This window comes from Leucoraja erinacea, chromosome 11 (genome assembly GCF_028641065.1).
Source record: "Leucoraja erinacea ecotype New England chromosome 11, Leri_hhj_1, whole genome shotgun sequence".
Classification (NCBI taxonomy): Eukaryota; Metazoa; Chordata; class Chondrichthyes; order Rajiformes; family Rajidae; genus Leucoraja; species Leucoraja erinaceus.
The window spans coordinates 15,628,675-15,736,966 of NC_073387.1; the positions used below are offsets into that span (position 1 = coordinate 15,628,675).

The window sequence follows — 108,292 nt, forward strand, 5'->3', positions numbered from 1 at the left end:
ATGGATCCCCCACCGGGGGCAACCCAGCATAAAAATACTGGTCAGAGTGTGGGCTGAGGAGAATGGCTGGAGATCTGAGAGGCTCGGTGAAGATCTGCAAAGCAATGGACCCAGGTGGCATCAGAATAACAACTCCCTCCATCTTACCATTGAAAATGTTGCTTTTGAAGCTGCCGGGCTGTTTACCTTCAGACAGATGAAACCTGTGAAGAAAATATTGAAACAGTATGAAATATTTTCCATCAAAGGTAGGGAGACCAGGAATGGTGAACTTGATCTGACTTTGTTGTATGTTGTTTCATTAATTATGTTGGAGAATCCTGCAGAAATTGTGAAATTCATTCAAAATACCCATTTAAATAGGTTTGAATGCACAGAGTCTTTTACTCAGGGTAGAGGAATCAAGAATCAAAAGATATAGGTTTTAGGTGAGAATGGAAAGATTTAATGGTAACCCAATGAGCATTTTTTTTACCTCAGTGGATGATGAGTATATGCAGCGAGCTACTGGAGGTGGTAGTTTAGACAGGTATAATAACAGCATTAAAAAGACACTTGAGCAGGTATAGAATCAGACTCAGATCAGATTTTATTCGCCAAGTATGTTTGGCAACATACGAGGAATTTCACTGGCCAGGTCAGTCGTACAATTAAAAGCAACAGACTCAAAAACATATTTTAGCATGAACATCCACCACAGTGACTCCTACACATTCCTCACTGTGATGGAAAGCGAAATAAAGTTCAAGTCCTTCCTTTTGGTGGCGTTCGGGCCCTCCGCGTCGAAGTGTTCAGCTCCTGTATCAGGGGGTTGTCAGTTCCCTCGCGCCGAACGATCGTACCTTGCGTCAGGTTGGTTGAACCTTCTGAGGCATTGGAGCTCCCGACTAGCCTCTCCCGAGACTGCGATCTCTTGATGGAAAGTCCACAGGCCGCGATGGGAGCGATCCCAGGCGGTGGGGCGTACGACAGACCGAGGAGGCCTCCAGCTCCAGCGATGGTCGGCGCCAGAGCCTGGAGAATGTGATCCGAAAATTGATCACATCTCCGGGAAGGTAGGAACTTGAAAAAAAAATTCCCTTAACCTCCCCCCACATAAAACAAACCGAAGTACATTAAAACAAACTTTTAACAAACGCTAAAACTAACAAAAAAATGAAAAAACAAACAGACTGCCGGCGGGGCTGCCATCTCCCCGGCAACCCTGGTGGTCTTTCAATGTGGTATATAGGTAAGAATCATTCAGAGGGATATAGAACGAATGCTAAATGGGACAAGCCTAAATGGAGCATCTTGGTTGGCATGGACGAATTGGGCTGAAGGACCTGCTTCCGTGCTGTATGACTCTACGACTTTGTGATGACCCTGAAACAAAAGTTGCTTTTCTCTTGCATTTTACCATCACCCAATGTTTGAAAGTTTTCCAATGACGATGGATCAGATTATCAGTAAACTACAAGGGACTTGAAAATCCTAAGGTTTTGAAAATCTGCATTTTCGCTACTTTGCAGTCTTGCTTTTGTCCACTTCCTCCTTAGATTCATACAGAGCAGATAATTTTTTTTAGTTTAGAAAGACAAACTGTTGTGGTTGTCTGCATCTCTGTTGCGTGTTAGAGATCATGTGAAACTTTGTCGTTTGCAACTTTACCCAACGCATGGCCATTGCTTTTTTATTATCCTTTTGCCTTGCGCTGCAATAGCAAATTAGCATAATTGAGTGCATCATTTTCAATTCCTGGCATTCCGTTATCATGATCTATCAGAGATCACCTGATCTTATATTCTGTGCAGACAAAATTGGTGGAGAAATTCAGCGGGTGAGGCAGCATCTATGGAGCGAAGGAATGGGTGACATTTTGGGTAGAGACCCTTCTTCAGACCGATGTCGGATGGGGGGATGGGGCGGGAAGAAGAAAGGAAGAGGCGGAGACAGTGGGCTGTGGGAGTGCTGGGAAGGGGAGGGGAAGTAGGGAGAAAGCAAGACCTCCTGAAATTGGAGAAGTCAATGTTCATACCGCTGGGGTGTAAACTGCCCAAGCGAAATCTGAGGTACTGCTTTTCCAATTTGCGGTGGGACTCACTCTGGCCATGGAGGAGGCCCTGGGCTGAAAGGTCGGATTCGGAATAGGAGGGGGTGTTGAACTGCTGGGCCACTGGGAGATCAGGTTGGTTAATGCGATCCAAGCGGAGGTGTTGGGCGAAGCGATCGCCAAGCCTATGCTTGGTCTCACCGATGTAGAGCAGCTGACATCTAGAGCAGCGGATGCTATAGATGAGGTTGGAGGAGGTGAAGGTGAACGTCTGCCTCACCTGGAAAGACTGCTTGGGTCCTTGGATGGAGTCAAGGGGGAGGTAAAGCAACAAGTGTAGCATTTGCTGCAGTTTCAAAGGAAAGTAACAGGGGAGGGGGTAGTTTGGGTGTGAAGGGATAAATTCACCAGGGATATACGGAGGGAGCAGTCGCTGCGGAAAGCCGATAGGGGAGTGGATGGGAAGATGTGGCCAGTGGTGGGATCCCGTTGGAGGTGGCGAAAATGTTGGAAGATTATCTGTTGTCTGGCGGCTGGTAGGGTGGAAGGTGAGGACAAGGGGGACTCATGTCCATGTTACGAGTGAGGGGATGGGGAGTGAGAGCGGAGCTACGGGATATAGAGGAGAGCCTGGTGAGAGCCTCATCTATAGATGGAGAGAGGAACCCCCTTTCCCTAAAGAATGAGGATACCTCCGATGCCCTGGTTTGGAACACCTCAACCTGGGTGCAGTTGCGGCGTAGATGGAGGAATTGGGATTAGGAGATGGAGTCCTTACAGGAAGCAGGGTTGGAAGAAGTGTAATCCAGATAGCCATGGGAGTCAGTGGGTTTGTAGTGGATGTCGGTCAGTATATTCTGTGCATATCTGCTGCATTCATCATAATCGCCTCTTCTTTTGTACTATCACAGACTGGCTAGCCATCTGAATATTTTTCATGTAACCTGATGGTCTGACATGATCGGTTACATTGAGACATGGTAATTCACAACTAGTTGTTGCAGATACAAGGAACTGCAGATGCTGGTTTACCAACAAAGTGCTGGAGCAACTTACGGGTCAGACAACATCTCTGGAGAACATGGAGAGGTGACTCTCCAGGTCAGGTCCGTTTCTTGGATTGATTGTAATAGGGAAGAGAAAGCTGGTAAAGAGGTGGGGGTGGGATAAACCCTAACAAGTGATAGGTGGCTGGAGGTGTGGGAGGATTTTGATTGGCACGTGGCTGGACAAAGCCCCGAGATGAAAATGCAAAAATGAGATGAGGTTAGAAGAGGCATGAATTGTGATGGCAGAGGAAGGAATGTAGGTGGAAAGCGGTGTCCCATCCCGTCTATAATCCTTCCTCTCGCTTCACATTTTTGAAACGTTGTCTATTCATGTTATCATCGATGCTGCCTGAGCCGTTAAGTGGCCTGTTGGGAGCGGCCTTGTTGAGGCAAAGTGCCTTGGAGAGGTAAAGTGTAAGTCTTTGGTTCAAGAGTCTTTGGCGAGGAGGCTCAGGCGAGGAGGCTACATTTATTCGGTTGCGTGTTTAATTTAATTAAAATATTTAAACTTATAGAGGTGATGGCAGGAATATTACTGCAGTGATGCAGGATGTGGGAAGTCATGGGCACCACTGGTGTCACTGACCACTAAACCTGGGGGAACTGTGTCCAGATGCAGCTCCTCAAGAACCGAGTTAGAGAACTGGAGCAGCAGCTAGATGACCTGTGGTCCATCCGAGAAGACGAAAGCTTCCTGGACAGGACCTACAGTCAGGTCGTCACTCCAAGAGTACAAAAGGTGCGGCGGTTAGAGATGAAAAGGAAGGGGATGAATCAAGTGCAGGAGACCTCGGTGGAAGTACCTGTTGCAAACAGGTACACCCTCTTGGGAGCTGTCGGGGAAGACAACGCTTCCAGTCCAAACGGTGGACAGGTCTGTTACTCGAATCCTGGCTCGGCGACTGAGACCGACGTTAGGCAGAGCCATAGTGGTGGGTGACACCATTATTGGAGGTGCGGACAGGAGATTCTGTGCCGACAGGCGAGACTCGAGGACGGTGTGTTGCCTCCTTGGTGCCAGGGCCCAAGATGTCTCAGACCGACTTAAGAACATCTTCGAGAGGGAAGGTGAACAGCCAGAAGTAGTAATGCATGTGGGCACAAATGACATGGGTGAGAAGAGGAAGGAGGTTCTACAACATGAGTAATCAGAACTAGGTAGTAGGATGAAAAGCAGGATTTCTAGGGTGGTTAACTCTGGGTTGCTTCCAGTACCTCGTGCTAGTGAGGGTAGGAACAGGGAGATAGGACACTGAATGTGTGGCTGAGGAGTTGCTGCAGGGGGCAGGGATTTAGATTTCTAGATCACCGGGATCTCTTCTCGGGCAGCGGTGACCTGTACAAAAGGGAGGGGTTGCACCTTAATTGGAGGGGAACTGACATTTTGGCTGGCAGGTTTGCTAGTGCTACACTGGTGGGTTTAAACTAAACAGTGGGGGGTGGGGGCGTGGGGGTGCAGTCAAAAACTTGGATGCGTATGCGTGCAGTTAACGGGGAAGAGAATGTAGGAAAGGTCTCGTTTAAAGCAACAGGGCAGGGGGATGGGAACCAATGCAAGGAGACAGAGGGCCATAAAAGTAGGACAGGAGCAAAAGGTAGAAGGGAGATAAGAAAACCAAACCTGAAAGCTTTGTGCCTTAATGCGAGGAGCATTCGTAATAAGGTGGATGAATAGAATGTGCAGTTAGTAGTTAAGGGATATGATATAGTTGGAATTAAGGAGACATGGTCCAGAGTTACCAAAGCTGAGAGCTCAACATGCAGGGATATTCAATATTCAGGAAGGATAGACAGAAAGGAAGAGGAGGTGACGTGGCACTGCTGATTAAAGAGGAGATTAATGCAATAGCAAGGAGAGACATTAGCTTGGATGCTGTAGAATCGGTATGGGTAGAACTGCGAAATGCCAAGGGCAGAAAACGCTTGTAAGAATTGTATACAGACCACAAAACAGCAGTCGGGAGGTTGGGGATAGCATAAAGCAGGAAATTAGGGATGCGTGTAACAAAGTTACAGCAATTACCATGGGTGACCTTAATCTACATATAGATTGGGCCAACCAAATTGGTAGCAACGCTGAGGAGGAGGATTTCCTGGAATGTATACGAGGTGTTTTTTTTTAAACCAATATGTAGAAGAACCGACTAGAGGACAGGCCATCCTAGACTGGGTATTGTGTAATGAGGACGGATTAATTAACAATCTTGTTGTGCAAAGCCCCTTGGGCAACAGTGACCATAATATGGTGGAATTCTGCTTTAGAACTGAGAGTGACATGGTTAATTCAGAGACTAGGGTCCTGAACTTAAACAAAGGAAACTTTGAAGGTATGAGACGGGAATTGGTTAAGATAGACGGGCAAATTATACTTAAAGGGTTGACGGTGGAGATGCAATAGCAAAGATTTAAAAACCGCGTGGATGAACTACATAAATCGTTCATCCCTGTCTGTCGAAAAAATAAAACAGGGAAGGAGGCTGAACCGTAGCTAATGAGGAAATTCAAGGATAGTGTCAAATCCAAGGAAAAGGCAGAAAATTGGCCAGAGCAAGCAGCAAACCGGAGGACTGGGAGATCAATTATACCAGTGCCCAAGAAGAGTAAGGTGACGTGCCTCAATGACTATCGACCAGTGGCACTAACGCCGGTGGTGATGAAGTGCTTTGAGAGGTTGGAGCAAATCAACTCCTACCTCGACAAAAACCTGGACCCACTGCAGTTCGCTTACCGCCACAACAGATCAACGGTGGATGCGATCTCGCTGGCCCTCCACTCCGCTCTGGACCACTTGGACAACAAAAACTCATATGTCAGGCTGTTATTCATCGACTACAGCTTGGCATTTAACACAATCATCCCCTCCAAGCTGGTTACCAAACTCGCAGAACTGGGTTTCTGCGCATCCCTCTGCAATTTGATCCTCGACTTCCCCATTCACAGACCACAGTCTGTTCATATTGGTGGAAATGTGTCAGCCTCGATAACAATCAGCACGGGAGCACCTCAAAGCTGCGTGCTCAGCCCCCTGCTGTACTCACTCTATACTCATGACTGCGTAGCCAGTCACAGTGCGAACTCCATCATCAATTTCGCTGACGACACCACTGTTGTGGGGCGTATCACTGATGGGGATGAGTCAAGGTATAGAAGAGAGATCGAGCAACTGTCCATATGGCGCCAGCACAATAACCTGGCCCTCAACACCAGCAAAACCAAGGAACTGATTGTGGATTTTGGAAGGAGTAGGAGGGGGACCCACAGCCCCATTTATATCAACAGGTCGATGGTTGAAAGGGACAAGAGCTTCAAATTCCTGGGCGTGCACATCTCTGAAGATCTCTCCTGGTCCGAGAACACTAATGCAATTATCAAGAAAGCTCATCAGCGCCTCTACTTCCTGAGAAGATTACGGAGAGTCGGTTTGTCAAGGAAGACTCTCTCTAACTTCTACAGGTGCACAGTAGAGAGCATGCTGACAGGTTGCATCGTGGCTTGGTTTGGCAATTTGAGCGCCCTGGAGAGGAAAAGACTACAAAAAGTAGTAAACACTGCCCAGTCCATCATCGGCTCTGACCTTCCTTCCATCGAGGGGATTTATCGCAGTCGCTGCCTCAAAAAGGCTGGCAGTATCATCAAAGACCCACATCATCCTGGCCACACACTCATCTCCCTGCTACCTTCAGGTAGAAGGTACAGGAGCCTGAAGACTGCAACAACCAGGTTCAGGAATAGTTACTTCCCCACAGCCATCAGGCTATTAAACCTGGCTCGGATAAAACTCTGATTATTAATAACCCATTTTCTGTTATTTGCACTTGATCAGTTTATTTATTCATGTGTGTATATATTTATATTATAGTATATGGACACATTTATCTGTTTTGTAGTAAATGCCTACTATGTTCCGTGTGCTGAAGCAAAGCAAGAATTTCATTGTCCTATACAGGGACATATGACAATAAACTCACTTGAATTTGAGCTTGAACTTGAAATTTAGAACTGAACACAGGAGGACACAGGGGTTAATTAAGAAGAGGAAAAAGAGCATGAAAGAAAGCTTGCGGGAATATAAAAACTGACTCTAAAAGCTTCTTAAGATATGTAAAAGGGAAAATATTAGTGAAGACAAATGTAGGACCTTTACAAGTAGAGACAGGTGAATTTATACAGTAATGGAAAACAAAGAAATGGTAGAACAGTTTTTGGTTCTTTTGGCAGTACTTTGGTTCTGTCTTCATTAAGGAAGACACAAACAATTTTCCAGAAATACTAGAGGACTGAGGATCTAGTGGGAAGGAGGAACTGAAGGGAATCCACATTAGTCAGGAAATGGTGTTAGGTAAACTGTTGGGAATGAAGGCAGATAAATCCCCAGGTTTGCATCCCAGAGTACTCAAGGAGGTGGCCCTAGAAATCATGGATGCATTGATGATCATTTTTCAAAATGTTCTCTCTACTCTGGATCAGTTCCTGTGGACTGGAAGGTAACCAATGTAACCCTAGAAAGGAGGGAGAGAAAAAATGGGGAATTATAGACCAGTTAACCTTCCATCTGTAATGGGGAAGATGCTTGAGTTGATTGTTAAAGATGTTATAACAGCGCATTTGGAAAACAGTGACAGGATGGGTCAAAGTCAGCATGGATTTATGAAGGGGAAAATCATGCTTGACTAATCTTCTGGAATTTTTTGAGGATGCAACAAGTAGAATGGATAAGGGAGAGCCAGTGGATGTGGTGTATCTGGGCAAGGTCCCACATAACAGGTTAGTGTGCAAAATTAGAGCACATGGCATTGGGGTGGGTATTGACATGGATAGAGAACTGGATGGCAGACAAGATGCAAAGAGTAGGAATTAACGGGTCCTTTCAAGAACGGCAGACAGTGAGTAGTGGGGTGCCGCAAGGCTCAGGGCTGGGACCCCAGATATTGACAATATACAGTGCCCTCCATAATGTTTGGGACAAAGATCCATCATTTATTTATTTCCCTCTGTACTCCACAATTTGAGATTTGTAATTTAAAAAAAATCATATGTGGTTAAAGTGAACATTGTCAGATTTTATTAAATAGTATTTGTGTACACTTTTGTTTCACCATGTAGCAATTACAGCTGTGTTTATACATTGTCCCCCCATTTCAGGACACCATAATGTTTTGGACGCATGGCTTCACAGGCATTTGTAATTACTCAGGTGTGTTTAATTGCTTCCTTAATGCAGGCATAAGAGAACTCTCAGCACCTAGTCTTTCCTCCAGTCTTTCCATCACCAGTGGAAACTTTTATTCCTGTTTATCAAAATAAGGACTAAAGTTGTGCCAATGAAAGTCAAATAAGCCATTATGAGACTGAGAAACAAGAATAAAACTGTTAGAGACATCAGCCAAACCTTTGGCTTACCAAAATCAACTATTTGGAACACCATTAAGAAGAAAGAGAGCACTGGTGAGCTTACTAATCGCAAAAGGATTGACAGGCCAAGGAAGACCTACACAGCTGACGATAGAAGAATTCTCTCTATAATAAAGAAAAAAAACCCAAACACCTGCCCGACAAATCAGAAACACTCTTCAGAAGTCAGGTGTGGATTTGTCAATGACCACTGTCCACAGAAAATTTCATGAACAAAAATGTGCTGGTTGATGTTTAATTGGCCACTGTAAATTGCTTATAGTTAGGGAGGTGAGTGGTATAATCTGGAGGGTATAGAGTCATATAGCATGGAAACAGGCCCTTCAGCACAATTTGTTCATACCGACCAAGATGCCCCATCTAAACTAGTCCAATTAGCCTGCATTTGGTCCAGATGAAGTGTATTTTAATGGATTATTTGATGGAAACGCAGGGAGAGAGGTGGGATTAGTGTAGGATTGATGGAAGAGTGTTTGATAATTGGTGCAGAATTATACTCTAAAGGTCCTGTTTTATACTATATGCCTGTTTGTGACAATCATTTCCCCATTACTCTTGATCAGCTCTCTATAATTTCCAGAGCCTCCCCCCCTTCTCACCCAGTCAGAATCAATGAATTGTGATTCCCTTTCCTTTTCCTTTACTCCTTTGTTATTGCATAGTGTTGGAAGGAACTGTGTGTCTGACCTGAATCCTTAATCTGGCTTTCATATGGGCCAGTCACCCTATCAATGACGGCTTAGTTCAGGACAGCACACAAAGAAAATCTCATACAGCAGATGTGAGTTTCCCGTTTATTCAGACCTTGAGTGTACATACTAGGAAGCACTCTGATGGTCCAAAATGCTTCACTCACACAACACTTACAGTATTTTTTCCCATTCATGTCATGTGGATTTTACTTTTAAATAATTCACCAATAACATTTCATCGTAGTCTTTGATCCTTGTTTTATTTCTGTTGTAGTTGCCTCTAGTGAAAACCAACAGGAAAGACTTTTCATCCTCTGCTTCAGAAAGCATTCTCCCATTTATCATGTAAATGGGTATAATAAAGTGATTTCTCTTCTCTTAGGATCAGTTTTATTCCCCTCAACCTGCTTTACAAACATCCTATGTTTATCTTTGCTCCAGTTTGGCTTTGTCTTACAATCTAAACACTTCCCAAATATATTTACTGCCTCTCCTATTCACACTTTACGTTAGCTTCACCTTCTTGACCTCATTTCCAATCATGCTTCTCCAGTAGATAAGTCTCCTGGGTTAACAATATAATGTCCCTGTTCCACTTAGGAAACCTGAACTGAAACCTCTGGTGACCTTGCCGCGACCCAAGGTTTCCATGAGGTCGCTGGAGGTTTTGGTCACTCTCCCTAATGGCCGAAAGTGGTTTCCGCGTGGTCGAGGCTTCATCTAGGTTGCTTCGATTGTTTCAACAAAATCAAAACTGGCGTCGACTAAAAACAGGTTGCCGTTTGGTCGAAGCCAGTGGCTTGGCGTCGCTATTTACTTACAGGCAGTCGAAGGCCATCTCCTTCGCTGACCGGCCATTTTGATTGGCTCATTGGAGTTTTCAGGACCTGGAAGACCTGCCGGTAGGTAAAATGCCCGCTAACTTTAATAAACTTCTTAAAACTGTCTCCACTCCTTCTCTCCCCTTCTCCTCCCCTTCTCCGCCACTTCTCCTCCCCCTTCTCCTCCCCCTTCTCTCCCCCCTTCTCTCTCCCGCCAACCTCATGGAAACCTTGGGTTGTGGGCAAGGTCACCAGAGGTTTCCGTTCAGGTTTCCTAAGTGGGACGGGCATTACAAACTTGTGCAAATACTTTCTGCTTTCAGAAATTCCTACATCATATAGTATTTGTCATTTTCATATAGTGATGACATTAAAGTAATAAGGAATACATAGAAATGAATAATCACCTGGGTTAACAATTCCAATTAATTTCATTTTCTTTCATTACTTTATCTTTATTTAACATGTAGTTGAGCGGGATCCTCGGTATCAGTTTTGGGGCAGTGATGTTACCCTGAACTGTACTATCTCCAAGCTCCCTGATACCGTCAGTCTTCACTGGACAGAGAAAAAACCTTCTCAGCAGGCTGGACGGAGAAACACAGACCAGATTCAGCTGAATAACACAGTCTATCTGATAGTCCATGATTTCCAAATACAGGATAAGGAACGATATGCTTGTGAAATACAAGATCAAAGAAGAACAGTTCTCACTGTTGATATCGAATTGTTCTTCAGTATATGTAAGTGCAAAAGCTGCTCGTAGTAAATATCATGCTATTGCAGACAATTACTGTATTCAGGTCAAAAACAGCTCCAACATGATCAAAGAATTGCACCACCCATTCTTTCTTCTCCCTCCTCCCGTTGGGCAAACGGTACACTGTAGCTTGACAGCACGCATCAGTAGAATCAGGAACAGTTCCTGTGGATTGGAGGGTAGCTAATGTTATCCCACTTTTTAAGAAAGGCGGGAGAGAGAAAACAGGGAATTATAGACCAGTTAGCCTGACATCGGTGGTGGGGAAGATGCTGGAGTCAATTATAAAAGATGAGATAGCCGAACATTTGGATAGCAGTAACAGGATCGGTCCAAGTCAGCATCGATTTACGAAGGGGAAATCATGCTTGACAAATCTTCTTGAATTTTTTGAAGATGTAACTAGGAAAATGGACAAGGGAGAGTCAGTGGATGTAGTGTACCTGGAGTTTCAGAAAGCTTGATAAGGTCCCACATATGAGATTAGTGGCCAAAATTAGGGCACATGGTATTGGGGGTAGAGTGCTGACATGGATAGAGAAGTGGTTGACACACAGGAAACAAAGAGTAGGGATTAACGGGTCCCTTTCAGAATGGCAGGCAGTGACTAGTGGGGTACCACAAGGCTCGGTGCTATGACTGCAGCTATTTACAATATACATCAGTGATTTGGATGAAGGGATTCAAAGTAACATTAGCAAATTTGCAGGTGACACAAAGCTGGGTGGCAGTGTGAACTGTGAGGAGGATGCTATGAGAATGCAGGGTGCCTTGGACCGGTTGGGGGAGTGGGCAGATGCATGGCAGATGAGGTTTAATGCGGAAAATGTGAGGTTATCCACTTTGGTAGCAAAAACAGGAAGGCAGATTACTATCTAAATGGCGTCAAGTTAACCATATAACCATATAACAATTACAGCACGGAAACAGGCCATCTCGGCCTTACAAGTCCGTGCCGAACAACCTTTTTCCCTTAGTCCCACCGGCCTGCACTCATACCATAACCCTCCATTCGCTTCTCATCCATATGCCTATCCAATTTATTTTTAAATGATACCAACGAACCTGCCTCCACCACTTCCACTGGAAGCTCATTCCACACCGCTACCACTCTCTGAGTAAAGAAGTTCCCCCTCATGTTACCCCTAAACTTCTGTCCCTTAATTCTGAAGTCATGTCCTCTTGTTTGAATCTTCCCTATTCTCAAAGGGAAAAGCTGATCCACATCAACTCTGTCTATCCCTCTCATCATTTTAAAGACCTCTATCAAGTCCCCCCTTAACCTTCTGCGCTCCAGCGAATAAAGACCTAACTTATTCAACCTTTCTCTGTAACTTAGTTGTTGAAACCCAGGCAACATTCTAATAAATCTCCTCTGTACTCTCTCTATTTTGTTGACATCCTTCCTATAATTGGGTGACCAAAATTGTACACCATACTCCAGATTTGGTCTCACCAATGCCTTGTACAATTTTAACATTACATCCCAGCTTCTATACTCAATGCTCTGATTTATAAAGGCTAGCATACCAAAAGCTTTCTTTACCATCCTATCTAAATGAGATTCCACCTTCAAGGAACTATGCACGGTTATTCCCAGATCCCTCTGTTCAACTGTATTCTTCAATTCCCTACCATTTACCATGTACGTCCTATTTTGATTTGTCCTGTCAAGGTGTAGCACCTCACATTTATCAGCATTAAACTCCATCTGCCATCTTTCAGCCCATTCTTCCAAATGGCCTAAATCACTCTGTAGACTTTGGAAATCCTCTTCATTATCCACAACACCCCCTATCTTGGTATCATCTGCATACTTACTAATCCAATTTACCACACCTTCATCCAGATCATTGATGTACATGACAAACAACAAAGGACCCAACACCGATCCCTGAGGCACCCCACTAGTCACCTGCCTCCAACCCGACAAACAACCATCCACCATTAGCCTCTGGCTTCTCCCATTCAGCCACTGTTGAATCCATCTTGCTACTCCTGCATTTATACCCAACAGTTGAACCTTCTTAACCAACCTTCCATGAGGAACCTTGTCAAAGGCCTTACTAAAGTCCATATAGACAACATCCAATGCTTTACCCTCGTCAATTTCCCTAGTAACCTCTTCAAAAAATTCAAGAAGATTAGTCAAACATGACCTTCCAGGCACAAATCCATGCTGACTGTTCCTAATCAGACCCTGTTTATCCAGATGCTTATATATATTATCTCTAAGTATCTTTTCCATTAATTTGCCCACCACTGAAGTCAAACTAACAGGCCTATAATTGCTAGGTTTACTCTTAGAACCCTTTTTAAACAATGGAACAACATGCGCAGTATGCCAATCCTCGGGGACTATTCCCGTTTCTAATGACATTTGAAATATTTCTGTCATAGCCCCGGCTATTTCTACACTAACTTCCCTCAATGTCCTAGGGAATATCCTGTCAGGACCTGGAGACTTATCCACTTTTATATTTTTCAAAAGTGTCAGTACTTCTTTTACTTTGAAACTCATAGTATCCATAGCTACTCTTCTAGTTTCCCTTACCTCACATAATTCAATATCCTTCTCCTTGGTGAATACCGAAGAAAATACATTGTTCAATATCTCCCCCATCTCTTTTGGCTCTGCAGATAGCTGTCCACTCTGTCTCTCCAATGGACCAATTTTATCCCTCGTTATCCTTTTGCTATTAATATAGCTGTAGAAACCCTTTGGATTTACTTTCACCTTACTTGCCAAAGCAACCTCATGTCTTCTTTTAGCTTTTCTAATTTCTTTCTTAAGATTATTTTTACATTCCTTATACTCCTCAAGCACCTCATTTACTTCATGCTGCCTATAATTATTGTAGATCTCCCTCTTTTTCCGAACAAGATGTCCAATTTCCCTTGAAAACCAGGGCTCTTCCCACTTTTTACTGTTTCCTTTCAACCGAACAGGAACATAAAGATTCTGTACTATTAAAATTTCCCCTTTAAATGTCCTCCATTTCTCTTCTACATCCTTCCCATAAAACAAAATGTCCCAGTTCACTCCTTTTAAATCATTTTGCATCTCATCAAAGTTAGCCTTTCTCCAATCAAAAATCTCAACCCTAGGTCCAGTTCTGACCCTCTCCATAATTATATTGAAACTAATGGTATTGTGATCACTGGACCCGAAGTGCTCCCCAACGCATACCTCCGCCACCTGTCCCGTCTCATTTCCTAACAGGAGGTCCAACACTGCCCCTCCTCTAGTAGGTACCTCTATGTATTGCTGCAAAAAACTATCCTGCACACATTTTACAAACTCCAAACCATCCAGCCCATTTACCGAATGTGTTTCCCAGTCTATGTGTGGAAAGTTGAAATCTCCCACAATCACTACTTTGTGCTTACTACTAATATCTGCTATCTCCTTACATATTTGCTCTTCCAATTCTCGACCCCCATTTGGCGGTCTATAATACACCCCTATAAGTGTTGCTACCCCTTTCCCACTTCTCAGTTCCACCCAAATAGCCTCCCTAGATGAGCCCTCCAATCTATCCTGCCAAAGCACTGCTGTAATATCTTCCCTGACTAGTAATGCAACACCTCCACCTCTTGCCCCTCCAATTCTATCACACCTGAAGCAACAAAATCCTGGAATATTTAGTCTCCAATCACAGCCCTTCTGCAACCATGTTTCACTGATCGCCACAACATCATACTTCCAGGTGTCTATCCAGACTCTAAGCTCATCCACCTTTCTTACAATGCTCCTAGCATTAAAATATGCACATTTAAGAAACCCCCCGCCTCTTATTCTCTGTTTATTTCCTTTTTTTTCTTTCTACTCTTGTGCCCGAGTGCTTCCCTTTTCTGCTTCCTGCCTCCCATTCTGTCTACTAGCTTTCTCTATTTGAGTTCCTCGCCCCAACCGTTCTAGTTTAAAGTCTCCCCAGTAGCCTTTGCAAATTTCCCCGCCAGGATATTGGTCCCCCTCGGGTTCAAGTGCAACCCATCCTTTCTGTACAGGTCCCACCTTCCCCAAAATAAGTCCCAATGATCCAGAAACTTGAATCCCTGCCCTCTGCACCAGTCTTTCAGCCACGCATTTATCCTCCACCTTGCTCCATTCCTACTCTCACTGTCACGTGGCACAGGCAGTAATCCTGAGATTGTTACCTTTTTGGTCCTTTTCCTTAACTCTCCTCCCAACTCCCTAAATCCTCCCTTCAGGACCTCTTCCCTTTTTTTACCCATGTCATTGGTACCTATATGTACCACGACCTCAGGCTCCTCTCCCTCTGATTTCAGGATATCTTGGACGCGTTGAGACATGTCCGAGACCTTGGCACCAGGGAGGCAGACCACCATCCTGGTCTCCCGACTGCGTCCACAGAATCGCCTATCCGACCCCCTAACAATAGAGTACCCAATTACTATTGCCCGCTTCATTTTGTCCCTACCTTCAGGAGTAACAGGGCCGGTCTCTGTGCTGGAGGCCCGTCCGCTCTCGCTACCCCCGGGCAGGCTGTCATCCCCATCCGTACTCAAACAGGAGTACTTATTTGCAAGGTTTACCGACATTGGAGTACTCACTTGTTCCTGCCTCTGCCCCTTGCCCTTCCTTAGCGTGACCCTCATGTCTCTCTCCCGTGGTTTTGGAGTGACCACCTCCCTATAACTCCCCTCTATGACCTCCTCACTCTCCCTGACCAGACAGAGGTCATCGAGCTGCTGCTCCAGGATCCTAATACGGTCCCTTAGGAGCCCCATCTCGCTGCACCTGGTGCAGATGTGGATGTCTGGAGGGCCATCCGACACCATGACCTCCCACATCTGACATCCCGAACAGTACACTGCTCTGGCTGTCATTCTCCCGCCTTACCCTGGATCCGATACAAGTATAATACAATAGAAACTGCTGGGAGAAATCAGCAGGTATCTGACTCACAACAGCTGCTCCCTCTTGACCTTTAAACTGCACCTTTATTATATAAACAAAAAGCACTGTACCCTTAACTCACTGTACCTTTACTAAAGCACTGTACCTTTAGCCCACTGTACCTTTACTAAAGCACTGTACCTTTAGTCCACTGTACCTTTAGCCAGAAAATGCTAACCTGAGGTTGCACCCAATCAGCTGCTCCCTCTAGCCTGCTTCCACCAATCAACGGCTTCCACCAGAACCCTCCCTATCAAAGATCCTATAGCAACTATAAGATCTTTGCTCCCTATGAAGTGTGGAACGTTACAGATTTCTGTAAGCCCTGACCCTCCTCCACTCTCTCCAACTGTTCCCGGGCCTCTGTAAAAGCAAGCCCCGCACTCGATTTATATACTCACCGCCCTGACCCTCCTCCACTCTCTCCAACGGTCCCGGGCCTCTGTAAAAGCAAGCCCCGCGCTCGATTTATATACTCACCGCCCTGACCCTCCTCCACTCTCTCCAATGGTCCCGGGCCTCTGTTGGGAAAAGGGGAAGTACAACGGGATCTGGGGATCCTTGTACATTAGTCTATGAAAGTAAGCATGCAGGTACAGCAGGTAGTGTAGAAAGTGAATGGCATGTTGGCCTTTATAACAAGAGGAATCGAATATAGGAGCAAAGAGGTCCTTCTGCAGTTGTACAGAGCCCTAGTGAGACCACACCTGGAGTATTGTGTGCAGTTTTGGGTCCCCTAATTTGAGGAACGACATTCTTGCTATTGAGGGAGTGCAGCGTAGGTTTACAAGGTTAATTCCAGGGATGGTGGTACTGTCATATGCTGAGAGAATGGAGTTTCGAAGGATGAGAGGACATCTCATTGAAACATATAAGATTGTTAAGGGTTTGGACACGCTAGAGGCAGGTAACATGTTCCCGATGTTGGTGGAGTCCGGAACCAGGGACCACAGTTTAAGAATAGGGAGTAAGCCATTTAGAACGGAGACGAGGAAACACTTTTTCTCACAGAGAGTGGTGAGTCTGTGGAATTCTCTGCCTCGGAGAGCGGTGGAGGCAGGTTCTCTGGATGCTTTCAAGAGAGCTAGATAGGGCTTAAAAATAGCGGAGTCAGGGGATATGGGGAGAAGGCAGGGACGGGGTACTGATTGGGGATGATCAGCCATGATCACATTGAATGACGGTGCTGGCTCGAAGGGCCGAATGGCCTACTCCTGCACCTATTGTCTATTGTCTATTGTCTATTGTCTATTGTCTAATCTGCTAAAGCCGCAGCTGCATTTCCTTCCTTCTGGCCGTGTGCTGTGAAGGTTTCCCAGAGCAGTTTCAACCACTTCAGCTACAGAATTAGAAAAGCTGCTCGGTATTTGTTTCATGTGGTCAATGAATTAACCAAGTTTTGCTCGCACTCTGCATTCTTACTCAGCATGTTCATTTATTGCTGCTGTTGATGTGGATCTTTGACAAAGGGTCTGATGCTGGTGCAAAAGATAGTGATGGTGCTGGTTCTGGAGCTGATGTAAATATTCATGTCAATTAATGGTAAGAACTTTAAGAGCACTGGTGTACTGAGGGATCTCGGGTTCCAAGACTGCAACTGCTTGCAAGTGGCATCACAAGAAGATAGAGAGGTAAAGAAGGCAACTGGTTGCTTTATTGGTTGGGACATTGAGTATGTCAAGAAGTCATGATGGAGCTTTATAGGACTTTGGTTAAGCCACATTTGGAATATTGTGTGGGTTTCTAGTCTCCCCCCCCCCTAAATGCCCACTCCTCTCACCCCCCTCCACTCTACGCAGAAGGATGTTGAGGCTTTGGTGAGGGTGCAGAGGAGGTTCACTTGAAGGTGTTAGGGGCAAGGTTGCAAGAGATGTGTGGGGCAAGTTTTTTGTGCAGAGTGGAGAGTTCCTGGAACGCACTGCTGGGGGGGGTGGCAGTGGAGGCAGATATGAAAATGGAGTTTAAGAATCTGTTCCATTGGTCGCTCGTCTTCTCTCCCTCTCCCTCTCCCTCTCCCTCTCCCTCTCCCTCTCCCTCTCCCTCTCCCTCTCCCTCTCCCTCTCCTCTCCTCTCCCTCTCTCCTCTCCCTCTCCCCTCTCCCTCTCCCTCCTCCACTATCTCCTACTCTCCTCCCCCTCCCCTTTCCCACTATCTCCCATTTGTCTCCCTCCTCCATTCCTCTCGTCCCCTCCTTCTCTTTCCCTCCCTCTCTTTCTCTCTCTTTCCATCTCCCTCCCTCTCTCTCACTCTCTTTCCCTCTCCCTCCCTCTCTCTCACTCTCTTTCTCTCTACCTCCTTCCCTGATCCCCCCTCACTCTCTCCCAGTCTCTCCCTCCGTCTCCCTCCCCCCCCCTCTTCTTCTCCCCCTCTCCTTCTCACTCTCCCTCCTCCCTCCCCCTCTTCTTCTCCCTCTCCCTCTCCCTCCCTCTTTGTGCTCCATTAACTCCTCCCCTGAATGTCTATTTCAGCTACCTATGGTAAGGAGTCTACAATTTACTGGCCAATGTTTGATGATAATTCGCTGTCTCTGAACTGTGATTGTCTGCACGGCTGCAATCAATCCACGTGGTATTTGAAACAGTACAATGATGTGGCGCAGGGAAGGAAGATATCTTCTGCTAACAGGAAAGAAAGGAATCCAATTATCTCATCGTCTTGGAATCGAGTCAGGCTGCCACATTTCAACGGGACGAGTTTCCCTTTGCAGATTTCTCCTGTCAAGTTTGAAGATGCGGGAAATTACACGTGCACCATGGACACAGCCAAAGTGACGACAGTTGAACTGATAACCACCAAAGGTAAGTCCTGGAATTTTAATGCAGTGACAAAGAAAGAGTTCTGTAAGAGTTCCATCAGCCTCTGTTGCAGACCCTGGAAATTTATTGGAAAAACCAATAGGAAATGTACGGCACCTATTGTTTTCTTGGTTGAGATGCCGCAAGAGGTTCATGGGATTCTATGCAATTCCAGCCGCAGACACCTTGCCAAACGCTGGGGTTCTGGAATGTTGGACAAGTTTGCTCATACATTTGAACAAACATGTTCCCATATTCCCTTCTGATTTTAGATCTCCCCTATTCCTTTTACACTTTCCCCTTCAGAGTTATCGAGTCATAAAGGACAGAAGCAGGCCACTCAGGACAACTTATCTTTGCCGACCAAGACACCCATCTTTGCTAGTCCTATTTGCCTGTGTTTGACCCATATCCCTCTAAACCTTTCCCATCCATGCACCTGTCAAGTCAAGAGAGTTTATTGTCATGTGTCCCAGATATAGGACAATGAAATTCTTGCGAATTAATGGAGAAAAGAGTCCAGGAGCACAGAATCAATATCCAATTATAACAGGGAGAAGCAGGAGTGTTAGGCAGCTGCTTCAAACTAATGGATTTAGATTCAGAGTTGAGTGTGAACCAAACCATTTGTACTCAACAAATATACCACTGGAGTATGATTAGGAAGATTACAGGTCAATAGACATTCAGCCATCCACATGTACAGTCAGATGCTGAGAACTGAAAGTAGGTCCAGAAGAAAATGTTGCCTTCTGTAAAGGGGAAACTCTCAGGCCTTAACATGAAATAATTGCAGACTGTGAAAATAAGGAAAGAAAACTGAAAAAGCTGGAAATAGTCAGCAGTGTGGGAGCATGTGGTGGATAGAACAAATAAATATTTCAAATAATTAGCTATCCAGGTACATGAACTAAGATGGTCATATAACATTTCTCATCCCAAGGTATCTTTAGGATCCATTAGGACTGCATAAAGAACAATTATTCCGAGCTGAGCTGAATTGCCCTGTGTAATCAAATGGCCATGGGTTGAATTCGTGCATGGGGATAGTTTGTTGAACACTACAGCCCCTCAATGGGAGAGTTTCCATTTGCTAATGTACTGGCTTTGAACTGGTGGCACAAAGCTGTTCAAGCTTGTTCTGTAGAGAATGGATTCTGTAGAATGGGTTCCAGGTTTGAATAGTTATGCATTCCTTTTATGATATTAGTTAATGGCAAGGAAAAATGTTGTGACCGAGTGAAAAATATTTGGGTTGAACTACCCTAACATCATCCATCGCTGAAACAAAGGCTTTCTTTGATTGTAGTGACAGTATTTCCCTCTCACCCTCTGGCTGAAGGAGACGATGTAATCCTTACCTGCTCAGTTTCTCGGATTAGAGAAACAACAAGGCTCATTTGGATGGAAAATGAAGGGAAAAACATTGCTCTAGAACAGACATTTAACTCCACGAGAGAAGGAAACAACAGTATATCATTGTTCATTCCGAAGATTGGGCATCGCAACAGATGGTGGACATGCCTTGTGTTTAACCGGCAAATGCCGAGAAGTTTTACCACAATCCAGCTTGAAGTTACTGGTAAGTGTTGAAGTTGTTTAATAATGTGTAAAGTGGAGCATAATGCAATGGCATGCAAAACAATGCTTTTCAGTGTACCTCGGTACACGCAGTAGTAATAAACCTAAACCTAATCCTATTATTTCAATTCCATCTTTGCACTAAATATTGTATCCTTTATCTGTGTACTGTGGATGTCTTGATTGTATTGATGTATAGTATTTTCTTTGACTGGATAAATCGCAAACAAAAGCTTTTCACGGTACCTTGGTATACATGACAACAATAAAGTAAATTAAACTAGTTATTTTAATTAGCAAGAACTGATTTGTTTTATTACTATCATGTATTATAGGCATCATTCATCTATACTGCACATGCCTTGCTTATAAGCCCATTGCTATCCTGTTTCATGCTCATCCACACTGCAATATCATGTGTTCAGCTGCAGAAAGATAACTAGTCAAATTTAATTTCGAAACTGGTTGCAAATTTTCCTTAATCTTTTGTATTTTATTGACATCACTAAACTGCCAGAGGCTGAGAGGTCTTTAGGCCACTGACATAGGTCTTATGTTATTGTCCAAAGACAGTTAACATCACTGATACAATGTGCCTGTGCACTTCATCAATAATTAAGTATGCCAGCCATTTCAATTTATAAAACCTTTCTTACAATGTAAAAATATGAGGCTTAATTTTCTTAACTAGATGTTTAATATTAAAGAGAGAAACTAAAAGGGAACATTTGGTGCAAGCAAGAATGTATCAACATTGCACTTGTAGCATTGGGGCCAAGATGTTTCCGAAACCCTTGGCTCCGTTTCTGATTTATAAATAAATGAGGTCAGAGAATTGGCAATAGCTCTACTTCCACACTTGCCAAGTGCAATGTCTTTCAGGGAGACTCAACAACTTAAAATAGCAATGCTCAACTGAAGATGCTGATCTGTATCAACCAATACATGTTTAGGATGTCCAACAAGTTTTCAAATATGGCATGAAGCAACTTGGAATCAGAGTTGTACAGTGTGAGAACAGGCTCTTGCACCCACTTGCATGCTGACAATGTTTTATAATTGAACTAATCCCATTTGCCTTTGCATGAATCTGTCTAAATGTCTTTTAAATGTGGTTATTGTGTTCACCTCTACAGTTTCTTCTGGTAGCTTGGTGCATTTGTGAACCACCCACTGCATGACGAAAGTGCCCATCACATCTCTTAAATCTTTCTCCTCTCACCTTAAACTTATCCCTTCAATCTCCCCCATCCCATGAAATAGACTGTTATAATTTGCCTTATCTATTCCTCTCATGATTTTGTAAACAGCTATTGTATAAGGTCATCCCTCAGCCTCCTACACAAAGCAACAAGTGTAAGATTCCTCACTGTTCACTATACCACCAAATTTGGTGTCAGCTGAAAATGTACTGAGTACTTTAACTACAATATCAACCAAAGTGATGACTAACAACAGTGGACCCAGCACGGATCCCTGTGGCACACAATAGTCCTGAGTCTCCATTCAGAACAACAACCCGCCCCCGCCAACCTCTGACTCCATTCACCGCGCCAATTTTAAATCCATCTGGCTAGCTAACCCTAGGTCTCATGTGTGGTCTAACCTTCAGGGTTTGCCAAGCTTGCAGAAACTTGTCAAATGTCTTGCTTAAGTCCATATAAACAATGTCCACAGCTGTCAATCTTCTTGGTGACCTCTTTAATACATTATATCAAATTTGAGACACACACAGCTGTGCTGACAATCCCTAACCAACCCTTAACTATTCAAATGGTGGAAAATTCTGACCCTGAAAAAACAATCCAGTAACTTACCCATCACTGAAATCAGGTTTGCCTGAACTTAAAGGTAGCAAAAATGCTGGAGTAATTCAGCATCTCTGGAGAGAAGGAATGAGTGATGCTTTGGGTCAAGACCCTTCTTCAGACTCACCTGAACTTACCCTTGCACCCCTTCTTATATAAAAGTACACCATTACCTACCCTCGAGTCTTTCTTTACCTCCCTATGGGTAAAGATGATGCAAATATTCTCCCAATTTCTTCCTTAGCCACCAACAGTGTCTGAAGTCTCTTTCTGTAAGCTGTTCTGGTTAGGATGTGAAAAGACTGTCCACTTATCCTTGTTATGTTAGACCAAGTGAGACCCATTGGGTCCTGTCACACGGGAGGCCTGGTCAATCAATGCAACCCGTTCCCCATTCACCCATAGGCGACAACTGCGCAGGGGCTGCTCATTTCGCCTTATGCACCCTCCCGTATTTTTAAACTTAAAAAAAAAATGCATTTGCACTTGCTAGCTAGCAGAACTCGGTGTACTGTGACTTTAAAAAATGCATTTGCACTTGCTAGAGCTTGCAGAACTCGGTGTATTTGGATAAGCAACAATGTTGTGAGCAGGGCGACAATCCCATTGTGATGTCACAGCTGTAAGCACAGGGAAAAAGCAGTTATTTTTTTCCAAGTTTCTGCACATTTGTGAAGATTTTCATAAATAACAAGAAATAATCAGATAAGGCGATTTTTTGACTTCACAGCATAAATCTCTATTGGAGTATGTAAAAATGTCACCATTAGCACGTCGTGTTTTCGAGGAGATGTGAATCGCACACAAAGATCACACAAATAAATACACATCCAAGATCAGATTTATAGTTATAATAAGGATATCACACAGAAAGAAGTTAATTGTCTGCATCAACGATCAACTACTCATTTACTTTATTCTGTTTTTTTAATCTCCTCATTTCCTTATTTTTCTTTCCAGCATCAGTTAAGATAACTTATTTGAGCCACATAGTCATACCCATGGTCCTTGTGCTTCTTCTTTGCCTTGTTGGAGCAATAATTATCTACCACAGCAGGATCCATAAACCAGGTAGGAGAAACTTGTACCTGCACTGATTTAACTGCCAGACAATTGTGAGCTGTGTCATGAGGACAAGGCAGCATTACAAGTTCCCACTCTGAGAAAAAATGGACAGCACAGTGGTGTGGCTGGTAGAGCTGTTACCTCACAGTGCCAGAGACCCTGGCTCAATCCTGACCTCTGGTGCTGTTCGTGTGGAATTTGCATGTACTCTGTGACCCAATGAGTTTCCTACAGGTGCTCCAATTTCACCCCACATTCCAAAAATGTGTGGATTTTTAGGCTAATTGACCTTAAGCCCTTAATATATAGGGAGTGGATGAGAAAGTGAAATAACGTAGAACGTATGAACATGTGATCAATGATCAGTGTGGACTCAGTGGGCCTGTTTCCATACATATCTCTAAGCTAAACTAAACTAAACTAAATTAAACTAAACTAAAACATATGCACAAAGCTTAGTGCTCATGCGAAGGTTTTAAGCAACTGCACTGGGAAACTCAATGGTCCGAAATGAGAGGTTGAGGTGCAAATAATGTGCAGGGAACAGTGTGCTAAAAGTCAGTGTGCAGATGAAAAGGAGAGCTTCCCACCATCTTCTCATGGACAATTTGAGAGGGGGGCAATAAATGCTGGCAATATATATCCATATCCTGAAAGAAATGCATACATAAAGAAATGCACTGATTTAACACAGTTGAATACTGATCAGAGTTCTGATCACTACATTACAGGATAGATGTAGTTGCACTGGAGATGGTACAGAAGAGATTTACGAACTACTATAAAACTTGCAACTCAGAGGAAAGCTTGAGAAATTCAGCTGGAGTTGTTTTCTTAGTAACAGAGAAGGCTAAGATAGAATTTAATTGAGTTGTAGATGGGGTTTGGGGGATTTACAAGTAAGTAGGATAGCTCTATTTCTCCTAGCTGATGAATCAAAACATCATCGAAAAGGGCTGAGACTTAAAGTAATAGGTGGTTTCGAGAGGAAATGAGGGAATTTATTTTCATGTAGATAGTGGCAGCTTTGAAAGTCATATCTAAGAGGAGGGCTAAGGTAGGAACATTCTTCACAATTATTGAAGAGGCCTGGCCTGAAGAGCTGTGGGCCTATCATTAAAAGTCATTAGTGACATTAGAGGTTGGTCAGTTAATTTTTCACCTGCATGGATATAATGAGTCAACTGTTCTCTGATTCTGTGAGACTATTAGGACTCACATCGGCGTGAATTAAACATGATTTTAATCTGCAGAGATAAAACAGAAAAGGCTGGAATTGCTCATCATGCCAGTCAGCATCAGTGGAAGGACAACTAGTTGACTTTTTAGCCCAAGGATCAATTTTAAGAATAGTTTCCAATGAAAAGTTATCAATCTGAAATTTGATTCCGTTTCTCTTCCCACAGTTATCACTGGTACATAATTATAGTATTGTCTGTTTTGTTTTGTCAGCATCTAGAATATTTTGCATTTGGTTTATCCAGCAGAGCAATAGTTGCCAGGAGTGGAGGGTTAGTACCTGGCTTTATCCATTCACCAAGATCCTATTGGTCTTGTAATGAAGTTGCATCAGCTCAGCATAAAACCTCATGTTAATTTCGCCCTCATCCCTCTTCCAGTGTCCATGTAAGTTAAATATATTTATCCTGTACTTATTACAGGATAAATGCTTAAACTGACAACGTGAAACAGTTGCAGAGAGAAAAAATGCTGAATTTCTCAAACAGTTTTCAACAGTTAAACTAATTCAATTCATTTCACAGTCAATGAAGATCAAAGGAAACCAGCAAGCAGTCGGACAAACCCAAACACTGAACGGTGCAGTGAAGAAATTCATTATGCTGCTGTCAGATTCAAAAAGAGACCAGGTAATTGCAACTTCTGTTGCACAATCAATATTTTGAACAGTTTCCTTCATAAATATTAATCCTAATATTGGAAACACAGAAGTGAAATGGGTGATCAACATTGATAGGGTTCAATAACAGGTCTGTAGGGTTGAATGTCCTACTGCTGCTTCTTTTTCCTATCCTTTTATTCTATCCTTGATGAGAGATCCACCCTGCAGCCTTCAGATTTAGTAAATTACAACCATATACTTAGAGTGAAAAAGAAGCAAAGACAACCTTTGCTATAGAATGAACAATTGCAGAACCTGATGGATATGCAGAGATTTATATGAAGATTTAGCATTACGTTAAAAAGATTTAAGTCCAGTTTAATTTTTTTAATTTAATGTAGAGATACAGCGTGGAAACAGGCCCTTCGGCCCATCGACCGCACCAACCAGCGATCCTCACATATTAATACTATCCTACACACACTAGGAACAATTTACACTTACACCGTCAATTAACCTGCAATCCTGCACGTCTTTGGCGTATGGGAGAAAACCAAAGATCTCGATAAAAACCCTCTTGGTCACAGGGAAAACGTACAAACTCTGTACAGATAACACTCGTAGTCGGGATCGAACCCGGGTCTCTGGCGCTGCAAGCTCTGTAAGGCAGCAACTCTACTGTTGCACCACTGTACCATTCTATCTTGTGGAATATCTAAACGTAGCAAGAGAATACAACTCCCAAATTATGCTTAATCCCAGATAATATGGATCAATGGGTTATAGGAACTACCATCCGTGCCATGAGTCACAAAGGAATAATAAGAACAAAGGAAGTCTATGATACCCCATGTCTGCAACTCCATTCACATAGATAAATGGCTGATCTGAATTTTAACTTGAGCTGCCAATCTTGGTACAGACATGCTTAACATCACAAGATATTTATCTCACATTAGAGATTCTTAATTTGCCCCCCACAGCAGTACTTTGTGAGGATGATTCTCCGCAAGCATTGAAGAATTCAGCTGTAGTATTCAGCAACTTGGCCTGACGTTGTACTCCATCAGGAGAGTGTGTGGAATTTGTATAGGTACTTTACACCCAGATTTTGCTTCACTGTCATACAAATTTACACCCAGTTTTTGCTTATCACCATTTAATTTCATAACCCAATATTACTTCTGGTTTTATCTTTTGTGTTACCAAGTGGTGCTTTATAAGGCATATTTGAAGGGCAATATAGATGTATTGCACTGATTAAATTTATCTGTTATTTTGTCAACGAACAATCAAATGTATTACTCGGGCACATCAGTAATTAGTAACAAATCAGTGTTACCATACCATGAAAATGCAAGTAAATATCATTATACCATTAGTCATTTTCTGTGGAATCATTTGTCATAGATTTCACAACTTGGTGCATTTACAGCTTCCAACTCACAACTTGACTCACAAAACAACATCTCCTTTGTATAACTATGTGGTTTCTATGAATCTAGATACACAAGAAATTGGAACAGGATCTGGCCACTCTGTGGTTTCATAAAATTGTGTCTGGTCTAATTGGAGTCTCCTCCTCTTTCACCAATCGTGGAAGAAGAACTTCCAAATACATAGGACCCTCAAAACAAAACAAAAATCTCCACCTTAGTCTTAAATAGGAGGTGTCTTATTTTTAAAACAATAGACAATAGGTACAGGAGTAGCCCATTCGGCCCTTCGAATCAGCACCGCCATTCATTGAGGCCATGGCTGATCATTCACAATCAGTACAGTTCTAGATTACCTCGCAAGGTGAACCATGTTCTCCACATCCATCAATCAAGGCCTCTCTGGGTCTTACATGTTTCAGTTATGCCCCCTTTTAATCTTTTATTGTCTGACCTTTATTGATAAAACAATTTACCTAATCCAGTTATTAAGTTGGAAAACTTCTCAGAACCGTTTCTCTCATAGTGACATTCTTCTATAACTAATGAGACTAATACTGTACATGTTACTCCAGATGTGGCATAACTTATGCTTGATATGACTGATGCATAGTCTCGATATATTTGTATTGAATTCCCCTCGAGAATTCAGCTCTAAAATTAAGCTTCTGCCCCTATGTTGTAATCCACCAGTAGAGTGACTGCAATTTGTAGAGATGCTTCATTTCTTAATTTACATCCTGTTTTTGCATTTCACCATTCTGTAACTGGGAGAAAAGGAGAAGGAAAAAACTCAAAAGAAAATCTTAATTTCATATACTCAGTATTACTTCCATTTTTATCTCTTGGATTATCAAGTGGCACTTTATCAAGCACATTTGAAAGGCAATATAATTGTATTGGACTGATTACTTTCTCAGTCATTTTATCGATGAACTTCATTAAATTTATCACTCATTCCGTAACTATTATCATATGTTAAGCCTTGAAAAATGGAAGTAAATATTAATAAATTTATATTTTTAGGCATTTTGTGTGGAAATCATTAGCCGTTAGCTTTCACAATTTAGTACATTTACAGTTTCCAACTCTTTAGATTTAGTCTCACAAAAAACAAATTTTCCTCTCTAAATTTTGTGGACTTTTATGACAGAAGTTATAGATATGTAAGAAATTGGAAAAGGAACTGGCCACTCAGCACTTCAAGTCGGTTTCATAAATTTGTGTCTGGTCTGATTGTAGTCTCCTCCTCTACCACTAATCTTTGAAGAAGACCATTTAAAGACTCAGCAGCATCAAAAGAAAAAAAATCTCCATCTTTACTCTGTCTTAAATGGGTGACACTGTGGCGCCATCATGTGGCCGAGTTACTTTGATCTCGAACCTTTGTTCGGCGAGCTCAAAATCTCACGTGAACTGGCGTGATCTGGGCCGACCAATCAATGCCAACCTCCATGGTCAGCTGACGGGGTGCAGCAGACGACAGAGCTAGCCCTCACTTCACAGTTCACATGTTAACACAACTTGCCTTTTTGTACTAATTATTGAGCTGTATTGTTTAAGTATTAAATGGAGTGTTTATACAACACATGGCGGTGCAGGCTCGAAGGGCCGAATGGCCTACACCTGCACCTATTTTCTATGTTTCTATGTGAACCTCTTCAACACCTTAATCTTAATGGGTGAACTGTCAAGATGAATCATGCTTTTCACATCCATCATTCAAGTCCTCACCAAGTCTAACATGTTTCAGTTATGCCCCTATTTATTTTTTATTCTCGTACAGATATAAGCCTAGCCTGCCTGATCTTTATTCATAAGACAACCTGCCTATTCAAGTTATTAATGTGGCAAACTTCTCAGACCTGTTTTGCATGTGATAATATTCTTCTATCACTAATTAAACCAATACCATACATATTACACTAGATGTGTCATGACCTATGTCTGATATAACCAAAGTCTCCCTATATTTGTATTCAATTCCCCTCACAATAAATAATAACACAGTTCCAAGGAATCTTCAGCAAAACACAAAATACTGAAATAACTCAGTTGGTCAGGCAACAGCTGTGGAGTTAATGGATAGGCAATGTTTCAGTTGAGGATCCTGCTTCAGACCCTAATAATAACATTAACTTTCTTAATTGCATGATATACATGCATGTTAATCATTACAAATTATACACAAGGACACTTAAATCCTTCTGCACCTTTGCAATCCCTCACCACGGAGATAACATGCTTCTTTTTGCTATTTTTTTCCTGCCAAAATGAACAACAGGTTGTTACCAAACTACCACTCCCTCTCTGTTTTTCTCCCCACTCTTCCCTGTGCACTCCATTTCTACCACTATCTCACTTTCCCCTTCCCCTTGTCATCTTCCACCTATATCTCTTCCTCTGGCTTCATATTTCACTTTCCTGCACCCTTTAGTCTTCTTTTCATCTATGGCCTTTGCAAACCCATCTACCAACTAACCCCCCCCCCCCCCCCCTCGCCTGTATCAACCTCTCACTTGCCAGACGTCCCACCATCACCAATTTCCCAGCTTTCTCTCCCCTTCTGCAGAAGGGTCCTGACTCAAAACATCACCTATCCATGTCCTCCAGAGATGTGCCTAACCTCCCGAGTCACTTCAGCATTTTTTTTTTGTAAAACAGCATCTCCAGTTACTTTTTTTATTCATGTTTATGTGTACGCGTTGCTTCCAAAGCTGAACAATCACCTTTCTTCTACATACACCCCTGTAAGGTTGCCCATCTTCACCTTTGCCTCAATCTAGCTGTTGTCAAACTGTGTATTCATGCTTTTGTTCCAGTGTTCTTCCAAAATTGTCTCATTCTCTAAAGTAATGCAACAAATCAGCTAATACATTGCATCACAATTTAAATTGCATCATCCTGCTTACCCATCCCTTCTGACGAAAGGCATCAATCTGAAACATGGGCAACCACAGCAGATGATGCCCATCCCAATCAGCAATTCTAGTATTTTCAGTTCTATTTCAGATTTCCAGTGTCAGCAGTATTTTGCTTTTGGTCTAGTCTGTAGAGCATCTTCCAATAAGTATTAGAGACATGGAACTGTACATTCTGGCTTACAAAAAAGCCACATGGTGGCACATATGGCACAAACTCAGTGGGTCAGGCAGCATCTCTGGAGAACATGGATAGATGATGTTTTGGGTCACCCTCCAGAAATGCCACCTATCCATGTTCTGCAGAGGATTCTACCTAACCCGCTGAGTTACTCCAGCATTTTGTGTCTTTTTTTTCCAATAAGTGTTATTCACTGGGAGTGATGGGTTAGCAGCTGTACTTATCCACTCACCAAGATTTTTGTGGCTCATCTGCTAAATTAATAGCACACTCTTGGCTAAACTCCCTGCTCAGCTCTTTCTCCTGTGCCTAAGTGAGATAAATCTCTCACAAGATAACTACTTGGACAAAACATATATCAGAAAGTCTTACTTCTTAACACTCATTAAGTGAAGTAGCAGCTGAGAGAAAAGCATGATGGATTTCTCAAATACATATTCATGTGTCAAACTGATTTAATTCACCTTCACAGTCAATGAAAATCCAAAGGAACCAGGAGATAGTCAGACAGTCCCGAACTCAGAACTGTACAGTGAAGAAGAAATTCATTATGCTGTGGTCAGTTTTCAAAAGAGACCAGGTAATTTGCAAGTTATATTGTACAAGCAACATGCCTACTTTTTAATTAGCTGTACTAACCCTAATCTCTAATTACTTTGAAGGTAATAACCAAAGTGAACAGTCCAACCAGCAACCTTCAGATGCAGTAAGTAAAATGATAAAAGATCTCAATAATGTTTCAGATTAAGGAAAGAGAATTTACTGCAATATCTAACACCTCATTTTCAACTTTGCACAGGGTCAATGGGCTTCAGGTGGAGAGGAAACGTCAGTACTATATGGCACAGTAATTCAGTAGAACATCCTAGTTTGGAAAAGCAAACCTGCAGAGGCTGGGAATGTGACATAAAAAACAGAAAATGATGGAAATACTCAGCAGGCCAGGCAGCATTGGTGGAGAAATTTCCCAGTTTCGATATAATAATAATAATAATAATAACTTTATTTGTTAAGCACCTTAAAAACAACCAAAGCTGACCAAAGTGCTGTACAGAAAAAAGAAAACAAGCAAGACATCATAAAACAGGCAGAACAACAGAACATACAACTAACACGAGGAGCATAAATTACATACAAAAATCCAAACAATAAATTAAAAAAAAATAAAAAATGGATGATATGGAGAAAAAAGTTGGAAGAAACAAGCACAGTTTTTTCTGTAGAATGGATGGTTATAGAACTGGGTTTATACCTATTGATTCTGGATTACATTTGAATAAGTAAGCCTCGTCTCATGGAATATCTAAGCCTAGCAAGAATATATAAATTCAGAATCAAGGTGACTCACTCAGTTATTAAGGATCAATAAATTAATGAACAATTCATCTGTACCATAAATGGCAAAGGAATATAAGAACAGAAGCAGCCTGTTCTTCAAACTTGTTCTTCTATTCAAATAGATAAAAGGCTGATCTGAAATTAATGTCAGTACTTCAGGCATTTGAAATAAAAGTCCAACTCCAGGCACCATACAAAGTTTCCAGTACCTTCACCGAGGGTTCAAATATCTCTCCCAGAACTCCAGCTATTCATTTTCTAGCTTCCCACAATGTCTGATAATTATTCATGCCATTGTCTCTCCTCCCAATCATCCACGCCATTCCCCCTCACATTTGCAGACATCCTCCCCCTCTGTCTCATGATTCATTGGGACAATCCTAGATGGTCCATTCTGTTAGCTGACGGAAGGGAGATGCAGCTACCATATGTTGGTGAGGTCCCGTCATTAACACCAGCAGAACCCCAGCAATCCGGACCTCATCAGGTTTGTCACCCTCTCTCAACTTCACTTGCCCGCTCCCCCTCAAAAAACATTGAGGCAAAGCTACTCATTGGTTCGCAACCATTTTTAGTTTAAAGGTACAGCATGGAAACGGCCCCTTCGGCCTGCCGAATCCTTGCCGACCATTGATCACCAATTCACATTAGTTCTATGTTATCTCACTTTCTCATCGACTCCTTGAGATGTGGGAGAAAACCAGAGAACCCTGAGGAAAGCCATGTGGTAACAGGAAGAACGTGCAAACTCCACACAGACAGCACCCGAGGTGGGGATCAAACCTGGATCTCTGGCACTGTGAGGCAGCAGCTCCACCAGCTGTGCTACTGTGCTGTCATTGTGTCTCCTTCACAACATAGAGGGGGACCTTTGCCATTGGGATCCTTGGTTATTTTTGGTCTTGATCCTTTAGGTACAGGATATTTTTGGTCTTGATCTTTTAGGGACCTTTGCCATTTAGGTATCCTTGATCCCTTAGGTACAGAATACTGAGTTGGATGATCAGCCATGATCATATTGAATGGCGGTGCAGGCTCGAAGGGCTGAATGGCCTACTCCTGCACCTATTTTCTATGTTTCTATGTTATGTCACCCCTGGATCTGTCCTTGTGAACTAAGTTTTCAGGGTTCATGAGAAGTTTACTATTAAGCAAACAGAACGCTAGGAGTTCCACATATTAATCTTCATTTTAAAGAACACAGAGTAACTGTGGTCACTATCAGTGTGCAACTATCTCTATTTTGCTCCTCACGCTCCCCTGCTGGTAAGATGGCACCATTGTAATTTATGTCGGACGAATACAACTAATCGAACAATTCATTCTGCCACATTTCTCTCCCTTCGATGAAACTTCTCTTATCCAGAATATTCAGATTATAACCACTCATCAGCACAGAACACACCAGCTACCAACTCCTGGACTGACGTAGGCTATTCAAACCCAGAAAACTTTCAGACATTATTCAGCCCATTTATAGAACTTACTCCTGACCAACAAAACCCGGTGTGATGTGTTCAATTTAAAGTCCAAGTATCTCTAATGCCTTCCATTGCTGCACAGGGTATCTTTGTTCTGGAATATTGGATGCTGATGAGGCTGAACATATCATTGGACTGTTGAATGGGTTCTGCCATGGTCTCACAACTGGAGCAAGATCTTCCACACCTTGAAGAGGGAGCTAACTAGACCATTTTGAAAGGAATGACATTTAGAAATGATTTCTGAAACATTGCAAAACCAATAGAGTGCACCTTCAAAGTCCTACAGGTGCAAATACTGAACATTTTACATTCAATTAGGGTTCAGCTCTATCAGTTAAATGCTATTTTATGAAGATATATTTGCTTGTCAGTACAGCTTCATGCAATCTGCTATTTTTCAACAAAAAATTGCATAAGAAACTGTGACACAAGACTTAGTGAGTGTGGAGGAATTGAACTGTGCACTGTTTTCTTTCATAATCCAGGACACAAATCGTGCAGGCACTGTTTGGTGACTGGAACCGCCACAATAAAAGTTTGCTTGTGGTTAACTGGATTGAGCTCAGATGCTCACTTAATAGTTTCCACAGAGCTACAGAAGAGAAAGAAAAACATCTCTTTACATTCTATACAAGTGGCAAATAGATATCGACGTATTGTAGGTTGAAGATGACACAAAAGTGGGTAGTATTGTAGGTAGTGGAGATGGTTGTCAAAAATTGCAGCATGATCTTGAACGTTGGGCAGGTAGGCTGAAGAATGGTTGATGGAATTTAATACAGAGAAATGTGAGGTGGTGCATTTTGGAGGACTATCATGGGCACAACATACACAGTGAACAGTAGGGCTCTGGGGAGTGTTGTAGAGCGAAGGAATCTAGGAGTACAGGTACATAGTTCATTGAAAGTGATATCACAGGTAGATAGGGTGGTCAAAAAGGTTTTTGGCACATTGGCGTTCATCAGTCAGAACATTGAGTATAGAGGTTGGGAGGTCATGTTGTAGTTTTATAAGACATTTAGAGTGAGGCCTCATTTGGGGTATTGTGTTCAGATTTGGGCACCATGTTATAGGAAAGATGTTGTCAAGCTGTAAAAGATATAGAGAAGATTTGTGAGGACGTTGCCAGGACTTGAGGGCCTGAGCTATAGGGAGAGGTTGAGCAGGCTAGGACTCTATTCCTTGGGGCGCAGGAGAATGAGGAGTGATCTTATCGTGGTGTACAAAATCATGATAGGAATAGATTGGCAAGATGCACAGAGTCTCTTGCCCAGAGTAGGGGAATCGAGAACCAGGAGACATAGGTGTAAATGGAGCGGGGAAAGATTTAATAGGAACCTGAGGGGTAACTTTTTCACACAAAGGGTCGTAGGTGTATGGAATGAGTTGCCAGAGGAAGTAGTTGAGGCAGGTACTATCGCAAAATTTCAGAAATATTTAGAGATAGGTACATGGATAGGACAGGTTTAGAGTGATATGAGAAAATGCAGGCAGGTGGTACTAATGTAGCTGAGACATGGTGGCCGGTATGGACAAGTTGGGTCAAAGGGCCTGTTTCCAAGCTGTACGACTCTTTGACTCTATATGGTTTAGTGAAGATAAATAAGGCAGTACAAAGCATCTGCAAGAGAAGAACATAAATGAGCCAATGACCAAAGGGCTGTTAGAGTAGAAAAACACAATCACAAAAACTAATGATTTGGGATAAATAAGCTATGTTAAACAAATCAAAGGACATAGTTTCTTTGTAGGAAATAGAAGTGAAAAGTAGAGAAGTTATGCAAAATTTGTATAGTTTGATTGATTGAAAGACTCTGTTGAAATGAGTGTTTCAGGGGGAGATACTGAAGGATAGCAAGATAAGATGGAAGGCCCATTGGTAACCAATGCAAACTGACGCATTTGGTGTAACATCAAGTTACACATTTTGGGGTCATAAAAACAAAATAAATTAAACAATGCATTACCAAAAAGAGTGTTCGAGTAGAATAGTGAATAGTGGGGCTGCCACACAGCTCTCGTGACCTGGGTTCATTCCTGATCTCCAGTCCATGTGGAGTTTGCACATTCCCTCTGGAACTGTGTGAACTTCTTTCAGGTGCTCCAGTTTTTTACATCTCAAGGATGTGTAGGTTGGTATATTAACTGGCCATTGTGATTGCCACAAGGTGTAGGTGGGTGATGGAATCTGGGTGAAGCTGAGTGGTGGTGGTGGGGGGAAGGGGGGGGGGGGGGGGGGTTGATAGCATTGTCAGAAGAATAGGGTAAATTAGTGGTGGGACGGGATTGCTCCGTGTATCATTGTAGACTTGATGGGCCAAATGGTTCCTTCTACAGCATAATAAGGAATTATGGATTTGTAGCAGTATAATCCCTTTTGAAATTTCCCATTGCTCGTTGCATTCAATGAGTCACATAGGAGAATTCCCTATTGTAATTTGGAAAACGCTGCAGTCAATTTCCATTGCGATATATCAATAACTAAATCAATAAATTATACCGATTTATGGAGAAATATTGGCCAGGACACCATGGACAATTCACCTGCCATCTCTTGAAATATTGCCATATGTTTTATATCTGCTTGGGAGAATAGGTTTTGCTTGTTATCTAATGCTAAACACATCACTCCTGACAGTGCCCATCACTCCCTCACTTCACCTGGATTTCAATACCATATTTAAATTGTCACTGTTAGTTATTGCAATTTAGAATTGTCAGCAACATGATCTAACATTCAATTTACTTTGCACATTTTACCTGCTTCCATTTTACATTGCATCAGCAAAATTATCTAAAATGTCCAATTTATTTTGTACCATGTATCTGCATCCACTTTTCATGGCATCTGCAGAAGCTAAGAAGAATTATTGAAATTATATGAAAAAAATGATTCCTACTTCCACACTTCACCTGGATTTCAATGCTTTATTTAAATTATCATTGTTAGTTATTTAAATTCTGAAATGGTAGTTAAATTGGCAGGAAACCTATCTGAAAAGTTCAATTTATTTTTCACAATGTATCTGCGTCTATTTCACATAACATCTGCAAAAGCCAAGAAGAAATGTTCAAACTATATATTTTTTTTAATCTATTCCTTCTTCAAACCCATTATTACTTAAAAAGCCTGATGCTGTGATTTTGTTAATTCAGGGCATGTACAAAGGATGAAAGCTACGCAACAGTTCTAAAGTTAAGACTTCAATTCTGAAAACTCCTTCCTTCCACATATCCAGTCCATTTTCTTTTCTAATCTCTGAAGATTATTCAAATTTTTGTTTGCGCCATCTGTGCATAGATGACAGATGAACCGTCTTCATCTGAAGAAACCAGGTTCTGAAAGAGAAAAAAGTTACAGTGATATGGGAATGATTTGCTATTGCTTCACTTAACATCATCGGTGCCCCGCTCCCTGCCATGGATGCCCTTCACCGAAAACGGTGTCTGAGACGGGCTGGGAAGATCATCAAAGACCCCTCACACCCCAACCATGGACTGTTTGCCCTCCTCCCATCAAGGAGGCGGTACAGGAGCCTCAGGTCACGTACTAGTAGGATGAGGAACAGCTTCTACAACAATACAATCACATTACTGAACTCGGAGTCCCGCCGATAGATTTCTCCGGTCCCTCCGTCCCCATTGTTTAATTATTCTGTATTTTTTGATTATTCTGTATCTTCTCTCTTTCTATTTTTTTTAATTTCTTTATGCACAACTACTACGGACTGACGCAAAACTGCATTTCGTTGTACTCATACTTGTATTTGTGCGATGACATTAAAGTTGAATTGAATTGAATTGAAAACATCTTTATCAATTTCCTATGATCATGAAATCATAAGATACAGCAGCAAAATTAGATCATTCGGCCCATCAAGTCTGCTCCGTCATTTGATAATGACTGATCTGTTTTGTCCTCTCAACCCCATTCTCCTGTCTTCTATCCATAAATTTTGATGTCCTTACTAATAAAGAACCTATCATTCTCCGCTTTAAAAATACCCAATAACTCAGCCTGCGTCTGGGGCAATGAATTCCACAGATTCACCACCCTCTGGCAATTTGTTGCAGAAAACAAAATTGTTAGACATGAGAGATCTCCAAGGGTAATCAATGTACTTACATTATTTGAAGGTTGATTAGGGGGTTGTGTACCATGCCTGCGCCCTGTGATAATTGCAAACATTACAATTAAAGGATGGCACCAGCAGATGCATTGACAAAAGAACTGAGAAATGGAATACAAATGTCCTAAACACATTGTCCTGAATACAAAAACACAAAGATTCTTAAATAAACACAATTGATGCGGGACAAGTAGCATCTCTGGGGAGAAGGAATGGGTGATGTTTCAGATCGAGACTCAACCTATCCCGCTGAGTTACTCCAGCATTTTGTGTCTATCTTCAGTGTAAACCAAAATCTGCAGTTCCTTCCTACACAAAGATCCTTACCTCTTTCTACCAAAGGATCAGATCAGCAAGATATTAATGCCCAGAAAACCCAGTTGCAGTGTGTGTTCTAGGCACTGCATTTACAAAGTAAGCTGCAGGGATGGCCATTTGTGAACTAAACTCCTTTGTGATACTTGGGAGCCAGCACAAAACGTTTCTGGCTCAGCCAGGAGCTGTGGATATGAGTGTTTTCAGATGAATCTGGTAAATACGTGCAGGAAATGAATGTGACGCAATGGTGCAGCAGGTAGAGTTACTGCCTCACTGTACCAGTGATGCAGTTTTAACCCTGGCCTCCAGCTCTGGCTAGGATGAATTTGCATGTCCTCTCTATGACAGCATGATTTCCTTAAGGTCCTCCGTTTTTTTCCCCAGGTGTCATATATGTGCCGGTTGGTAGGATAATTGGGTACGGTATATTTCCCCCAGGTATGTAGAAACATAGAGCCAGCACCGCCATTCAATTTGATCATGGCTGATCATCCAAAATCAGTACCTCGTTCTGGCTTTATCCCCATGTCCCTTGATTCCCTTAGCCCAAAGAGTTAAATCTAATTCTCGCATGAAAACATCCCGTGCATTGGCCTCCACTGCCTTCTGTGGCAGATAATTCCACAGATTCACAACTCTCTGGGTGAAAAGGTTTTTCCTCATCTCAGTCCTAAATGGCCTACCCCTTATTCTTAAACTGTGACCCTTGGTTCTGGACTCCCCCAATGGATGCCAGTTGAATCTGGGAAGAAAGTGATGGGAATGTGTGGAGAATAAAAGGGTATTGGTGGAGAATTAGTGTGTGATTATTGTGTGTACTGGACAGTCAGTATGGACTTCATTGCTGTAGGGCCTGTTCACATGCTGTATGGTTCTCACTATTACTCCCACTGAGATGTGGAGGCAGCATGAAATCAATAGTAGACACATGTCACTGATCATCACTCTATCATCAGCCTATTTTATTATCGAGGATATAAGTGCATGTGAGTCAAAACTATGAAAAATCGAGTGGTTACCAAAAGATAACCCAAAGATTTATTTGCCCAAAGAGGAAAGTGATTCGGATTCGATCCCGACTACGGGTGCTGTCTACACGGAGTTTATACGTTTTCCCCGTGGCCTGCTTGGGTTTTCTCCAAGATCTATGGTTTCCTCCCACACTCCAAAGACGTACAGGTTTGTAGGTTAATTGGCTTGGTAAAATGTAAAAAATATCCCTGGTGTGTGAAAGATAGCGTTGGTGTGCGGGTCGACGTGGACCAGGTGGGTCGAAGGGCCTGTTTCTGCGCTGTATCTCTAAACTAAACTAAACTGATCATTGTTCTTGTGGGAAATGCATCTTACAAAAGCAATCAGGGTTAACCACATTGCATGGATATTGGATTTCACCCTCTTCCAGTTCACTGAATACATGCTGTATTTCACTGATATTTATGTGGAAATTTGTGAAACTGAACAAAAGTCTGTTTAAGACAGCTTTATGCAATTTTGGACAGAGAAACAGTGGTACAGCAGTAGAACAGCAATAGATATACCGCCTCACAGCACCAGAGACCTGGGATTGATCCTGACCTTCCGTGCTGTCTGTGTGTGGTTTGCACTTTCTCCCTGTGACTGCATGGGTTTTCTCCGTGTGGTCCCATTTCCTCCCACATTCCACAAACGTACAGGTTTGTCGGTTAATTGGCTTCTGTAAATTGCCCCTAGTGTGTAGGATCAGAAAATGGGTTGTAGAACTAGTGTAGGGATGATTGCTGGTCGGTGTGGGCTCAGTGGATGTTTCCACACTGTATTTCTAAACACATTTGAGCAAGATCTGTATGGTTGCATCATGATCTTGCAATGTCATTGCCCCACTGATCAATGCGAAGAGCTTCAAACCTTCGAACTCTCCCTTTTTGTAGTGTATTCTTTGTTGATGATCTGGGCATTGCTGGCACATCCAGCGTTTATTGCTCCTCCAAATTTTCCTTGAGATGAGATGATGCTGAAGCCTCTTGGCAGCCTCTTGGAGCTTGTGCTATTGTTGGGTTCCAGGATCCCATCATTATGTAGGACCATCAAAATATTCTAAGTCAGGATGATAAGGAACTAGGAGGGGAACCTGTAAATGGCGGTGTTTCCAGACACCATGCTGCTTTAATCCGACTTGTTTGTTGAGGGTGCAGGTTGTGGAGAAACTGCTGTGAAGCCTGAGGCATCTGCAGTTCATTTTGTGGACAGTACACTCTGCAGTCATTGTGTGCCAATGATGGAAGTAATTAATGTGTTGGACAATGGGGCGGCAATCAAGTGGTCTACTTTGTCCTGCACTATTAATGGGTGAATGTTGAGTGTTCAGCAATGTACAGTATTTCGGGTGCACCCAATATTATCAGTTCATGTTGTTTTAAGATAGACACCACTCATCAAAAAATGAACCCAACAAGATAGTCTGAGGAAGGGTCCCGTTCCGAATCGCTCCTTTCCATTTTCTGCAGAGATGCTGCCTGATTCACTGAGTTGCTCCAGTATTTTATATCTATCTTTGGTATAAACCAGAATCTGCAGTTCATTTTTATTACATTTTAGTTCAACAAGATGCTTTCCCCACTGGGTTGTAGTAAATCTCTTTACCTAGATTTTCCCGATAAGCAGATTTTAACATTTATTAAAATCAATGTCAGAACATGTTATGGGAGGACTGGAACTAGTTGAGCAAATCTGAACACAGTATGTGTGCAGCAGTGGAGGTTGGGTGATTTAAAAACACTAGACGTTTACACTGCTAAGCGACAAGCCTGTTTTCAGTAATACTGAAGTCAATGAGCTGAGTATGGGACAGTGCAAATGACAAGCATTCACTCAGTTAGCAACTCCTATGTGTTCCCAGCTGTGTCTATTTTACCCTCTGCAACATATTAAAAATGAAAACATATGTTCAAACAAAATCTATTTTACCATATGATGCTTTCGGCTTGAAGGAGATGGATCCATAATGAATGTCTTCCTCAGTGTCTGCAGAGATAAGATGGAAACAAAGAATTTGCTTCTTTACTTAGAGGCCCAGACAAAGTAAGTAATGGGTTAATTTTGAGGTGATATCAATATTGTTAAGTAAATAGTATTATTGATGTGAATAAAACACGCAATTAATTGGTTTTGTTGCCAACAGTTTAGGGAACAATTTCCCTAGGAGTTATGGGAAAGGCTGAAAATGGGTGGGTGAGGAGAAGGATGATAGTTCACTGGCGATCCAGATGGAGGCAATGGCTACAATAGGCCATAATGGCCAACTGCAGCTTGGACTTTGATAATGGCAACAACATTTGGTGACTTTGCTTACGGACACAGTGTGCTGTTTCTATGTCTCCTGGACTTAACCAGGGATAATCTTACAGATCTGTATGCAAAAAAATAATTTCACTAAACCTTGTTACACCTTGCTGATAATAAAAGAAGCATTGAACCATTCATCAAGCCAGTTCCCTACTCTCCCTCAAAATATCTTCAACTTCAACTCTCAAGATGATTTAAACTAAATGTACTTTTGCAGCCCCCTTGAAGTACTGATCTGAGTTACACATTCAAGTTCTTGATTGGAACTTGAAACCACAGCTTTCTGTTTGTAAGGCAAAAGTGTTGCCAGATTAACTCTGCTGTGTAACATCCCAAACTGCATGGTTTCTGATTTATTAAATGCTATAAATTATAAAATGTCTGACTCCTGTTTTGTCATCCACTGTTATTCTCTTGGCTCTGACCTCCCCTATCTCTCAAATACCTGTCTTTACACAAAATATGATGCCTCCCGAATAACCTAATGTTTCCTCTTTCTGTCTGAGACTGGACAGTAAATGTTGGGGAGCTGTGTAATCGACAATCTCAAAGCCAAGCATGAATCACTTTTTACAAACTTACTTTACTTGGGTGATTGATATTATTTTTAAGTCAGGCCAGTTTAGGAGCCACAAAAGGCAAGTGGTGTCAGGGTGAAGATGGTTAAGAATTTCCAAGTGAACTGCATTAGTAGAAACGGCAAGTCCCTTTTATCTTAGAGTGATACAGAGCCTGATTTAATTATCCTTGCTGTGAGAAATACCTTAACCACACCCCGCCCAACAAGATAACACACTTACACAGGGGTGGCATGGAGGCACAGCTGGTGGAGCTGCTGCCACACAGTGCTAGAGTTCAGGGTTCAATCCTGACCTCTAGTACTCTCTGTGTGGAGTTTTCACGTACTCCCTGTGACCACATGGGTTTCTTTCAAGTGCTCTGGTTTTCGCCCACATCTTAAAGGTGTGTGTGTTTGTAGGTTAAATCATCTCTTTAAAATTGCACCTCGTGTATAGGGATTGGATTAGAAAATGGGATAACATAGAACTAGAGTGAATGGGTGATCGATGGACGGCATGGGCTCAGTGGGCCGAAGGGGCTGTTTCCATGCTGTTTTCCAAAGTAAGCTTTCAACTTGTGCACTGGTACTAGGCTTAGTGTGGACAACGCTCCCAGGAATGAGCGCATAATGGAAGCGGTGCTTAAATACGACATGTCATGTACTGGGCATCCAATGTGAGTCCTTCCCCAGTCCATTGCTGTGTGAAGCTATGCCAGGAACCTGGTTGCAAGCTCAAATCTCTGCCGGTACACCTGTAGCATTGAAGTGGTTAAAGCAACCTCATCATTGCGTGGCTCCATGTCGAGTGAATCACCGAGGCAATGAGCAACAGCCATCTGTGAGAGCTGACATTGTACAACTGTGCAGCTTCTCCCTACCCTGAAGTGGGCGTCTGGGTGGCACTCTGCTCAGTATGGTGAGGCTGAGCAAATACTGGGCATGGCTACGTGTGCTCAGTAACTGCTCAGATCTTTCTGTTCCTCTCTCTCTCTCTCTCTCTCTCTCTCTCATCGCCTCCTGCTGGACATGATGTAAACTGTTATCTCTCCCTCTCATTGTATGGTTGCACAGCTCTCCACAGCCCAGAGATCTCTCCCCTTTAACAAGCTCAACGGTTACCATTAGAGAAGGGGAAGCAAAACCTTCCACCACATCCAACAGGTGGTGACGAGACATCATGGAATCCGGGTAGTTGTCAACACTGCTGTTATGCCAGAGGGCAGGTTTGAGCTCCTCATATCTCAGTGCATAGGAGACGAACAGCTCATTGCAGCCAGCATAACACCAACATTCACAGGGAGCCTCTACACCTTGAGTGTCAGCAAAGGCCAGAGGTTCAGACCAAGTTCCTGGATCCTAGCACGGGGGTAAGTCACAGTGTGTACGTTCCCACAAAGCGACAACAATGTGCAGTCTGAACAGATAGCTTATGTTAAATTAGAGGGTGGTACATAGCCTTGAGTATTATGAAAGCTCAATAGGACCAAGAGAGCTAATAAATCAAGATTCTGCAGCAGAGGAGCCAGTGCACTGTGACTTTACTTAATTTGTGGTGCTGCACATAATCTCAAAATCACACAAAAGGCAAATTCTTACACATGCCACACAGTGCATATGCGCAGAAGAATATTCCAGAACTCATAGGGATACTCAAGCGAGCCCCGTTTTACATGCAGCAATTTGAGGATTAGTGTCTCCGTTTTTCATTATGTATTTGCAGATATTTCAAACCAAAGCATTTAACTTGAAGTAAACTTTTCACTTGCTGAAATTTGACTTTCTATGACTAATCATCCCTCCACAGAAATATTCTTACCTTGTGTTGGCTTCCTATTGACATTTGAATATTCGGCAAAGTCATCTGTCTCAGGATATGGTGTCTTCATAACTCCTGGAAAATATATATATTTCTAATTGAACCATTAATTGGGTCAGAAGAGTGTGCTCAGTTCTGGCAAAAGCAATACTGTCTAATAGGGGGTGATCATACCAGAAATAATCTTTAGTGTAATCCTTCTCAAGTGGTTTTAGAAGCATTTACATGCTGGTGAAGTATGTTTGAATGGTAGTGGATCATCATTTGAGTGGGTGAATGTTTTGGATTAACTATGCAACTGTCAATTATACTGTCCATTGGGACATACAACAAATCAATGGGATTAAAACATGCATAATCTGTTATTAGTAGGCTATGCTTTCTCAATGTATGGTGCTTGATCATACAATTTCTGTGACAATGAGACTATCATTGAAAATGGTATCTATATTAGATGTAGGATCTGAGGTTACACTAAGCACCAGAGAGTACCGTTGGAGTGATTGGTAATGTAAATATGTCCCCTCTATATTTCATTACTGCAAAACACACATTTTAATTGTAAAATGAAGTACAGAATGATTAAACTCACCTGAAACAGAGGGTTGTATTATGGATCACCATTGCAAATTATATTTTACGAAAGGATGTGAAACACACAAAATTAACCTTTACTGATCTTTAGGACCTCCAGGCCAAATAATTAAAATCAAATTGTCTCTACGAAACCTGACAGCATTTTGTTTGACAATACATATGGAGATAGGGATATAGAATACGATTCATCCATTTACCTTCTTTCTTTGACTTCCTGTTCACAGCCATATATTCAGCTTTATGACTGGTCTCAGGTATGAGTTTCTTGTTACTACCTGGAAAATAAATATTTTTCTGCTTCAGCATTTTAAAGGGCTTTGTTCTATAAAGGCTTCATCAGCCAATTTTACAAAAAAGTGTCCTTTTCCTATTGAGATCAAAGATAATCAGGATAGCCCTACAATTTTTCACCAGCTCACTCACCATTCTCCTGTGCTGCGAGTGCAACAAGTTTTGTTCTGATCGGTAGTATATTGTAAAAGTTAGCAAGATTTAAAAATTGTAAAAACCGCACGTACGCAGATCGATTTCCTCTCCTGCTAGTCAGCACTGCATGGATTGGTCTCTTCTCCTGTCACTCACCGGGACGGTCGCCCTTTCCTGCGCCATCGCATATTTACTGGATCTGAGCGACGCTTTGGGTGGCCGGCGGAAGGACCAGAAGCGGCGAGGAAGAGGTGAGGAGTTATGGAGGAAGGGAGGGAGTGACTGAGGGTAGGGGAAAGGAGAGGTGAGGGAGGGATTGGGGAGGGTAGGAGGAGAGGGAAAAGAAGAGGGTGCGGAGGGAGAGTGGGGAGGAGGGGAATAGAGGAAGAGGAAGGGGCAGTGGTGGAGGTAGAGAGTGGGGAATAGAGGGGGAGGAGGGGGAAGTGGGGGAGGTGTGGTGGGATAGTGGGGGGGATAAGGGGAGGTGAGGAGTGGGGGATAGAGGGATAGAAGGGGGGTATGGAGGGGAGAGAAGTTATGGAAGGAGGGAGGGAGTGACTGAGACTAGGGAAAAGGAGAGGGAGAGAGAGGTGAAGGAGGGATTGGGGAGGGGAGGAGGAGAGGGTAAAGAAGAGGGAGGGTGAAAAGGTGGGGGAGGGTGTACTGGGGGATGAGGGGAAAAGAGCTGCACCTCTGTAGTTGAGGGCTATGGGTGAGTGGTGGAATATTGCGTTCGCGGACCAAGCCTCCTGTGTGACAGGGACCCAACGGGTCTCACTTAATCTAGTTATTGTCTAAATACTATGCAATTAGTGGATTTAGTTGTGATTACAAGTTGTTAATAACGAATTCACAATCAATGAATAAGCTATTTGGCAGTAAATCCACCAATCTGGCTCTAATCATTTTTTTTAAGGCTATCTGTTGGAGATTCAGTGGTGGGATTATAATAGAAACATAGAAAATAGGTGCAGGAGGAGGCCATTCGGCCCTTCGGGCCAGCACCGCCATTCATTGTGATCATGGCTGATCATCCCCTATCAATAACCCGTCCCTACCTTTTCCCCATATCTCTTGACTCCACTAGCCCCTAGAGCTCTATCTAACTCTCTCTTAAATCCATCCAGTGACTTGGCCTCCACTGCCCTCTGTGGCAGGGAATTCCATAAATTCACAACTCTCTGGGTGAAAAGGTTTTTTCTCACCTCAGTCGTAAATGACCTCCCCTTTATTCTAAGACTGTGGCCCCTGATTCTGGACTTGCCCAACATTGGGGACATTTTTCCTGCATCTAGCTTGTCCAGTCCTTTTATAATATTTTAAGTTTCAATCCACGTTTCCAGTTAATTAATGAATAAACCTCAACAAGTTTTGCAATGTGTAATTTCGACTTGACTCAACAGTGCAATGTTTCTTTCTGGCTTTAGTCTATTAAGAGCTGCTGTAGAACCTTTATTATCTGACACTTTACCAAATGCCAGGCACCAGTAACTGGAACTTTTGTAGGAATGCCCAGGCTGATGTACGGGCAACATCAAAAGATGGTCAGAACCGCCTTGTGACAGCAATGAGGAAATGGCTAGCCCAACTCCTGGTTAACTCCGAGATAGATTCTTAGAGCCACTTGTAATGGAGCCGACCAGAGAAAAGGCAATTCTGGATTTAGTGTTGTCCAAGGAACCAGATATGATAAGAGAACTTGAGGTAAAGGAACCGCTTGGAGGTAATGATCATAATATGATTAGTTTTAATCAGCAATTTGAGAAGGAGAACATTAAATCGGAAGTGTCAGTGATGCAGTTGAACAAAGGGGACTATGAAGGCATGAGAGGGGAGCTGGCCAAGGTAGACTGGAAAGGGATCCTAGCAGGAATGATGTTGGAACAGCAATGGCTAACTGGACTGTTTGATTGATTGCCAACTGACAAGTCTGCCACTTGCAAATAACCATACATTTAAATTAAGGATTGATCCATGTATACTCATCATGAGCCTTTATGATCAGTGGGCAGTGACGTGCAGGAGGGGCCAGTGGGTAGATGACCCTTGGCTTAAGATATGGATGGTACATTCCCTCTTGTCTTTGAATAGGTTTCTGAAATTGGGCTTTTTGAATATTGTGTTTTAGGACCATCCTGCATTTTAAACATTGGAAATATTTTCAGTCACATGTCTGTGATGAAGAATGATCATTACAAATGGAAAAAAAAAAGCGTTTAAAGATCAACAAATGTCTTTTGCTGTTTACAGCTGAGTTGTAACAGGATAAATACACAGCAGTTAATCGAAAGGGGAGACGGAATAGCTTGAGAAAATCGAAAACAATGCTTGCAAAATCCATTTAATACATCTTATTACAATATTACCTTGAGTTTGATGGATTTCATTGGTATTTGAATAAAGGTGAAATTCATCTTCTATGTTTCTGTTTGATTGTGGAGGTTTCTGACTTTGATTCGCCAAACCTGCCCAAACAGAATGTACTTAGCTTTCCTTTTAATATAGTTAATTGAACAACACAAACTCTGATTACCAACTATCTGAAATCCTTTCCAATATAACAACAATTATGACTATGCATGTTTTTGCAGTGATAAGATTTTTTTAAATGTGATATGTTTGTCATTCAACTATCTTCAAGTAAATAATATTTTCTTAAATTCAACCTCATTCCACATTATGAGCATATAACCTTTTTGGTTAAGGGATTATGCCATGGTCATGGCTAAATGGACATGAAACAGATTATCTGAGGCATGGTCTCATAATCCAGAAAGTGCAAGTTCCAATCACACATAGCAATTTTGGGTTTAGCTTTGAAAATACACCGGCACCTTGCATTTTACGCATGTTTGATTTATGCAATTTTGAAATAATGCAGTTGTTTAATAAATACCAATTCTTAGTTTGAGTAGTGTATTTTTGAAATAGCACACTCAAATGTATGCCTGTTTAAATGTTTAAGTTTATATGTTTAATTTATGCATTTTGCTTTTCAAAAACATAACGCCCCTATAAAATGTGAGGTACTTGTATTCTGATGTAGAAGTTGGCATCAGTAATGGCCAAACGATCAGTTTGGTGAAAAATTCAACTGGTTTACTGATATCCTTCCAGGAAGGAAGAACAACCTTAGCCAATCTGGCTCCACATTAACCTAATTGTTTGTTGCCTTTCTTCTGGATTGATCTGTTGCGGCACTCATTAGCATTGCTGGGCGTGGGCAATAATTGATGGTCTCGCCAATAGGTTCAGCATTCCAAATTAGTTCAAGGTATGATTTCATTTAATGGTGAACTCAATCGCCTTTTCTTCACACAGGACATGATATGTTACGTTTCTCCCTTGCAAGATTTTAGGAATACGTATCTGTAAGCAATGGGAGACTGAGCTTGTGTGGAATGTTGTGTTAGATTTCCATACCATGAGTAGCATAGTTGAATCTAACTGAGATATTATGAAAGCATTATCATCAATGGATACACAATAATCAGAGGCACTTCTTCTCTAAAATGAAGGAAACTGGTATGAGTGTAATGGTTTGTTTACGAACCACAGGTTCGTAAACCTGTGGACATGTCTATGTTGCGTTGTTGATGGTTATTCTCCTGATGAAATTATTTTCTGTTTATATCATCTGTCCAATCACCTACACGTGAAGCAACAAGGAAATTTTCAGATGCTACCCTGTAGGTTGGAGAAAACATAAGCACATCATTGGCGTGTTGTGAGATTGCTGCAGCATTGGAGGTGTCACCTAATCAGACATCACCATGATCAGTTGTTGAAGCAACTCCCTTCTGTCTCCTGAATTGGTTACAAGAGTTTCTATGGAACCAATTACAAAAGAGCAGTGGAGATACTCCATGTGCCCTGGTAAATATTCATCACTCGGATCACAAGGGCTTGTTGTGGGCAGATTTGTGACCATAATTCTTGCACCACATCATCAAATGGGTATCAACAAGCACCTCAGAATCAGAATCAGAATCAGAATTCTTTATTGTCATTGCATGTGTCACATACAATGAGATTACTGTGTCTCTCCATTTAAAAGAACTTCAAACATTCACATATCACGCTTTTTACACTCCCTCCCTCCCCAAACCCACCCATGGATTCACATTTACATAAATTAACACTCTCTGTTCTTGAGTCTGGCAGTGCGTGACTTTAGCGACCTGACTTTAGTGACCTGTACCTTTTTCCTGAGGGCAGCAATGTGAAAAGGTGGTGACAAGGATGTGTAATGTCTTTCACGATATTACAGGTCCTGCTGCGGCATCTGGAGTGGTAAATGTCCTCCAGAGGGGGCAGGGGGAGTCCAATGATACCCTTGGGCAGTGTTTATCACCCTCTGGAGAGCTGCTCTGTCAGCTGCTGAACATTTCCCAAACCAGGCAGTTATGCAGTAAGTCAGTATGCTTTCTACCGAACAGCGGTAGAAACACTCCAGCAGTTTAGCAGACAGATGGGCCTTTCTCAGTGTTCTGAGGAAGTAAAGTCTCTGTTGCGCCTTTCTTACATCTACAGCAGAGTTCACAGACCATTTAAGATCCTCACTGATGTTGATCCCCAGAAATTTAAAACTAGGCACCCTCTCCACCTCCTCACCCCCCATCTCCAGTCGCCTGAGCTCCGCTCTATGTCGCCTGAAATCAGTGATGATCTCCTTTGTCTTTTTAATGTTCAGAGAGAGATTGTTGTGAGCACACCACTCAGAAAGTCTGTGCACCTCCTCTCTATAGGTGACCTCGTTCCCATTTGAGATGAGCCCCACCACGGTTGTATCGTCCGCAAATTTTATAATCCTATTTGCGGGGTGATGGGGCAAGCAGTCATGTGTGTATAGGGCGTAGAGGAGCGGACTGAGCACACAGCCCTGCGGTGCTCCTGTGCTGAGGGTCAGGGATGTCGAGGTGTAGGGTCCAAGTCTCACCGTCTGTGGGTGTTCACTGAGAAAGTCTAATATCCACCGACACAGTTGACTGCTGAGGCCAAGGTCTAGCATTTCTGTGATCAGCTTGCTGGGTATGATTGTATTAAAAGCTGAGCTGTAATCAACAAAAGGCATCCTGACATATGACCCCTTCTCCTCTAGGTGTTGTAGTGCAGCATGGAGGACAGTGTTTATGACATCCTCTGTAGATCTATTAGCCCTATATGCATACTGGTGTGGGTCGAGTGAGGGGGGGGGAGAGATAATTTAAGGTGACCTAGGACCAGCCTTTCAAAGCATTTGGAGACTACAGATGTAAGAGCAACAGGCCTGCAGTCATTGAGGGAGTTGATGTTTGTCTGCTTGGGCACCGGGTTGATAGTGGTGGTTTTCAGGCACGCTGGCACGGAGGAGTGTGCTAGGGAAAGGTTAAAAATGTCTGTGAATACCCCAACGAACTGATGAGCACAGGCACATTCAATTGGTATTTGTTTACTCAACGGGATGGCTACACAGTTATCCCATGGTAAGACCACAGCAGAAAAGTGGAGATTGATAGGTGCTTGATTAGTAGGGGCATCCAAGGTTACGGGGAAAAGGCAGGAGAATGGGGTTGAGAGGGAAAAATAGATCAGCTATGATCGAATGACAAAGCAGACTCGATGGGCCAAATGGCCTAATTCTGCTGTTATGTCTCGGAAGTCTTTCACCAGTTTCCTCATGACAAAATAAGTAGCCAGAACAATACCCATTGCATGTAACAATGTACTATCTAATCAATGAAAATAAAATTGCTATTGATAGTTTTTCGAATCATGTGCTGCATTAGGTATTTCTTCAAGTAATTTACCTGTAAGCTTACACTTTCTTAGACACAGCACCACTACCAGGACGATGATGAGGAGAAGAGCCACAATCCCAGTAATTACAACAGGGTAGTGATTAAAAGTATATTTCTCTGTCAAAACAAAAAGCACAGGTTTCACATTTGTAGATTAAATTGGCATCATTCCAAAATGCTGACTCACCAATAACACTGACTAGTTTACAATTAGCCTGCAGAGACCAGAGGTCCTGGATTTAATCCTTGATCCAGTTTAACGAACCTCACTCAGGAAGATCAGAGAGTCACAACTTCCTTCTGTGCTCATCCATTAGCATCAAGACATCAATCATACAAAGGTCTAATTCTTGGTGTCAAGTAAGTGCCTCTCCTCAGGCAGATGATGTGTGTGGATGGCTGGTTGGTGAAGGATCCAATTTGGCAGTGATGCTTCCCACTGTACAATGGGCAAATGCCAGTCATAGTCCGGGTTTACACTGAAATAATAGCTGCATTAGAACTGCTGACAACAGAGTGGCTAATAGCCTGGAATTTCAAACCTCTGTAGGCAGGAGCATGAAAACCACAAATGCTGGGAACAGTCATCAGATCAAGCAGCACCCATTGCAAAGAAAAAAATGAGAAAAAGTTTCAGATCAATTAACCTTTTACAAGTTTTAAGGAAGCGTAGGCACAAGCAACTGCAGATGCTGCTTTACAAAAAAGACACAAAGTGCTGGAGTAACTCAGCGGGTTAGGCAGCATCTCTGGAGAACATTGATAGGCAATGTGTTGAGCCGAGACACTTCTAAGGAAGTGTAATTGACCTGAAACTTTAACTTCTCTTTCCACAGATGCTGCCTGACATGCTGTGTGGTTTCACCATCTTCTGTTCGTATTTCAGATTTCTAAAATGTGCAGATTTTTGACTTTTAATTACGAAAACTGTACTGTGCATTTAACTAGCTCCCAATGGTGTTAGTGCACCTGCAATTCACAATTTCATTAATATCCTCGTGAAAATGTCTTTATTGGTTTCACGCACATGACCCTTCTTTACTTTTAGTGGTGTTAATGAGTGCTTCAGTACTGCAAACCTGGTGATCTATTCAAGCACCAATTAGCATTAAGGGCTACAGCGCTTAAAGATCACCATTACATGACAACAGCAGCTGATGGACACAAGTGTTGGAGCAACTCAGTAGATCAAGCAGCATCTCTGAAGAAAAAGATCTGAAGAAGGGTTCCAATCTGAAATGTCACCCATCGTTTTGTCTGCAAAGATGTTACCTGACCCGCTGAGGTACACCAGCACTTTGTGTCCATCTAACAGCAGAAGATGGTAGGGTTTGGGAATGAACAGGGAAGTGACTATGCCAGACCCTTGGAGTATGAGCTCCAAAGCCTTTAATGAAAACTGTGAATGGAGAGTGTACAGGCTCCTGAATGACCTGTTGAGGAGTGTTACATCTTGAGGAGTATCAACCTCTCACATGGCTTTCTGCAGAGCCATGACCACAGGTTTCCAATCCAAGGGCTGGGGACACCACAGTGGGAGAGGGTGTGTGGGGTGGCCTCTCCCTTGGTGCAGCAGCTGCAGGAGCAGCGTTGTACTGGCACTGAGGCACAGGCAGTGGACATCCAAAGTCTTCATTCCTCAGTGGACTATCAGCGGACTGCAGTCAGAGCCCTGTTGCCCTCAGCCTGGGGGAGACTGCTGTTCTCCAGGAGTAAGGAGTAATAACACCAACCTAGAGCAAATATAGGCACAACGTGCTGGAGTAGATCTGAAGAAGTGGGAATAAATAAGAGAACTGGGAGGACACTGATATGGTCACAGGGAGAATGTGTAAATTCCACACAGACAGCACCAGAGGTCAGTATCTATTTCAAGTCTCTGGATTTGTGAGGTAGCAACTCTATCAGCCATGCCGCTCTGCTGCCCAAATGCAAATGTATACTTAATAATTTTCATTTGATATTAAAATGGAAAATAATGTGACTTCATATGCAACACACATTACAAAAAGGATGCAATCCAGTATCTAAGCAATGCTTTCATTATTTCATCATTGTCAGAGATGACATTGACTTACAACAATGACCAAGAGAAGATTTAATGTGTTGACATGTGACTATATTGGCTGAAATGAAAGAATTGCAGTTGAACGTGAAATGATGCAGGACATTAGAATTTTAAAAAATCTGAGGTGGTCACAAAGCTGAGACACTTACTCTTCACCTGCAGATAATACGGAATTAAAGTCTTTGGTGCATTTTGATGAAACACAATACATTTCCACTTCCTTCTGGCTCCATCGGCTTTTGGAATAATCAGCTGTAAAGATTTCCCTTCATGTTGCTCCTTAAATGTTTCCTCTTCCACAATTTTGTCATCATCACTGATCCAAACCAGTCTCATTGATTTGGTGACGTGAGACACAGAGCAGGTCAGGGTAACGGTGTCTCCCTCAGTCACTGCATCAGACGGCTCAGCTGTGACTGTTTAAGCAAGAAAATAATTGTGATTTTAATCAACGGCCATAGTTTCTACCCAAGTGTACTGTTATAGAATCCGGTAGGCGGCGCGACTCTGGTCAGCAGCGGCCTCTGCAGCCTGTCCGCGTTTTTATTATTTTTTGTCTGTGTTTTTATGTAGTTTTTGTTATTTTATGTTGGGGTGTGTGTGTGGGGGAGTGGGGGTGGGGTGGGAGGGAAAACTTTTGAATCTCTCCCTGCACTGGAGACCCGACCTTTTCTCGTCGGGTCTCAGCTGTCGTTGGGGCCGCAACGAGGAGCGGCCTCCAACAGGAAGAAGCCGGGGACTCAGGTGCCGACTCACCTCACCGTCGCGGAGCTGGCCGAGACCGGAGCGGGTGGAGCGGTGGAGGAGCGTTGCCGCCGCTGCTGCTGCTGCTGCTGCTGCTGCTGCTGCTGCTGCTGCTGCCGCCACTGCTGCTGCTGGGTCGGAGGCTGCTGCTGCGGGTCTGCGGACGGCGGCACCGGGAGCCCGCGGATCCCTGGAGGGAGACCGCTTTTCGGGGCTCCTGCAACGGCGACTTCTCCCGCCCGAGTTGCGGGGTCGAAGAGCTCCTGGAGCGGGGCCTGACACCACTGCCCCGCGCGGCTTGGAATGCGGGACTTTGCGAGCGCACGCCGGGGGCTCCAACATCAAGAACCCGGTGTGCGACCTCGCATCACCCGGCGTGGCTTTAATGGCCGCGGGACAATCGCCATCGCCAGCCGGGGGCTTTGACTTTGACTCTGACATCGGGGGGGAGAGAGTGCAGTGGAGAGATAAGTTTATTTGGCCTTCCATCACAGCTATGTGATGGATGTTTATGTAAAATGTAATTATGTTGTGTCTGGGGTCTATTTGTGTGTAATGTATGGCTGTAGAAACGGCATTTCATTTGGACCTCCAGGGGTCCAAATGACAATTAAATATACTCTTGATACTCTTGATACTCTTGATATATTTTTCTCTAAGTACCTGATATGTGCAAGGCCAAGTCAAAAATACCACTGACATTATGTAAAATTATGTTGCACAATTGAGTTTTCTCAATCTTTTACATTTTTCAAAAGCATTGCTCAATCAACTGCCGCTGCCGCTGCCTCCAATGTCCTTGTTCACGGTGCTGGCCACAACACTCTTTCCCCCTCTAGGGACAAATTAACCTTAACTGGGAAATTCCACTGACTACAACCACTCATGTATAGCATGATGACATGGTATGATTTGCCTGGATAGCGCACAAGCAAACGTTTTTCCCTGTATCTTGGTACATGTGACAATAATACACCAATATCAATACCACTCCCAGATAAATGAAGAGATGGGAGATACAATGGAAATTTCAGACACTCACACTATAATCAAGCCTTTGATGAGAAAAGTGGAGAGAGGGCTTAGTGTATCAATACATGGGCACTGGTTGGACCTCTGTGTGATGTCACCGAGGACCAGTGAAGATGGGGCAGAGGAGGGGAAGGTTTATTTGCAAACAGCCAACAGCCATGTCCATCATATATGGCAACAGGAGACAGAAGATGATGATAGAAGGCTGTTTTGCACCTGGATGCCTGTGACTAATGAGTCCTACAATGATGTGCTGTATGTAATCTACATGAATGACCTGCAAATTGATATAGGAGGCAAGATCAGCAAGTTCAAAAATGAAGCTGGAACTTATGTGTTCTATAAAATGTTGGGCGTGTTATAAAAGGATTTGAATGAAATTAATTACCAGTGTCACCTCGAAACTAATGTTTAAAGATTGTTTAGGTTAAAGCCATGTTGACATGTGTTAATAAACCATTGTTAATAAAGTGAAGTTGTGAATATAAATCATGGGTAGACAGCATGGATCATGAGCTGCACAATTTGTGTTCCTGGTTCCTCTCGTGAATCAGCACACGGAGGATCTCAGATATGGGTTTCATCGATTTTCATTGGTGTTGGGGGTCATTGAGGGCACAACTCAGTTCTGCTGGGGCAAGTTTCCAACTGGCTTAGCTTGTGTACATCTTGAAGGGCCCCTATCTGATCATGTGTCAGATCAGTGATGTGAACCAGGTGTAGGTGGGTTTCCATAGTTTACTTAGTGAGGAAACCCCTTTTCCATCCCATCACATCTCTAAACTTGTTCCCACCCAAATCCCTGGCAGCAAACCCTCACCCCAGGAAGACCAGGCATCCACAGTCCAACCCCCACACTCAGCAGGTCAGGCAGCATCTGAGGAGGGAGTGGACAGATGCTGTTTCAGGTGGGAGCCTTTTTCATACTACTTGTAATGTTGTCAGTCCATTCCCCCCACAGATGCTGCCAGACCCACCAAGTGCCTCCAGCACTTTATGCTTTGCTCATGATTCCAGTGCCTGCAGTTCCTCATGTCCTCACACTTCGTACTTGTGCTTCAGATTCAGGGCATTAATGGACTATGGGATTTAAAACATTTACTTTTGTGACAAACACATTACTAACTGTGGGAATCAAAAATGTTGCCATATTATTAATATTATCATTCAACATGCAGCCTTGTGATATCATATTAGGGCAAATTTTGTGCTCAATAAAATGGGTATACCTTTGATTTGATCACCCGTTCACGCTAGTTATACCACTACACACCAGGGACAATTTACAGAGACTAATTAACCTACAATCCAGCACATCTTTGGGGTGTGGGACTAAATTGAAACACTGGGAGGAAACCCACATGATCACAGCGAGAACATGCAAACTCCACACAGACAGCACCTGAGCACAGGATTGAACCCAACTCTCTGAGGCTGCAGCTCTACCACTGCACAACAGTGCCACCCTAAATATTTGGGAAAGTTTTGCACAGAAGTCATATTCTGCATCACAATTACTTTATCATTGAAAGTGGTGGCAACATTCTATGACCAACCTGTAACTGTGATTAGTTCAATGGTCACATATTCATATGAACTCAAAGAACATGTATAAACTCCAGCATCTTCAAACTGTACAGGCACAATCCTCACACTGAAATTCTTGCTGGTTAAATTTCCCTTTATGATTTCCAGTCGATCCTCAAAGTAGCTCCTCTTGATATGGATCGGCTCAGACCTGCGAGTTGAAGCTATTTCCTTCACTTGATTCTGGAAATGTTGTGATCTCCAAGTCCATTTGGTTTCAATTAACTCAGCAGAAGCTTCACAAATCAGGTCGAGTTTATTGTGATCTGTGACTGAACGATAAACTGTGTACATCTTGTTATGTAAATCTGCAAGAGAGGGTGGGGGAACAAAGAATTAGATTGCTACAGATGCTGAGATACAGATGTTCTGGAACTATTTAATAGCTGCTGCAAGGCAGCTTTGGACTCACCCTGATCCACTTCAATATTCGTGTTTGCAGTGAGAACAATGGAGCCATTTTCCTGCGCTTCCCATGTGTACAGGTTGGGATTTCCAGCTCCAACATGTTGGACCATCAGATAGATGGTGTTATTCAGACGGATCTGATCAGTGTTGTTCCTCGTGTTCTGCTGAGATGAGCCTCTTGGTTTCCAGTGAAGACTGACGGTATCTGGGAGTCTGGAGATGGTACAGCTGAGGGTGATGTCACTGCCCATTACAGGACTCGGTGAGTCTGCCTCAACTGTGGACACAGACGCATGTGGTTCAGTTCCCCACCAGCTTTCTGAACTGCCATGGGCAGAATTATATTTTTCTTGCAAACAGACAGTCGGCCGAATGATGAGCAGCCGTGCTCAGTGATGGCATCAACATTTCCAGGTAGTGACCACCTGTCCCCTCGGTCCCATCCCTCATTTTGTCTACCTGCGCCTCCATGGAATTGAGTCAACTTTTCCCTGGATTGTCTGTCGGCCACTCATGCACCTTCACAGTTTAGGCTTGTCCCAGTCTGTGGGCTCGTGGGCTGGAAACCCCACCCTCTCATCAACCCCCTTCATGTAATATAATTCACTAGCTCTCCCTCATGCTTTCCACCACCAGGATCTACCACACCCTCCGGAGTGAACTCCACCACTACCCAGTGACTCTCATCCCATCCCAACCAGCGCACCTTGCCCCAACTCCCTGCAGCCGTGCTCTGCTTCACCTGATTCCCATCAACAAATCTCCCATCAAGTTAGGACCTGAGTCCACCTGTCCCCTCTCGGTCCCACTCCCCCCTTCATGTCCTACCTGCGCCTCCATGGAATTGAGTCAACTTTTCCCTGGATTGTCTGTCGGCCACTCATGCACCTTCACAGTTTAGGCTTGTCCCAGTCTGTGGGCTCGTGGGCTGGAAACCCCACCCTCTCATCAACCCCCTTCATGTAATATAATTCACTAGCTCTCCCTCATGCTTTCCACCACCAGGATCTACCACACCCTCTGGAGTGAACTCCACCACTACCCAGTGACTCTCATCCCATCCCAACCAGCGCACCTTGCCCCAACTTCCTGGATGCCAATCTGCCAGCCAGGACTCTGCTTCACCTGATTACACACCATTCCCACCCACCATTCTCTTTGCCAACAAATCCTGGCCCATCAAGTTACAAGGACATTGCAAGGACCTGAGTTACCTGCAGAGATTGGGCAGGCAAGGACTTTATTCTTTGGAAATCTGGAGGCCGAGAGATAATCTTATAGAGGTGTATAAAATCAGGAGACTTTTTCCTCGGGTAGGGTAATCAAGAGCTTGGCACTGCAAACCAATGTTTCTCATCCCTGTCATTAGCTTGCCTCATGTCATGGGACTTGAAACCTCACATGAGCTCTCAGACCAGCCACACCCCACAGCTATCCTGATTTTCGTTTTGTACTCAAGTGAAGGAAAGACATTAGTCCTTTGCATTGCATGTACTATAACTGTATATGCTTAACAAAAAAGTGTATTGTCCCACTGCAGGCCATCTGTATAACTCAAAATAAGCAGCCACCTTACGATATTTTCATGAAATAACTTTTTGCAGGCTGACCTTGTTAATGAGAGGGTAGACAAAAATGCTGGAGAAACTCAGCGGGTGCAGCAGCACCTACGTCGCGAAGGGAATAGGCAACGTTTCGGGCTGAAACCCTTCTTCAGACTGATGAGGGGTGATAGGGACTGATTGTTAATGAGAGGTGGGGTGGAAGTCAATGGGTCCACCTAGAACCATGAGCTGGTGGTAATGCAATGTCAGCACATTGCAGGTCTCTGCATCTACAACCTAATGGTGTGAAATATGCTTTGTTGATAGCAGGTGGAACTGCCCACTCTCTCTTTGTCTGGGTCCAGGAGGTTTCAGTGAATTGTCACTGAATTTAAGGGCCCAACACGTTTCATACCCGACCTCTCAGTTTCACCTATCCAGCATGGTGCAACCCATCTGTATTGTGGGCCACCATTATTATAGGGCAGGCATGGCTAAGGTTTTATTTTATTTTTCCATATTTCATAGTATGTTGATATTTTATATCACCTTGTCATTTAACGTGTTTTTAAATAAAATCATTATTTGTATCTTGTGAAACTATTTTTAAAAATCTACAATTATTTGATTGAAATGAATGAAAAATGTAGCATGAAAACAGGTCCTTCATCCCACTGAGTCCACTTTGACCTTCGACCACCTGAACACACTAGTTCTGTTATCCCTCTTTCTCATCCCTCGCTGCACTTTAGGGTCAATTTACAGAGGCTAATTAATCTGCAAACCCGTACATCTTTGGGATGTGGGAGGAAACTGGAGCACCCAGTGGAAACCCAAGAGAATGTAGGGAGAATGTGCAAACTCCACGCAGACAGCACCAGAGGTCAGGATTGAACACAGGTCTCTGGCACTGCAAGTGCCTTAAACTGACTTCAAATCTTTTAGAAATCCTTGGATCGTCCGAGGCAGTTGAATGCAGTAAGCAAATGGTTGTAAAAGGGAGTCAGGGTGGTGTTGGAAGTGGGCTCAGGATGCATCATGCAGAAAGTTGGTTACTACTCACAAGCTGCATCTCTGATTGTTAAACCAGGAGCTCAAAGCTGGTCAAGAACTGCAGCGCCACAAATTATTCATGTAACCTTGGGACAAGGAGGTAGGCGAGGTCAGGCAGTCAGTTGGATCAAGCACAATACAACCCATTTATTCTGTGGTGGGTTTTCTAACTTAACAATTGGGACAAGGAGGAAACTACATATTTGAAATATTTGTGTTGTTTCTTCATTCATTTCTGGACTTACCTTTTATTCCAAATAGTTCCCACTGAATCAGGATTTTCCCTCCGGGCTGTGTCTGAGTCCAGGTGAAAATTCCCGCAAGTTCAAAGGTGGGCTTCCTGATCCTCAGATTAAGGGTACCCCAGTCCGCATGCATCCTCTGGGAAATGCCTGGCATTTGATTGTACTCATCACTCAATTTGATGGCCCACCGCTGATCTTCTCTGTGAAAAGTGGCCAATCGCTTTGTGGTTTGTTGCCCTGAGTGTGGCCTCCATTCCCAGTCAATGGGGCCATATCCAGGACTGTCTGGTCCTTTCAATACAAATTTGCCTTCCTGGTGGAAAAAGTAAATGGAATTCCCGCTTCCTGCAAGGAAAAGCGAATAGAAGTTGTAAAATTGGACCTCAATTCAACTCTGTAATTATTAGTACGATAGAGAATTTGTCTGGTAAATTTGCAGGTATGTACAGAAGTGACACAGCACGTTCACACCAGAGTTCACTACTGTCCAGCTGGAAAAGGGACAGTCCATTTCTCACAGAAACTCTGTTTATCATCAATAGGGGGCGCCGCATGATTGCAGCCTCGCCAACAGACTGTCTTTTTGTCTTTTTTTTTGTTATTTTTAGTGTTTTAAAAGTATGTGTTGAGGGCCTGTCCCACTTTCATGACCTAATCCACGACCTCTGCCGAGCTTGCCCTTGACTCATACACAGCATGGTCATCACGAGGTCATAGGAGGCCGAAGGTAGGTCGTAGGTAGGTTGTGATGTTAGTCGTAGGTACTCGTGGCATCAAGTAGGTCGTGATGAAAAATTGTAATTTTTTTCAACATGATAAAAAATGTCCATGAGTAAAAAAGGTTGTGAATTAGGTTGTGAAAGTGGGACAGGCCCTTTAATGTTATCTGGTTTGTTTTATGTGGGGGGTGGGGAGGGGGTCGAGGGAAACTTTTTTTCAATCTCTTCCCTTCCCAGAGATGCGATTGTTTTCTGGATCGTATCTCCGGTCGCTCTGCAGCCTAACATCATGGAGCTGGCGGCCTTGCTCGGGACTGACTTTGAGCCCACCGCGGGGACGTGGAGTTACCATCGGAGCCGATCCCTTGCCTGCGATTGATGCTCCAACTGCGGCCTGCGGATTTCATCATCGACGAGCTTGCAGTCTTGGGTAGAGATTGTAGATTGGGAGCTCCAAGTGACGCAGAAGGTTTTGACCAGCCCCGACCCAGGGCCAGCTGGAGCTGAGATCCCCTCAATGCATGAACTTGATCACCCCGACGCGAGGGCCCAAATACCACTGGCTACAGGAGCCAAGATCATCCCGTAAATGGAAGGCTCAAGGCCCCCGGCCGTGGGAGAACAAAGAAGGGAAGTGATTAAACTTTTTTTCACCTTCCATCACAGTGAGGAATGTGGAGGAGTCACTGCTGTGGATTTTATTTTAAAATGTATTTTTTGTGTTCTGCTGCTTTTTATTGGTATGGATAATGAAATTCCTCATGTGTTGCAAAACATACTTGGCTAATAAAATATGATTATGATTACGATTTATAATGGAATGGAATTTCTCAAATTTAAACTTTTACAAGATACCATCCTATTCATTTAGCTCATTAAATAAAACAATATATATTTTGCCAAGTGTGATATCTCAAAGAGAATGACAGGCTTTTGATTTGTTTTCTGCATTAAAAAGGAAAGGGTGCTGAAAAGATTCACTAGGAGCTTACTGGGAATTGTAGCCTTGACATAGTGAGAGGCTGGGATAGGCTGGAGTGTAGGAGACTAAGGGGTGACTTTATTGAACTATACAAAATCAAGTAATAAGCTTAAGCTGGGAGGGGAGAGATTCAATAGGGGCCTCAGGGCCAACCTTTTCATTCAGATGGTAGTCCATATATGGAATTAGCTGCTGGAGGGAGCTGATACAAGCAGATATAATTACAACTTGCAAAAGAGATTTGGACTGATATATGGGGAATCAGTCTCTGGGTACGCCACACGTTCTAAATTCCCTCCAAGTCATACCCATTCTGATTTGGAAGTGCAGAGTGTACCTTTTGTTACAGGGTTAAAATCCCACAGGAAACCAAGGACTGGAGGAGTTCCATCGTTATATGTATTGGATTGGTTCAAGAAGAGAGTTCACCAATATCTTCATAAGAAAAGTTAATATTGGGCAATAAATTGTGACTTTGTAAGTAAGCCAAGCGCTCTTGAACTAAATAAAATATAATTCACAGGTTTCATCCATGGATGGGGGTTTCTAACATAGGATCCACAGGAGGAAGTAACGGGAATATTCTGATGAGATTCCAAGGGTAATGGAAACTAGCACTTACCGCATTCACAACCACTACGAAAACATTTGAGATATGGAGTGAAAAAATCACACTTATGGAATTTATGTGTGGAAAAAATAATCTTCTAAACACAAAATGTGGAAGAAATAGTTCAAAATGTTCCAACTGTGGAGAACTGAGGCAATGCTCGATAATAATTGGCCTTGTGAAGCTGTTTATGAGTTGCTCTCTTGAACCATTCCAATACAGAAGGAACTCCTCCAATGCTGTCTGGTTGACTTCTGGGACTATTTCCCAGTTGCGTCATTGCTTTTCCATATCACAATGGTTTGCATTGTAATATGTTGCATCTCGAGAAGACCATTATCTTTCAATATGCAAACACTTTAGACTTTGGAGATACAGCGTGGAAGCAGGCCCTTCAGCCCACCATATCCACACTGAATACCAATCACCCTGTACATTACCATTATCCTACACACCAAGGACATTTACAATTTACAGAAGCCATTTAAACCGCAAAGCTTTGGAATGTGAGAAGGAACCAGAGCACCCAGAGAAAACCCATGCAGTCACAGGGAAAAAACACAAACTCCATACAGACAGCATCTGTAGTCAGGATCAAATCAGGTTCTCTGACGCTGAAAGGCAGCAACTCTACCACTGCGCCACAGTGCCACCCTATCATGACATGGATGGTTTTCTAGGAACGCAACCCATGTACAATCACAGAAATATACTGTTAAAAAGCAAATATTTTTGGAATATCGGAAGGTAACCCTGAACTAAACGTGTTTCAGAAGAATTTACTCAATTACGGGCTAATAATAGGAAAAAAGCTCATACTTAAATTCTGGAAAAATTCGCCTACACCAACAATAAAAATGTGGATATCAAATATGTTTGAAACACTACATCTGGAAGAGATGAGATTCCTCTTAGCAGGCAAACCAGACCACTTCCAAAAGACGTGGTCTACGATTTTGGAACTATTACAAGCATAAGGTGCAATAGTAATTTTAAAAATAAATAAATAAATAAATAAATAAAAGGTGCCAGGATCTGGCAACGGGGGGTAAAAAAAACAAAACAACAAAAACAGACTTGGTTGGTAGTCTCCTTTCTGCGGAGTTTAATGTTATAATAGAGCGATTGTTTCTCCTCTCTTTTTCCTTCTTTTCTAGGGCCTACTTTCTTTCTTTACTTCCTTCTCTAACTTCTTTTCTAAGGAGCTTTCCTTTCTCAACACTCTCCTGCACCTTCACGACTCTTGCGCACTTTCTTTACTTTCTTTACTTCTAACTTTTTCTTAAAGCTCAAAAAATGAAGCGGTACAAAAAATGTATTAAGACATATGTGTTGTAGTATTGTAATTTACCGTACTTCTAATAAAAATTAAATTAAATTTAAAAAAAAGCACCTTACCAAGTCACTTACCACTGGGCTCCAGATAAAATGGGATGAATAGCTGAGGCCTGTCTAGATAAAACACACCACACTGCCAGTCCCATTGGTCTTCATCAGTTTTCTGAATTGTCAGCCTCACTGATTTCTCATCCCCAGTCAGAGTCTTTTCTCCAACATATCTGTCATGGCCATTAATCCACACCAGTTTCATTGACTCAGTGACATGAGACACAGAGCAGGTCAAGGTAATGATGTTTCCCTCAGTCCCTTCAGCTGTAACTTTGGAAATAAGAAAATAATTTTTAGATTTTTAATATGAATTTTATCATTTGATACATCAGCACCATTCTGGGCCTATAATCTGAAAAACAGTCCACTACCGATTTTCCAGCACAATTGGTTCCAGAGCCTTTATGGATTTTCCATTTTGCCAGACCAACAGAGGTCACGATCCCCAACAGGAGTCAAACAATACCGGAAGGTTCTGCATAGGCCGCCAGAGGGGCGAGATTCTAGCCCGCCCAATTGGCCTTGGAAGTTGACTATGGGAACAGATCTGCCAGCTATGGCCAGGCCAAAGTTCCAGAGCCCTGGCCGCAGGAGGGGAAATTAGACCCACTGATCAGCCGCAGAAGCCCTGATGATGATGAGATCGGCCGCCTCACCCAGCCTAGGTGCCACATTTTTGAGAGGATTTCCGGGAAGGTTTCCAAGTGTGCTCTAGCGATTTGGACGGAATAAAAGAGGTGCCAGAAAGTCAGTTGTGGACCTGTATAACATGGAATAAATAAAATTGCACAATTCAATGGAAGATAATATCAGCCATTAAAAGGGATCTTTTTGGGGCGAGAAATGTATATGTCCTGATATCTTTCTCCGCTGTCCAAGGTGCATGATCTATACCAAAATCCAAGGAGCTGGAAATGTTGGAAATCTGAAATAAAAACTGAAAATAACTGAAGCACTCTCTAGGTCAAACAACATCTTTGAAAGAGGAGCAGAAATAAAATTTCAGCTCTGTGATCCTTTGTATAGATTAATTCTGTTTCTATTTCTGCTGATACAGCCTAAACTGGCCTAACAGTATTTCCAGCAACTTTTTCAAAATTCGAAGTCACATTGATTATCTTGCAATCTTAAAATCAATTCCAGGCGAAAGATCCTACAAATTTGCTATTAATATGATCGCATGCACTGTTCACTGTTATTAAAACATGGGTCCGTGTGGAGTTTACATGTTCTCCCTGTAACCGTGTGGGTTTCCTCCGGGTGTTCTGGTTTCCTCCCACATCCCAAACATGTATGGGTTTGTAGGACAATTGGCCTCTATTTCTTGCCCCCAGTGTGTTGGGAATGGATGCAAAAATTGGATAACATGGAACTACTGTGATCAATGGTTATGGTGGACTTGTGGACCGACGGGCCTGTTTCCATGTTATATCTCTAAACGCAACTCAGCTCAACTTAATTAAACTCAACTAAAGTCTCAGAAAGTATTGAAGGCTCCACAGCTCTGTCATTTGCATATTCAAACATATATCCCCTGCATTCACAGGCTGACTGCAGCTCATGACACCACAAATAACTGTATGAACAATTAAATCTCTAATTTTAAGTAACGCTTTCCTTTCCCCTCCATTTCCTACGCCTTCCCCCATCCAGGTGCACACCCATGTGTCCACTATCCCATCCTACTTTCTTTTTCCCCCCTATCCCCTTCCACCTATATTCCTCCCTCTGGTTTTCAATGTCACTCCTCTCCTTATCCAACATCCCTTTTTGTGTCCTTTTCACCTCTGGCATTTGTTCACCCTTCTGCCAATCAACACCCTCCCCCACACCTGTATCCACCTATAATTTGCCAGGCTTTCTCATGCCACCACATCTTCCTCCACCTTATCACTTCAATTAGTCTGAAGACGGGTCCTGACCCAAAACATTGGTAGGGTCACCTCTTCATATGCGTGAGATCCTATCTGACTTGCTATGTTACTCCAGCACTTTCTGCCTTACTCAAGAACCCTTGTGGACTATCTTAAATCCCATCACCACTCCAGCAATGATTTCAGTAGTTTCCCTCCATAATTAAGAGGCCAGGAGACGTCTTGAAAAGGGGAAGTGTCCCCAGTTGATCAGATCAAGAATAAGCGACTGCAGGAGCAAAATGGAAAGGGCTTGTGGAGTTGATGTTTGAGTAATGGCCGATTTATTAAAACCAATGCGCACCAGGAGACTAGTCAAGCTGATCTCCAAGTATGTCTTTGGTATGTTTTTTTATATTCTTAGACGACCAGATTACTCAGAAACTTGATTGTAAAATTAGTTCTTAATTGCATGAACTTGACGAACAACAAAATGAGGTCTTGCACTGAGACTTGATTAACAGTAAAGCACAGTCTTAATTACTGAAACCTGACTAATGATAAAATGAGGTGTTGCACAGAAACTTTACAAACAGTAAAATGAGGAATTGTAGAGAATGGAGGTCAGAAAGACAAATTAGTTGACAAACAGAAATAAATGAATATCCACAAGTCTAACTTTTTAATAGTAGATCCAATTTCCTGTTACAATGATGGGTGTACACTATAACGTAATCAATTAAGTTTCTGAGACGCGTATCTGCTACATTCCATCTATCTGCTGCATTCCATGTCTCAAGTGTTAGGCTTTGTCTGCGGTTCCCTGTCATCACATTAGCACAACCATATCCTTATTTACTAATTATTGGACATCACTATTTGTTTCCCTACAACAGTGACAAAACAGGACAGAAAAGTGATGACCTAAACCCAAATCTGCCCTCCTTCATAGCTCTGGCCACAGGAAGCAGACCAGAAAGAACACACAACAAACCGTTGGGTTGTTTGTCAATACTTTGGAAGTCACACATCATAGCCATTGTCACTTCCAGGGAGAATAGTAAGATTAAATGAGAACTTACCAGTTTGAAGTTTGATCATTATTTTATGAGGAGTAACGTTGAGGGAATACGCGAAGAACCCCCGCCAGGACACATGCGTGTCATTCTTCAAAGCAGCGGTGTGAAATCACAGATAACTGTAATGACTAAACATATAAGATTAGAGAAGAGATACCAGTTGAGTATATGATCAAGGGTGGGAGCGGAGGGCACGTTTTCCCTCAACGTTACTCCTCATAAAATAACGATCAAACTTCAAACTGGTAAGTTCTTGTTTAACCTTACTATTTTACTTCGGAGTCACGTGAGTGACTACGTGAAGATTTTAAAGCTCTGTGATTTCATGCCGTGGAAACGAGTCCATGCATCACATCTGCCTTGATAATGGGGAGAATAGTGTTAACATCATTAGATATCAATACGATATTGAAACAACGAAAATTTTATTAACACCAAATCATAGCCCCTATTTATGGGTTAAAATCATATTACGGAACGTAAAAGTGTTTCTGCAAATGTTTCAGGTTCAATGACTGGTTTATTATAAAATCGTTGGAAAGTTCTCTCCGTTGACCATCCTGCTGTCTTGAGGATTTGGTCCATTGGAACATCCAACTGCATTGCTGCTGATGTAGATGCAGCCCTGGTGGAGTGAGATTTAAAAATGTTAGTGTCTACTCCAGCCTTTATTAGGACCTGTTTTAGCCATCTTGAGATGGTCTGGACTGTCACTTTTTGTGTGGCTGTTTGTAGCTGATTAAAAGTGCCATTTCTTTGCCTCTGATGTTCCTTGTATATTCCATATATAATAGTAAGTGAGTTACTATACAGAGACGATCATCCGTCGGGTAGGCCCTGAAATCTATTTTTAGCCCCGCTGACCCCTGTCTGTTCTGTTTGACTAATTCATGGATATGAAAAGTCAAATTCCCAGATGAAATAGTCAAGTTGTCCAGCCTTAGTTTTTGTAGCGACTGGACCCTTTGTGCCGTGACCAAGGCCATCAGCATGACTGTTTTCATTGTTAGTTTCTGTAGGGACAGAGCTGTAGGTGGAGACCAGTTCCTTAACATGGTCAGTACAATGCTCACATTCCAAATTTGGGTGTACCTGGTTCTTGGGGGATTGGTATTGAAAATGCCCCTCATGAGTTTGGTTACCAGGGGGTGTGTCCCTACAGAATGCCACTCTGTTCCTTGCCACAGGTATGTTGACAGAGCACTTCTGGCGCAGTTGATGGCACTATAGCTGAGCCCCTCATCGTAATGGAGGCTAGCCAGAAATTCCAGAACAAACAGGATGTTGATCTGTGGTTGAGGTTATTGTTGTGACAGTACTTTTCCCATTTCTTGATGTACACCAAGTACTGTTTTTTGGTGGACTGTCTGTGGGCCGATGAAATCATATCCACTGTTCGGTCCGTCAGTCCCAGGTGTAGTAGAGGTGCTTTCAAACTCTACAAATTAATAGGTTTGTATAATTATGACATGGGTAACTTTCCTTTGTTACTCGATGGACCAGTAAATTAGGTCTATGATGGATGGTGATGCATGGTTCTAATACCATGTCTAGTATCACAGGGAACCATGGTTGAGTAGGCCAACCGGGTACTATCAAAATACCAGACGCAGAGTCTTGCTGTATTTTCCTTAATACTCGATTGATGAGGCAGAAAGGAGGGAATGCATAAATAAACAATTTCCCCCAATGCAGCGAAAATGCACCTGTTGCCAGGGTCTGGTTCCCATGAAACATAATTTGATAACTGTTGATTGAGCCTGGTTGCAAAAAGATCGATATCTGGTGTTCCATACCATGCTGTAATTTCAGCAAATACATTTTTATCCAACATCCATTCAGTGTTTTCATTGAATTTGCGTGACCTGGTGTCTGCCACTAAATTTAGTTTACCTGGTAAGTAGGTAGCTGATATCCAAATATCTCTCTGGATTCACCATTGCCAAATTGTGTTGGCCAGATTGTCACATGATGTTGATTTGTTTCCACCCATATGGTTGATATATGCTACCATGGTGGTGTTGTCAATTTGTACTCTAACATGCTGGTGATATAGCCCAGAACAATATGACTTAAGGCCATGGAATGCACTTAACATTTCCAGGTAGTTTATGCCCAGTGTTTGTAATAATGATGCCTCCTGTGCATTCCATCTCCCTCCACAGCTGGAGATGGAATTGGTAGCACCCCAACCAAGTGCACTGGCATCAGTTTGTAGTACCATAGACGGGTTGCTGATAATTATTGGATTGGAACAATACCTGATGTTATGTTCCCACCATTTTAGTTCCATTATGGCCTCTGTTGGTAGCTTCATTGGTCTGTCAAAATGGCCACCATTAATTTTGAGTGCTCTTATTTTTGCTCTCTGTAAATTTCGATAGTGTAAAGATCCGAATTGTGTGGCTGGAAATGCAGCCACTATCTTCCCAATTATTCTAGCTACCAGTCTAATGGATGGTTTGGTAATGTCAATGATTTCGCTACAAGCCTCTATTAAGGCTGTAACCTTTTCTTTCGGCAAAGTCACTGACATGAGAACTGAGTTAATGGTGAACCCCAGATAATCCATTTTTGTTGAAGGCGTTAATTTAACTGGGTGGATGATAAACTCCAGTTTTTCAAACAATTGTTTTGTGGCTGTTACCGCTTGTTTAGCCAATACCAAAGTTTTGCCAACAATAAGTATGTCATCTAGATATGCCATTACCATGTGTTTTTGTTTCCGCAGTAACGCTAGGGCTGGTTTCAATTTTTTGTGAACAGCCTGGGGGCTGATGTTAGCCCATTAGGTAGTGCCCTGTATTGTCAATGCTGACCCATCCAGTTGAATTTTAAATAACATCTGTGGTCACCTCTTATGGGTACTGTATAGTAAGCATCTTTTAAATCGATGCTTGCCATGTAGTAGCCTTTGGAAATCAATTGCTTAGCAGTAACAAAGGTTTCCATCTTAAAATGAATATATTGTACAAAGGTATTCAAAGTAGTCAAATCGATGATGATGCGGCAACCACCATCTTTCTTGTTTTTTATAAAGATGTTGGACACGAATTCCTGTGATTCGTGTTGGGTTTTCTCAGTTACTCCTTTTTTATAAAGCCGCTGTAGTTCAGCATGTGCTTTAGATTTTTCTATGCCTGTAAGCACGAACATTCGGTTCGGTACATGCTGAACTGGAGGGTTATGTTTTTCTATAAATTCTATGGTATAACCCTGGATACTGCTTAGAATATAAGTGTCGGTAGTTAACTTATTCCATGCATCCAAATAATATCGTAATCTCCCACCAACTTCCATGCTCCCTTTAATTCTTAAGGAACCAGACCCACCTACCTCCATGGTTACCAGTGATAGGTGTGTTACTTCTTCGGCATCCTCCGTGGATGTTGAGGCGCCGTTGTCTGGGTCTGTAGTTGGGTTGGTGTTGAGGGTTGCGCATTTTCCAGGAAGGTCGGGCCATGGCTTAAAAAAAGACCGATGTTGGGCGTTCCTGGTTTTGCGCTTTCTCCAGTTTGTCTTTGCCGACTGGTGGGGGCGTGGGGGTGATGTTTTTGGCCGTAGTAGCTTTTGGATGCTGCTTTTATGAGCCCCAGGGTTTTCGCCTCTTCGTCAAGTTCTTTGACTTGTTTTGATAAGTCCCCTCCAAATAGTAGTATTGGTGGTTTGGAGGTTCCAGGTTTGCAGCAGCCTGCAAATTTGGTGTCTAAAGCCGGTTGGATGGCACTTTTTATAATATTGTTTAACTCATATTGTGAGTTGCAGAGTAAAGCCAGTGCATCTTGGTGGTCTTGGGTCATGTTTTGCTCATTCAATGTGCGGGCAAAAGCCGTAATTCCTGCTGTTAGGACATTTAGGACTTTCTGTATTTTTAAGTCCCTGGTTCTAATTGATGCCCCAACATGTTTCCAGATGCACTGGGTGACACTGGGAACATTTAGCGACTTGCAGTTCCCTGGTGGTAAGTGTCGTGCCGTGGTGCCCAATAATGCCTGTCCCTGTAGTTAGTTAAAAGACATGTAGTCAATGCTTGCCGCTATTTTCGGCTCCAAGTTTTGGCCAGTTTGGTCGGGTTGGATAAACTGGGACACCATATCCAACATGTTTTCTTTCACGCCAGACATACTAGGGGTATGTTGATCACTCCCCTCTTCAGGGTCAGCCCAGAATTGACCCTCCGTGCTCCCCTCTGATGAGGGAGAAACACTGTGCAGCCCCACAAGAGGTACTGCTGTGGGGCTTACTAACTGCCCACTGTGGCTAGCCTCCATCTCCTGGAGCCTGCCACTTTGGAGTATTTCCTCCAGCAGCCGCTCCAACTGGCTCTTATGCTCTCGGGCATAGGCCACTCACGGCTGCTCCTGGTCCTGCAGCCGCTCCAACCGGCTCCAATGCTCATGGGCAATGTCCGCTCGTGGCTGCTCAAAGTCAGACTCATCGGAGTCTGCCATTCTGTCTGTTTTTTGCTTCGCTTTCCCGCCCGGCCGTGGTGTAGATTTGGCCGGTGCGGGAGCGAAGTCGGGCACAGCTGTTCCCATTTTGGGAGATTGGCGTGCCGTCAGCTGCTGCTGCTGCTGGCTGCCCGCAACTCTGCAGTTCTCCCCCGCCAGCTTTTTTGCAGCCTTCCTTCTCGTGGATCTGTCCATGCTTCCACCTGAAAGGTAAGTGGGAAGAACGCAGAGTCTCCTTACCTGCTGTTCCTGGCTTTTAAATTCCGCCGCTAAGGGGAACACCCTGCTGTGACTCGTTGCAATGCGTGTAGCGATATATGACACGCATGCGTCCTGGCGGGGTTCTTCACGTAGTCACTCACGTGACTCCGAAGTAAAATACAAACTTTGTATTATCAAAAACTAGACCTTGGGTCCCAGTCAACATGGGAATGTGTGGTGGGGGGAGGGGTTCTAGGCGAGAGGGGGGGGGGGGGGGGGGGGGGGGGGGGTGGGCGAGAGGGGGGAGTTGTGAGCATGGGGGATTGTGTGCAGGAGAGGGTTATAAGCAGGGATACCTGAGGGGGAGGGGTTGGCAGTGTGATGGGGACACACAGGGGGTGCTAGTTGCTGGCCGCTGGTCGTGTCACTGGTCATTCTCCTCCGCCAGGATCATAGTCGCCGCTTTCCGTTTGGCGACAGCGGTGCCATCTCTGATTACGTGCCGGGTTGGACTGGGCCGGGCTGGATTGGGCCGGGCCTTGTTAGGTTTGGCTGGGCTGGGCTGGGGTGGGCTGTTTCCAGTCCCTCCCTCCGAAAATTGTGTCCGGTTGGAGACCTCCGCCTGCCATCCAGGGCTTCCCGCAGCTTCAGTAAAGACGTGATAGCGCAGGAAAAGGCGGACCGTCCCGCGTAGTGACAGTAGAAGGGCCCAATCCGCGCGGTGCTGAATGGCAGGAGAGGCAATCGATCTGTGCACGAGCGTTTTTTAAGATTTTTAAACCTTGATAACTCGTACCAGCCTCCACCGATCAGAATGAAAATTGGTGCAATCATAGCACAGAGAAAGGTGAGTAAGCTGGTGAAGAATCAAAAGCGCTATCTTGAACCATTTTTCTGAAAATAGAAAGACCGGCAAACCAGAAGATAATAAGATCAGAGTTTTTGTTATGTATAGAATAGAACAGACAGACAAACAGACAGACAGACAGACAAACAGACTGACAGACAGACAGACAGACAGACAGACAGACAGACAGACAGACAGACAGACAGATAGACAGACAGATAGACAGACAGATAGATAGATACTATGATAAGTCGCCTATGAAAAGTTTAAATACCTTGGAATTTTTTTTAAATTGATTCAATTATTACTAATTTTATTTGGGATTACAAGACCCATAGAATAAACAAAATACATCTATGAAAGTCTAAGGTGAATGGTGGATTAGCTTTACCAAACTTTTTATTTTATTATTGGGCGGTTAATATTAAAAACATAACCACCTGGCTGGATGACACTGATCAGCAGCCAGATTGGTTAAGGATGGAGAAGGAGGATTGTTTACCTTCTGACATAGGCTTGATTCTCTTAGCTCCAATAAATTTGAATAAAAAAACATATGGAGGAAACCCTATTATACATAGTGTTATCTGCATCTGGAAACAATTAAAATTTAGTTTAAAATTGGGTAATTTATCTCTTTTCCTCTCTATTGCAAATAACCCTTCTTTCAAACCGTCTTAAATAGAGGATTTGTTCAATGGAAAATTCATGGAATTAAAAGGCTGGGAGACCTTTATCAAAAGGGGACTTTCCTCTCTTTTCAGGAATTACAGCAGAAGTACGAATTACATGTTAATAATTTTTTTAGATATTTACAATTTAGAGATTATGTAAAATTACATACGCAAGATTATAGATTTAAGGGCCCAGAAATTCTTGATGAATGTTTGAATCGACACACCAATAAAAATAAATTAATATCTTATATTTATAATACCCTTTTAGACACTGACATTCCGTCATCAGAGTCATATAGACGAGCATGGGAGGATGAATTGGCTCAACCCATAATGAATGACAAATGGGATGAAAGCTTACAACATATATATCATATATATCATTGCTCGTTAAACACTAGACATTCCTTAATACAGTTTAAAATATTACATAGATTACACTATTCTTAGACAAAATTAAATAGGATCTTCCCAAATACTTCCCCCATCTGTGATAAAGGTCAATTTCAAGAAGCCAATTTAACTCATACTTTTGTAACATATAAAAACGCAAAATTTTTGGACGGACATTTTTAAAATTATCTCTAAAGTTATCGATAATCAACTGGACCCAGATCAAAATTAATAATACTAGGATTATCAGAAAATACCACAAACCTTATGATAAGCCAGAGATTGATTACAGTTTAATAACTGCGAAAAAATCAATACTTAAATTTTGGAAAAAAACAGCAACGCCCACAATTAAAATGTGGATTACGGAAATGACCGAGGCCTTGCATATGGAAAAAGTAAGATTTGTATTAATTGACAAACCAGAATTATTTTCTGAAATATGGTCTCCATTTATTGAATTTTTTAAAAAGTAAACTGGTTTAACACAAAATTTAAGTTACCACTTGAGTTTAGGATTGGATGAACAACTATACTCAACATCTTCCGGATCTATCTCCACAATCTTTATATTAGTAATCACCTTTCTTTCTTGCTTTCTTTCTTTCTATTAGTTTATAGTTTCTCTTATCTCTTTCTTTCTTTATTTCTATTCTTTAAAAAAAAACCTTTAAAATTGAAGCTATCTAAGGACTCTGTAACCAGTTTGTTGTTTATTACTATTTGTACATATGCTTTTAATAAAAATATATATTTTAGATAGATAGATAGATAGATAGATAGATAGATAGATAGATAGATAGATAGATAGATAGATAGATAGATAGATAGATAGATAGATAGATAGATAGATAGATAGATAGATCTCCTCTATGTGTTCAACCTTTTCAGCCTCCTGGCTGCAAGTGATCATAAGCATATGCAGTTTCTTTGGTTCCCTGGGAGGACTCATCCACCCACTTCCTGTCACAGGAGCATGCACTCATTTTCCGCTTGCTGAAACAGTGGTGGCTCTTTGTTTTGCAACCCTTTCTGCTCTGCTTCCTGAGCTCAGAACTGTTTGGAAACATCCTACTCAAATGAGGAGTCTGCCCAGCAATATCCATTATTACTGAAACAGAGCACAGTTAAATGAGGAAGCCATAGCATTGCCTTTGAAGGGCAGCTCTGATGCTTATTACTTTTTTTTGATGATTGTTAATTTTAAGGTCAGAAATTGATTGCACATGAATTCTCCTACCTTTCATTGTGATTAGTTTAAAAGTCACAATCCTGATGGAATCCATGAAACACTTATAAACTCCTGCATCTTTGAACAATACAGGGACAATCTTTGCAGTGAAATCATATCCATCAAACAAGGTCATTGTAGTCGCCATTCGATTCTTAAAGTAAGTGCTGTTAAGATGGACTAGCTGATGTATTGATGCAGTTGCTATTTCTTTCTCCTGAATTTGATGCAGAGGTGAGCTCCAGGTCCATTTGGCAGAAGTCAAGTATTCATTTCGAAGGTAACAGTTCAGGTGGAGTTCACTGTGATCTGTGGCCCCACGATATAGGGTGATACTGCTGAGGTATATCTCTGCAATACACATGAATAATACTATGTTAGAACAATGGATACACAGATCCACAGATGTTTAGATGCACAGAGTCTCTTACCCAGAGAAGGCGAATCGAGGACAAGATGACCTAGGTTTTAGGTGAAGGGGAAGGGGAAAGATTTAATAGGAATCTAAGGGGTACCTTTTTTCACACAAAGGGTGTTGGGGAACAAGCTGCCAGAGGGGGTCGTTGAAAGGCACTTTCCCAACAATTACGAAACAGTTAAACAGGTACATATTTAGGACAGGTTTGGAAGAATACGGGCCAAATGGGCAGCTGGGACTAGTGTTACTGGGACGTGTTGGCAGGTGTGGGCAAATTGGGCTGAAGGGCCAGTTTCTACGCTGTTTCATTCTATGACTATGACTCTCTAACAACCCTTTATGATATATCTAGTAAATGACCATATATGTTGATGGAACTCCATCAATGCTATCTGTTTGATTTCTGGACAATTTCCCACTTTATCAAGTAAAGAGAAAATAAAAAATATATATAGTATTGATCAGAACTTTATAAAAATATTTATGTTTTGAAGAACCTCATCAAGTGATTTCCAGTTCAGGCTATGAACCATTTATATAATATATACAGAAGTGAAATTAACAAATAAAACTTCCTCGAATAAGTGATAATAAAATATTTTCTGTTTTTGATCATATCTGATTTTTTTTTTGGTGTGATATATGTTGGGTAATCTGGGACTCAGCAAGCAACAGAAAGTTCAATTGGTGGTCATTGCCATTTGGGCTATCATTTCTGGTGATTCAAATAAGGTTTGCTACAAGCAGTTGGAATCTGCATTTATCAGAAATAATTCCTCAATTAAGGTCCCAACCAATATTTTACTTGTATTAGCAAAATATTGCTGTCAGAAGTAACCTGTAACATGTAATATTTCCAGAGAGATTGTAGATGCTGGAAACTTGAGTAAAAAGCTAATTGCTGGATGAACTCATCGGGTTAAGCAGCATCTGTTATTATTTCATATCACCATAGGTACTAAAATACAGTGAAAATAATTGTGTTGTGTCTAGGCCAAACATGCCGTACATTAGTACATCAGGTAATGTTACAGAGAAACAGAATGAAGAAAATAGTGCTACAATAGTCCACACTGACCATCGATCATCCATTCACACTAGTTCCACATTATTCCATTTTCTCATCCATCTCGACACATTTGGAGCAATTTTACGAAGGCCTCTTAGCCTACAAACCCATATGATCTTGGGATGTGGGAGGAAGCCAGAACACCCGGAGGAAACCCACATGATCACAGTGAGAATGTATAAACTCCGCACAAACTGCACCCATAGACAGGATTGAAACTGGGTATCTGGTACTGCAAGGCAACAGCTTCACTGCTGCACCACTGTGCTGCCCTGAAGATGGGTCTGACATGAAGTGATCATTTTCGTGGGTTTCCATCAATCCAGGTCACAGTTGGCTACAAGTTCTGGGTTTTATCATTATGTATATCTCAACTTCTGCAAATCTTTACACTTTGCCTTCTCTCCTTTCTCTCCTTCTATTTACACTTTCTCTATTCCATTGAATAACTGAAACTTGGAGCACTGAAGGAGGCCATTCAGCCCATCATCTTCCTACCGGCAAAGAGAAGGTCCTTCTATTGATCCCACTGCCCAGAGATACAAGAGACTCCAGACGCCGGAATCTTGAGCAATGAGACAAATTGCTTCTTCTTCTTCTTGCGTATGGAGTGCACAGGCAAAAGTTGTAGGACAACTTGTTCTATTTGATCATATTTGATTGTGCATACCAGGCTGATTGCATTCGTCGAAACAGGGCGGACCACGTGAAGGTTGCAATCTCCCACCCCGACAAATTGCTCAAGGAACTCAACAGGTTAGGCAGCACCCCGTGGAGAGAAATTGATAGATGACGTTTTGGATTGTGACCCTTCTTCAGACTCTTTAACATTTCATGTAAGTTATGAGTACTTACCACGCTTCACAAAAAAATCTGCTTTCCTTGTATAGACGATTTTTCCTTTTTCCTGCACTTCACACACATACAACTTCCCATCCTCCACTGTAACATCCCGGATCATCAGATAGACCGTGTTATTCAAGCGGATCTGATCAGTGTTGTTCGTGTTCTGCTGGGATGAGCCCATTGGTCTCCAGTGAAGACTGACTGTATCTGAGAGTCTGGAGATGGTGCAGCTGAGTGTGACATCATTGCCCACCACAGGCCGCTGTGGGCTAAATTCAACTATGGAAAAACACATCGGTGAGATCAATCGATAAGTGAGCAGTGGTGTGTACAGTCCAATGACTGGGTTCAAAGTGACCACAGGATGTATCAATTATCAGCATGTATCTTTCTGCATGAGAATCAGGCTAGCTTTGGCATAAGAACACCCATGACATGGAATGTTAAATTGACCTGAAAAGTCTCCATCTTGCCCCACCAGGGTCAGGTAAGCAGACCTGAGCTTGTGGCCTTGCACTTGAACTTATTGGAGAATTGGGGTTCAAAATTAGGTTGCATGGTTTGGATGCCATTTACAGACTCCTAGAGAACTGAAATAGGCCTTTGGCCCATTATTCCCATGCCAACCATCAAGGACCCATGTGGAGGAATCCCATTGATCAACTTTACAGTGGATGTCTGTAGCCTACAGTGCCTTAACTATTGAAGCACTTGCCTGCATCTTCTGAAATGTTAGGCAAAGATCTGCCTCCACCTCCTTCTCAGACAGTGTGTTCCAGTTTCCAATCACTTTCTGGGTGAAAAACCTCTTCCTCACATCCTTTATGACCTTTCCCATTTCAAACCCATGGCCCTTGCTTTTGGACACCTGCCACAGTAGGGGGGGGGGGGGGGGGGGGGGGGGAGGCTGGTGAGGCTGGATACATTAAACAGATGTGGATGGGGTGGGGGGGGGGGGGGGGGGGGCAGATGGAACCAAGGGGGAGGAGCGGAGCTGCGGTTTGCATGAAATTGGAAAATTCAATGTTCATACAATTGGTTTGGTTGCACAAGCTGAACCAGAGATGTTGAAATATTGTTCTTCCAATTTCTCTATTGAGGCGGAGAAGGCTGATGGCAAATAGTTTGGGTGGGAGTGAATGGGAAGTTAAAATGATAAACAGTTTGACAGTAAGGTGTTATTCTGTATAACACATTCTGGTGTTAGCTATTACCCAGCCTCTTTGACTCTTCAGTGGCATTATGAGTTATCAGAGTTTTATGGTTGTGACATATTTGATTCAATTCTACTGAAAGGGTGAATATGGAGAGGATGTTTCCACTAGTGGGCGAATCTAGGACCAGGGGCCATATGAAATGGTACATTTATACATTTCTCCACCGCCATCAGGTAGAAGGTACAGGAGCCTGAAATCTGCAACATCCAGGTTCAGGAACTGCTTGTTCCCCACAGCCATCAGCCTATTAAACTCGCCATCAAACAAACTCTGAACTATAACAGCCTATTGCACTTTATCTGTTTATTTATGTGTATATATATATATATATATATATATATATATATATATATATATATATATGGACTATGCTATATAGACACACTGAACTGTTCTGTATTTATGCTTACAATATTCTGTTGTGCTGCAGCAAGCAAGAATTTCATTGTCCCATCTGGGACACATGACAATAAACTCTCTTGACTTGACTTGACTCTTGACCTCCCCCAAAGTACTGATTTTTTATCATCATGTTATCGTTCACAACAGTAACATAGTCCTATCCACTTTACATACAGGGCAGCTGTCAGCATATGGTAGATCCCGATTTTCTGGCAAACTGTTTTTTAGCTGATCAAAAAAACATCTTTATGATGATTGATCAATTGAGATTTTCATTCAACATCAGGTGATGTAATTATCATATCAACCATTGATAATTGAAGATAGACACAAAATGCTGGAGCAACTCAATGGGTCAGGCACCATCTCTGGAGAAAAGGAATAGATGATGCTTTGGGTCAAGGCCCTTCTACAGACTGAGAGCCAGGGGAGAGGGAAACTCGAGATTTCCCTCTCCCCTGAATTTCAGTCTGAAAAAGGGTCTTGACCCGTAACGTCACTTATTCCTTTTCTCCTGAGATGCTGCCTGTCTGCTGAGTTACTCCAGCTCTCTATGTCCATGTTTGGACATAACAAATATGCTATAAACCAGTATCTGCAGTTCCTTCCCACACAACCTCTCTACATTACTTAATTGCATTGTATCACATTACTGAGACCATCCTACTTACCTTTGAGTCCAAATATTTCATATTGTTTCACGATTTGCTTCACTGGTTGTTTTTGAATCAATGTGAACAATCCTGCAAAGTTAAATGCAGGTTGGCTTATCTTTATATCTTGGATACCATGGAAAAGTCGTATGTCCCTGTACAAGCCGTTGTTTCCCCTGGGCCGATTCAATTCTAATTTCCAGTAGCCCCAACTTCTTTTGATAGTCGCCAGTTTCTGGGTATGTTGTCTTCCATAGTGTGGCTTCCATTTCAACACATACTCACTATTATCTGGTCTCTCTGGTCCTTTCAGATCAATTTCAGCAGCAGGATTTGGAAAGTAAATATGGTCTGGACCACCTGTCAACAACATTAGATCCAACATTAAAATATTTAATTCTTCAAATGAAGCCCGACAACCCCAAACCCACAAAGAATGACTGATTAGCATGAAACAAATGTTTTTCACTGATTGAACTAAACTAATAGTATTGGAATTCTTTAGGTAATCAACTTTTTATCATCAGCTGATCATCTTGCCTTCATTGCTGCCACTAGTGATATACAGAATCATCAGGGTGGCATTGTGGTGCAGGTTGTGGAGCTGCTGCATCACAGAGCCAGAGATCTGGGTTCAATCCTAACCTCAGGTGCTGGCCGTGTAGAGTATTGGATATTTCCTGCGTATAGCCTCTGATTTCCTCCAATGTCTCAAAAACATGAGGGTTTGTAGGTTATTTGGTCACTGTAAATTATCTCTGGTGTACAGGGAGTGGATTTGTAAGTGGGATATCATAGAACCTACTTGGACAATGGTTGGCAGGAACGTTTCAGTACCTGCCCTTGAAACACTCCATTTACTCTGTTACACATATATTGCATATATGTTAGGACATGCTTCAGGTTGCTAATGGAGGAAACAAATATTGCAGTGTATCTAACCAACCCACACATCATTGGGATATAAGAGGAAACCCGCCCAATCACAGGAAGAAAAAGCAAACTCTACATAGACAGCATCTGATGTCTGGATTGAACTGACTGGAGCTGGCAGGCTGTAGCTTGACTTGCTATGCACCATGTGGAAATATGAAGTGGTTCACTCTGGGAAGAAGATTGAATGGACAGATTGTTACCCAAAGAGAGAAGGATTGCAGAAAGCTGCAGAAAGGAATTTGAAAGCCCTCATTTATGAAACACAGATTCAACAGGTAAGCTAATGAAATGCTTGCCTTTAATTTAAGGGAGTTGGAGTATAAAAATAGACATGTCTTACTGTATGGAATTACTGAAGGATGGCTTAGCTGGTAGAGTTGCTGCTCCACAGTGCCAGAGACCCAAGTTTGATCTTGACCTCAGATACTGTTCGTGTGGAAGTTGCATGATCTCCATGTGACCACTCGAGCCACAGAGGTAGGTCTCCTCTGGGTGGTCTCGTTTCCTCCCACATCCCAAAGATGTGTAGGTTTATAGGTTAATTGGCCTCTGTAAATTGCCCCTAAAATGTAGGAGGTGGATGCAAAAGTGGGATAATAAAGAAACTTGTGTGATCTGTTAATCGAGGGTTGATGGGGGCTGTATCTTTTAATCAATCAACAAAATCTACAATGTGAGGATGTATTTGCTGTTTAAAGGAGGATGGAGATGGCAGTAAAGACCTTACAAACTCGCTGAATACTGGAAATGTGATTTCATTAAACACTACTGTGGCCAAGCACTGTGATTACGTTGGACAGATTGACTCCAAAGACGCACAGGTTTTTGTAGGTTAATTGGCTTGGTAAATGTAAAAAAACTGTCCCTGGTGGGTGAAGGATGGTGTTAATGTGTGGCGATCACTGGTCGACGCAGACCCAGTGGGCCAAAGGGCTGTTTCCGTGCTGTATCTCTAAACTGTTAAACTAAAGATATGGCACTTACGTCCTGCGGTAATAGATGGAAGTAGAAACACTAAAAAAATGAACGTCAACCATGTGTAGACTCTGCTGTAGAAAAATTGTAGCTTCATTTTACAAATTTGTTCCCTGTAAAAAAAACAAAAATTACTTTAGAGACTGGTAATTCCTAGTGAGTGCTTCACACACGTTTACTGTTTTTGTTTCATTTAAAGCACGGAAATAGGCTCTTCAGCCTATCAAGTCTGTGCCAACTAGCAATCTCCGTATGCTAGCTCCAACCTACACACTATGGACAATTTACAATTTTTTACCAAAGCCAATGAACCCACAAACCAGCAGGTCTTTGGAACGTGGGTGGAAACTGAAGCACCCAGAGAAAGCCCATGCGGTCACAGGAGAATGTACAAACTCCGTACAGAAGAAACCCGTGCTCAGGAACAAACCTGGGTCTCTGCGCTGTGAGGCAGCAACTCTACATCTGCTCCACGATGATTGAAATAGGCTCAATGGACCAAATGACCTACTTCTGCTTCCCTGACTAATGAACTTATGAATTCGTGAATCAGGCTCATTACGGATGTCAAATGTTAAGGTTAGGTGGGGAAAAACAAAAACTTCACAGACAGTAATTAGCAACAGTAAGAAAATAAAATAAAATGATATTACCCACAGCAAATGGCTCAAATACGTAGTACCCTTGCTGACCTTCTGATTCTGCTGAAAGTTTAAAATATCCAGTCAAAAGCAGTGCAGAAGTTAGAGGCACAATGGGCTGCAGATGCTGGAATCTTGACCAAAACACCAAGTGCTGTAGGAACTCAGCAGGTCAGGCAACATCTGTGGAGGGAATGGATAGACAACATTTTGGATCAGGAACCTTCATCAGACTGTGGTTTGAGGAAGGTTCCCGACCCGAAACATTGAATTTCTAAACCATCCTTGGATGATCCACTGTGTTCCTACAGCATTTGTATTTTGAAAGATCTTATCTATTTCCACTAATGTATATCTACTGACCTGGCCTCCACCATCCCAATGACTGAGAATTCCAGAGATACTACATCTGGTTAAGGGACATTGTATGCATCCAATTGTAAATGACCAATCCATCATTTTGTGACTATGTCTTCATTTTTGGGACTCTCATACTACTGAAGACATCTCATATCAATTCTAGCATTTTCCCTCAGGATCTTATATGTTTTAATAAGATCACCCCTCATTCTTCAAAACTCCAAAATGTTTATGGGGTTACAATAGTCTGCAGATGTTGGTATCTTGAGCAAAAAAACAAAGTGCTGGAGGAACTCAACAGATCAGGCAACATCTGTGGAGAGAAATGGCCAGTCGACGTTTTGGGTCAGGACATGAAGATGCGCCCCAACGCAAAATATTGTTTGTCCATTTCTCTCCACATGTACTGACTTGCCTCCTGAGTTCCTCAAGCTTTCTGTTTTTGCCCTACCTATTTATCTTCCCTTTCAGGTGTATTTGCTATGTTCCTGCTGACTGCTGTTTTATAAGTGCAGTGGCTTTGCATAATCTCTCAGACACCGTGTTTCTGGGAAAAGAAAGCCGTTTCAGATCAGGATTACAACATAGGCTCAAGATGTGAAAAAGTGCAGTTGACAACTCATTTTGCGAGACATGGTCGTATATAGCAGTGATTCCAGACATCCTTGTCTGTCTGATCTACTTCCCGCCACAGATGATGCCTGACCCACTGAGTTCCACCAGCAGTTTATTTTTTGGCCAGACATCATAAGCATTTCGACACGACCTGTCTGTACTGAATGATTTACAACAAGTGGCAAGACAAGATTGCAGGCACACTGATTCGACCCCAAACAAACCTGCATAGCATCTACAAATTCTTGAAAGAATCAGCGATCAGATGGGTAGTATGTCTACTCAAGTCAAATCAAGCCAAGTTTAATATATTGTCAAGAGTTAAGAATATGTTATTGCCATATGTCCCAAAATGAAACAACACAAGTCTTAATTGCAGAAGCACAACAGGCATGTCAACATAGTCTGCAGTAGATACCATTATAAACAACAAAATAATTTCAATACATATTTTAAAAAACATTATGCAATAATGCAAAAGGAAAACACGCCTGAAGTCCTGAGTGCAATGAAGGCAGTTTGTACTTTGGAGTTTAGTTGTTCTTAGTAGTCAGCAGCCTGATGGTTGTTGGAAAGAAATGATTCCTTAACTTGGATATTCAGTTTTCAGGCTCCTATACCTTCTTCTCAGGAGTTAAATGAGAGTGTGACCAGAGTGCAAGAACAATGAAAAGAGAGTCTTGAAAACAGACTCTTGAGAGTATGAAGAAGGCTCTGAAATGCCATCTTTCCATTCCCTCTACAAATGCTGCCTGCCCCACTGAGACCTTCCAGCTCTTTGTGTTTTGCTCAAGATTCCTGTTTGTTCAATTTGTGTTTCCTCACTCTGATAGTGGAGGGCCCAGGACAGAAAGATCAGTATGGGAATGGGAAGGAAGGGTTAAAATATTTACCAAGAGGAGTTGAGTATAGGAGCAAAGAGATCCTTCTGCAGTTGTATAGGGCCCCAGTGAGACCACACCAGGAGTATTGTGTGCTGTTTTGGACCCCTAATTTGAGGAATGACATTCTTGCTATTGAGGGAGTGCAGTGTAGGTTTACCAGGTTAATTCCAAAGATGGCGGGACTGTCATAAGCTGAGAGAATGGAGTGGCTGGGCTTGTATATTCTGGAGCTTAGAAGGATGAGAGGTTATCTTATTGAAACATGTAAGATTATTAAGGGTTTGGACAAGCTAAAGGCAGGAAACATGATCCCGATGTTGGGAGATTCCAGAACCAGGGGCCACAGTTTAAGAATAAGGGGTAAGCCATTTAGAACGGAGACGAGGAAACACTTTTTCTCACAGAGAGTTGTGAGTCGGTGTCATTCTCTGCCTCAGAGGGCGGTGGAGACCGATTCTCTGGATACTTTCATGAGAGAGCTAGATTGGGCTCTTAAAGATAGCAGTCAGGGGATATGGGGAGAAGGTAGGAACGGGGTACTGATTGGGGATGATCAGCAATGATCACATTGAATGGCGGTGCTGGCTCAAAGGGCCGAATGCCCTACTCCTGCACCTATTGTCTATTGTCTAGTGTCTATTAGGCAACCGGGAGATCACGTAAGCCAAGGCAGACTGAGTGCAAGTGTTCAGCGAAACGGTCGCCCAGTCTGCGCTTGATCTCACCAATATATAGCAGTAAACACCGAGAACAGCGGTTTCAGTCATTTAGTGTCACGTGTGGTGTGCTAACCTGTCAGTAGAAAGACAATACATGATTACAATCAATCCATTTACAGTGTATAGCTACATGATAAGGGGATGACAGATACTGTCGATGAGGTTGGAGGAGGTGTATATGAACCTCAGCTACTTTATGGAAAATGTTCATAAGGGCAGCAGGGTGGCGCTGCGTAGATTTGCTGCCTTACAGTGCTTGCAGCAACAGAGACCCGGGTTTGATCCTAACTACAGGTGCTCTCTGTACAGAGTTTGTACATTCTCTGTGTGACTGTGTGGGGTTTTCTCTGAGATCTTTGGTTTTCTCCCACACTACAAGTTGTAGTGTTGGCTTGGTGTATGTGTAAATTATCCCTAGTGTGGGCAAGATAGTGTTAATGTGCAGTGATCACTGGTCAGTGCTGTCCCGGTGGGCCGAAGGGCCTGTTTCTGTGCTCTATCTCTAAACTAAAACTAAAAACTAAAACATAGAACAGAAATAGAAAGAGACTCTGTTAGAGCCTCACTGATGCACACCACCAGGAATAACAAGGATTGGACAGTTGTGTTTAGTGTACCAACATAAAGAGTGATGCCCGTTCAGTTGAGGTATCTGGGATGGAGGAAGCAAAGAGGAAAAGAGAATCTCAAAAATCAAACAGATACAGCAGAGTCCTTGCACCTCTGTCACCCGTGTGAAAAGAGCTTTTGAGCCCCAACTGATCTAATCCGTTCTCTCTGTACATATCGCAAGATCATGAGAACTTGAGAACGTGTGACAAACACATCTCCACAGATTTTTCATTCATCCTGGAGCTTCAATTTCTCCATCACACTCACTGAGAGAACTAAACCATAAGTACGGGTAGAGATACATCAAGGAAACAGGCCCTTCGCCTCACCGCGCTGACCACAGATCACCAGTGCATTTGTCCTATCCTATACACTAGGGACAATTTGCAGAAGCCAATTAACCTACAAACACGCATGTCTTTGCAGTGTTGGAGGAAAGGCAGAGAAAGATAGATTCTTGATTAGTACCAGTGTTAGGGATTATGGGGAGAAGGCAGGGGAATGGGGTTAGGAGAGCGAGAGATAGATCAGACATGATTGAATGGAGGAGTAGACTTGATGGGCTGAATGGCCTAATTCAGTTCCTATCACTTATGAATTTATGAACTTATGAAACCAGAGCACTTGAAGAAAACTCACATGGTCACAGGGAGAACGTACAAACTACACATAGACAGCACCCATAGTCAGGATTGAACCCTGGTCTCTGGCATTGTCATGCAAATACTCTACTCTTGCACCACTATGTTGCCCTAGTTATGCTCTTATTTAGGTCTGAGGAGATGCAGGATTGATTGAAATTTGGTTGAAAGGGAGAAGGATTGAAAATAGAATGATTATTTAACTGAAATAAGGTCACCTACCTGGTGGGAATAGACTGGCGAAGGAGTCCAGATATTGAACAGCAAAGGTACGAGCACAGCAACACACAAGAAGCTGAGCTCCTGAATCTCACTCTGCACAATGATTGATGACATCTCTTGTGAAATAAAAAGAGTACAGAGCTTCCTCTTCCTTTCCAGTTCAGAGTCCAGGCATCATTTGTGCTTTGAGAAAAGGTTGGCTGGTAAAGGATATGGAAGGAAGTTGAAAATGGGAACATCAAAATTATTTCAAAAGGTGTATATTTTGGAAATTTATTATAATAATTGAAGGAACCAAATGGTACTCTTATTGGTAAATGGGGGAATCTGCTATGTTAAATGCAACATGAAAGGATGTCATGGGATGCTGTTCTGTACCAAAATTATGACATTCTATCTATAGTTTAAACCAGCATCTGCAGTTCCTTCCTACACGGAATTAGCACCAATGCAGAAGTTCCCTTCGTCTCTAGTCATGAAGGTTGACACTGTCCCAAGTGCTAGGAAGAGTTTTCCAGCATGAACTGGCTATTCCAAACCAACTGGAAGAAAGCCCAATGCTGAAGACACAAGAAACACCAGGAATCTTCTTCAACTTGATTGGAGTAGAGGGGTGGAAAGTTTGAAAAGGTTGGTGGGGTGCAGGCAAAGCATGGTGAGTGATAGATGGATAAAGTTGATGGGAATAGTTTGGCAGATGCAAGGAGTAAGTGACATGGGACGGAGGTGAAAGGGTGAAAAAAGGGACAGAAAAAGACTCAGAGAAGAAGAGGAGAGATACGTAAAGCTGGAGGGATGTGGTATGGGTACAGGGGCAGGACTCAGAGATAGATGATGAGTGAGGGCAGGAGAAGGAAGGAGCAGGGTGGATGGAGATGGTGGGAGAACTGGTACCCACTGGGGTGAAGAGTGGGGGAATGGGAAAGGGGTGATGAGTATTATTTGAAATTTGAAAATTCAATGTTCATGGCCTTGTAATAAGCTCGCCAAGCAGAATATGAGGTACTGGGATATCCCTGATCTAACCCAGGATGAAAGATTGGGAATACCAGTGAGGATGCAGAAATAGAGATGAACGGTATTGGGCCAGTGTACAGATATTCACAGATGTGAACTTGCCTTCCACTTTATTAGCTGGGAAAGTTGTATTAATCACACCCTGGCCACACCCTCTTCTCCCCTCTCCCTTTCGGCAAGAGGTATAGAAGTGTGAAAACAAACATATCCTGATTCACGGACGGTTCTTCCCAACTGTTAACAGGCAACTCAATCATTCTAGCAACAACTAGAGATCAGTCCTGAGCTACTATCTACCACATTCGAGATACTCAGACTATCTTTGATCAGACTTTACTGGACTTCATCTTAAACTAAACGATGGAAACGCTCCTCCGTGGAAGAGCGTTTCCATCGCGGGGGCAGCAACAAGGTGGTAGGACCGCTTACCCGGCGCTCCGTTATCCTGACACTGCGCTGAGCCCAGCCCCGCTAGCGCCTCAGCAACGGGCTAGAAGTAACGCCACGGAGGCGTCCGGCCGGTGGTTCCGACTTATCGGACGGGACGTCTTTCCACCCGCACGGGAGGAAAGACAGCCGCCTGCACAGACCTGCCCCCCCCGCTCGACTCCACGGAGGAGCGTTTCATCTCGCGGGGGCAGCAACAAGGCGGTAGGAGCGCTTACCGGGCGGTCCGCTACCCCGACACCGCGACCGAGCCCAGCCCCACTAGCGCCTGAGCAGCGGGCTGGATGTAAAAGCCGAGAAAGAGGCGTTCCGGCCGGTCGTTCCAACTTATCGGACGAGGAAGTCTCTCCACCCAAGGGGGGGTGGGGGGAAAGACAGCCGCCTGAGCCGCATGAAGCGGCTCTTGGAGCAGGAGCTCCAGCGAGGTGCACCCCAGGAGGGGCGCCCTCGCAGAGGGGGGTCAGGCACTCCCTCCACAGTGCCTTGTGCACTGTCCATTGTTTCCTCCTTTCCCGAGGATAGCTTTGGTGACCAGGACTGGGCTGGTCAAGAACAGGGGCAATGGCTGAGGATCTCGGGAGTATGCAAGGGGTGCAGGAACAGGAAGAGCTGCTAGGTGTGGTGGACAGCTATGTGGAACCCCACGTGCAGGAGGCCGTTAAAAGCCTGACGACAGCCATCACATCATTTTTTCCTCGTTCCATGGACAACCTTCGTAAGCAAGTCATAAGACCCCAGCCACTGAGCCAGACCCACTGCTCTGTGGCAAAAACCTCACAAAGCATATGAAGGACATGCAAGAGGTTTTACAAAACTTTCGGCTCATGAGGGCAGGGCCGGGACGAGTAACCAAAAACAGTAATCCCTACGCAGCAGCACCCCATCGCATCAATCAGTCAACGTCTACCATAACAGACTGATGAAAGCTCGGGGTCCGCATCTATCACCGAAAGTCTTATTTAGACCAGGGTCCAGAGCGGACCCCATGGAAAATGTGCCACCCCCCAACGTCACCGCCACGTCAAACGACGTGCAACACTCGTTGGACCGGCAGGAAACAGAAGAATACCCATAACCATGGAGGCAGGTGGGTCTGGTTCCTACCAGTATATAGAGCATACTAACACATGGGAGTCTATCATGAGTGATCAGTATATACTCAATGGCATTAGTGAATACAATTCATACTAGAAAAATTGCCACCAGGCCAACATTCACCTCAGAGGGGATTTTCCTCTCTCCATTAAAGAAACAAGAGGGACAAGCTGAACTGGTGAGAATAATTACAAAGGGTGTCATGGGGAAACCTGAACCCTTGCAATTCGTATCAAATATATTCACTAAACCCTAAAAAGATGGTGGATGTCCCATCATCATTGACTTAACTTCACTAAATATGTTTGTTAAGTATATACATTTCAAAATGGAACCGGTTGTTACTACCAAATAACTAAATTCCAAAAGATACTTCATGGCAAGCATTCATCTTAAAGATGTTTACCATTTAGTACCACTCACAAGGATCATTGCAGATACCTGAAATTTACCTGGATGGGGCAGCTATAGCAATATAAATCGTTACCCAATGGGCTCACATCACCCCAAGAGTGTCACCAAGACACTAAAACCAGCTCTGGCAATATTCAGAAGACAAAAACATATTGTCATAGCATATCTTGATGATATCCTAAATGGTAGGCAAGACCATGAATTTGACTATGTTAGCTGTTCAGCTACCAAACAGTTATTCGAAACCCTGGGGTTGTCTTACATCCAGATAAATCTAAGTTGAAGCCATCCTCTATCAGGACTACTTGGGCTTCACAATTAATTCAGTCTACGTGACTGTAACATTGCCAAGAGACAACATAGTTGAATTGGCACAATCGTACAACAATTTAATGGTCAGCAAATTACCAACTACTCGACAAGTAACAGAGTAATTGGGATAATGGTAGCAGCATTCCAGCTACATAATTCGGACCTTTGTACCAAAAACGACATACAGGTCATTATGGTCGTTTCATGAAGTTACCCACTGAAGTAATATCAGAACTACAGTGGTGGGCAAAAAAAAACAAACAAAAAAAACGTTTGACATAGTTTCAGCCTATTATCATCACTAACCCTACGTCAGTTATCCAAACAGATGCCAGTGTTCAAGACTGGGAAGCAACTAACTCTATATCCAGTACAAGTAGTAGATGGACTAACCCAGAATCATCGTTACCACTTACACTGGGCATTAATTATCTAGAAATGTTTGGGTGACTTTTTATGGTTTAACAGCATATGTATAAATATGCATCACTTGCATGTACAGTCATAAATAGATAATACTACGGTGGTGGCCTACATTAACCATATGGATGGCATAAAATCGGTATCATGTGACAAGTTGGTCAATACAATTTGGCAATGGTGTGTCCAAAGACATATTTGGCTATCAGTAACTTACCTGTCAGGTAAGCTAAATACAGTGGCAGACACCAGATCACGTAAATTTAATGACAACATCGAATGGATGTTAAAACCCCCAAAATATATATTTTTCACAAAAGTTATCAAGCAATATGGCACGCCAGATATCGATTTATTTGCATCTAAGCTAAATCACCAGGTACCTATGTATGTCGCTTGGGAACCAGACCCTGAGGCAGCAGCAGTAGATGCGGTCGCGCTGGATTGGGGAAATTTTTCTATGCATTTCCTCCCTTCTGCCTCATCAGTCGGGGGCTACGCACAGTACAAATGGACTCTGCTTCAGGTATTTTGATAGTACCCGACTGGCCTACACAGCCATGGTTCCCAAAATACTCCATGACATGGTTGTTGGAACTCCGATGGTATTCCCCAGTGACCCAGAGTTATTAACACCCAGTGTTGGGCACAAGCCACCCGTGCCATGAGAAAATCAAACTCCTGGGTTGCAGATGCTGCACAAACCACTTCTGGGACTGGGATTATCATAACAAACCGTCGACACCATGTCAGCATCCCTCCGAACATCCACTAAAACAACAGCACTTGTCCAGCATCAAAAAATGGGAGAAGTACTGCTTGGATACAGGGACCACCTACTCAACCGCTACAGTTACCAACGTACTGGAATTCCTGGCGAACCTTCACCACAATGAAGGACTTCAGCTACAGAGCCATCAACACAGCTAGAATTGCCCTGCCTGTCTATTTAAAACCAGCTCCAGGACAACAGGCCATGGGGTCCCACCAGCTGGTGGTCAAACTATGAAGGGTATTTACAACTCTAACCCCTAGACCAAGGTACACCCATATATGGGATGTCAGTGTGGTCCTGACATACCTCAGGGGATGCCCACCAGCCAGATCCCTCAACCTGAAACCATCTATGCTCAAAACACTCATGTTGATGGCACTTGTAGCTGCACAGAGGGTCCAGTCACTACACCTATTGCGACTGGACACCATGCTCACAGCTCCAGACCAGATCTCTGTCGTAATCCAGGGAATGATCAAACAGAGCAGACCAGGAACACCTAATCCAGTCGTGGAATTCCGGGCTTACCCGCCAGAAACACGGTTATGTGCCATGACCTTATTATCCCACATAGACACAACCAAAATATTCGAGGGAGATGAAAAGCCTTGTGGGTCAGTCACAAAAAACCTTATGGCCGGGTGACGAGCCATTTCGAGATGGCTCAAACAGGTGCTAAAATCTGCTGGGATAAAAACTGACATATACAAAAGTTTATTCCACCAGGGCAGCATCCACGTCGACGGCTAGAAGAATGGACGTGCCTATAAACCACATCCTGGCTACAGCAGGATGGTGGGGGGAAAGACCGTTCAGAAATTTTATAATAAGCCGTTGGCAAAACCTGTTTTATTTGCAGGAAAGATTTTACAGACTGCAAATATTAATTTAAGCCCAGGGGAACAATTGAATTTCTTTGTTGTTATTGTTAAAAAATACCATTGTGTTTTTCTACAAACAGATTAATTGGTTGATTACGATAAGACACTTCCTCCCTCAAAGACTTCGGCAGTGATGTAGTAATAACTGTTACACGGTTTGAAATCACAGAGCTTTGAAATTTTCACGGAATCACTCACGTGACTCCGAAGTAAAATAGTAAGATTAAATGAGAACTTACTAGTTTGAAGTTTGATCTGTATTTTATGAGGAGTTACAATGAGGGATTACGTGCCCTCCGCTCCCACCCTCAATAATATGGGTCAAATTCATAAACTGATGTCTCCTTACCTTTACTATGTTTACTTCAATAACTGTGTCTATCTGTGATTCCACACCGCTGCTTTGAAGTATGCCGCGCATGCGTGCTGAACGGGTTCTTCACGTAATCCCTCATCGTAACTCCTCATAAAATACAGATCAAACTTCAAACTGGTAAGTTCTCGTTTAATCTTACTATTTAGTTGTTTAATGTTCTTCAGGGAATGAAACATAAAATCTTCACTCAGGTTATATATGACTCCAGACCCACCACAAATTCAACCTGTAATGTTTACGTGGTGAATTCCATATCTCTATCTTTAAAAAAAAACTGGAAGTCCACCTGTGCTGTTTTTGTCAGTGATTTGTTGACTTGTTGGCTTAGGTTTATTATTGTCACATATAGAAAGGTACAGTGAAAAGCTTTGTTTTGCACACTATCCTAATTTATCAGATATACCATGCATAAATATAATGTTCAAACTCGTACAATCGTTAGAGCAAAAGGGAAGATAAAAGGGCAAAATATAGTTCTCAGCATTGTAGTGCACCAACCCATAGACAAACACCATGTCCACAATGGGTAGAAATATATTGAACACTACCATAACCTATGGAAGGACCATTCAGAAGCCTGATAACAGAGGGAAGAAATTATTCCTGAGCCTGCTCTTCTTCTTCTTATTAAGTCCACACACAAGATTAGAAGTTGTTCAGCCAGAGCTGAACACACTTCTCGGCATCTGCATGCACTGGTGTCTGTCTTGCGCCTCTTGTGCTTCTTGTGCGTGGTGGTGGAAAGATTGGTGGAAACTGGGCTGCGACGTGAATGCTCTTTCCTTGACCCCCCCTGAGCCTGGTGAAGTGCGATTTCAAGTATCTGTACCTTTTGCTGTACAGGAACAGGTAGAAGAAGCGTTGACCAGGATGTGACAAGTCCTTGATTATGTTGGCTGCTTTTCTGAGTCAGTGTGAAATGTAGATGGAGTAAATGGTGGGAAGACTCGTCTGTGTGATGGATTTGGCGATATCTTCAACTCTCTACAATTTCTTGTGGTCTTGGGCAGAGTTGTTTCCAAACCAAGCTGTGATGCAACCTGATGGTAAGCTTTCTCTGGTGCATCTGTGATGTTTATAAGATCCATTGGAGACATGCTGAATTGCCTCAGTCTCCTCAGGAGTAAAGCATTGGTGTGCCTTCTTGGCTATTGCATCAATGTGGTTGGTCCACAACGGATCATTGGTCATATTAACACCAATGAACTTGTAGCTCTCAACCCATTTCCACTTCCACACCATTAAAGGTGTTTGGGGAACGTATTCCACTATGCTTCCTCTAGTCAATAATAGCCCCTTCATCATGCTGACATTGAGGGGAGGTTATTGCCTTGACACCATGTAACAAAGTTCTCTATTTCCTTCCTGTACTTTGCCTCATCATTGTTTGAGATTCACCCCACCACAATGGTGTAATCTGCAATCTTGTAGATGAAATTAGAGTTGAATTTGGGTGTATAAGTATACAGGGAGCATAGTAGGGGACTGAGAACGCATCCTTGCAGGGCACTAGTGTTGAGAATTATTGTGGGGTGGACTCTGTGATTTTGAATTACCCTAGTGTTTATTGCCTAGCTTGCCTCCCTGAAATAGTCTCCTGTTCTGACTGAAGAGTAAAACACTGCTTCGCACAACTTCGATCAAGTAGCTACAGAGTGCCCTAGAAAATATCACATTTCAGTAATCTTGGATCCCCCCCAGCTGAGGTTAATTGGAGCGTAGCCCTCCATGCAACCCGGGGGATTAGTTGATGCTGATTTCTGCATGAGTATGGAAGTTCAAGAGTCAAGTCAAGAGAGTCAAGAGTCAATTTATTTGTCATTTGGACCCCTAGAGGTCCAAACGAAATGCCGTTTCTGCAGCCATACATTACACACAAATAGACCCAGACACAACACAATTACAATTTTACATAAACATCCATCACATAGCTGTGATGGAAGGCCAAAAAAAACTTATCTCTCCACTGCACTCTCCCCCCCCCCGATGTCAGAGTCAAAGTCAAAGCCCCCGGCTGGCGATGGCGATTGTCCCGCGGCCATTGAAGCCACGCCGGGTGGTGCGAGGTCGCACACCGGGTCTTGGTGTTGGAGCCCCCGGTGTGCGCTCGTAAAGTCCCGCAGCCGTTCCAGCCGCGCGGGGCAATGGTGTTAGGCCCCGCTCCAGGAGCTCTTCGACCCCGCAACTCGGGCGGGAGAATTCGCCGCTGCAGGAGCCCCGAAAAGCGGTCTCTCTCCAGAGGAGCCGCGGGCTCCCGGCGCCACTCTCCGCAGACCCGCAGCAGCAGCCCCCGACTCCGCAGCAGCCTCCGACTCCGCAGCAGCCTCCGACTCCGCAGCAGCCTCCGACTCCGCAGCAGCCTCCGACTCCGCAGCAGCCTCCGACTCAGCAGCTGGAGCAGCAGCAGCAACCCGCTCCGGACTCGACCAGCCCCGCGACGGCGACGGTGAGTAGCACCTGAGTCCCCGGCTTCCTCCTGTTGGAGGCCGCTCCTCGTTGCGGCCTCAACGACAATGGAAACCCGACGAGAAAAGGTCGGGTCTCCAGTGCAGGGAGAGATTTAAAAAGTTTCCCCCCCCCCTCCCACACACACACACCCCCAACAAAAAATAACAAAAACTACATTAAAACACAGACAGAAAATAATAAAAACGCGGACAGGCTGCAGAGGCCGCTGCTGGCCAGAGCCGCGCCGCCTACCGGGACATTATGTTACAGTTGTACAAGACGTTGGTGACAACGTTTGGGAATACTGTGTTCTGGTTTGGTCTTCCTATTATAGGAAGGATATTATTAAGATGGAAAGAGTGCAGGGATGATTTACGAGTAAGTTACCAGGACTTGAGGTGCTGAGCTAAAGGGAAAGGTTGGGCAGGCTTAAGACTTTATTTCTTTGAGCGCAGAAGGCGATGTTATACGGGTGTATAAAATCAGGAGGGGAATAGTTAGAGTGAATGGAAACTCCAGCCATTAGGTCCACGTAGGCTTTGAGAATGTGGCATGGAACACCATCAGGTCCAGACACTTTCCAAGGGTTCACCCACATAAAGGAACTTCTGATATCAAATTCAGTGTTTGAGATTACATTGCCATTAGAAGCTATAGGGACCTGCGAAGGCACATCAGTATTCTGCCTTTTGAAACATGCGTAGAACGCATTAGGCTTGTCTCAGACTGATACTTTCTTAAGCTACGACTTAGTATTGTCTTGCAAGAATGATTGCTTGCAAGATTGGTCATAGCTGCCAAATGTCGATCCCACCCTTCAATTTAAAGCAAAAGTGCCTCTTTCGAGGCCATGAACCTGCGTCATCAGACTTGAATGCCTGAGATTTAAGGACCTCCTGGTTTATCCAAGGCTTCAAGTTGGGGAACACTTGGATGGTTTTTGTGCAAACACTTCCCTCCATATATTTTCTTTTGTCAGGAACAACCGAGGGTGTATTCGATTATATTGCAGAGTCCATTCTTCTTGCCAGCTCTATGCAGTCCTCACCACTGTTGTACTCCTCAGTCACTGCCTGTACACAGGAAGAAGGAGTAGGTGATCCAATTTCCCAAAGTGAGGGCGAGGGATGGACGGTAGGCATATTTGAAGGTGGAATAGCAGTTTTGGGGGGTGTTTTATCCTCTGGTGCTATAGGACACACACGGACAGGAGTTAGGGAGTGACTTTTTCGAATTGGCCTTGTTGAAGTCCCCGGCTATGATAGGAAAGTTATCGAGGTATGACATCTAGGGTTTGTTGACCATGGTGTGCAGCTCCTGCAGGGCTAAATGGACATCTGCCTGGGGGGTGGGGGGTGGGGGGTGTGTGTGAAGTAGACCACAGTCACGATGAAGGAAGTGAATTCCCTCAGGAGGTAGAATGTACGGCACTTCACTGCTAAATGTGTAGCATGTAGACATCAGTGGTTTACTCCTTTCATTTCAACAGGCACTATTTTAAGAAGATGAATAAGGCAATAAATAGCTGTATAATGAAGCATCATGGAGGGCACATCGACATTGCCCTGAAAAAAATAGGACAGGCGAACACTGTTTATTAAATATATTTGTTCTAATACCTAGACACAAGGAACTGCAGACGGTCATTTACAAAAAAAGACTTAATCTTGGAGTAACTCAGCAAGTCAGACATCATCTCCAGAGGATATGGATAGACAATGTTTTGTCACTTTTCACAATTTGTCACAATGATAGACACTTCTTCAGACTGATTTACTATTGTTACATGGGTGAGTTTAAACTAAACAGTGGGGTGTGGGGGTTAATAACTTGGAAGCATAAGTGTGTAGTTAATGGGAAAGAGAATGTAGGAATGGTCACATTTAAACTAACAGGGCAAGCGGATGGGAACAATTGCAAGGAGACAGAGGGACATACAAGAAGGACAGAAGCAGAAGGTAGAAGAGAAATAAGAAGAACAAATCTGAAAGCTTTTTGCCTTAATACAAGGAGCATTTGTAATAAGGTAGTTGAATTGAATGTGCAGTTAATAGTTAAGGAATATGATATTGTTGGAATTGCTGGTTAAAGAGGAAATTAATTCAATAGCAAGGAGAGACATTAGCTTGGATGCTGTAGAATCGATATGGGTTGAACTGTGAAATAGCCAAGAGCAGAAAACATTTGTAGTTGTATACAGACTGCCAAACCATATAACCATATAACCATATAACAAACAACAGTAGGGAGGTTGGGGATAGCATCAAGCAGGAAATTATGGATGCGTGGTGCAAAGGTACAGCAGTTATCATGGGTGACTTTAATCGACACATAGATTGGGCCAACCAAATTGTTAACAGTGCTGGGGAGGAGGATTTTCTGGAATGTACTGTATATGAGATGGTTTTTTAAACCAATATGTAGAGGAACCGGCCAGAGGGCAGGCTATCCTCAACTGAATATTGTATAATGAGGAAGGATTTGTTAGCAATCTTGTTGTGCAAAGCCCCTTGGGCAAGAGTGACTTTAATATGATGGTATTAGGATGGGGAGTGACCCGGGTCGGTGGAATTTTGGGTTGTCAGCAGCAGTACAATAATAAAGAACACACAACCACAATAAAAATAAAAATATAACACAAACATCCACCACAACATTCATCACTGTGGTGGAAGGCACAGAACTTGGCCAGATCTCCTCCATTTTCCCCCGTGGTCGGGACCTTCACCCTCCGCAGCCGTTGCTGCGGGCGTCCAGATAGTAAGGGACAAAGTCAAAGGCAAGGTAAGTCCAGGATCGGCTCTTCCCCACTGGAGACCGCGGCTTCAGGCTGGTGTAAGCTGCAGGCCGGCGGTCGAAGATTTAAGGTTCCCGCCGTGCCCCGCCGCAGACAGAAACACCACAGACCGCAGGGCCGGTGGTCGAAGTTCCTCTCCAGGGGTGATGGTAACTCCATGCCGGACCCACGGTAGAAGTTGGCCGCGGGCCGGCAGTGATGGCTTCTTCTTCCCCCAGGTCCCCCATGAGGGATGCCGGGCTGTAGATGCCGCGCCAGCTGGAGCTGTGCAGACAGCGGCTTCAGGCTGCCGGCTGCCCCGGGCCAGCGAAGCGGAGCGCTCCCCTCCAGCGAGCCCCAGCGAGGGCTCACCCACTCCACGCCGAGAGTCCACGCTGCGCCCGCCGCTGAAGCCCCGTGCACGTCTCCGAGAAAGGCCGCGCCGATCCTTGCTGTTAGGCCACGGGGGAGGCGGCCTGGAAAAAGTCGCCTCTCCGTGGAGGAGGCGGCCAAAACGGTTTCACACCTTGACTCTTATATCTCTAGTATGCAGCTGTTTGCATTCTTCTGCAATAGGATGGAGAATGACATGGCTAATTCAGAGACTAGGGTCCTGAACTTAAAGAAAGGAGACTTTGAAGCTATGAGGTGGGAATTGGCTCGGATAGACTGGCAAATTATACTTAAAAGGTTGACGTTGGAGATAAAATGGCAAAAGTTTAAAGACCGCATGGATGAACTCCAAAAATTGTTCATCCTTGTCTGGCGAAAAAATAAAATGGGGAAGGCAGCTCAACCGTGGCTAACAAGACCCTTCACAAAAAGCTGGAGTCATGCAGTGGGATAGGCAGCATCTCTGGAGAGAAGGAATGGGTGATGTTTTGGGTCTCGACCCGAAACGTTACCTATTCCTTCTCTCCAGAGATGCTGCCTGGCCCGCTGAGTTACTCCAGCTTTTTGTGTCTGTCTTCGGTTTAAACCAGCAGCTGCAGTTTGTTCCTACACATTTTGCCTGCTCCACTGCGAAATCACCTCAAGGTATGTCTACTTTGAAGATGTTCTCCTCTCTCCGACAAGAGTTGTGCAACACCTTCTCTCACTGCTCCCCCTCTGTGATTCCTCCTGCTCTCTCACTCTATGCACTCATTGTACTTTGTTCTCTCCATATCACCGTCTATATCTCTCCAATTTCCCATATCTCAACCTAAAACGTCACCAATTTCTTCTCTCCAGAGATGCTGCCTGTCCCGCTGAGTTATTCCAGCTTTTAGTGTCTATTTTAGGATTGTAAACCTTGACGAGGAGCCCCTACACCCTGACACTTTCCCTTTGTGTCAATGACTTTACATCGAAGATGGCATCCAAGGGCATGTAGTCAGTGTTACATGCAGCCATTGTAACAATCTAGAATTACAGGGAAAGCTCAGAAAAGAATTTGCACCAGAATAGACCAGCAATTTCAGGAGACACAAAGAACTACCGATAATGGAATCTTCACAAAACAGAAACTCAATTATTCCAGCACTTTGTGTTTTGCTCAGCAATTTCAGAAGTCTTCTTACAAATTCATAGTCATGTAATAGGTTTAGTTTTCAGTTTAGTATTGTCACCTACACCATGGTACAATAAAGTGCTTTGTTCTGCATTCTATCCAATAAGATTAAATGATACTACATGAATACAATGAAGTCAAACTCAAGTACAATAGATGGGCCAAAGGGGAAGATGCAGTGTGCTGAGCCTAGTTCTCAGCATTGTGGCTAGTTCCAATGTCCACAACGGGGTAGTGAATCACACAGTATCCTAGCTTATGGATGGACCATTCCATAGAAACATAGAAACATAGAAATTAGGTGCAGGAGTAGGCCATTCGGCCCTTCGAGCCTGCACCGCCATTCAATATGATCATGGCTGATCATCCAACTCAGTATCCCGTACCTGCCTTCTCTCCATACCCTCTGATCCCCTTAGCCACAAGGGCCATATCTAACTCCCTCTTAAATATAGCCAATTAACTGGCCTCGACTACCCTCTGTGGCAGAGAGTTCCAGAGATTCACCACTCTCTGTGTGAAAAAGTTCTTCTCATCTCGGTTTTAAAGGATTTCCCCCCTTATCCTTAAGCTGTGACCCCTTGTCCTGGACTTCCCCAACATCGGGAACAATCTTCCTGCATCTAGCCTGTCCAACCCCTTAAGAATTTTGTAAGTTTCTATAAGATCCCCTCTCAATCTCCTAAATTCTAGAAAGTATAAACCAAGTCTATCCAGTCTTTCTTCATAAGACAGTCCTGACATCCCAGGAATCAGTCTGGTGAACCTTCTCTGCACTCCTTCTATGGCAATAATGTCCTTCCTCAGATTTGGAGACCAAAACTGTACACAATACTCCAGGTGTGGTCTCACCAAGACCCTGTACAAATGCAGTAGAACCTCCCTGCTCCTATACTCAAATTATTTAGCTATGAAAGCTAACATACCATTCGCTTTCTTCACTGCCGGCTGCACCTGCATGCCTACTTTCAATGACTGGTGTACCGTGACACCCAGGTCTCGCTGCATCTCCCCTTTTCCTAGTCGGCCACCATTTAGATAATAGTCTGCTTTCCTGTTTTTTACACCAAAATGGATAACCTCACATTTATCCACATTAACTGCATCTGCCAAACATTTGCCCACTCACCCAGCCTATCCAAGTCACCTTGCAGTCTCCTAGCATCCTGCTCACAGCTAACACTGCCCCCCAGCTTAGTGTCATCCGCAAACATGGAGATATTGCCTTCAATTCCCTCATCCAGATCATTAATATATATTGTAAATAGCTGGGGTCCCAGCACTGAGCCTTGCGGTACCCCACTAGTCACTGCCTGCCATTGTGAAAAGGACCCGTTTACTCCTACTCTTTGCTTCCTGTTTGCCAGCCAGTTCTCTATCCACATCAATACTGAACCCCCAATGCCTTGTGCTTTAAGTTTGTATAGTAATCTCTTATGTGGGACTTTGTCGAAAGCCTTCTGGAAGTCCAGATACACCACATCCACTGGTTCTCCCCTATCCACGCTACTAGTTACATCCTCGAAAAATTCTATAAGATTCGTCAGACATGATTTACCTTTCGTAAATCCATGCTGACTTTGTCCAATGATTTCACCACTTTCCAAATGTGCTGCAATCCCATCTTTAATAACTGACTCTAGCAGTTTCCCCACTACCGATGTTAGACTAACTTCCGAAGCCGGATAACAGGGATATAAGCTGTTCCTGAGCCTGGTGGTGCGAAGTTTAAAGCTTCTGTATCTTCTGGTAGACAAGGAGAAGCAGGAATGAGTGGGGCAGAGCACGTCTTTGATTGTTGGCTGCTTGATTATGTTGGTTGCTTAATAGATTCAGATTACAGGGAAGATTTCTGGTTGGCACCTTCCATGTGCTCTTCACACTCTGCCATATCCTGCAGACATTGGAGTGATATTCCACGCCCGGCTGTTCTGCCCTCACTCAGTTTCCACTCTCACCGAGTTCTCTCCCACTCGAGAGAGATGGGGGGGGGGGGACTCACTATCCGTCTCCTCCTGGACCTGGCCAAGATGGGCATTCATAGGTCCAGGCAGCGGGTAGTCGACGGTCGCACCAGGGTTGACTGCCTGCCCCTTTTCCGGGCCTACATCCGTGCCCGCGTGTCCTCGCAGAGGAAAGACGCAGTGTCCACGGGGATTTTGGTGGCCTTCCGTGAACGCTGGTTGCCGCGGGAGGTTGAGTATTTTGTTGATAAAGTTGGCGTTATATTAATTTGATGATCATTTGTTTGTAAAACTGTCAACATAGGCAGTCTTTGATTGTGCTAATTTGTATGTTTATTTTCAATTATTTGAATAAAAGTATTTGTATAATAAAAACGGTGACTTGGTACAATAGGAGGCTGCTGAGGACCCGTGATGTTGGCTCACCTGCTGAAACGGGTTGTCAGTTTTGGGTTTGGGGCATCTGTTGATGCCTCCCTCCTCACCCAGTGGTTTCCGGAATCCGATTTAGCTCAGCTGTTGCTTCTCCCGGGGGCTGCCCCCTCCAGCCCATCATTGCTTCCAGCACGTATTGTCCACACTGAGCAGTGTGGCCCCACACCACATCCTGAGGGGGAGCGGTGGTGAACCACAGCCTTTCTCATTGACACAGGTCTCTGCTGAGTGAACAAGGCTCAGGACATCTGCAGTGAGTCTGAGCTTGGTTTGTGCAGGAAACCAGCATTCAGTTTTGCGGTTGCCTGGTTTATTTCTCAGATGGCGTGGTTTCTGGTGAAGATAGACACACAATGTTGGAGTAACTCAGCGGGACCGGCAGCATCTCTGGATAGAAGGAGTGGGTGAAGTTTCAGGTCGAGATCCTTCTTCAGACTGAGAGTCAGGGAGGAGGGAGACACCAAGATAAGGAAGTGTAAGGTGTGAAAACGAAACATCAATAGAGACGTGGATCATGAAAAATGTAGAATAGATAATTTCTGGTTTCAGGAATAATAATGTCTGTGATTTGCTGCCCTGCAATCAGCAACTAGCCCGCAACAGAGGGAGATCCCAATGCAAATCCGGAGATTCCTGTGGCTACATGACAGGTGGCCCTGCCTGTAGTGACACTGAACAAGTGGTTCACAACAGTCCAGTGGTAAATCAAGAGGGCAGGGACACAAGCAATGATAAAATAAAGCAGTGGGATTGTGATGGGTGAATGCTTTGTGTGGGAAGAAGCTGGAGTGGAAAAACAACATCTGCAAAATAAATTTGTGCAATACACTCGACCTACATTCTCAGTATCTATGCATTCAGTAGTTTCATACTCACTAGTGTACCCACCTATCTTTACACAATTCGGCATTCTGTATCTTCCCTTTTGTTCTATCTATTGTACTTGAGTTTGACGTGATTGTATTTATATATGGTATGTCCGATCTGTTTGGATAGCATGCAAAACAAAGATATTTTTACTGTACCTTGGTACACATGACAATAATAACCTAATTCTAAACAAAACAGCCTTGATGACTCGAGGAACCACAGATTTTGGTTTACAAAAAAGATACAATGTACTGGAATAACTCAGCGGTCAGGCAGTATCACTGGAAAATATGGATGGTTGATGTTTCCAGTTAGGGTCCGTCTTCAGACTTCTAAACACCTTGGCCATTAATTTGGCTCGTGGGGTGATATCCCTTCCCTTGTTTGAGGAGTGTCCCTGTGGAAGCTGCAGTATGACAAAGGGTAAGTTAGCTGTACAGCACAACAACCTTTAGGTATTCATTAATGCACATCACTTTTCCTGATAGGTATTCAATGATGCACCCTAATGTTTTTGGATGGCTATTCCTTGACGCACACTACAAGGCTCTTAATATTGAAAATTAATTTTTTTTTTTTTAATTTTATTTTTATTAGAAGTACGGTAAATTACAATCCTACACAACACATATATCTTAATACATTTTTTTTGTACCGCTTCATTTTTTTTGAGCTTTAAGAAAAAGGTAGAAGTAAGGAAAGTAAAGAAAGTGCAAGAGAGTCGTGAAGTGCAAGAGTGTTGGGAAAAGAAAGCCCCTTAGAAAAGAAGTTAGAGAAGGAAGTAAAGTGAGAAAATAGACCCTAGAAAAGAAAGAAAGAGAAAATAGAAACAATCGCTCTATTATAACATTAAACTCCGCAGAAAGGGGACTACCAACCAAGTCTGTTTTTGTTGTTTTACCTCCCGTTACCAGGTCCTGATACCACTTATTTATATATTTGTTTTTTTTAAATTACTATTGCACCTCATATTTGTAATAGGTCCAGAAACATAGACCACGTCTTTTGGAATTGGTCTGCTTTACCTGCTAGGAGGAATTTCATCTCTTCCAGATGTAATGTTTCAAACATATTTGATATCCATATTTTTATTGTTGGTGTCGGCGCATTTTTCCAGAATTTAAGTATAAGCTTTTTTCCCATTATTAGCCCGTAATTAAATAAATTCTTCTGAAACACGTTTAATTCAGGGTTACCTTCCGATATTCCGAAGATAATCCATTCTGGTTTTGGTACCAGTTTTATTTTGATCAATTTTGAAAAAATATCAAGTATTTCATACCAGAATTTTTGGATTTTTGTACAAAAAACAAAAGAGTGCGCTATGGTAGCTTCTTGACACAGGCATTTATCACAGATTGGTGAAACATTAGGAAAGATTTTATTTAATTTAGTTTTTGAATAATATAATCTATGTAATGTTTTAAATTGGATGAGCGTATGTCGTACGTTGATCGAACATTTATGCACCTGTAGTAAATGATTATCCCAGGTCTCTTTTGAGATTTTTATAGCTAATTCGTGTTCCCAATCTTTTCTAATTCCATCTGTTGTGGGTATTTCTATGTTTAAAATGATATTATATAGGTACGATATTAAATTAGCTGATTCCGCCTTGGTCTTCATTGCTTCATCCAATAAGTCGGAAGGCATATTATGATAGTCTTTTGTGTGTTTTTTCAGATAATCACAAATTTGAAGATATTTAAAATATTGGTTATTTTTCAAATTATATTTCAGTTGTAGTTGTTGAAATGATAGTAAATTCCCCAATTCATACAGATCTTCGAGCGTTTTAATTCCCATTCTTTCCCATTGTATAAATGATTTGTCTATGATTGATGGTTTAAACGATGGATTATTGACTATTGGTATTAAAAGAGATAGGTTTCTTAATTTTAAATTCTGTTTTATTTGTTTCCATGTTCTTATTGTGTTATGTATAATTGGATTTTTATTATAATTTTTATTATTCAAATTTATTGGTGAGAGGATGGTCGTTCCTATATTACTCGGGGAGCAGTCCCCTTTTTCCATTACCATCCAGTCCGCCTGCTGTGCAGAATTGTCCAGCAGGTGAATCATATTTTTAATATTTACTGCCCAATTATAATACATAAAATTAGGGAGCGCTAGACCCCCCCAGCTCTTTTCGTTTATTAAGGTGTGCTATTTGTATTCTATGGGATTTATAATCCCATATAAAATTTGTAATGTCTGAGTCCAATTTTTTGAAAAACTTTTTTGGGAGATATATAGGTATTGATTGAAATAGGTATAGAATTTGTGGTAAGAAAACCATTTTAATAGCATTTATTCTGCCTATTAAGGACATCGGAAGTGTTTTCCAGAATTTAATCAGATTATTCAATTTCTTGAGTAAGGGATTATAATTGGCTTTAAACATATCCTGGTAATTTCTAGTAATTTCAATTCCCAAATATTTGAATTTTTCTGTAGCTATTTTAAAGGGAAATTTCCGAAGATGTGTTGAGTCTTTTGGTTTTATTGACATAATTTCACTTTTGTTCCAATTTATTCTATATCCCGAAAAGGATCCAAAGTCCTCAATTAAATTTAATATGTTTGGTATACTAATTTGTGGTTTTGTGATGTACATCATCGGCATATAGGGATATTTTATTCTTTGAGTATTTTGTATTATAACCATAAATATTCGGATGTGTTCTTATTTTTTCAGCGAGGGGTTCAATTACCAAAGCAAATAACAGCGGTGATAATGAGCATCCTTGTCTATTGCCCCTTGATAGTTCAAATTTCGAGGATAAAATATTATTAGTTAATATTCTAGCCGTAGGTTTGTTATATAATAGTTTTATCCATGCGATAAAGTTTTCTCCCAGTTGGAATTTTTGCAATACTTTAATCATATAATCCCATTCTACTTGATCAAACGCTTTTTCTGCGTCCAGTGAGATAATAGATAACTCTTGGTCGTGAGATTTATGTGAGTGCATTATGTTAAGCAAACGTCTCAAATTATTGAATGAGTGTCTCTTAGGTATAAATCCTGTTTGATCTCCATTTATTAATCTACTAACGTACCTGCTTAGTCTACTGGCTAGTGTTTTCGCTATTATTTTTTGATCCGTATTTAACAAAGCAATAGCTCTATATATGAGCCTGGTTCTTCTATGTTTTTATCTTTTTTAAGTATTAATGTGATCGTTGATTCTGCTAATGTTTCGGGTAAGCTTTGCTCTTTAAAAGCATATGTATACATTTTCTGTAATCGTGGGGTAACTATATCGTAAAAGGCTTTATAGAATTCACTACTGAATCCGTCTGGTCCTGGTGTTTTGCCATTCTTTAGTGTTTTTATTGTGTCTTCTATCTCCTTAGAAGTAATTGTTGCTCCCAGTTCCTCTTGTTCCCTCAATTCTAATTTTGGGAGGTTACAATTTTCCAGAAATTCTGAAACTTTATTATTATCTATTGACGTTTTAGATGTATATAGATTTTCGTAAAATTGAGCAAATCTTTTATTGATATCCTTGGGTAATGTTAATAATTCCCCACTATCTGATTTAATCTTTAGTATTGCATTCTCTTTTTCCCGTTTTTGCAACTGGCGTGCTAAGAGTTTGTGGGGTTTATCCCCGAATTCAAAGTGTTCTTGTTTTGTAACTTGGAATAATGTTATAACTTTCTCTGACAATAATTTATTCAGCTTGAATTTCAATAACAGGATTTTATTATGTTTATCCATAGTTGGATCTTTAGCATTATCTGTATCTAATTGTTTTATTTGTTCTTCTAAATGTCTTTGTTCTTTCTTATTCTTTTTATTTTGATAAGCTTGAAATGAAATAATGACTCCTCTAATAAATGCTTTAAAGGATTCCCATAATAGCGTGGGGGATATATCTGGTGTATCATTTATCTCAAAGAATAAGTCCATCTGTTTTTTTAGATATATACTCCCTTGTGGGTCTTTTAAAAGTTGCGAATTAAACCTCCAGAACGATTTATTCATAGACATTCCTTCTAATTTTAAAACAAAGGTTAAAGGAGAGTGATCTGAAATCGCATTAATGTGGTATTTAGGATTCATAGTGTGTGTAATTAATTTTGTATCCACAAGAAAATAGTCTATCCGTGAATATGTTTTATGCACCGTTGAATAGAACGAGTAGTCCCTTCCCGTCGGATTTGCAATCCTCCATACATCTGCTATATTTGTGTTTTCCATATATGTATGTAAGAGTTCACTGGTTTTAGATTTCATATTACCTTTTTGTTTTTGCATCGATTTATCTAAATAAGGGTCTAAAACACAGTTGAAGTCTCCTCCAATTATAACATTTTGATAATTAAATTCTGCAATTATATTCAGAATTTTATTAAAAAATTGAGGGTTATCAAAGTTGGACGCATATATATTTACCAGCGTAATTGGCGTATTATTGATCTCTCCTGCTACTATAAGATATCTCCCTTCCTTATCTGAAATAGTATTCTTTGATTTAAATGGAATTCCTTTACGGATAATAATTGCAGTACCTCTAGATTTAGAAGTGAATGAAGAGTGAAATGTTTGGCCTATCCAGTTAGCCCTCAATCTCGTCTGATCTTGATGTTTAAGATGCGTTTCCTGTAGGAACGAAATGTCCGTGTTGTATGCTTTCAACTGAGCTAGTATCTTGCCCCTTTTAATAGGTTCATTAATACCCCTTATATTCCAACTACATAATGTGACTCCTCCCATTTTCCTTTGATTGTCGTCATACATTTTTACCAATTTTAATGACCTTACTTATTATGGTGCATCCATACCTCAGGACTCTGGTTATTTTGGAAGCATTTATATTATAGACTTTCTTGGTAGTTCCCCTCTGCGATTGTCCTTGAAAAATAAACACATAAATGTGACATATTGTGATTAAAAAAAAAAGTATATAGAATAAATGTACGGTGTCTGGATTTCCGACACCGTAGTGAGTGGCCCACTCGTCTGTGGGATACGACATCAATATTGCTTCCGGCGTAGCTGTTATGAGGTTAGCCCCGCTGACTTTATCACTCATAACCTAGGGGGTAGGTACTGTTTCCAAATCAGTTCTATTTCACCCCATTGCAGTATATATATATATATATGTTTCATTCCGACTTATCAAAACTAATCAACATATATTCCTCTCTCTTTATCTCTTAACTATTTGTAATTGGTTTTAGTATTGTTAAAAGTGAGCTGTTCGTTGAAAGGGTTAACCAGAGTCAGGCTCCTGGAATTGAGCCAAGTGCCTGAGTCTCTTCCCCTCCCCACTCGAGCTGCGGAACCTGTGAGATTACAATGTTGTCTGCGTTATAACACATATTTATCAATATCAGTTTATGTATTAGTATTGTTAGTTATTAATTACTAATAATTCTCTATACTTTGTAAGAGTCTGTAAGAATATATAAGCCATGTGATGTTTTTCACTCTCTCTCAGCTTCAGCAGATCTGCATTCTTCTGTTATCAATGTTTCCTGGTTTGAGCATCGCATGTCCTTGAATTAAATTCGAGAGAAGATTATAATGTCTAGACAAGTCTCGTGGAAAATCTGTTGCGAATAGTCATTTTTAAAGCTTGGTGTTATTCATTTTTTTCAATTTTCTACTAATATTCTTGTTGGGGGAATATATTGAAAATTAATTAAAGGATTAAATAGCATGTAGGTTTACTTCTATTAATGTTATTAAATTTGTGTATTAATGTTTTGAGAACGTATTGTTATTGATGATAAGAAATTAGAAAGCGCACACAATTTCAAGGGTCGAAATCTGTATAAAATGTTGACCGTTCTGATTGGAATTTCAGAGTAGTCAACAGGTCAGTCCCGAGTCCACAGCAGTTTATATTTGCCCAACAAGACTGAACCGATCGCTGGAACGCAGATTTCTTCCTGTGTGGAGTAGATGAAATACGCCATCACATTAGTCACCGAAAGAGGTATAGGGGGCTTGCGCCAGAAAAGGGAATAGCAATTGCAGCGGGATGTTTGGGCTGGGTCGCACGAAGAACATAGGACAGAAGACCAGTGGGTAAGAGCGGACATTTTATGTGTGAGTGTGAATGTATATGATTGTAACTAAATGGCCTGTCCCACTGTACGAGGTAATTCAAGAGTTCTCCTGAGTTTTCCCCTGATTCGCACTCGGATCAATTCTCTGCAAACTCCTACAATTTGTAAGTCTTTATAATCCAACCTCTATAATAAATTTGAATTTGGAATATGAGGTTGGGAAATGGTTGAAGTTTTGGTTGATGTGGGGGTGTTTCACTTTAAACATGTTGAACATCTATTTCATCAATAATTTCCAGCATCAGTCTCCCTGTGACCACGTGGGTTTTCTATGGTTGCTCCGATTGCCTCCCCACATCACACACTTGCAGGTTTGTAGGTTAATTGGCTTTTGTAAATTGTCCCGCAACGGCAACTTCTCCTGCCAGAGTTGCGGGGTTGAAAATTACCTGGAGTGGGGCCTTACACCGCCCGGCACGGCTTTAACGGCCGCGGGACTTGCTAGTGCCTGCCGGGGGCTCCAACATCAAGACTCGGAGCGGGGCCTTACATTGCCCTGCGCGGAACTTGCTAGCGCTCCCCGGGGGTTCCAACGTCAAGACCCGGAGCGCGGCGGTGCATCGCCCGGCGCATCTTAATGGCTGCGGGACTTACCATCACCCGCCAGGGGCTTTGACTTTGACATCGGGAGAAGATTGGAGAGCAGAAGAGAGACAAGACTTTGCCTTCCATCACAGTGAGGAGGAGATTCATTGTGATGGATGTTTGTGTAAATTGTGTTGGTGTGTTTCTTGTTGTATGACTGCAGAAACCAAATTTTGTTTGAACTTAATTTGAGGTTCTTCTTCTTTCGTATGGCGTGCACAGCCTAAAGTTGTAGGACAACTTGTTCTATTTGATCTTCTGTTTGTGCACGTCGAGTTGATTGCATTAGTCGAAACAGGGCGGACCACGTGAAGATTGCAATCTTCCACCCCATTTGAGGTTCAAATGACAATAAACGGTATTGTATTGTAAAAACAAGCCTGAAGGCTTTGTGTGTCAATGCAAGGAGCATTCATAATAAGGTGGATGAGTTGAATGTGCAGATAGCTGTTAATGACTATGATATAGTTGGGATCACGGAGACATGGCTCCAGGGTGACCAAGGCTGGGAGCTGAACATCCAGGGATATTCAATATTCAGGAGGGATAGACAGAAAGGAAAAGGAGGTGGGGTAGCGTTACAGATTAGAGAGGGGATTAATGCAATGGAAAGGAAGGACATTAGTTTGGAGGATGTGGAATCGGTATGGGTAGAGCTGCGAAACACTAAGGGGCAGAAAACGCTGGTGGGTGTTGTGTACAGGCCACCTAACAGTAGTAGTGAAGTTGGAGATGGTATCAAACAGGAAATTAGAAATGCGTGCGACAAAGGCAAAACAGTTATAATGGGTGACTTCAATCTACATATAGATTGGGTGAATCAAATTGGCTGGGGTGCTGAGGAAGAGGATTTCTTGGAATGTATGCGGGATAGTTATCTAAATCAACAAGAGAGCAGGCTATTTTAGACTGGGTATTGAGTAATGAGGAAGGGTTAGTTAGCAATCTTGTTGTACGCGCCCCCTTGGGCAAGAGTGAACATAATATGGTTGAGTTCTTCATTAGGATGGAGAGTGACATTGTTAATTCAGAAACAATGGTTCTGAACTTAAAGAAAGGTAACTTTGAGGGTATGAGACCAAAAATTGTTCATACCAGTTTGGCAAAAGAATAAATCAGGGAAGGTAGTACATCCATGGATAACAAGGGAAATCAGGGATAGTATCAAAGCGAAGGATGATGCATACAAATTAGCCAGAAAAAGCAGCATACCGGAGGACTGGGAGAAATTCAAAGACCAACAGAGGAGGACAAAGGGCTTAATTAGGAAAGGGAAAATAGATTATGAAAGAAAACTGGCAGGGAACATAAAAACTGTCTGCAAAAGTTTTTATAGATATGTGAAAAGAAAGAGATTAGTTAAAACAAATGTAGGTCCCTTGCAGTCAGAAACAGGTGAGTTGATCATGGGGAACAAGGATATGGCGGACCAATTGAATAACTACTTTGGTTCCGTCTTCACTAAGAAAGACATAAATAATTTGCCGGAAATAGCAGGGGACCGCTGGTGAAAGGAGTTGGAGGAATTGAGTGAAATCCAGGTTAGCCGGGAAGTGGTGTTGGGTAAATGGAATGGATTAAAGGCCGATAAATCCCCAGGGCCAGATAGGCTGCATCCCAGAGTACTTAAGGAAGTAGCTCCAGAAATAGTGGATGCATTAGTAATAATCTTTCAAAACTCTTTAGATTCTGGAGTAGTTCCTGAAGATTGTCGGGTAGCAAACGTAACCCCACTTTTTAAGAAGGGAGGGAGAGAGAAAATGGGGAATTACAGACCAGTTAGTCTAACATCGGTAGTGGGGAAACTGCTAGAGTCAGTTATTAAAGATGGGATAGCAGCACATTTGGAAAGTGGTGAAATCATTGGACAAAGTCAGCATGGATTTACGAAAGGTAAATCATGTCTGACGAATCTTATAGAATTTTTCGAGGATGTAACTAGTAGCGTGGATAGGGGAGAACCAGTGGATGTGGTGTATCTGGACTTCCAGAAGGCTTTCGACAAGGTCCCACATAAGAGATTAGTATACAAACTTAAAGCACAAGGCATTGGGGGTTCAGTATTGATGTGGATAGAGAACTGGCTGGCAAACAGGAAGCAAAGTGTAGGAGTAAACGGGTCCTTTTCACAATGGCAGGCAGTGACTAGTGGGGTACCGCAAGGCTCAGTGCTGGGACCCCAGCTATTTACAATATATATTAATGATCTGGATGAGGGAATTGAAGGCAATATCTCCAAGTTTGCGGATGACACTAAGCTGGGGGGCAGTGTTAGCTGTGAGGAGGATGCTAGGAGTCTGCAAGGTGACTTGGATAGGCTGGGTGAGTGGGCAAATGTTTGGCAGATGCAGTATAATGTGGATAAATGTGAGGTTATCCATTTTGGTGGGAAAAACGGGAAAGCAGACTATTATCTAAATGGT

General features: G+C 42.7%; 2 protein-coding genes across 2 annotated transcripts; one reads left to right on the forward strand and one right to left on the reverse strand.

Moving 5' to 3' along the window:
• The first annotated feature begins 18,164 nt into the window (after positions 1 to 18,164).
• Positions 18,165 to 30,499, forward strand: LOC129701491 (CMRF35-like molecule 8). Its single transcript, XM_055642715.1, has 4 exons — positions 18,165 to 20,067; positions 22,835 to 22,945; positions 24,703 to 24,807; positions 29,790 to 30,499. Exons 1-4 carry the CDS (start codon positions 19,890 to 19,892, stop codon positions 29,966 to 29,968), a joined length of 573 nt encoding a protein of 190 aa, XP_055498690.1. The 5' UTR covers positions 18,165 to 19,889; the 3' UTR covers positions 29,969 to 30,499.
• A 5,279-nt stretch (positions 30,500 to 35,778) lies between these two features.
• On the reverse strand, positions 35,779 to 83,499 carry LOC129701492 (uncharacterized). Its single transcript, XM_055642716.1, has 16 exons — positions 83,413 to 83,499; positions 78,728 to 78,831; positions 76,826 to 77,167; positions 74,545 to 74,814; positions 72,212 to 72,553; positions 61,492 to 61,740; positions 57,771 to 58,115; positions 54,933 to 55,205; positions 54,490 to 54,828; positions 51,307 to 51,573; positions 49,099 to 49,206; positions 45,676 to 45,774; positions 43,081 to 43,158; positions 42,287 to 42,361; positions 39,531 to 39,587; positions 35,779 to 36,309 (listed from the first exon to the last, which is right to left on the reverse strand). The coding sequence occupies exons 2-16, from the start codon at positions 78,813 to 78,815 to the stop codon at positions 36,083 to 36,085; spliced, it is 3,159 nt and encodes a 1,052-aa protein (XP_055498691.1). The 5' UTR covers positions 78,816 to 78,831; positions 83,413 to 83,499; the 3' UTR covers positions 35,779 to 36,082.
• Between the last annotated feature and the right edge of the window lie 24,793 nt (positions 83,500 to 108,292).

Coding starts and splice junctions, on each gene's coding strand:
- LOC129701491 (XM_055642715.1), top strand. CDS start 19,890: ATGGAAAATGAAGGGAAAAACATTGCTCTAGAACAGACATTTAACTCC. Junction 22,946..24,702: donor CAGCAGGATCCATAAACCAG/GTAGGAGAAACT, acceptor TTCATTTCACAG/TCAATGAAGATCAAAGGAAA. Junction 24,808..29,789: donor CAGATTCAAAAAGAGACCAG/GTAATTGCAACT, acceptor TCACCTTCACAG/TCAATGAAAATCCAAAGGAA.
- LOC129701492 (XM_055642716.1), bottom strand. CDS start 78,815: ATGAAGCTACAATTTTTCTACAGCAGAGTCTACACATGGTTGACGTTC. Junction 45,775..49,098: donor AAGAAAGTGTAAGCTTACAG/GTAAATTACTTG, acceptor CTGTTTGGGCAG/GTTTGGCGAATCAAAGTCAG. Junction 42,362..43,080: donor CAGGAAGTCAAAGAAAGAAG/GTAAATGGATGA, acceptor TATATTTTCCAG/GAGTTATGAAGACACCATAT.